Source organism: Gobius niger (genome assembly GCF_951799975.1).
Source record: "Gobius niger genome assembly, chromosome: 7".
Classification (NCBI taxonomy): Eukaryota; Metazoa; Chordata; class Actinopteri; order Gobiiformes; family Gobiidae; genus Gobius; species Gobius niger.
This window is the reverse complement of record NC_136858.1, coordinates 8,545,026-8,672,462: the sequence shown is the minus strand read 5'-3', so window position 1 is coordinate 8,672,462 and position 127,437 is coordinate 8,545,026. Positions and strand designations below refer to the sequence as shown.

General features: G+C 42.3%; 1 protein-coding gene across 1 annotated transcript; it reads left to right on the top strand.

The window, feature by feature from the left end:
* Positions 1 to 17,396: 17,396 nt before the first annotated feature.
* Positions 17,397 to 72,149, top strand: LOC306965122 (high affinity choline transporter 1-like; the record flags this gene model as incomplete). The annotated part of the gene is made up of 8 exons (XM_079559365.1): positions 17,397 to 17,580; positions 48,714 to 48,830; positions 49,302 to 49,457; positions 55,144 to 55,292; positions 56,513 to 56,656; positions 56,734 to 56,887; positions 66,455 to 66,672; positions 71,589 to 72,149. 8 exons carry the CDS (start codon positions 17,397 to 17,399, stop codon positions 72,147 to 72,149), a joined length of 1,683 nt encoding a protein of 560 aa, XP_079415491.1.
* Positions 72,150 to 127,437: the final 55,288 nt, after the last annotated feature.

Genomic DNA, 127,437 nt, shown 5'->3' with positions numbered 1-127,437 from the left:
TTATGTGATCATGTGACTACAATTTGAACAAGCCCATTGGATTCCTAGACACCCAAAACATGGGGTTAGACACCAAAATGACTGGTCTAGGATGAATAATAAAGGAGTAAATGGCATTTTAAGGATCTCGCCACCCTCTTGGACGCCATCTTGAAAATTAGACCTTTCCAGTGGTCAGATTTTGGTAGACTTTTAGTATGTTAATAAACACACCTGATACTACAGAAAACCATTGAAAAACCTTTTGTAGCAATTTTTTTGGGGTCAAACCATATATGCAGCCGGCTATTATACCATGGCAACATTTATAATAAATGTTTTTTTCATTTACTAAAGTCACTAAATATGCCAGACCATCGGGACTATTTTATGTGGGTTATTAGCCGGTCACTAAAGGCTCGTCTCAGAGCGAGTCATTCTCCGCAGCTATTACGAGGATCTCAGTCAGGCTCAACGACACAACATCAGCACAGAATCACAACACAACAGGACTGACCCGGCACTTTTCCGTGGAAGTAAACACCGATATGCGGCACTCGTGGGCAGGAGTTATTTCACTTTTACGCTGTTTTAACCTGAACCTAGCTAGCTAGCTCAACGAGCTCAACTGTTTATGGAAACAGCTGCGGTGGAGTCGCTCACACCTGGGCCCCACCAACTGAAACTTTTATGTTTGACTTTACTAATCCAGACAAATATGTTTAAATGCAGGATCATTTTATGTACGCCTGAAAATCATGAATAGTGCCTTAACCGTTTTCAATAGAAATGGAAAGCTCATATTTTATTAACAGTAGGCTAACCTAGCGGCTCACTCTCCTCTACTTCACATTTATTTACATTTTGTTTTGGCCAAAAACGTTGAAATTAAACAAAATCCATCTCATACGTTCCTGTCAGTCACTTTTACGTGTTTATCTGATTCAGCTGTGTCATGCGTTGCTATGGCGATGCCCACAGCGGAGTGATATCCCAGTGATTTAACTACCGGACTACGTGTGCGGTTATACCAAAATAATGCAAGCTTGTTAGCCCCCACCAGCCAATCAGAATCGAGTATTCACCCAGACCATGGTATAATTATGTATATATATTTGCACTTTATTTTGTGACAAGAACTAGCTGTAACAGTTCACAGTTCTGCCCAAAATGTATTAACTCTACCAAGCAATATACAAGTGCATAAATATAAATATTTTTTTTTTTACAGTTACTACTACTACTTCCTTCCTAGTGTTTTTCTTTTTGTTGACATCATACTAATGGATTCTTATTTACAATACTGGAATATAGACAGTATTATAGTATTTCACTGAGTCTAGAGGCGTCTCTGACATTAGAGAGAAGTGATGCCAAATCTGTGACAGATTAAAGTTTGACTAATAATACGATACAGCACAAAAACAAGACTCTCTCCTGCATCGGGCTCATTTATGCATTTGTGCCTCATGTGGTAAAAAAAACATGCGCAGCGCGGCTCATTTCATCACTGTAAAACTACTCTCGTTCATAGCGCTTCAGTCACGGGGCTATCGTGTTTATTTGATCAGAAATACGAAGATTTGTTGCGGTGCAAATGTTGAAGTTACTTCGATGTAAAAAGTCTAAAAACTCTTCCTTCGGAGAGCGCCTGCACAGCTGTTTCGCTGGAATACTCGTCGTATTTTTCAGCTAAAACCGTGCAGAAGTCGGCCGTGGAGAGCGTGTATCTGCTGCTGTAAATGTGCTGTCCTGAGTCTGCAGCAGCTCCGGGCTGCAGGACGTGCGGGGTGGCGCCGCCGTCGAGAGAAGGCAGCGAGCTGGAGCCGCAGATTCAATGCAATTTGAGCTTATAATTATCGGGCCTAATTATCGGCCAAATTTTTTTTTTATCGGCTTTATCGGGGATGGCGCTAAAATGCCGATAAATGCGGATAATTATCGGCGGCCGATATTATCATGCATCCCTATTTAAAACACATGCTGTTTTGACACTTGATTCTCTTGAAACTCTGAGATTTTTAATGTTTGTCATGTCAGTCAGTGTTTAAAGGGATATTTCAGGATTTTTGACATAGGGCCTCATTTCTTAGTTATCCAGAGTGTTGCTGATACCTGGAGATATTTTTTTGGTAATTCATGCAGTTCTTATGTTTGAAGAGTTTCGTGGCACTAGGCTAGTGCAAGGCTAGCGCATTTCTATGGCATCAGCTAGCCTGCATTAAAAACAGTCTGACCCGCTCCACAGAGCACCTGAGGCAAATCACTTATAACACCAGACTAACCATATAAATGTCTGTGTCCATAGAGTAATTTTAACCATTTTACATTTAACATACCTTATATTTGAGCAGCATCTGCTTCATGTTTGTATAAGCTACGCAGCGGTGGAGTGATCTGCTAGAAAATAGTCCCTCAAAAAGCGATCATTCATGTGATGCAGGGTCAGTTATATTCCAAAAATTAAAGGATCTGTGTCATGCTATTTTAGCCATCCCAAAGTAAAGTATAGGCATTTATATGATATATTGTACCTCTTCCGCTATGGATTACTATTTATTGTGAGAAATATAATTGCTTTCTGGGGGTATTTTCCAAACGCGGAAGACAAGACGCTTCAATTCAGTTAACTCCGCCCCCTCTCTCCGAGCGGATCTGCCCATGCATTATTAGTAGTAAAATAAATAAATATCACAGTAATAAGTGAAGTGACTTCACAATACAGTTATAAGGAGTTGACTGCAACACAGCTTCATAAATGGCTAACACACAAGCTAACACGCGTTTTAACTCACCACCACTCTGTCCTGGCCTCTCCATCACATTGGGGACTCGCGTTGGTTATAAAAGTTAATCCACTTTGATTCTGGTGAAGATTCACCAAACATCCATCAGAGACAGTCACAGAAAAACACTATTTTGGTGATAGTCGCTGAATCCCGGAAAAAAATTCCAAATTGTGGCGAGTGTCCTCTTCTTTAGGAAGGTTGAAAAAAGTCCTGCACCTCTCGTAGCCAAACACGCTTTTGTTTGTTAAGAAAAACAACCAACAGTGCAAACATGACATCTGTTCAGATGCTCAGGGTTGCGTTTGTTTTGAGCCCTGACCTGGAATCGCTTCCGATTTTTCATGATATAGGCCCTTTAAAATGCCACTGTCAATCAGATATCCTTCTTTTACATCTTGAGAAGAGATATTGTTACATGTTGTAGTGCTGCATAATTCAAATGGCTCCAGAGCTGCTGCGACAGATTTCACTGAAGGTAATCTAAAGCTGCGTACAGACCAAACGCGCCTAAAGCCCATAGTTAGACGCTTGTGCTTACCTGAAGTCAGACACTTGTCACAAATGTCACCGACGCTCTGGCTGCACGTCGTCAGCGTGTGTTCATAGTGCTGCAACAGGCATCCTCGAGGCCCAAACATATTCCCAGTGCAGATTCAGCCACTGATATAAGTTTTCTTGTAACCGCCTTTAATGCTGGGTGTTTAGGTAAAGAAACACTGATGTGTGTCTTTGTAAAAGTCCCAGAGCTGCTGCAGCTCCGCTTCACAATGAAGGTAATCCTCCGTGACTTGCCTCCGGTAAAAATAGATTTCTTACAGATTCTTTCCACTGACGCCGGAAGGCCGCCGGATGGCCTCGGTAGCCAGACCCGGACTTCACGGAGCAGTGTGAGTCTGCAACATTGGTTTTAATGCCTTTCTAAGTTTGCGGATGCCGTACCGGACCTTAATCGGATTTAATGTGAGCCGGGGGTGATATTGTCTTTTACTGTGAAGATAAATGTACAGCACGTAGATATTGTTAAATATTAAGCTTGATCACGCTCTTCGCAGGGTGCACTCACACTTCCTCTGAACCGTGCTCATGGGCAGCTCGGTTTCGGACTTTGGCCAGATGGAAGTGGTGGGGCAGAGCACAACACGATTACTCATGTATGGGCACAAACAATACAAGCAGCTGTCAGGTGAGTGGCTGTTTTTGTCACAGTGAAACCAAGTGGCAACAGACGAAGCATTTTATAGAGTGCATTTCAGCAAAGGCCGCAGAGCAAACTTAGCGCATGGTTCCTCATGAACATGCAAACAAAGGCAATTTTGCCACAATGGCCCTCATTTATCAACATTGCGTACAAAAACGGTGTACGTGTAGGTGTATTTGCGATATACGCCAGAGTGCGCGTGGCATTTATGAACCCGTGCTTTACGCTCAGATCTCTCCGTACGCAAAAGGAGCTGATGGTGAATGTCACGGAGAAATCCCAGCGTCATTTGAATTAAACGCTCACAAATATTCATAATCAGGAGGCCTCACCCACGGGTTTTACGGCATGCACATACGAAACACGGCAAAAAGGGACCATTTCTCCAACCAGGAAATGATAAAGAATTGTTTATAACACAATATACATTCCTTGCATATTCCAAGGCTTCAATTTTAATTTCTGGATATTTGGGAGCCAAGCCAGGACGGATTGAAGAGCTGCCATTTATTTTGTATCCGCCGCCATTGCCAAACTACAACCCGCAAACCGGCGCAAATGCTTGATGTCACCTACAATATCCCGCCTCCCCCGCTCACTGAATGGTAGGTAGAAAGTCAACTGATGTAACGCATGCAGCCATTGAGATCAAGCCCAGACATACGACCGGAGTTTACGGATGGCTAAGGCCAGGCCGGACAGTTAGCCAGCCAGCTAGTCCAGGAGACTTTTCAGAGTCTGTTCGTCTGCTCAATGCATTTTTCCTGTAGCTGTTAGCATTAGCCACCAAACATTGAAAATTATGAACCATGCAAATGTTTTCAGCTGTGGTCAACCATTGACCACCTTTGAAGCAATAGTAAGTAACTTGTTTACCTTGATAAATCCAAGATGACCAATGGCGGCTCCATGTGATGTTTTCTATGGCGCAGGTAAACGCATAAACACTAAGCATAGCCTAAAAAATTAAGTTAAAATCTAGGAATTAAATGTAAGCCGTCATTGCATTTTAAACTCAGAAAATAAGCTGTCATTACTGACCTACATGTGGCTACAAGGCTACATTATGACATGATGGATTAAAGACGTACGGACACAGTGTAAACTCACTTTGAAAATGTCAGTTCGCCTCCAAAAGTCCCATAGCAAAACTATCATGGCCAGTATGACATGACCCAGACCTAGAGCGCCCGTCTCCGAGCGTCTGTGTTTGCCCTGATGTCTTTGTAAACCAAACTCTACTGAGGAGCAGAGGTGGGAGTAAGTCACTAAATGCAAGTCTCGAGTCAAATCCAAGTCGTGAAGGTCCAAGTCAAGCTCAAGTCAAGTCAAGTCAAGTCATAGCTTTTGTCAAGTCAAGTCTTGCTTTAGCCTGCAAATCACCTCAAGTCACAAACGCCAGCGTGTCTACTTTTCAAAATGTGTTTAATCTTGAAAATAACAAGTGCTTTCTCAAGCTATAGCGATTTTAAAATCAAACTTTCTAAAATCTCATGGATATGGATTTAAAGTCTAATTACTATTTAATTGCCAAAAAATTAAAACTATATATACTTTAAATAAACAGTTTATGTACAAAATTACCGGGACAGCATTTTAAGGAAGGGGGCCCCGGGGGGCGACTTAAAAAAAAAATTAAACAGTCTTTTTAATATGAGCTGCTTTTCCCTGTAGTGTGAAACATAAATATAAAAGAATATTTTTATTTTTATTTCTGACAGTTCTTCTGTCAGTGGTTCCCCTGTACTGCCCCAGCCCCTGTATACTCGGATTCGCCCCTGCTCAAAATAGATTCCGCGTCGCCTTCAGTCCCGCTGTCACTGGGCTGTGTGCGGATGCGTAAAAATTATTTTTAATTTAATTAATTAAATTATTTTGGTATAACCGCACACGTAGTCCGGTAGTTAAATCACTGGGATATCACTCCGCTGTGGCATCGCCATAGCAACGCATGACACAGCTGAATCAGATAAACGCGTAATTAGTGACTGACAGGAACGTATGAGATGGATTTTGTGTTAATTTCAACGTTTTTGGCAAAACTTTTGATAAATGAGAAGTAGAGGACAGTGAGCAGCTAGCTTAGCTACTGTTAATAAAATATGAGCTTTCCATTTCGTTTGAAAACGGTTAAGGCACTATTCATAATTTTCAGGCGTACATAAAATGATCCTGCATTTAAGTATATTTGTCTGGATTAGTAAAGTTAAACATAAAAGTTTCAGTTGGTGGGGCCCAGGTGTGAGCGACTCCACCGCAGCTGTTTCCATAACAGTTGAGCTCGTTGAGCTAGCTAGCTAGCTTCAGGTTAAACAGCGTAAAAGTGAAATAACTCCTGCCCACGAGTGCCGCATATCGGTGTTTACTTCCACGGAAAAGTGCCGGGTTAGTCCTGTTGTGTTGTGATTCTGTGCTGATGTTGTTTCGTTGAGCCTGACTGAGATCCTCGTAATAGCTGCGGAGAATGACTCGCTCTGAGACGAGCCTTCAGTGACCGGCTAATAACCCACAGAAAATAGTCCCGGTAGTCTGGCATATTTAGTGAGTTTAGTAAATGAAAAAAACATTTATTATAAATGTTACATTTGTGGGACCCTGGTATAAGCGGATTAAACAACTTGGAGCCGCATTAGACGGTTATTCCCTGTTTATTCCCATTAATACCCATATATTCCCATGGACGATTTCCAACTTGACAATTCCTGGAATTTTGCAACCCTAACTGTGATAGTTTGAAGCTGCTCTCAAATGCATGTGTATATATATACACTGCTCACAAAAACTTAGGGCACACTCAAAAAACACATCCTAGATGTCAATCAGTTCAATTTTTCAGATGAAAATCTTTATTCATAGTGTAGGGCAATGTGTTGAGAACAAAATAACATAAGAATGATACATGGAAATCAAATTCTCAGCCCCTGGAGGTCTGGATCCAAAATTATAGTCAAAATCAAAGTGACAAATCAGGTCACTGGTTGATCCAAATTCTGTAGAAATTCCTCCAAACGAGTCTGTATCATCCTCAGTAGTGTATGTGGCCTCCACGTGCCTGAATGCACTCCCTACAACGCCTGGGCATGCTCCTGATGAGACCACGGATGTCCTCCTGAGGGATCTCCTCCCTGACCTGGATTAGAGCATCAGTCAGCTCCTGGACAGTCTGTGGTGCGACATGGCGTTGATGGATGGACCGAGACATGATGTCCCAGAACATCAATACCTTCATCATGCAGGAACTGCTGACACACTCTTGCCACATGTGGCCTGGCATTATCATGCATCAGAAGGAACTCAGGGTCCACAGCACCAGCATATGGTCTTACAATAGGTCTGAGGATCTCATCCCGGTCCCCAATGCCAGTCAGGGAACCTCTGGCTAGCACATGGAGGGCTGTGCGGCCCTCCAATGAAATGCCTCCCCAGACCATCACTGACCCACCACCCAACCGGTCATGCTGGATGATGTTGCAGCAGAACGTTCTCCAGGGCGTCTCCAGGCACTGTCACGTCTGTCACATGTGCTCAGGGTGAACCTGCTCTCATCTGTGAAGAGCACAGGGCACCATTGGCCAATCTGCCAGTCGCTGTGTTCTCGGGCAAATGCCAATCGGGCTGCACAGTGTTGGGCAGTAAGCACCGGCCCAACTTGTGGACGTCGGGCCCTCATACCACTCTCATGGAGTCGGTTTCTGATCGTTTGAGCACCAACATGCACATTTGTGGCCCTCTGGAGGTCATTTTGTAAGATAAGATAAGATGGTACTTTATTGATCTCACAGATGGAGAAATTGCATTCGATGAGAGAGCATCCGGCAGCAGCACCCATTCAGTGCGCACCACTCTTTTTTTTCTTTGGTGAAAGATCGTTGTGTCGCGGCCGCCATCTTCACTGTTTTGGTCACAGGAGGAGCACTGGTTGATGGGAAATCCGTAGACGATGACCACGGCGGTGGAGCTCTTGCGCTTGGCCACGATGTTCTTGGCCACACAGGTGTAGTTGGCCGTGTCGGACAGACGCGCCTGCTTGATGATCAGGTTGTGGTCCACGGTGATGTAGAAGTTCCTGTCCTCGGCCGGGTCGATGATCTCGTTGTCCTTCAGCCACTCCACCCGCATGACCTTGGAGGATGGAGAAACTGTAGCTGCCCTCTGTCTCCTCTGATCATCTGAAACGGTGCACCGCCTCCTGGGCTTGTCCCCGTCTCAGAGCGTGGTGTCCTGCACTGGTCAGCTCCACCTCGTCCTTCCTCTTCCTCCTGCACAGCTCCCTCCACAGTCTATCACCATCTCCTCGTTGGTCCCATTTGTTGTTTCCTGTAGCTCCTCTTGTAGGGCTCGGGCAGTGCTTCTCCTGTTTCTCCGTGCACAAATGAGCAGATAGCGGTCCTGCTGCTGGGTTGTTGACCTCGGTCGCCCCCCCCCCCAGGTCTCCTGGTGTACTGGCCTGTCTCCTGGTATCTCCTCCATGCTCTGGATACTGCGCTGGGAGACACAGCAAACCTTCTTGCCACAGCACGAATGGACGTGCCAATTTGAATGAGCATCACTCCCTGAGCAACTTCTGTGGGTTGTAGATGCTCCTCATGATGCCTCTAGTGGTGAGAACATTGGACAAATGCAATAGTGTTCCAAAAATACGGTACAAAGGATGAAGACAGGGAAATGGTCTGTGGTCACCACCTGCAAAACCATTCCTCTTTTGGAGACAGAGGAGAGCGGAGAAAGAGAAGCTAACGGACTCGGAGAAAAGGAGCTGTAAAGTTTGTCTCCAAACTCCGTAAGTGCTGCGGTTAAACTCTGCTCGCGGTTGAAATTTACCTGGAAAAGGCTCTCGTGAACTTTTGGTGATAAAGTTGCGCTGTTTCGTGTGGGGCTGTGGCCATGAAATGAGTTGTTTTTGTCGCTGTTTTGAAAGAGGGAGGCGCTGCAGTGTTTTTCTGTCTTTTTTTTACTCTGTCATTGGCCGCTGCTTCTGTGTGTTGCTTTGGAGACGCTATATTCACTCACGTTTCTTCTGTGCGTCTGAAATTGGGCATTACGCCGATAACGGCCCACCACTAATATATATATATATATATATATTAATCTAGATTAAAATGGCTCGCTTGAATTCTGCCGAAGCCATTCAGAATATGTGTGCTACCCAAATAATGACTAAAAGTAAGTCTTTTAGAACGAGGTTCTCAAGTCAGGTGGTGTGTTGGTCCAGGAGCTCATCTCCTGTTTCCAAAATGCATCACAAACTGCTTGAGAACGTTCTACTATGATAATTGGTGATGAAAATAATTCATGTTCAAGAAGATGCACTTGTTTACTAACTGTTTATTCAGTTAAACATTAATTTTGAACTAAGAGGTCCTGATGAACTGTTTACAGTCAGTAGCTTTGTGTCAATCAATTTTCTGGTGACAAACTAAATCTCCTCTTCTGCACACTATGACCTGCTAAAGAACATGGGACAGTTGTGACAGGAGTCCTCAAGTATTTATTTACGGGTAATGTGGGCCATCTTACCAGATCAGAACATATAGGCCTCTGTTTGTGAGTGTGGGAAACATGTGCGCGTCTCCTGATTGGTCAACATTGTCAACAGTGTCACGTGATCACTGTCACAACGCAGTTCATGCTGCTGCAGCTACTGCTACTAAGAGCTTCAACCTGGCGATAGTTCTGTCAAAATGGAGATAAACGTCGACAACACGAAAATGCCGGACGTATTTCTTTGGATTTGATCAGAAAAGTAAACGGGCGGCTGAGGAGACAGCGGTGAGCGGAGAAAGAGAAGCTAACGGACTCGGAGAAAAGTAGCTGTAAAGTTCGTCTCCAAACTCAGTAAGTGCTGCGGTTAAACTCTGCTCGCGGTTGAAATGTAGCTGGAAAAGGCTGTTGTGAACTTTTGGTGATAAAGTTGCACTGTTTCGTGTGGGTCTGTGGCCATGAAATGTTTATGTCGCTGTTTTGAAAGAGGGAGGCGCTGCGGTGTTTTTCTGTCTTTTTTCACTCTGTCATTGGCCGCTGCTTCTGTGTGTTCGCTTTGGAGACACTATATTCACTCACATTTCTCCTGTGCGTCCCACATTGGGCATAAAAGTCGTGTAATGTGTGCTGACCATAAAATATCATGGTGAAAGTCATCATAGCAGAGTATAGACCCAGCTCCCAACCCAGCTTTGAGAATAGATTAACGGCGATATTTTTTTTATCGCCCGATAAGAGTCTCGCGTTAACGCAGCACGTTAACGCCGATAACGCAGCACGTTAACGCCGATAACGGCCCACCACTAATATATATATATATATATATATCCATCCATTATATCCTGGTTAAATAAAGGTCAATAATAAAAATAACTAAAGCCGCAAGCGGCCCCCTTTTCCATGCCTCCCTATTGCCGCGTCTATGTAACCGTACCAAGGGCGCCACATTGCATTTTATTGCCCTGATGTGCCATTAATCTTTGTCAGTAAACATCAAAACTACATTTTTTGCCCCTCCATGTGAATAATGGCTCCAGCCTGCAGAGGGCGCTAGCTCGCCCCAAAACTTTTAATTTCACAAGTAGCATCAGACAGCCCTAATGGGCGGTACTTCCATGACCACTGTCCACAAGCTCCTGACAGAGGGCACTAACGTGCTGTAATGTTGTATAATGTTAGATTTATGTGTCAGTCCCATTAGAATAACATGGGGGGCCCCGGGCGTCACCATGGCAACACCGTACAAAATACGGTATGGGTCCCATTGGCTTTTTGGATCGGGATGCCATCAACTATTTTTGTACCGAATTTCATCAACTATTTTTTTTTCCCATAATGCATTTTTCTTCTGCACCTTTTTGGGCAGAAGAAAATAATAACTTTTTATTTATTTATTTACAAAAATACCACTTCATAGTTTTGGTTTTGGCCAGTGTGGCCCAGGCTTTGTCACGTACTCGTCTCGGTGCTCGTCTTGAGACTTCTCTCTGTCATGCAGATGGCGGCGTCAGTGGCCTCATACTCTACGTTGTTCTTGCTCTCCTTCAGGTTGATGCAGATGATGCCTTGCTGAACTTCGTAGCGCAGCAAACAAACTTCTCTCCTTCTATGTGGGGCCCTTCATAAGATAAGATAAGATAAGATATGATCAACCTTTATTGATCTCACAAAGGAGAAATTCACTTGTTACAGTCGGCGTTCAAGAAGATCACTCAGAGTTAACAAGGATCACTGGATTTTCGACACTATCCTTGGGACAGGCTATTTTACATTAACATAAACCACTCACATAAAGTCATCTGATCATTACAACTTGTGCTTTACAAATCTCTTAACAGACATACACTAAAAAAAACACTTGGCCACTCCAGCAGTTTTTATTAGGCTACTTTAAGTATATGTCTGATAAGTGTGACATCACACACAATAATAAGCTACTTCCGGGTCCAAATTAGCTTGGTTTTACCAGGCCCTCGTACGCATTGCGTTTCGTACAAGGGTCTGGACTTGTATGTATGTGGCGTGTAACGTGTAAATAAACTATGCATTGGCTGAGGCTTGTAAAATATTTACTGGTGCTGTTTCGCCAAATATGCCATTTCCCCGTGGCTTCAGCCATAGGAGCCCCGCTGCCCCGCACTCGCTCGCATCACCTGGCAGCGCAACAGCCGCCCGCATTCGCCATTTGACTGTAGGCTCGTCTACTCGCTAACCCCGCTCCAACAGATGCACCACTGGGGGCGATGAACCGCATGAGACATCGCGCTGACGCTGAGGTGAAAGTTATACTGTACCGCTTTATATTACGACAAGTGAACTTCTACTGCTTTTACTTCGTAGCTAGCTGCATCGGCTAATGCATCAGTCTGAACAACAACAAAGCTACGCCGACACAGCGCGCAGCTGAGCACCAAACTAATCCAAGTTTTGTGATGACTGTAGCTTCATGAAAATGTTGTAAAGTCCAATAGGTCCCTACATGTGAGTCACCCAGCAGGGGTGAACCAAAACCCTCTATAATGTCGTTCAATGTGAAGAACCTGGTCACAGTAGGCATAGAATATGTTTATTGTATTTGTGTCATTGTATTACAGTTGTAATCCGGTGGTATTCCTGTGTTACTTAGGGATTAGGGGTTACCGGTATATCTGGGTAATGGGTCACGCGCAAGGGGACGCGCAGAGAAACGTGACGTCACACACCCACCTGGGACACTTTGCCAGAGTTGCGTTGCCGGGAGCTAACCTTTTGTGGAGTATACATGTTTTTTGGAACTAACCATCCAGGACGGAGGTGGATTAACGCTTCACGGAGCTGCTGGGAGTGGTCTGACTTCAGGTGCACAGGAGGGCAGTCGCTCGGGTTAAACCGATATACAAAACCAGATATACAAAAAAACTGATACCATTTTATTTTGTATGGTATAGAGTGGCATATTCTGTGTATGTTATATTTCTATAAATAGTCAATAAAAGTTTAAAATCTATATTAAAAAAATCGAAAATGTAACAATATTTGATCCTTTTTTAATATAATTAATTAAATACTGTCTTTTTTAATATAATTAAAAAAGACAGTATCTTATATACAGAACCTGATTTGGAATTTCACATTATGTACAAATCCTTTACTCTGTCTGTTCACTCTGTGGTGAAACTGAAGCCATTAGTAGAACTACAGTTCTAAACAAAATTAAAGTTTAGTGTTGAATTAATATAGTTGTCCATCATATGCACTACAAAAAAGTGGATTATTTGAGTTCATTAATCATAGAATCTACGTGTTCTGTTAAAAACTGGCCGCAGTCAACATTCAGATGTCCCATCATTTCTTGCAGCGTTGCCATGCTATACTGACAGTGAAATGAAAAAGCTGGAGAAGGCTACACAAGGACAAGCATTAAATGAAAATTATACACAATCAGAGTGTATACATCGCGTTCCAAATGATTATGCAAATTGTATTTCAGTGTCAAAAAGGTGAAAAAAAAAAAGGTTTTCAAAGAAACTCATGGATGGCATTGCGTCTCAGGGCTCTTTGAATCTCCGACATCAGTCTCAGACGCCTGTGATGATTAGTTGTCAGGTTAAGCCCAGTTAAAGGAAAAAACACTGAAAAAGGACGTTCCACATTATTAAGCAGATCACCATTTTCAAGCAATATGGGGAAAAAAAGGATCTCTTTGCTGATGAAAAGCATGAAATAGTTGAATGCCTTGGTCTCGGTATGAAAACCTTCGATATTTCATGAAAGATTAAGCGTAATCATCATACTCAAAAGAGATTTGTGGCTGATTCAGAGCACACACAGGTTTGCGCAGATAAAGGCCCAACAAGGACGGTTTCTGCCCGACAAATACATCAGATGAATAGAACAGTTGCTACAAAGTAGCAGACAGGTATTTGAAGCTACTTGTGCCTCTGGAGTCTCACGAACATCAAGGTGTAGGATCCTCCAGAGGCTGCAGTTGTGCATAAACCTTCTATCCGGCCTCCCCTAAAGTGTTAATTGAAGCTGATGAACAGAAACGGCTGCAGTGGCTCAGAAGTACATGAAGACTCATTTTCAAACAGTCTTGCTCTGTGATGAGTGCTGTGTAACCCTCGATGGTCAGATGGATGGAGTAGTGGATGGTTGGTGAATGGGCACCATGTCCCAACAAGGCTGTGACGTCAGTAAGGAGGGGGCGGAGTCATGTTTTGGGCCAGAATCATGGGGAGAGAGCTGGTCGACCCCTTTAGGCTCCCTGAAAGTGTGAAAAATGTGCTGTAAAGAATACCTCTGCATCACTGGCTGCTACGGGCATAAAAGGAGAGAAACCCATGATGTGGACCCCCTCCTCCCCTGACCTCAACCTTATTGAGAACCTTTGGAGCCTCAACAAGAAAAACATTTATGAGGGTGGGAGGCAGTTTTCATCCAAACAGCAGCTCTGGGATGCGATTTTAACATCCTGCAAAGAAACTCCAAAAAATAAAAGTTTAATGGATTTAAGAATTTTGAAGCTGCTGTCAAAGGGCTCCTATGTTAAAATATAACTTCACCTGTCAAGATTTTTTTGATTGAAATAGCTTTTGATTTCAGTAAATATGACCTCCTAATGCTACAAATTCAACAAATTACCATTTTCAGTTAATTACAAGCTTTAAAATGTATTGAAACGATGAGTTGCATAATAATTTGGAACGCGGTGTAGATATCTCTTGATATAACACTATTCTCAAACAATCAGAAATTGTTTAATGTTGAAACCCTCTTATGTCTTAGGGAGACTACATCTGTCCAGGGACTACGGATGAAAAATAGGCTTTTGGCAGAAATGTCAATTAATGTACAGTGTCAAATAAATAAATTAATTTATTTAGTAGTTTGTTACCGTTAGCGGTGTTCCATGGCTAACTGTAGCTAACCGTTAGCCTTGCCAGCGCTATTCATCGACTTTTTAATGAGTGTCATTGAAATCGATGAATAGTCAAATAACAAAGATAGCATTGTGTTAGTCTTACAAATTAGCACAATGGAAAGAAATTCAACTGAGTAAAATCAAGAACTACTTACGGCCATTTCGCACCCATGTGTGGACCTTTCACCGTATGCTGCCTTCAGCACTTCTACTTTACTTTGACCATTGACTTAGATGGAAGTCAAGTAGAGGAAATTGCGTTTTTTCAAAACATTTCTGATTGGTTGGTAAAAAGGTACCGCAACCCCCACTAAGGCGGTTTTGTTGCCCATCTGAAACGCCTCACAGCTGGCCCGAGCCTCCTCTCTGCGCTATGTTGCTACCTTGAAATGTGAATATCAACCCAAGAACAAAAACAAAAGACCTGGTGAAGATGCTGAACCTGGTAAGAGTTTGTCATTATCCAGAGTGAAACAAGTCCTGAACCGACATGGGCTGAGAGGGAACTCTGACAGGAAGAAGCCCTGACTTCAAAAGAAACATCAAAAAGACAGTTTGGAGTTTGCAAATGAAAAAAAATGGATAAAGACTTAAATATTTGGAGACACATCCTGTGGTCTGACAGCTATAATGACCATCGTTGCGTTTGGAGGAAAAGCCTGAAACACCATCCCAACTGTGTGGGGGACTGGTGCACTTTGGTGCAGAAGGGTCTTCTAAATGGACAATGACCTAAAGCAGACCCAAAACTGCCAAACTGGTCACAAAGTGGCTTCAGGATAATAAAGTCAATGTTTTGAAGTGGTCATCACAAAGTTCTGATCTCAATCCAGTTGAAAATGTTGTAGGGCCAACAGGAAGCACTCAGTTATTATTATGCTACTTGACAAAGAGTGAAACTTCAGGAAGATTTACCGTTGTTTTGATCAAGGATTTAACATTTCCAAAACCTGGATAAACTTCAGAGAAAGATTAAAGAGTGAGAGGCGGGAGACACGGTGCAGATTTGTTTGCTCCTCCTTCTTTGCAGGTAAATTAAGCCCACGCTGTGACAGTGTTACACAAAGGAAAATCCAAAAAGTCGGGCTGAGGCCAGTTTAGCAGAGCCTCATTCTACAGTGTGGACGACGGAGGAGGGCGTGTGTGCCATGGTGCTGACAGCTCTGCAGTGATGCGTCCCAGTCGCGCCTCTTCCCCCTCCCAGTGCGGCATGCCACACCAAATCTTTTAATGATAGATATAATAATAGATCTGGGCTCATTCTACACCTTAGGACATTGTTGGAACATGTAGGGGGAGGAAAATACTTACACTGCATTCCAAATTATTATGCAAATGACATTTTTCGAAGACTTTCTAAATTGTCAACTCAACTTTAATAATTTTGAAGTCTTTAACTGGTAGAGGATCATTTAAATGTGGTTGAAAAAATCTCCCAGTGATAACAGTATTTTTTTTCAAAAATAAATGTGAAAACCTCAAAATCCACTGTTCCAAATTATCATGCAACTCATCGTTTCAATACATTTTAAACCTTGTAATTAACTGAAAATGGTAATTTGTTGAATTTGTAGCATTAGGAGGTCATATTTACTGAAATCAAAAGCTATTTCAATCAAAAAAATATTAACAGGTCAAGTTATATTTTACCATAGGAGCCCTTGTGTGATAGCAGCCTCAAAATTCTTAAATCCATTTATTTGTGAGTTTTTGGACAGTTTCTGCTTGGATTTCTTTGCAGGATGTCAGAATAGCCTCCCAGAGCTGCCGTTTGGATGAAAACTGCCTCCCACCCTCATAGAATTTTTTGTTTGTTGAGGCTCCAAAGGTTCTCAATAGGGTTGAGGTAAGGGAAGGTTGGGGTCCAGAAACTCCACATATTTTTCAAAGGTAATTTTCACACCTTCAGGGAGCCGAAAAGGTCCGAAAAGGTCCGACCAGCTCTCTCACCATGATTCTGGCCCAAAACATGACTCTGCCACCTCTTTACTGACGTCACAGCCTTGTTGGGACATTGTGGCCATTCACCAACTATCCACTACTCCATTGATTTGACCATCCAGGGTTACACGGCCTCATCAGTGAACAAGACTGTTTGAAAATGAGTCCTCATGTATTTCTGTGCCCGTTGCAGCCGTGTCTGTTCATCAGCTTCAATTAACCGTTTAGGGGAGACCCGGATAGAAGTTTTATGCACAACTGCAGCCTCTGGAGGGTCCTACACCTTGATGTTCGGGAGACTCCAGAGGCACCAGCAGCTTCAAATACCTGTCTGCTGCTTTGTAGGATCTGTTCTCTTAATCTGATGTGTTTGTCTGGTAGAAACCATCCATATTGTGCCTTTATCTGCACAAACCCGAGTGTGCTCTGAATCATCCACAAATCTCTTATCAGTATGATGATTACGCTTAATCTTTCATGAAATATCGAAGGTTTTCATTCCTAGACCAAAGCATTCAACTATTTCACGGTTTTCATCAGCAGAGAGATCCTTTTTTTCCCCATATTGCTTGAAAATGGTGATCTGCTTAATAATGTGGAACATCCTTTTTCAGTAGTTTTTCCCTTAACTGGGCTTAACCTGACAACTAATCATCCCAGGTCTCTGAGATTAATGTCAGTGATTCATAGAGCCTGAGACACGAGAGCATCCATGAGTTTCATTCATTTTTTTTTTTTTTTCCTTTTTGACACAAAAATACAATTTGCATAATAATTTGGAACGCAGTGTAATTTTGAATTTTTTAAACTCCATATAGTCTCTTTAACCTCAAAAGATAATGAGTTATCCCAGTGAGTGAGATAAATGCAGGCAGCTCTGTGCTGAGAGAAAGAGGTTCACGATATGCATACAAAGGATTCAACTAACTTATTTCCCCCCCCCAATTGCTTGGGTGTGCAAGCTCCCAGTGTGGTTGGCACTAGCACACACTGACACACCTGTGGCTACGCAGGTGAGTGTGACGTTGATTTTCCTGCTGTACCACTCCTGCCTGTGCTCCTGTGCCAGTTGTACTATAGTGTTGCTCAAGTTAGCGGCTGCATCATGGCGGTGAACATCCCTGGGGTGATTGCTATGGTGTTTTTCTACCTGCTGGTGCTCGGGACGGGCATCTGGGCGTCTTTCAAATCCAGGAGAGAGAAGAAGAAGAATGTGGTGTCTGAAATAGAGATGACCATCCTGGGGAACCGAGGCATCAGCCTGGTGGTGGGGATCTTCACCATGACAGGTGGGTGGGAATATAATTGATAATACCAGGGGTGAAAGTTTGCCAATAGGATCCGTTGCTGCGTTCCGTTAAAAGATTTGCCGGTGGTACACCGGGAAGGAGAAGAGGGGCGCACTCTCACCTCACCTCTCACAGTTCTCTGCCTATTATAATAGAGCGTGGGCTCAAACGTGTTGAAGTTAAGCCACTTAAAGCAGCACTAAGTAACTTCTTTACCTTAACCCTTAATCACACCCAAGCACATTTTTGTGCTTTGGACTGTTATTTTTTGCATAACTCCTAAATGTTTTATGCCAATTGAGGGACATTTTCCCAGGGAGTGTTTTTTTGGATGATCTAAAATAATGTGATTTTTATCCCACTGTAAGCACTCAAAACAAAAAATACTCACGTTAACGTCCCTTTGACACAAAAATGTGCTTGAAATCTATAAAATAATGGATTGATATTTTTTTTAACTTTTTTTCTGACTCTCCTCTTTTCATACATATAAAAATAATATTACTTTAAAACATTTTTTAGCCCTTTAATTGTCAACTTCCTGACCCAAAGTTACTATTCACCTTATTCCGCCCCGCCCACTTTTGCCAATTTTTGCTTTGTCTCGGCACTTCCGTTGTCCAGACACTTCCGGTCGAGCGCAAAGCCCGTTCATTCAAACGGAGAACGAGGGAAAATATTCTCTGCTCAAATCTGATGTGTAGTCGATTGATTTGTGTAAAATGTCCAATGTTCATTTGCACCAACATGTCAACACTGCACCGTTTCTCAGCACGGCCGAAAAACGGGTTTGTTTTCGTGTAGTGACTGATTTTATGTGGACTTCTCCAGTCCCATGTTAACAGATAGGAGAAAATGGGCGGGCACAATTCATGGCAGCGCCCACGCGAACTTCCGGAATAAGGTGATTAGTGCATGTTAAAAAAACACAGAAAATTAAATATCTTTACATTTTCAAATGCAAAATGGGAAATTTCTGGTCTGGCTAATGTGGCCAGATGTCTGTGTAATATAATATAATAATATAGTTAAAATTTGTTTATGCTGTGGCAAAAACTCACGTTGTGGGAGCTTCGACACGAAGCACAGGTCTATATGTGATACTATAATAGTCTGACCAACAGGGATGTGTGCAGAGGACGAAATTATTTATATTAAGACTTGTGTTTAAAATCTAAAACACTCATTTGAGGTTTGCTGTGTGGATGTTGTGGCTAACAAAAATGCTAAGGAAAAATGCTAGAACGCAGAGTAGTTCTCAGAGCCTTTATTAGCACAAGATGACAGCGTGATGACAGTCGCAGAGAGGTTTATCAGAACAACCAGCTTATATACCAAAGGGGCTGATCTATAAGGTCTACATCAAAGCATTCTTTTCCAAACAGATAACAAATGAACACCCTGCTTCAGATGACTACTATATAAATTTACGACTACTGTATAAGTTTCCGACTGCAATTGCCTAATTAGCAACCTCCTGAGTTCCATGGTCACTCAGAAGGCCAATTTAGGTCAACAGGAGGTCACAGGACATAGCACAGAAACAACTGTTATTTCACTTTAAAGGGACTATAGGGAGTTTAAAAATGTTAAAATTAAGTATTTTCCTCCCCCTACATGTTCCAGCCATGTCCTAATGTGTAGAATGAAAATGAAATGAAAATGAAAATCCTGCACTGTCACTCAAAAAGGTGTCACTTCGGCCCGAATTGCCGTCATGCACGAGCTTAATATAGAAGGTGCAGTTACACATATGGCCTGAGGTGGCAGTAGTGAGTATAAAATGGCCAACTTGCATCCAGCCCCTTTAAGCTAAGAACATATTATATTATTTAGAAAACTGAAAACAAGAAGACACATATTTTCACAATTCCTCCCTTTGATCACATTTAAACACATGTAATCACTCAAAGCAAAACATTATCAAAAACACAGAACTACTTGTATAGGGACAAAGGTCATTACAAAACCATTGAATATGACACCATTGTGACGCCACTGAACACCTTTTGAAATCCAGCGCGGGGCACAGAACAAGCTAAAGCCACAGTATTCTGATGTAATCTTTTTATTTTATTTTTTATATTCTTTATTTTCAAAAAGTGGAGCATAACAATATGTTAACAATAAGACATGTCCAGACATAATCCACTGTTCTTTTCTTTTCTTTTTTGCACAAAAAAATAAAGAAAAAATATATATAAATAATAATAATAATAACACTGAACAAGTAGGGAGAGATAAATAACCCGCGTGTACAGATGGTCATAAGAGTATATATATGTATATATATGTTAAAAAAAAAAAAAATGCAGAAGGGGGATAAAAAAATAAAAATAAAAAAAAAGTACATTCTAACCTCAACAATATCTGGTCATAAGGGCTGAATATATCTAACCCATTTGTTCCATAATTTGACAAAAGTACCCTTTTTAAGGCGAATTGAAAATCGTAGGGGGCCCGGGAAGGAGCCAGCATCTTGTAATCGCCTTTTTGGCTGCTACTGTCAAAATACTATACAGGTGTTTATCCTCATGTCCATGCATATTGTCAAAATTTGCCAAAAAAATTGTGGAAAACTGTAGTGGTATGTTATTGATCCTAAATATATTAGTTAGAGCTTTATAAAATTCAAGCCAAAAGGGTTTAATCTTTGGACATTCCCAAAATATATGCTAATGCCCTGCTTCCCGGGCCCCACACAACCTCCAACAATTGGCTGTGCCTGTGCCAAAGTGTACTTTTGCCTTGGTGTTAGGTAAAAGCGCACCAAACACTTCCAGCTAAACTCTCGCCATTTATGGGAATTTGTACATTTCCAAGAGGATTCAAATAAATCAAACCATTCTTCATTAGATATTGAAAAATGTCCTTCATTTTTCCATTTTTCTTTGATGTAGTCTGTAGAGTGAGACCTTTTTGTTAAAAACCTTTTATATAACTAGCCAATAACACCTTTTGACTATAGTATTTTTATAAGCTTTCAGAAAAATTGTCAAAATTGGGTTATCTATCTCAGTTTTGGAAGTAATATTCTGCTGGAAATAATTACGCAATTGAAGATATCGAAAAAAAATCAAGCTAGTTGAGCTTAAAATCACTCTTTAGACTATCAAAATCTTTTATATTCCCATTATAAGTGAGTGAATAAAATGTCGTCACACCCTTAGAAATCCAGTGTTTGAATGTGCTGTTTATCTTGTTGGAACAGAACCCAGGGTCAAATGCACACCACTTTATATTCTCCTTTGACTTTACGCCATATTTTCAATTGTGTTTTAATCCAAGGGTTTTTAATAGTTTCGATATATTTGTCTAGATTTGCATGAGCTAGGACAGCATGGATTATCCTTCAATATTGAGAGTTCAATGTCTTTCCATCTAGCATGAAATTTTGATGAGCACATATAAATGAGTGGCTTGATCTGAGCTGCATAAAAATATCCTTTAAAGTATGGTAAAGCCATGCCTCCCATTTCTTTTGAGAACTGTAATGTTTTATATTTGACCCTGGGTCTTTTACCCTGCCAAATGAATCTAGGAATGATTTTATCGATTTCAGAAAATTCTTTCTGGGAAATTTCCACTGGGAGGGCCTGAAACAAAAACAGGTACCGTGGAAGCACATTCATTTTGATACTATCGATTCTTTGGCTCAAGGTGAGGAAAGAGATCATGTTCCATTTTGTAATATCCGCCTTAATTTTAATTAATTAAGGGTCATAATTAATTTCTCCCAATAAAGAAATATCCTTTGGTAAAGAAATGCCTAAGTACTTCAATGATTGTTGGTCCCATTTAAGAGGAAATGTTTTACGAAGCTGTGAAGTAGGGGAGTAGTTAAATGTTAAAAGTTGGGTCTTTTGAATGTTTAATTTATAGCCCGAGTATCGGCCAAATTTCTGCAAAATATTCATCAACTCAGGAAACGTAACAGTAGGCTCCGAAATATATACCAAGACGTCATCTGCATACAGGGCAACTTTATGGACTTCTCCATTTATAGGAATGCCTTTAATACTGTCAGTCTGCCTCAACCATTGTGCCAGTGGTTCTATATATAAAGCAAAAAGGAGCCGTGAAATAGGACAGCCCTGTCTAGAACCACGCTATAGTATAATTGATTCTGAGAGGTGTCCATTAATTTTGATTCTCGCAGATGGCTTGCTATATGGTGTACGAATAACCTGAACAAACTTAACTTAACTTAACTTATGAGTTTGTCTCTGCAAAACAAAGCCAGTTTGGTCTGTGTGTACGAGATGCCGAAGCATGTTTTCTAATCTTTTAGTAAGTATAGCCGTAAACAATTTATAGTCAACATTCAGCACTGAAATTGGCCTGTAAGAACCACATTCTGGAAGCCGTCTGGACCTGGTGTCTTATTAGCTTTCAGTCTAGAGATAGCGGCATTTAGTTCCTTCTCAGATATTTCAGCTGTCAATATGTTGTTGTGTTCTTCAGATAGAGTAGGCAAATTAAGTGAATTGAGAAAATCCTCCATTTGAGATTCACTCTCTAAAAATGGTTGAGTATATAGACTTTTATAATACTTCTCAAATGCTTCTTGTAATTCTTCTTGTTTATACATCCTGATTCCAGAATCAGGATGTTTAATTTTGTAAATTGTGTTATATGCTCTTTCTTTTTGTAGTTTTCTCGCGAGAATTTTTGAAGCTTTAGGGCCGGCTTCATAATATTTATGTTTTACAAAAACACATTTCTTTTGAATTTCCTGTGTACTCATCAAATTTATTTCATTTCATATTTTCTTAATCTCATTCAGTAAATTATTGCTGCTTCTTATGTTGCATTTCTATATTCTTGAATTTTTTGTTAAGATCTATCCATCTTTGTTGTTTTTCTTTCTTATTATATGCACACCATGATATAATTTTTCCCCGAATTACCGCTTTTAGAGTGTCCCAAACAATTGATGAATCGACCTCCCCAGTATCATTAATGTCCAGAAATTGTTTGATCTCCTTTCTCATCAGAGCCATAAACTGGGGGTTATTTAGAGCACCTGTGTTGAGTCGCTAAAGTGTGTTTCGTGGAGAACCCTCCATTTGTATGGTACAATAGACAGGGGCATGGTCAGATAAATCAATAGAACCAATATCACAACTGGTAAATCTATAGCGGTCTCTTGAAAACACAAAAAAATAATCTATTCGAGAGTATGTATTGTGAGGGTGAGAAAAAAAACGTATAGTCGCGACCTGAAGGATAAAAATCTCTCCACAAGTCCAATATCCCCAGTTCTGTCATCAGGCCATTCACTTTTTTATGTATTGCAGGATCATGGATCCATTCTTTGATGTGTCGCCAATCATCAAGTCAAAGACCTTTCTGTAAAAGATAAAGTTACTTCCGGGTCGAACGTAGACATTACACTACTATATACCTCCCTTCTTTATCAGACTCCTCTGAAATATAGTCAAATGGTACTTTTTGAGATATTAATATAATAACTCCCCTCTTTCGACCATTTTTATAAGATAAAAAAGATGCCCTTGTATAACCCATTCTTTTTAGCTTTTCATGTTCTGTTACTGTGAGGTGTGTCTCCTGTAACAATACAATTTGTGCTCCAGCCCGTTTTACTTTTGATTGATTTGATTTTACTTCTTTTAACTGGGTTTGAAATACCTTTCACATTAAATGAAACAATCTAAATGTCTTGTATGTTCATAGTATCCTAGATAATGTAATGTAGAAATAAAACCAAAAATTAAATAAAAACAAATGTTTCCCCCTTCTGACTTGTGCAGAGTCAGGTTCTCTCCCAAAGAACAAATAAAGAACTCGAACAGTAAACAAAAGCATAATGAAAACAAAAGAACAAGTGAAACAAAAAATGGTCCCTCCAAAGTAGAGGCTCGTAAAAAAGGAGCCCTGCATGGCCTTATGCTGATGAGGCCCCAAAAGGGAAACGTCTCACCTCGTTGCTGAGGGAGGGCCCTAATAAATGTCCACACACTAGCAAGAATTCAGTCTGACTGAATTCTAGTCTCACCAGGTGTGACAAGTCACACCTGGGCAAAACTTAAACTAATGGTTATCAAAAAGCTTAACTACAGAGTATGGTGTGGCCTACACCTTCTCAAATGCTAAATCATACAGACTGACATTGCCTTGTAATATTTCATACACCCAACATGTCAATGGTGAAAATGGGACTAATCGTGCAAATGGAAGACATGAGAAATTCAAACTCAGATTAAATTAAGTTTTTTCTTTACTATTTTATCCAAGAATCATAAATTTCTTTGTTTTTGCTTTTTATCCATCTATGCATTTATGAATAAAAATTGAGAACCGTAAATTAAGCAGATGTATGAAGTCATATTTAGATATTTAACAATTTGAGCAAAATGATTATGCAAACCAAACAAAGCAGACGCTAAAAGTTAATCTACTTTTCATGAATTCATGGCTAAAGGGTCACAAACTTTAAGACCTTAATTTTAGGACAATTCTTTCAGTGGATCAAACAAGTAGTAGATAATTTGTCATCCTCTACATAAAACTGACTTTAAAAATGGGACATTTATCAAAATATGCAGCACAAAGGTCTAAACAGCTGTGGTCACCAGGAACAAGTGGTCACTCTAACAGCAGCCAGTCATACAAAACACTTCTTCAGAATTAGAATTTTTTGTCACTTAGATACGGGTAGAAAATAACAATTTCCCATTAATTTAATTTTAGGTTTGTTTGACACTTAACATTTGACACTTAATATCAACATTATAATTTCATCAAGTCCAAATGCAAGACATTATGGCACATTTATTATTGTTTCCAAATGTAATTGCTTGTTTCTAATGTACAAGAAATGTGTAACCCCAAAAGCACCCAACTAAGAGAAAGAAGATCCAGTATCCAGTCATTTCTCTATCATCTTTCCCCATTTTCTTTTTTACTCCACTATTTCAGTTGCTAGTAAGTTGAGGTATCATCACACTTAAAGATAGTTTGGTAAGGAGAAAACGGCCAATCTCTTTAGCTTAAGAATAGATAAACTGTACTTTGTTTTATACTAAAAGTCAATATACTATTATTAAAGCCAAACATATGCACATATGATGTCAATAGGAAATAGATTTCAGGTAGAAATGGATAATCATGTTTACATACTGTATACTGTACTTTCTGTGCTATTGCCTGAAATAAATGAATACATGAAAAAATAAATGAATGAATAGGACTACGTGATTTGACCAAAAATAAAATCTCAATTTTGTTTGGATGAATGATTTGTATGAACAATTACCAGTGCAAGTAATTTGATTGACAATAAACTTATAAGGCTGCTGATCTTTCATTTTACAGAAAACGTTATTTTTAGATACATTACTCAATTATTTAGAATTGTTGTTTCTGTTTTTAAATATGCCTTATCTACTCTTAAAGACTTGATAATAAGCTAGGAAGTTTTCAACAGTGTTTTACGTTTAAGCTTCAGACTCTGCTGTGATTTATGGAGGACCGTGGCTGCCAAAACTATAAATATATACATACATAAATAAATAAATAAATAAATTTTAAAAAGATAAAATTTGCAAAGAAATGCGTGCAATTATGAGAATAAGTGCATTTATTTCTGTATTTATTTATTTATATATTTATTTATTTATGTATTTATTTATTTATATATTTATTTATTTATTTTTATATTTATTTATACATTTATTTCTGTTTTTCTCTATTTATTTCTCTATTTCTGTATTTATTTCTGTATTTATTTATTTATTTCTGTATTTATTTATTTCTGTATTTATTTATTCATTTCTCTATTTATTTATTTATTTATTTATTTCTGTATTTATTTCTGCATTTATTTATTTATTTCTGCATTTATTTATTTATTTCTGTATTTCTGTATTTATTTCTGTATTTCTCTTAATGAGATGCAAATCATGGGGTGGGTCGGGATGCCTCTGCTGTAAGCTCATTGGTCAATCTTTTTCCTTGCTCCAGAGCTTGTCCAGCATAGACGGCCATGTTGAGCTTACTGTGTTCTCGCTATAGCCATATCAGAACAACAACAACAAAAAAAGCATTCTTCCATATGCAGCAATTGCATTGTGTGTGTGTTTTTTAAACAAATAAGTAAATTATCCTTTGCTCTGTGTCGCTGAGCAGCCTCCATTTTGGAGTGGTGAACGGTTGCATGTTGGACCTCAAGCATATCTAGTTGGGGACTGCTGTGCTATGTTACTACCCCTTACAACAACTAGTAGCTAGCCAAACAAGTCGGAGACTCGAGATACAAATGGATTCGCTTTGGAGTGAAATTTCTAATGAGCTGAGAAGACTGGCGGACAGGCATACGAGAAACTGTAGCGTTGACTATATTATTTTCCGTTTGGATCAGTTACGTAAAGTCTCGTCGCCAGACGTCAGTCTTCAGGGGGCATATGAAATCCACGCAGGGGCACATTTAGTATTACTATAAAGTACATATTTTTCGGTATTCGCGTAGCCCTGGCGCACACTGATCATTACATTAAACATAATCAACAGCAAATATGACCAGACCAACTACAGCTGTAACATCAGTCCTCGTGGCGGAAACGTCAGTAGGCCTACAGGCGTTTCTCCGAGCTGAGCCTCCTCATCAACACATCCTTCTACTCAGACTTGAACTTATGAGTGAGGTCCTTTTCAAAAGCAGCTGAATGAGCTGGGCCTTGCGTTTGTGCAGAATACTGCGCCGATGCAACGAAAACACGTTTCTGAGCGTGGAAAACGACCACACTCGCGCCACCGTTTGTACCATGAATATGGCTCGGTCAGTGCTGTGGCCGCGTCCACTTTTCAGTCTCTCTCAGCCTTCACTAAAGCTCCAGTGTCTGAGTGTAAAACGCACGTTTCGAACGCGGGGACTTTTTCGGCGGACTTCAGCGCTTTGTAGTAAAACACACATGAGCACCTGTCACTGCCTTTGCCTCTCACGAGCATCGTGGACTCTCAGGGCGGAGGATGATCGTTGATGCCCCTCTATCATATCAGCTATATTTTATTTTGTGCCCAGACAACACGGGAGCCGTGCGCAATTGCGCGCGAGCGCAGCTTGGAGGGAACCGTGCCAGAGAAAGAGAGAGAGGGATGAAATGCCGCCGGTCCCCTCTCTCCTTGCTAGAGGAGGAAATAGTTAGGTTACTTGTTGTGGAGTTTGGGCTGGTCTCTAATCGGGCAGAAAGCGCGAAAGTAACCCTGTGCAAATGAGTGATCTTTGCCCAATTTGTAGTGGTTTGTAGTGGGCACACGCATCTTGACAGCATGGCGCTTCTCAGCGCACGCCTGTAATGTACATGTACGCACTTTGCGCGAGAGAGCTCGTCGCGTGCGGTGTATTAAACCAATTGAAAGAGCAAAGTAACACTTCGCACATGAGTGATACGTATCTTGGCCCGGTTTGTCGTGGTTATCCGGCAATTCTGCAAGTTTTCTAGCGGTTATACCCGTCGCTATGGGCGGGCCATACAGGGCCATGCCCGCCCCCCCTGACACAGATGTGGTGTAGTAGACTACGTGATACGTAGACATACGCCGTATAACCACGAGAAGGCCAGCAGAACTGCTGTATAACCACTACAAATTGGGCAAAGATCACTCATTTGCACAGTGTTACTTTCGCGCTTTCTGCCCGATTAGACCAGCTCAAACTCCACAACAAGTAACCTAACTATTTCCTCCTTTAGCACGGAGAGAGGGGACCGGCGGCATTTCATCCCTCTCTCTCTTTCTCTGTCTCTATAGGCACGGTTCCCTCCACGGTGTTGTCTGGGCACAAAATAAAATATAGCTGATATGATAGAGGGGTATCAACGATCATCCTCCGCCCTGAGAGTCCACGATGCTCGTGAGAGACTTTTGGCAAAGGCAGTGACAGGTGCTCCTGTGTATTTTACTACAAAGCGCTGAAGTCCGCCTCACTCATAAGTTCAAGTCTGAGTAGAAGGATGTGTTGATGAGGAGGCTCAGCTCGGAGAAACGCATGTAGGCCTACTGACGTTTCCGCCACGAGGACTGATGTTACAGCTGTAGTTGGTGTGGTCATATTTGCTGTTGATTATGTTTAATGTAATGATCAGTGTGCGCCAGGGCTACGCGAATACCGAAAAATATGTACTTTATAGTAATACTAATGCCCCCTTAAGACTGACGTCTGGCGACGGGACTTTACGTAACTGATCCAAACGGAAAATAATATAGTCAACACTACAGTTTCTCCTGTCCGCCAGTCTTCTCAGCTCATTAGAACATAGCACAGCAGTCCCCAACTAGATATGCTTGAGGTCCAACATGCAACCGTTCACCACTCCAAAATGGAGGCTGTTCAGCGACACAGAGCAAAGGATAATTTACTTATTTGTTTAAAAAACACACACACAATGCAATTGCTGCATAAGGAAGAATGCTTTTTTTTTTTTTTCGTTCTGACATGGCTATAGCGAGAACACAGTGATCTCAACATGGCCGTCTATGCTGGACAAGCTCTGGAGCAAGGAAAAAGATTGACCAATGAGCTTACAGCAGAGGCATCCAGACCCACCCCATGATTTGCATCTCATTAAGAGAAATACAGAAATAAATACAGAAATAAATACAGAAATAAATAAATAAATACAGAAATAAATACAGAAATAAATAAATAAATGCATACATAAATAAATGCATACATAAATAAATAAATGCATAAATAAATACAGAAATAAATAAATAAATACAGAAATAAATAAATACATGCAAAAATAAATAAATACATACAGAAATGAATAAATAAATAGAGAAATAAATAAATATATAAATAAATAAATAAATACAAAAATAAATACAGAAATAGAGAAATAAATAGAGAAATACAGAAATAAATGTATAAATAAATACAAAAATAAATACAGAAATAAATAAATATATAAATAAATAAATACAGAAATAAATGCACTTATTCTCATAATTGCACGCATTTCTTTGCAAATGTTATCTTTTGAAAATGTATTTATTTATTTATTTATGTATATATTTATAGTTTTGGCAGCCACGGTCCTCCATAGTGATTGACAACCATCAACAAAGGGAAAGGGGCGGAGTTAAGCATATCTCTCTGCTCAAGGGGAGAAGACAGAGGCTCCTTCCGAAACCATCAGATTGTTAAGATCTCTTACGCCAAACCGGATGTGCGTCAGCGTCCGCCATGGCAAGTTGCTTCCGAATTGGTCTTTCAGTTAGGAAGTAGTTAGGAAAAGGAGCCTTGATGCTAACTATCATGGCCACTTTAGCATAGGGACCTCTGATGCTAACTAACCGGTGATTAGGAGCTATGTGCCATCCCACAAGCCACTACGCCAAATCCCCCCACCCCCCTCGCCCCCACCCTCGAGTGATTCATGCGCAACCACTGTTGATTGACAGGAGCACATTTAATAATAAAAATAATAATAATTAAAAAGTAAGATTCTGCACAAACCAAACTTTATAAAAGTGACAAAATCCATGTTGTCGTCCCCACAGCTCAGTCACATGTCAGTGTTAAAGAGTAAACTCAGTAAACAGATTAAATGCTTTTGTTTTCATTTAGTAGAAACTTAAGCCACATGGATCATTTGCTGCTGTAGCTTTAAGAAACAGCTGTTGAAATAAAATAACACTAAAGGGAAATGTTTGGATCATTTGGATTTATTTTTCTCCTTAAATGTCTTTGTTTGGACACTATGTTGTTGTTGGACACTGTACAGTAAGGGGCGACATGCACCTTTGTTTGGCCTGCACTCCACCAGTAACTTTAAAGAAGAAGAAAAGCAGCTGTTGGTGATGTCACTTCCCTTTCCCCTGTTTAAGGACGGACGGATTGTTCAAATGCTGCTGAAAGTCTAGTTCACTAACTGCAAAGAGGTCTAACAGTTGACCCCATGAAAGGTTAAGGAGTTAGTTGCTAGTGTTAGTGCTTAGAGGCTACAATTTGATGGTTTCGGATTGAGCCAGAGAATCAGGCCAGGGTAAAAACAAACAAAGCACAACACAGCCCTAATAAAATAGGAGATACTCAGGAAATTGCTGATTCTCCATTGGTGCCATTTACAAAAACAGATGCTTTGGAAAACTTGCGAAAGAACAGTTAGTACTTCATAGCTGTTTACATACATTTGAATGAGTCCAATCATCCATTTCAAAACTTAACCCCATTATATGGAATTCTTCCACAGTCAATACTTGGTTTTGGTTTCTTTAGCATCTGTTTTTTTTGTTTTGCTTACTTTTTTTTTCAGATTTTCTGCCAATTTCACAGCCTTAATATAATTTCAGTAATGTATGCAAGTTATAGGCTATAGGCTAGTTACGGAAGCTATCAGTTATGCGTATGTTTGGGAAAATAGGACATCCATTTCTGCAGCTTCTGCAATTTCAGCAGTTCAATCATTTTCAACATTTAACTGTGAATTCCACAGTCGTTCGCAATGGCTTTGTGACTACAACAGTTTCCAGTTTATTTTTGTATTTTCCCACTTTTTCTAGCTAGCTTTCCTTATATCATTAATGCATACAGTGCCTCTCGAAAGTATTCATACACCTTGAACTTTTGCACATTTTGTCATGTTTACAACCCTAAACACAAAGATTTTATTTAGATTTTTTTACTGAACGTTCACACACAAGTAACAGACAACTGTGAAGTGAAAGCAAAATGATACATGATTCTGTTATTTTTTTTTTAAATAGAAAAGTGAAAAGTGGGGCGTGCATAAGTATTCATACAGCATGAATGAATACTTTGTGGAACCCCCTTTTACTGCAATAACAGCAGAAAGTCTTTTGGGATCTGACTTTACAAGATTTGCACATGTAGAGACTGACATTTTAGCCCATTCCTCTTCAAAACAACTCAAGCTCTGTCACATTAGAAGGAGAACGTTTGTGAACAGCAGTTTTCAGATTATTCCACAGATTTTCAATAGGATTTAGGTCAGGTCTTTGACTGGGTCATTCTAACACATTAATATGTTTTTATTGAACCATTCCATTGAAGATTTAGCTTTGTGTTTAGGGTCATTGTCCTGCTGAAGGTGAATCTCTGCCCCAGCCTCAGTTCTCTTGTGACTCCAGCAGATTTTCCTCCAAAATGTCCCTGTACTTGGCTCCATCCATCTTCACAACTATTCTTACAGTCTCCCCAGTCCCCACTGAGGAAAAGCAGCCCCACAGCATGATGCTCCCCCCCGTATATTTGACACTGGGGATGGTGCACTCAGGACGATGAGCAGTGTCAGGTTTGCTCCATACATAACGTTTTGCATTTGGGCCAAAAAGTTCAATTTTTGTCTCATCTGACCAAAGCTCGTTCTTCCACATGGAGCTGTGTCCTTCATATGACTTCTAGCAAACTTCAAACGGGATTTCTTATGGCCTCCTTTCAATAATGGCTTTCTTCTTCCACTCGTCCATGAAGGCCAGATTTGTGTAGATACGACTTATAGTTGTCCCATGTACAGATTCCCCCAGCTCAGCGGCAGGACTTCACAGCTCCTCCAGAGTTATCTTGGGGCACTTGGTTGTATTTCTTACCAGTGCTCTCCTTGTTCAGTTTGTTAGTTTACGTGAACAGCCGTGTCTTGGTAAGTTGGCAGTGGTGCTTTACTCTTTCCATTTCTGAATGATGGATTGAACAGTTGCTCCGGGAGATGTTAAAATCTTGGGAAATCTTTGTATAACTTAACGCTGCTTTAAACTTCTCCACAGCTTTATCCCTGACCTCTCTGGTGCTCCTTGGCCTTCATGATGTTATTTAGTGACCAATACACTCTGACCACAGCTCTGAGGGCCTAAAAGAACAGCTGAAATTATACTGAGAGTAGATTACACACAGGTGGCCTCTGTTTAATGGTTAGGCCAAGGTGTGAACATTGTGGAGTCATGATGAATGTTATAAAGGCAATTTAATGCACTCAGAAAATGCTGTATGAATACTTATGCACGCCCCACTTTTCACTTTTCTATTTTTTGAAAAATAACAGAATCATGTATCATTTTGCTTTCGCTTCACAGTCGTCTGTTACTTGTGTGTGAACGTTCCGTAAAAAAATCTAAATACAATCTTTATGTTTAGGGTTGAAAACAAGACAAAATGTGCAAAAGTTCAAGGTGTATGAATACTTACGAGAGGCACTGTATATAGTTTTTACACACTTCTACATTTTTTATACTTTCTCTGTTTTACTTATTTCAGAAAGCATAAAACTAATACTATCTATTTTTTTTTTAAATGTATCCATTAATTCACCACAAATAGCGACACAGTCACAGTAGACATTGAATAAAACAAAACAAAACAATACAAAATACACGATACATTTCACAGAACGATAACTCAAGACTAAAACAAGACAAGACAAAGAGACAAGACATACAAGTCCTTATACTAAAATATCAATTTCCCCACATTTTAGAAAACCCTTCTTAGTTTCCTTGTAACTCCCACTTTTTTTTTTTTTAGAAAAAGGATAAAAACATGCCTTACTTACATTTTTCTGTTGTTTTTTTATTTTCTTACTTTTGTTATCCCAGAAACTTATAAAACAAGTTTATACTATCTGGTTGTCATTGCGGGCAAACCAATTTCCCCACATAATATAAAATATGGCAGCTTTTTTTTTAATAAAAAAGTGTAAAAACGTGAAATGTCTACCTTGTTTTACCAAAAAAAGTGTGATAAAAAAAAATTAATGCCCACAAAATTTAAAGGAAATAGTGTGGTTGTCTGTAATGTCCAGTTCATGTGAGAGAAAGACCCTAGCAACATTAAAAAATGTCTACTTTTTGTTAACGAAAAAGCGTAAAAACGACACAACACAATCAAATCACCTGTAGGCCTACCATAACTTAACATGAGCAGCATTTCATATGCCCTCTATATCCTTACAAATATCTGGCATGCGATGCCACCCAATGTTTCGAACACCTAGTATACTACACTTTTCTCTTATTTTACTGCGCACATACTCTTAGTACCTCTTCACAAACATATAATAAAACATTTAAAAGAACAAAATAAACAAACATAGAGTGTGGCCAACCATTAAAAAAATATTTTTGATTAATCCAATTGGCAGATATTCTATAAAAATGGTTTCTGCATTACCTGTTAGAGGAGCGCGCTCTCTTTTGAATGAAGGTCGAAAAGGCTCTATGGAGAATCCCTGCGATGGTGTCACTTGTCAGGCCTGAAATTAATCGTTGTGGGTCTTCTCAAAAAAGATTTCGATTTGCTGTTTTTTTCCCGGCCAATGCACCAAATTGTGGATGTTGTGGCTAACAAAAATGCTAAAAGCAAAGTAGTTCTCAGAGCCTTTATTAGCACAAGATGACAGCGTGATGACAGTCGCAGGAGAGTCTGCAGGTTTAACAGAACAACCAGCTTATATACCAAAGGAGCTGATCTATAAGGTCTACATCAAAGCATTCTTTACCAAACAGATAACAAATGAACATCCTGCTTCAGATGACTACTATATAAATTTACGACTACTGTATAAGTTTACAACTGCAATTGCTTAATTAGCAACCTCCTGAGTTCCATGGTCACTCAGAAGGCCAACTTAGGTCAACAGGAGGTCACAGGAGATAGCACAGAAACAACTGTTATTTCACTTTAACAGTGGCGGCTGGTCCATTATGGGCGGTGGGGCGCCGCCCCTCCTATCAATTTTGCAAATAAAATAAAAAAGTTTTAAGTTTAGCAAAATCATAACTTTCTTATGTACAGGTGTTTTTTACACTGGAGGGAGGGGGAGCGGAGGTGAAGGAGCGTGTCATTTTGTCCGCCTGGTTCACCTTGTGGTGTAACCGCTGTAACAGCTTCATAAATGTGTAGTTTTGTGCTCGGGGCGGCGAGGAGCAGCGCCCCAACCATCTAACCAATGGCGCTCTAACATGGTATAAAAACGTCACTGTATATCATTATTTCAACCAATCAGAGACGCGCAATAATAAATCTCCGATGGGCGCTGAGGCCAAGCGCCCATCGGAGAATTAACAGGTGAAAGACAAGGAAGCGTCTCCTGTAAACAAACACGAGTAGCCCATTGTTGGAGCAGCTCTGAGCTCACGGACCAGACCGGAGATGCTTCTGTTGTTTCCTGAGAGGAGGTGAAAGGATTTAGTCAAACTAAAGGACTTGGGACAACTTTCTTCCGTCAGAAGTCACGTCTAAACGGACTTTCCTAGAGGTAGCATTACGTTGCTAACTAGCTCATCTGCTTTAGCTACTGCTTGTTTATTTCACACTTTGGGACAACAAAGACTTGGACAGACAGTTATGTCCCAGGAGGTGGACATTTGATGGAGAGAAGATTCAGGACCATGAGCAGGAGCTACGACAGGAGAGGGGAACGTCATTCATTTACTGAGGGAAACAGAGGTGGAGCTCCAGGTGCCTTGGAGGAGGAGGACTCTCTTCTATACGTAAGCTGCACATTATTTCTGAGCGGATCATTTGTCTGACGGTTTATACTGGTTTAAACCTGTGGCTCTGACGCTCATAATGAAACCACAGCAGGTCTGGGACTAAAACTGTACATGAAATCAAGAGGAAACACCTCCTGCCTTTGTTCTGGTTCTGTTGGTGCAAAACACAAATCAGTGGTGCACAACACAAATATGTATAGTGACTATTGTTACACTTTAGTCAGAAATTATTTATTTTTTTGTTGAATAAAACTAAACGATATGTTTTGAATATATTCTACATAAAATAATAATATTAAAAGCCCCAAAGATAACTTTCTTTTTTAAGTTAAAAACAATGTTTATAAGTATCTTCTAAAATATTATTGAAGGTAGGTAGAGGCAACAGCCCCCCCTGGTTTTCACATCACCAGCCGCCACTGGATAAGAACATATTATATTATTTAGAAAACTGAAAACAAAAAGACACATATTTCCACAGCTGTAATAATTGAAAATACGTGAGAATTTATTTTTTATTTTTTTGTGTGTGCACAACCGTAAACACACATATTTATGAGGGCTTTAACTCACGATTAATCGAATAAATATTCAATTGCGATTAATTAAATTAATCGTGATTAATCGCATCATATGTTTTGACCGAATACACTGTGCTCACACTTGACCTGAAAGACAAAGCACTTGTATTAACTACATATTGTAAGCTAGGGGTCTCCAACCTATTCACATGGTGAGGTACTTTTATGTCACTAAAGCTAAAGGTTTGCAGATTCTGTCCAAATTTCAGCACCAAAATGTCTGTGTAGGCTCTCATTCGAACAGGATTTGTCCATCTGCAATGACGGTTCTTGAGTCATCTTCAGTACTCTGTAGTTGAAGCGTCAAAGGTTTCGCCTCTTATTCAAAAGGCTTCCTACAGTTTCAGCTAACCCGCAGACCAGATATAGACCACTGGGAGGAGTTTAGCTTGGCTCAGTCCCTCCCCCCTATTAACGGCTCCTCTCACCTGCAGGTAAACAACTTTGCAGTTTTAAGTCCTAATGACCTAACTCACATAAGTCAGTCTGAACGGCCCTAATCTCATCTGATCACAGCTAATTACCTGCCTATTGATCTGACCTGGCCTGAGCCTCATTAGCAGTGTTGGACAAGTTACTTTAAAATTGTAATATATTCTATATTAGTAATTATTACAGCATTACAGCATTAAAAATGTAATATGTTTGTATTACATATTACTGTTTCAAAAATATGGCTGAGTTACACTACTTTTAGTTCAGGGATGTAGCACCAAAATCTGGGCCCAATAGGTACAAACAAAAGTTGTTTTGGCAATGGAGATAATCGTCCCTCCATGACGCAAACTTGCCTCCCCCTTATGTAGGTTATGTTGGATACAATTACCTTTAAAAAGTACATTTATTTAATCATCCATGTAAGGCTTAATTCTTGTCAAAGAATATTCTCTAAAGCTCCTTATTTTAGCCCATGCAGACTCGTGAGGAAACCCACTAACGGCCTAAATTGCACTGTTTTAACTTGGATTAGTAATACCTACTTCCAACATAAAGAAAACGTCCTGCTTGAAGTAAGGGCTAATGTACAGAACGCTGGTCATTATTGGGAAAATAAGTACAGACAGGGTGAGTTTTGTTTTGCCCTGAAGGTACTTATTTTCCCAATAATGATCAGCATTCTATACATTTTCCTGCTTATTATACAGCCATTTGCAAACTGAACACACACAACATAAACTTCGTACACTTTTATGAAGGCCAAAAGGTTTATTTAATGACTTACGCTGCAAATAGTTTCCAAAAGTTTGCGCGTTGCTTGGCAACGTTTGGCGAACGTCTGGGGGTTCACACATAACGACTGAGAATTGTAAGAGCGAACACACTACACGATTCTGACAAACAGCTCGTCTGTCCTCTCTACGGCTTCGAAAACTGACCCCAAATCCGCAAAGATAGGCCTGTGTTTGTGAGCGTGGGATAACATTTGTGTCCCGATTGGTCAACAGTGTCAACAATGTCAACAACAGTGTCAACAATGTAGTAGCAGTGCTAGGCTACTGCTACTATGAAGCCTTCAACTTGGCTATAGTTCTGTCCAATGGAGATAAAAGTTGGCGACATGAAGAAGCGGGACGTATTTCAGTGGATTTAATAAGAAAAGGAGACGGGCGTCAGCCTCGAGATGGAGGAGACAGCGGTGAAAGCGGGGGGGCTAGCCACCGTTTGCAGCGAGGTGAAGCTGAACACTGTGGTCATACCGCCTTTGCTATGCCCAATCCCGTCAGACCTTGGAAGCTAAGCAGGGAAGGGCCTGGTCGGTACTTGGATGGGAGACCGTTTGGTAACACCAGGAAGCCTAGCGAATGTAGTGAGTGAGTGGTTGGTGGTGGTCGGAAGGGCCGATGGCGCAGACTGGTTGCCTCGCTTCTGTCAGTCTACCCCAGGGCAGCTGTGGCTACAATAGTAGCTTACCACCACCAAGTATGGAATGAATGAATAATGCAATGTAAAGCGTCTTTGAGTGTCCAGAAAAGCGCTATATAAAACCGATGCATTATTATTATTATTATTATTACTGTTTTTCTGTCTTTATATCACTCTGTCATTCACATTTGGGACGGTAAAATCACCCACGTTTCTCCCGTGCATCCAAAATCGGGCTTAAAAATCAAACATGTTCGATTTCCTACGACTGGAGTCTAGTCGCGTCTTTCTATCGCCCACACTACACGATTCGAACGTCAGTCCAGTCGTGACCCCCAACACACTACGCGACCCGACTCCGTGTGACTTCCCACGACTAGACGCGACTCGATTAGACTCTGCACGACTGAGAATTAGAGCGAAATCGGGCATAAAAGTCGTGTAGTGTGTGCTGACCTTTAGATGACGGTGCAGTTGGAGGAATGGTGGTGAATCTCTGGATAAGTTGAAAGTCGAACTCACGTTAACTTCACGAGCGATTCCCCCAACTTCTCTCGCAGTGACGGGGACAGAGATAGTGTCCGCTACTACGTACGTGCAGAATGATATGAAAGACCTGTATTACAAGCCCAAATTCCGTATATATATGATTCCTATTGGCAGCGGTCATTATTTTTTTCAGAGGTCCTCTATCAAAAAATAATGACCGGTAGAACATTGGAAAATCCCATTCAAATCAATGGAGCGTTCTACTTTTGTTGTGAAGAGCCGTATAATAAGTCAATATAATAACTTGAAATGCATGATTTATTTGCATAATCTAATTTGTTGTTAGATTTGAGATTTGAGATTTTATCATTTCTCCAGGTTTTAAATGGTCAAAATTGATCCAAGGACGGCTGAGAAACATCCTGTTCACATCAAACATCCAAGAACCAGGCTGTTTAAATGCACACGTGGTGTTTCAAACAATGTTTTCATTGAAAATTGTCATTGAAACTGAGATATTTAGGCATTTGCCTCTTCACATAACGTTAGTGCCTGTAGAGGAGAGCAGAGGAGAGAGGAGTTAATCAGAAAGGAGAGTGTTTCATAAAACACGCATTTTCTCCATTTCGAGAAAAAAATCTGTGATTTTGATCAAACTATCCTCTGTTTAGCTTAGATTTCTCAGGTGAGGCACGTAGAATTAAACTGTTTTCACCTAATATTACTGTTGAATATAAGTATGAGAGAAAAATGTATCGCCCTGATGTGAGATCCATCAACAAAAAAGCTGTTTAGTTTCTGTGCGAAATATAATGCGAAACCATGCTGTGTTCCACAGAGATGTGCACTTGGAGAGAGAGCCCCAGGAGGCGCTGCATCTTTAGTTTAATATTGACTTGATTTACAATCCGTCAAAATGACGGACGGCCTTAAACAATTTCCATCAAAGTTAAAAATATTACGTAAATGAGTATTTTCAGATAATGTAACCTCTGACGCCGCCATGTTTATTTCCCATACCGACTTTGAAGCTAAGCAGGGAAGTGCCTGGTTAGAACTGGGATGGGAGACCGTTCCTCGGAAGCTAAGCAGGGAAGGGCCTGATTAGGACTGGGATGGGAGACCGTTTGGGAACACCAGGAAGCCTGGCGACAGTACTAAGTGTGTGCGTGGTTGGTGTTGGGGGCTGATGTGCGCAGACTGGTTGCCTGACCATGAATAATGCACCAAATTGTTAGGCGACTTTGAGCGTCTGGAAAAGCGCTATAATGCATTATTACTCTTATTATTATTATTACATCCGCGGCCGGACCCCACGTGACGGTTCCACCGGCCACGGGCATTGGCCACGGGTCCATATGGACCGCAGTGCTGCTGTCCGAGGACAACCCGCTGTCACAAAAACGCGAGTGCACGACATCTGACTGCCGTGCGTGTGCGCGCATCCTAACAGGGCGATGTGTGTGTGCGCGCGTGTGTGTGTGTTCGTGCGTGTGTGTATGTATGTGTGCGCGCGCATCCAAACAAGGCGATGTGTGCGCGTGTGTGTATGTGTGTGCGTGCGTGCCCAAACCCTGCTCAAACACGAGCCTCTAATCACACGCGCTGCTCCGACTGATTTATCCTCCGTGTGAGTAAAAGCGAAAATTAAACTACCAGTTAACGAGCGCATGGCCTGCACTGCGTAGTTTTTTTTCTTTTTTTTTACTTTGCTGCTGTACCATTTGTTTTCTATTTTGCTTTCACGTATTGTGAGCCCAGAGGTACATTTTCTTCTAAAGCAGCTTTGAAAGCATTGCCAATTTTATTGTAAGGTTATAAATACTGTCTAACAACGATCATTAGGCTATTTCAGTTCAAAACCAACTTATTACTTTTTTGATTGCACACTACCGTGATGCACCAAACCGCGGGTCCTGCACCGTGAACCAAACCGTTAGAGCTGAACCCCTAATATTTATCCATAATTCTTCCACTGTCTCTTGAATCCTGTTCCCCGAGTTGAGCGAAAATATTGTCGTTGTAGTTTATAAGAAAGGAGCACGGGTGCATCAAACACTCCAATTGCAGTTTGTTTGAAAAATGTTTTGGCCTTCATTCTTTTACACATTTGTAGTGGCCATAGTTTTTGGAATGGGTTGGGAACCACTGGTCTACAGCTGAGCTGTGTGACGGGTTGGACATTTCTTTGTAATCACTCACAATCTCAGAATATCAAATGTGGAGACTAGCGAGGCCCGGCCGAAGGCCGGGTCTCAGCTAGTATATATATATATACACTGCGTTCCAAATTATTATGCAAATTGGATTTTTGTGTCAAAAAGGTAAAAAAAACAAAACAATAATAATGAAACTCATGGATGGTATCGTGTCTTGGGGCTCTATGAATCACTGACATTAATCTCAGAGATCTGGGATGATTAGTTTTCAGGTGAAGCCCAGTTAAGGGAAAAACTACTGAAAAAGGGTGTTCCACTTTATTATGCAGATCATCATTTTCAAGCAATATGGGAAAGAAAAAGGGACTTTCTGCTGATGAAAAGCATGAAATAGTTGAATGCCTTGGTCTAGGTATGAAAACCTTCGATATTTCATGAAAGATTAAGTGTAATCATCGTACTGAGAAGAGATTTGTGGATGATTCAGAGCACACTCCGTTTTGTGATGATAAAGGCACAATGAGGACAGTTTCTGCGAGACAAACACATCAGATTATGAGAACAGATGCCACAAAGCAGCATACAGGTATTTGAAGCTGCTGGTGCCTCTGGAGTCCCCCAAACATCAAGGTGTAGGACCCTCCAGAGGCTGCAGTTGTGCATAAACCTTCTATCCGGGCCTCCCCTAAACGTTTAATTGAATGCTGATGAACAGAAACGGCTGCAGTGGCTCAGAAATACATGAGGACTCATTTTCAAACAGTCTTGTTCACTGATGAGCGCCGTGTAGCCCTGGATGGTCAAATCAATGGAGTAATGGATGGCTGGTGAATGGCCACAATGTCCCAACAAGGCTGTGACGTCAGTAAGGAGAGGGCGGAGTCATGTTTTGGGCCAGAATCATGGTGAGAGAGCTGGTCGGCCCCATTACGCCCTTTTAGGCTCCCTGAAGGTGTGAAAATGACCTTTGAAAAATATGTGGAGTTTCTGACTGACCACTGTCTTCTATGCTACAAAAAGAAGAGCCTTGCTTTCCCGAACAAAATCCTCTTCATGCATGACAACGCACCATGTCCTGCTGTAGAGAATACCTCTGCATCACTGGCTGCTATGGGCAAAAAAGGAGAGAAACTCATGATGTGGACACCCTCCTACCCTGACCTCAACCCTGTTGAGAACCTTTGGAGCCTCAACAAAAAAAACTTCTATGAGGGTGGGAGGCAGTTTTCATCCAAACGACAGTTCTGGGAGGTTATTCTAACATCCTGCAAAGAAATCCAAGCAGAAACTGTCCAAAAACTTAAAATTTTAAGGGATTTAAGAATGTTGAAGCTGCTATCACACAAGGGCTCCTATGGTAAAATATAACCTGACCTGTTAATATTTTTTTGATTGAAATAGCTTTTGATTTCAGTAAATATGACTTCCTAATGCTACAAATTCAACATATGACAATTTTCAGTTAATTACAAGCTTTAAAATGTATTGAAACGATGAGTTGCATAATAACTTGGAACAGTGGATTTTGAGGTTTTTACTATATTTATTTTTGAAAAAAATACTGTTATCACTAGGAAAATTTTTCCACCACATTTAAATGATCCTCTACCAGTTAAAGACTTAAAAATTATGCTGACTCTCATTTGAGTTGACAATTTAGAAAATCTTAGAAAAATGTCATTTGCATAATAATTTGGAACGCAGTGTATATACACTGCTCACAAAAACTTAGGGCACACTCAAAAAACACATCCTAGATGTCAATCAATTCGATTTTTCGGATGAAAATCTTTATTCATAGTGTAGGGCAATGTGTTGAGAACAAAATAACATAAGAATGATACATGGAAATCAAATTCTCAGCCCCTGGAGGTCTGGATCCAAAATTATAGTCAAAATCAAAGTGACAAATCAGGTCACTGGTTGATCCAAATTCTGTAGAAATTCCTCCAAACGAGTCTGTATCATCCTCAGTCGTGTGTGTGGCCTCCACGTGCCTGAATGCACTCCCTACAACGCCTGGGCATGCTCCTGATGAGACCACGGATGTCCTCCTGAGGGATCTCCTCCCAGACCTGAATTAGAGCATCAGTCAGCTCCTGGACAGTCTGTGGTGCGACGTGGCGTTGATGGATGGACCGAGACATGATGTCCCAGATGTGCTCTATTGGATTTAAGTCTGGGGAACGGGCAGGCCAGTCCATAACATCAATACCTTCATCATGCAGGAACTGCTGACACACTCTTGCCACATGTGGCCTGGCATTATCAGGCATCAGAAGGAACCCAGGGCCCACAGCACCAGCATATGGTCTTACAATAGGTCTGAGGATCTCATCCCGGTCCCCAATGCCAGTCAGGGAACCTCTGGCTCGCACATGGAGGGCTGTGCGGCCCTCCAATGAAATGCCTCCCCAGACCATCACTGACCCACCACCAAACCGGTCATGCTGGATGATGTTGCAGCAGCAGAACGTTCTCCAGGGCGTCTCCAGACTCTGTCACGTCTGTCACATGTGCTCAGGGTGAACCTGCTCTCATCCGTGAAGAGCACAGGGCACCATTGGCCAATCTGCCAATCGCTGTGTTCTTGGGCAAATGCCAATCGGGCTGCACGGTGTTGGGCAGTAAGCACCGGCCCAACTTGTGGACGTCGGGCCCTCATACAGATAGCGGTCCTGCTGCTGGGTTGTTGACCTCGGTCGGCCCCCCCCAGGTCTCCTAGTGTACTGGCCTGTCTCCTGGTATCTCCTCCATGCTCTGGACACTGCGCTGGGAGACACAGCAAACCTTCTTGCCATAGCACGAATGGACGTGCCATTTTGGATGAGCATCACTCCCTGAGCGACTTCTGTGGGTTGTAGATGCCTCCTCATGATACCTCTAGTGGTGAGAACACTGGAAAAATGCAAAAGTGTTCCAAAAATACGGCACAAAGGATGAAGACAGGGAAATGGTCTGTGGTCACCACCTGCAAAACCATTCCTCTTTTGTGATCTTGCTAATTGCCTCTCATTTCCACCTGTTGTCTGTTTAATTTCCACAACACCAAGTGAAATTGATTCACAATAAGCGTGGCTTCCTAACTGGACAGTCTGATATCCCAGAAATTTGACTGACTTGGAGTTACATTGTGTTTTTTGAGTGTGCCCTAAGTTTTTGTGAGCAGTGTATATATATATATATATGCTGTGTCTCCCAGCGCAGTGTCCAGAGCATGGAGGAGATACCAGGAGACAGGCCAGTACACCAGGAGACCTGGGGGGGGGGCCGACCGAGGTCAACAACCCAGCAGCAGGACCGCTATCTGCTCATTTGTGCACACAGAAACAGGAGAAGCACTGCCCGAGCCCTACAAAATGACCTCCAGAGGGCCACAAATGTGCATGTTGGTACTCAGACGGTCAGAAACCGACTCCGTGAGGGTGGTATGAGGGCCCGACGTGCACAAGTTGGGCCGGTGCTTACTGCCCAACACCGTGCAGCCCGATTGGCATTTGCCCGAGAACACAGCGATTGGCAGATTGGCCAATGGTGCCCTGTGCTCTTCACGGATGAGAGCAGGTTCACCCTGAGCACATGTGACAGACGTGACAGAATCTGGAGACGCCCTGGAGAACGTTCTGCTGCTGCAACATCATCCAGCATGACCGGTTTGGTGGTGGGTCAGTGATGGTCTGGGGAGGCATTTCATTGGAGGGCCGCACAGCCCTCCATGTGCTAGCCAGAGGTTCCCTGACTGGCATTGGGGACCGGGATGAGATCCTCAGACCTATTGTAAGACCATATGCTGGTGCTGTGGGCCCTGGGTTCCTTCTGATGCCTGATAATGCCAGGCCACATGTGGCAAGAGTGTGTCAGCAGTTCCTGCATGATGAAGGTATTGATGTTATGGACTTGCCTGCCCTTCCCCAGACTTAAATCCAATAGAGCACATCTGGGACATCATGTCTCGGTCCATCCATCAACGCCACGTCGCACCATAGACTGTCCAGGAGCTGACTGATGCTCTCATCCAGGTCTGGGAGGAGATCCCTCAGGAGGACATCCGTGGTCTCATCAGGCGTTGTAGGGAGTGCATTCAGGCACATGGAGGCCACACACACTACTGAGGATGATACAGACTCGTTTTGAGGAATTTCTACAGAATTTGGATCAACCAGTGACCTGATTTGTCATTTTGATTTTAACTATAATTTTGGATTCAGACCTCCAGGGGCTGATAATTTGATTTCCATGTATCATTCCTATGTTATTTTGTTCTCAGCACATTGCCCTACACTATGAATAAAGATTTTCATCCGAAAAATCGAATTTATTGACATCTAGGATGTTTTTTTTGAGTGTGCCCTAGGTTTTTGTGAGCAGTGTATATATATATATATATATGTATATATAGTGGCGGCTGGTGATGTGAAAACCAGGGGGGGCTGTTGCCTCCATAGATATGTGATTTCTATGGGTGCCTCTATCTACCTTCAATTATATTTTACTTAGAAACATTGTTTTTAACTTCAAAAAGAAAGTTATCTTTGGGGCATTTAATGTTATTATTATACGCAGAATATAATCATACTAAACTATTTTTAATCAGTTTTATGAATTTATGCTTTTGGAAAATAATTTTTCTGACTAAATGAAATAAAAGTGTAAAGATAGTCACTATGCATATTTGTGTTGTGCACCACGGATTTGTGTTTTGCACCAACAGAACCAGAACAAAGGCAGGAGATGTTTCCTCTTTGATTTCATGTACAGTATTAGACTCTGACCTGCTATGGTTTCATTATGAGCCTTCAGAGCCACAGGTTTAAACCCTTATAAACCGTCAGACAAATGATCCGCTCAGAAATAATGTGCAGCTTACGTGTTGAAGAGAGTCCTCCTCCTCCGTAGCACCTGGAGCTACACCTCTGTTTCCCCCAGTGAATGAATGACCCCTCTTCTGTCGTAAACTCCTCACAGTCCTGAATCTTCTCTCCATCAAATGTCCTCGTCCTGGGACATAACTGTCCAAGTCAGCGAGGGTTGTCCCAAAGTGTGAAATACACAAGCAGTTGCTAAAGCAGACGAGCGAGTTAGCATCGTAGACGTGACTTCTGACTGAAGAAAGTTGTCAAAAGTCCATTAGTTTGACTAAATCCTTCTCTCAGGAAACAACACGAAGCTTCTCCGGTCTTTTCTTCGATCGTCCGTGAGCTCAGAGCTGCTCCCAACAACAAGCTCCTCGTGTTTGTTTACAGGAGACGCTTCCTCGTCTTTCACCTGTTAAATCCCCGATGGGCGCTGAGGCCAATCGGGGATTTATTCTTGCGTGTCTCTGATTGGTTGAATTAATGATATACAGTGACGTTTTTATACCATAGTATAGCGCCATTGGTTAGATAGCGTGGGCTCTGTTCCTCGCCGCCCCAAGCACAAAACTACACTACTCCTTTACCTCCACTCCCCCTCCCTCAGTGTATAAAACACCTGTACAGAAGACAGTCATGATTTTGCTAAACTCAAAACTTTTTTATTTTTTTTACTTGCAAAATTGATAGGAGGAGCGGCGCCCCACCACCCATAATGGACCAGCCGCCACTGTATAAACCTGTCTCCCAGCCGTTAATTAAGATCGTGGTGCTTAGCACGATTGGGAGCCCTCCTTACCTCGTGTGGCACAAAAAGATCTGCAGAGTAATGTAGCTGCGGAGGGCTTTAGCGGCTTTTGGCGATCAAAAAAATAAAATAAAAATCAGAGTGCCCTCTGCTGGCGAACAAATAACCTTTTCTCTTATTTTTTTTCCAACACCCCTCGAGGTCGACTTGGGATCAGTCTGCAGTCTACCAGTAGACCGTGATAAACTTGTTTGGCACCCCTCCATTAAAGGTCATATATCATGCAAAATCGACTTTCTGGTGCTTTTAACCATGTTGTTATGCAATTTTCTTATCAAAAACACCCCAGAGTGGTTTTTGGCTTCATTCATGCAGTTCTCAACAATCCTCCTGAATCCTGCTCTCTGAGCAGCTGCTCCGCCCTCTGCTGGAAAACCACTGACTTTTTTACATCATACTGTCAAACAGGAAGAAAGTGCCTGAACAGATGTCATGTTTGCACTGAAAGTTGTGAGGAAGGACCTCTTTCTAACCTACTCTGGACACACCTGTTCTTTTTCCTTCCCTACCAATAACATCACGGAGAAAAAGCGCATTTGGTTATGAGAGGACAGACTTTATTCAGCCTTCCTACAGAAGAGGACACTCGCCAGACTTTGGAATTTCTTTCCGGGATTCGGCGACTATAGTGTTTTTCTTTGACTGTCTCTTGGCTAACCTTCGCTGGAATCAAAGTGGATTAAGTTTTAGAACCAACGCGAGTCCCAGAACATAAACACCGGATGGAGCGGCCAGGACAGAGCGGAGTCAATCAAAACGCGTGTAGTGTGTGTTATGGATCTACGAAGCTGTGTTGCAGAAGTCAACTCCTTATAGCTGCATTGTGAAGTAACTTCACTTATTACTGTGATATTTATATTTCTTTTACTGCTAATTTTGCATGAGTGGATTAGCTCGGAGAGAGGGGACGGAGTTAACTGAATCGGAGCGTTGTGTCTTCCGGGTTTGCAAAATACCCCCAGGAAATACTTATATTTCTCACAAAAATAGTACTTCATAGTGGTAGAGGTACAATATATCATATATCATATAAATGCCTATACTTTACTTTGGGATTGAAGAATTATAAAATATATACAAGGTTTTATACTGTTTTTTACTCTTATTACTGTTTAGTTTGACTTAACAAAATGTATGCGAAGTATTCTCAGTTCTCTGTTACAGCGGAAAAGTACCAGAACACCAAAGTGTGTGAGCACAGAACCCCCGTGCCCCATAAAGAAATAAACAAGCGCCTTATCAGATGCCACATTCCACTGAAGAGATCAAATGGGGGGCACGGGGCAGAGCTAAGTGATGCAGCGGAAGCACTGGAGCCAATGGAACCAATGAGATTTAGTTTTAGGCTCATGAATATTCCAATGTTTAATGTGATACAAATACTCTGCTTTCTTAAGTTTTAACCCAGTCTCTCCTATGGCAATGGACAGCTGGTAGACTCAATGTTAGGGAACTAGGAAAGCAGAGCTCTGTATTAGATGACCTGTTAGGGAAATAAACCTTCGTGATTTAATCTCCTGAATTTTGGTCATCTATATGCTGGTATGTGTTATTAGCTGGTAGTGTAGCGTTGTTTGTCAATAACTCTTCTTCCAGTGTTGAACACGCCTGGTGTTGTCCGCCGTTTGGGTAATTAACTAGGATACAAAACGGGAATAGTGTTTAATAATGTTTATAGTTTAAAGGAAGTGGACAACACAGGAGAAGGAGTGAAAAACTCCTGACTCAACAGGATGTTATAATAGCATGATACAGATCCTTTAAAATAAACTTTGTCTATTGCATCTGCTGTTGAGGCATGTTTGTCCCAGTTCCTCTGAGTCTTTAAGTGCTAATATCATTTATTTCATATGGCCAAAAACAGTTGGATAGCATATTAAAGGGGGGGTATTATGCAAAAATGACTTTTTCAAGCTTTACATCATGTTATTAAGTCATTCCCTCATTAAAAACATGCCTGAAGTGTTGCCTTAGCACATTCACGTATTTTCGAGTAGTCTGTAAAAACTCTGATGGCGGCCATTTTAGGGATAAAACGCCTGATTCCTTCAGGAAACGCCCTCGACCTCCAGGATACGCCTCCGACCTTTCGTCACCAACCGAGTAACCAACCACTGCTCCTCAGCAGAACCCCCTCCCCGCACTGTGTAGCCCTAAGATGTAAACAGCGTCATCATGGAGGATTAGCTTCATGTGTTGTGAACCGGAGCCACAGCAGACTTTTACAAAGACACACATCAGTGTTTCTGTTATCTAAACACCCAGGATTAAAACCGGTGACAAGAACACTTGTTTCAGTGTCTGGTTCTGCGCTGGGCCTTGATGATGCACAGAGCCTCCGGAGAAAGCTAATGCTAAGCTAAACCTCGAGTCATCACGTGAAAACGAGAAATATGCACAAATAAAGTCAATAAAACCACCACACACATAAAGAACCGTTTAACAATGATCACACACGGAGCCTGGCTTGTTGATTTGGAAGTTTATTGCTCACATTTCATCTACAATGGGTCATAGCCGAGTAGCTTTCTCCCGGAGCTAACAAGCTAGCCGCGACAAGCTAACGGGAAAATTCACTGAATACAAGCAGCATATATTATGCATTGAAAACGTCACTAAAACAGGCAACTGCTTGAAGCAGCCTTAATGATGATCACACACGGAGCCTGGCTTGTTGATTTCGTAGTTTACTGCTCACATTTCATCTACAGTGAGTCGTAGCCGAGTGGTTTTCTCCCGGGGCTAAGGCACTATTAGCCGCGACAGGCTAACAACCTTCACCTTCACAACATTCATTGAAAACAGGCAGCATATTATGCACAAATAACGTCAATAAAGCAGGCAACTACTCGAAGCAGCCTTTACGATGATCACACAATGAGCCTGGCTTTACACATTTGTGGTTTATTGCAGACTTTTCATCAACAATGAGCTGTAGTCGATTATAACAAGCTAACGGGTAACCTCGAAAAACCATTGTCCACCTGCGGAGATAATGTCCGTCTTTTGAATCGTATGGGCTCCTGCAGATCCTGGTGTCGTCCATGGGGGTATAGTTAGAGATCCATAGGGCATGGCAGATGCAAAGAGAGAGCCTCCAAACAGCAGTTATTTTTCAGGCAAGAGCCCCTTCCAAGCGTCCGGTGTGGAAGGTTCGTCTCCAAATAATATCCGGTGTGGCCATTGTTCACAAAGTGATAAACAGTAGCTCCTTTCCAACAATAAAAATAAAAATGCACCGATCGTAGTTTCAATACTTGAGACAACGAGCGCAGTGTTGTTGTGATGCCACAGACAGCGTGTGGAGGGGGCGTGTCGGAAAAGGTCAGAGGTTCTTAAAGAGACAGAGGCCTATTTCAAGTCATTCGCTACCACAATTTTGAAAGAGCAATTTTATACAAGGTAGTTATTCTAATTTACTGCATTGACAGACCAACAGAAGGTTTCGTCATCATTGTAGTGTGCTATAGACTGGTGCTATGTGGCTGAAAAAAGCATAATACCCCCTCTTTAAGGTATTGATCCGGGCACCACGGTGGCGCAGCGGTTAGCACTCGTGCTGCACAGCTTGAAGTAAAAGTACTGAGTTTGATCCACGGCCGGGGCCTTCCTGTGTGGAGTTTGCATGGACTACCAATGTCTGTGTAGGTTCGGGCACTCCAGGTTCCCCTCCCACTAAAAACATGTGCAATAGGCCAGGATCAATGAGAGTGTGTTAGGGAGCGCGAGTTGGGAACAACAGACGGAAATGAGCCTATGTGTGTTCATTAACATGCACTGTCCCAACCAAATAAACAAATAAATACAATCTGAATGCATGAGTGTTTACGTACAAGCAATTCATGCTCACCATGTTCTGAAATGAGAGATCTAAAATACTCAAATGTTCTATTTTGATAATCCACAGCTACATGGGTTGGAGGAGGCTTCATTGTGGGCATCCCTGAGATGGTCTACACCCCATCCATGGGACTGACCTGGGTAATCCTCATGCTCGGGGCATATTCTGTTTCATATCTACTTTGTAAGTATTTTTTCATTTTATTATTCACATTCAGCATAGCTTGGTAAAATAGGAGCAAAGACCAGCAAGATGGCTGCATTTATCAGAATCTTATCAAAATTGCATCTAGAATAGTTGTAGCACATCGCAAATACTGCTGTTAATTAGGCAATACAATGTTCTTTGCAACCAAGCAAATTTCCCGTACGGGCAAACATTTTATTGCATCTACATCGGGGGTTTGAGCTGGAATGTTGCGATTTGGGACATTTCAACCAGCACAATTCTCAACTAGACTGCAATTGCCTTAACGGAAAACTCCAAAATGGCAGCAAACATGAATCATCTTAATGTCCGTGAAACTATTGGTATCGTTTGCTGTTGCCAGCCAGGGCGTATTGGGCGTGATCATGTTTTGTGGGCCGGATAAAAGACCCACTAATTCATATTTAAAGTGCACCATTTGGCAACTATTTCCTTCTCCCATTTCAGGTGGCTTTATTTTTGCTAAACCATTACGAGACCAAAAGTGTGTGACCATGATAGATCCGTTCTGCAGGAAGTACGGAAAAGGCTTCACAGCAGTCATGTGTTTTGCCTCGATGTCTCTTGACGTGCTGTTTATGGCTTCAACACTCATCGGTTTGGGTAAGGAACAATTCAGTGAAAGACCTTGGTGTTAGCCGAATGGTAAAGTCAGTTTTGGGGTATTTTCAACCATGAAACATGACAGAACTTGACAGCCAACTTGTTTTATACTTCTTAGATATCAGGTATTCTGTTCTTCAGTCAAGGCTTTAGGCGTCATAATGTGCAGTTGTGCTCAAAAGTTTATATACCCTGGCCGAATTTGAGATGTTTTTGGCCATTTTTCACTGAATGTGATTGTGGCATGTGTGGCGGTAGGCCCTCACATCCACCGGCAGCCTATTACGCGCCACCTGAACCTTTAAGAGGAGGTATCCTCACCTGCCGCCCCCCTTGGTCGCCTCTGACGTCACCCGCCGTTTGGGAGCTGAGCACGAGGAGTGGAGCCTTGTCCTTACGAGCCTTGATCCTATTAACCTTAAAACGTGTTCCAACTAAAATCTTCCTCAGACAATGGGATTCAGAGTGCGTGTTTACCAACTCTGTGTTGCCGTGGCGCACCGCACAAGGCTCCGCGCTCCACTTTTACACCTACGGCCCGTGCTACATGCTCGGCATAGTCAAAAGCTTCGGTAAGCCACCTCGTTTCCAAATAAACATTGGTTTTAGGTCAACATCTTCTAACCTTCCGCTGTCTTTAGTAGTGGCGTCACGTTGAAGCAGGGTAATTCCCCTCTTGTGCGGTGCCTCGTTCGAAAGAAACCTCTGGTAAGTATTCTAATCCTCAAAACAAAATGAAATGTATCTACTATATTAGCTCATTTTTCTATTTTTTGGGCACTTGGGATACGGCCACCTTTTTGATTGCCATCTATAGGCTATGGCTGGCGCGCTGCGTACGCTTTGGTAGGTATTTTTGGTGTTTTGCCTCTCGTGCTACGTATGGTTATGGACATTCTTACAGGATATTGATTCCCCAAATTTCATCTCTAGGACTGGCATCCTCGCGGGTCTCTCCTCCTCCCCCATCGTTTCCTCCGTTGCCCATTTGAGTTTTCCTTCAGCGTCTCCTTAGTTAGTTACGCACCACAACAACAACAAAAAAACACTGTTGTTGGATCCTAGGGTCTTGTTCACCAGCGCCGCCGTCGGGCCGGACCGCGGCCGCAAAAGGCTGTGCCGAAATTGCGCCCGTGGATCCACGCGCATCACGGGTAGGGCCTTCGGGCACATGAACATTTTGGGGCTGCTGTATTGAGGGCATACGTGCAATAAACTTTGTGTTCACCTGGTATTTTTAACAGAATGAAAAAGTAGCCTACTGAATTTCATCTACTCAATGTTTGCATTTTTTGTTTGTCTCTGTTTTTACAGTTATAAAATAAATGCTGTATATTTTCTATATTTTTGGTCTACTTGTCCACTCTATCCCTTATCTGCGCGAGCCTTATGTGTATAAGTGTCCCTGGCACTAGTCTACTCCAGGGTGGCATTGTTCGGAAGTGATTTGATTGAACAAATAAGTAAAACTGCCCCTCCGGCCATTACACATGCTCTGGTTGTGTTCTCGGGCAGCTCTGTGGAATTTTGAATGTTTTAAGCTTTCCAGACGGACTGATGTAGCCTGGCCTTAGCCATCCGCAAACTCTGGTCAATTATCATTTCCCTACATGTACGTCTGGGCTTGATCTCAGTGGCTGCGTTACATCAGTTGATTTTCTACCTACCATTCAGTGAGCGGGGAGGCGGGGCTTGTAGGTGACGTCAAGCATTTGCGCCGATTTACGGGTTGTAGTTTGGCAATGGCGGTGGATACGAAAGTAATCGAAGCTCTTCTATCCGTCCTGACTCAAATATCCAGAAATTAAAATTGAAGCCTTGGAACGTGCAAGGAATGCTCCCAAGAGTTATAATGGCTTGCTTCACTCACTCGGGCTCATTACATACGTCACGACCAAACGCTAGCGAATATCAGTCATTTCAAAGGAGTTCACCCCTCCCACCTGATAAGAGATAAGATGATACTTTATTGATCTCACAGATGGAGAAATTGCATTCGATGAGAGAGCATCCGGCAGCAGCACCCATTCAGTGCGCACCACTCTTTTTCCACTCTTTTTTTTCTTTGGTGAAAGATGGTTGTGTTGCGGCCGCCATCTTCACTGTTTTGGTCACAGGAGGAGCACTGGTTGATGGGAAATCCGTAGACGATGACCACAGCGGTGGAGCACTTGCGCTTGGTCACGATGTTCTTGGCCACACAGGTGTAGTTGGCCGTGTGGGACAGACGCGCCTGCTTGATGATCAGGTTGTGGTCCACGGTGATGTAGAAGTTCCTGTCCTCGGCCGGGTCGATGATCTCGTTGTCCTTCAGCCACTCCACCCGCATGACCTTGGAGGATGGAGAAACTGTAGCTGCCCTCTGTCTCCTCTGATCATCTGAAACGGTGCACCGCCTCCTGGGCTTGTCCCCGTCTCAGAGCGTGGTGTCCTGCACTGGTCAGCTCCACCTCGTCCTTCCTCTTCCTCCTGCACAGCTCCCTCCACAGTCTATCACCATCTCCTCGTTGGTCCCTTTTGTTGTTTCCTGTAGCTCCCCTTGTGACGCCTCCTCCGTGCTGCAGGTGTGGGGGCTCTTGGTGCCTCTTCACTGTTCAGTGTCTCAGAAGAAGATGTTTATAACGGATAACGGAGTTCAAATGAGAAGCTCCAGACCCTTGTACAAAACGAAGTAAGGACGAGGATATGGTAAAACCAGGCTAGGACTGATGGGACCAACTGGTGGTGTTTCGTGGATCCTGGATGCCATTTGCTGGGACATCAACAGGTTCCTTATGATAAAAAAAAACACTGCAAAGTTTGAACAATGCATTTTTATTTTTAGGTGTAGCTGAAGTGCCTCAAGGATTACACACGTCAAAAAAATTCACAACTTTTACCAGTATTTCTCACAATTTATTTGAAACAACACACTATTTTGAACAACAAGAATTCACTAATACTGACAACTAATGTCAGACTAACAATGTCCAGCAAACTCTAGATTTATTATTTTCATTGCACCCTGGACATGGTCTGTTTCCTGCTATCAGGATACGATCTGCGATGGTCCTCAACAACTTGCAGAAGGCCACTGCACTCCTGAATGAGTGCTACTCCACGTTCAGCTTGGTCATTCACAATTTTAAGAGACTTGACTGCTTTTGTAGCCTGCTTGTAATCATCTCTGTCGTGCCACAAGTCCTGGCCAATCATGAGAAATCCATCAGGAAGTTCCATCTTTCGGATCAGTTTGATTGACTTCGCTGTGACAAAGTCTTCTAAGTTCTTGTTCTTGAATGAATCCAGAGCAACAGTTATTGGCTTGGAATGACTGTGCTCTTGGTCTTCTTCATTCTGCATGGCACTAACCATCCGTCTCTTGGTTGACGAACTGACGCAACTGTCGAAGGTAGCCAAGCCAAGAAGTTCCTGTGACAAGTACCATAAGTGTGAAAACTTGCGTGATGTTGACTTTGAGATGGCTGAATGGATCGATGAGTATTAAAGCAGTGACTTCAGTAGCAGCAGATCACTGTAAGGAGCGCCTGAGGCCTGAGGAGCAGAGATCCAGGCTTTCAGGTAGACACTGCGAACACAAACACATCCAATAATCCTCGCTCTTCTGCAAGGCTCAGTTTGAACTGGGCCTTGAACATCCAGATCTTGAGACTGTACACAACTTTGGACATCCAACAGGTGTGGTGCAATGGACCAGGTGACATGAATCGCACTCCTCGTGAAGGAGCAGCACCGAGAAACACAATCACAAGATCATCTCTCAGAAGACTTTGCTCAAGTTGCTTGTTGGCATAATCAATGGTGCTTTGCCGTATGTCTTCCACAAGACCTGCCATATCATCAGTTGCAATACCCGGTTCATACTTGGCTATGTCAATAAATCTCCAGCATTCCTGGGACCGCTTGAAGAGTGGAACTTCGGGAGAAGCTGTGGCTCCCATACATACTTGGAACACTGCACCAATGATCAGTTCCATTATGTGGAGCCTTGCAAGCCAGTGACAAGAGCCTGTTCTGGATGGAACCTTGGCAACTGTAAGTAGCTGAGAAATTCCTTTCCCTGAAACCAATACTGGCAGACCATCAACCTTCTCTTTTCCAATCAGATCTGGAATCAGATTGCCTTCCAAATGAATAACATGGGGAACGTTACACTGAAACTCTGCCTTTATGTCTGCAGCTCTCTGGCCTCTGTATTCTACTCTCTCTCTTTCGGTGAATTGAGTCTTTGTTTAGAGCAATATATCAATGTTCTGCCCCAAGCTTTTGTCAGTTTCTGACACTTTTGTGCGATCAAGAGCAACTGCAAGTTCTGGAGTAATGACGGTTTGTCGGCCCCTCTTCTTTTTCGCGTATGAATTGCGATGTCCCCAACAGCGCCCTCACCTTCATTGTCCCCATTTTCCATCTTTTCACCATCTTCTGCTGAGCTGGTGTCAGAAATCATCTCAGTGGTAGACGCTGCTGACTGTCCCCGAGCTCACATTAACTACGGTCTGGGTTTGGTCCAGATCCAGTCCGTGTTTGCCCCAAACTACCACTCACGGTGAGTCCGGCTGACACTGTGGCCAGCTCCGCTGGTTCCGACACCAGAAGATGCGCCAGGCACAGAAACGGCACTCACGAGAACAGAAATACACACAGGTTGTCCTCTTGGTGCGAGTTCACGTGATGATTATTCCCGTATATAGGCCGTATTTGCCAGTACCAACGACTCTCCCCAGTGAAGTGGATGCTTTGCAACACACTAGTGCCCCCGTGTCACCCATAATGGGGAAATGCTTATATTTCCGACGCTACGCTTGAGTACAGGTGGTAAACGAGACCAGATAAGTAGTGAGCAGACAGATTTTATTTTGAAATACACTGGATCTTCTTGTCTCACGAGAACTGACTTCCTGCTTGGCTCGTGTTTTTCTGTCCGCTTGATCTGCTGGGGCTCCGGCCTCGGACAAAAATTGACTTCTTGATGCTGGAAGGCTCACTACTAGTCAGTTATCACGAGAACTGACTTCCTGCTTGGCTCGTGTTTTTCTGTCCGCTTGATCTGCTGGGGCTCCGGCCTCCGACAAAAATTGACTTCTTGATGCTGGAAGGCTGCCGGATGGCCTCGCTAACTGGACCCGGACTTCGCGGAGCAGTGTGAGTGTGCACCATTGGTTTGAATGACTTTCTAAGTTCGCGGAGGCCGTACCGGACCTTAAACGGATTTAATATGAGCTGGGTGTGTTTCATTTCATGTCACCTGACTGGCATTTGCGCCTCTCTTTTGAATGCCCTTTTCTCCTTGTGTTAACATGTAATTGTTTGGGTGGATTTTGATGAAGATCAGACCACGTTTTCTGACCAAATCAGGCAGAAATGTGTGAAATTCCAATTGGTTCACATACTTTTTCCTCCCACTGAATGTAAACTTTTGAACACAACTGCACATTAAAACGCCTAAAGCCTCAGATCAACAGTCGACTGAAGAACAGTTTTTATCCACGAGGCTATCAGGAAGCTGAACGCTCTCCCTTCCCTAACAGAATACCTGGTGTTTTTACACCATTTTGTTAATTTGCACCGATAAGGTGCTTGTTGTTGCATATGTACGGCCCACCCATTCACTGTGATACACTATGATCTTACCCACCCCTCACATTTAAGCCAGAGTTTCTGTAAATCCTTGTTGTGTCTCTAACAGGTGCCACCATCAGTGTGGTCCTGGACCTGTCTTATGGAGTGAGTATATGGATCTCTGCAGCTGTGGCCATCACCTACACTCTGATGGGAGGACTCTACTCTGTGGCTTATACTGACGTCATACAGCTGACACTCATCTTTGTCAGCCTGGTGAGACGTTAAATTACAAATCACTCCTTTGCTGACAATGAAATTTAGGCCTATAGATACAATCGGCATCGCTGGAATCGCCCATGTATAGTCATATTTGAAACCGTTAAGGGGGAAAACAAAGAAGAGAAAAATATTAACTTTCACCAATTATTAAAAAAAACTAGTGTAGCAAATGCAGAATTATTTTATATAGTGTTCTACCTAATAAAGACACAAAGACATGGAGAGGAGCAAAATGGTTCAAAAGCCCATAATTAAATAAATAACGGAGAATGCTAACATGATGCATTGTTGGGATAGCGCTATCTAGTATAATAGCGCTATCCCACCAGAAAATGGCTATAACTTGTGGAAAATTGTGTTTCACAAAAGATTATATTTTCCCCCTCGGCAAAGCCACGCCCCTTCTATGACGAGATGCCGTCTGTATCAACATGTCCCCATAGCTTTGCCCCTGATGGTTTGTCCCTTGATTAACACAGCGCAAATTGACTGTAAACTTCAGGTTTGTTCTACTCAAGTGAGTGCAGTAGGAAGTTCAGTTTACTTCCAATACGCCTCTGTCCAGCGTCTATGCCGGTATACAGTAAGCAGTCTGCTCATTTCGTGGTATTCTCGCCCAGTCTCGTCTCTCACTTTTTCAGGCCTTTTTGATCGAACCCAGCACCTCTGTGAGGCGCAAGCACTAACATGTTCATGTCCTCAGGTGAGGTTGGCTGCAGAGTGGAGCCATTATAACAACATCTTACTCCAATTTTGTCAAATGATTTTATTTTATTGGAGCAGCTGAGGTTTTAGCTCTAACTACCGCATTTCCTCAAGCCAAGCCAAATTCTTCAAAAGTGAACACGAACATCACAAGCCGAAGATGTGTGTCATGTAGGTCACAAATGACGGAAAAATGCCATTCGTAGCACATCGGGCTTATGTGTAAACCAAGGCAGGTTTGTGTGTAGAAGACTAGTGCAAATAATACATTGTGCAACATGTGTATCACAGACACAGAGTGAAACATTTGGAGATAACAATTTTAAATCCATTTAAAATAACTGAATCCAGAATGCTTGCTGTTTGCTTTTGTTGGTTTGTCTGTTTTTATTTCTCTGTGACTTATAAAATTCCAAATCTTTTCCAGGGCCTTGAAATTACATTTTCAGTTTCCATGATTGTTCCCAGTTGAACAGAATCCCTCACAATGAACCCTTTTGTGTGTGCAGTGGATCTGTGTTCCCTTTGTGCTGATTAACCCTCACACAGTGAACATTGGAGAGACTCTGATGAACAACACCCTCCACGCTCCCTGGATCGGCACCCCCAAACTGAGCAAGATCTGGATTATGATGGATGACTTTTTATATTTGGTGAGCTTCATACATACTACTAATGATATAAGAATTGGAAGACTTGTAACAATAATGACAAGGATAATTTCTTGCAGTCGGTTGGTAGTGTCGCATACCAGAGCTTTCACCAGAGGACACTGTCTGCTTCGTCAATGCGGACGGCTAAACTCACTTGCTCCGTAGCTGCTTTCCTCATCGTGGTCTTTGGAACACCTGGCATGCTGCTTGGGGCGGCGGCTTCATCCACAGGTACTGAGGCATTGCTCATTTGTCTCTTCAGTAGGGCTGGGTTAAATTCCCTGGCTCTTACTGTGTGATTGACTGACATTGGCTTTGTCCGGTGAGATGCGTTGACGTCACATTGGGCCAGCTAGCAGGCTTTCGTTGGCAGGATTATTGTACTTTTTTTTGGCCAGCAGAGAAGACTTACAGGATAAACAAGTGACTTTCTGATGAGCCTCTGGCTTTATAGAAATCAGGGAATAAAATGAAACCTCGATCTTCAATTAAAAAGTTGTAATCCAGTAAATCCAAAACTAATCTAATGTTGTTGTGTATTGATCTACAGTATCTTTAACAAAGCCTGATTGAGTTTCACTGACAATGTCACCTATCTCAGCCTTTAATCTATTGGCTATAATTTGAGTGAAAAGTTTCTAATCTACATTCAATAAGGGCATGGGTCTAAGATTTTCAATATACCTTTTATCTTTTCCTGGCTTTGGTAAGGGAGTAATGACCCCTTGCTTCATCGTTGTTGTGAGGTTATTATTCTCAATAAATTCATTGAAAACTAAAGATAACATTGGTTTTATATCTTTCCAGAAAAACTTAAAACTTAAAAAAATTGGATGTTAACCCATCTTGATCAGGGGCTTTTCCCAAAGCCATACGCTCAATAGCAGCATCAAGTTCTTTTAGTTCTATTTCAGCATCACATAACAATTTAAAACCCTGTTCAACTTGAAGAATATTGTCTTATATTCTCAAGGAAATTTTCAGAACTTTCAGAAATGTCCGGTGGGAGCAACCGGTCCGACTGAATCACGAAGAAGAAGCTAACATGCTAACGGGCAAAGCTAACTGCGGACTATCGTCACTTTAAACAGTATTTACAGCCAAGTTTGAGTGCAAAAAAATATTTCCATTGTACAATAGGATGCACAATATCCCTCTCACCCTTCGCCTTTTCTGTCAGCGTAGTATTTACTCTCCAAGACAATTAATAAGTTAAAAAATCTTGCTATGACACCTGCAGTTGCGCTTATGGCCTCTAGGGGCAAGAGTTACTTAGTACTGCTTTAAGAACTGTGTTATACTGGTGGTCATTCTAAAATGACAGGGATCTGTCTAGCCATTCATCTGGTGTTATGTTAAAATCCCCTCCAAACATTGTAAAACTAATGTTATAAGTAAGTTTGAAATTGGCGATTATGTCTGTTATATCATCAAACAACCTTTTGTTCTGATTTAAATTGTTACACCCATATACATTTGCAACAAAACATAATGAACCCTCCAAGTTAGCCTTAATTACAACCCAATGTACATCTTTGTCAGCTTTGTAAGTTAATACTTCTCCAGGAAAGCGTTGAAAACATATAGCCACACCTCCAGAATGATTTGTCCCATGTGAATAATAAATCTTCTCTCCCCACTAGCTCTTCCAAAAAGTCTCATCCTCTTCACAGGAGTGTGTCTCTTGTAAGAAAACAGCATGAGCTTTAAAACCTTTGCAGAAAAGAAAAGTAGCACTGCGTTTTACATTGTCTTTCAGACCTCTTGCATTTAAAGAAATGAAAGATAGTTCAGATCTTAAATTAATCATAAAAAAAAGGCTTAAAGAAAATAAAGAAAATACTTACCCCAACCAAGGGAATAGAACAGTTCAGTTTATGGAAATAATACAAATACATCTGTGTACCCTTAAACTGCGAACATCAAAACAGTTCCTCTATCATAAAATTTACTTTCCTTTATATGTTGAGCATATTTAAATGTTGGTGATGAGATCCGTTTACCGTCTATGTATCTAGCCCTTTTTTCTGCTTTCCTTGCCTCATCGATCCTCGGCCACAGCACCTCCCTTGCTTGTTTAACTGCCTCCAATAAGTCTTCAGTGAAGAAAACCCTGGCTTTCTTGCAGACAGCGGAGTCCTTCGTAAGATCCCAGATGTCATCTCTGTCCTTTCTTTTCACAAACCGGATAATGACCGATTTTGTCAACTTCTCTTTTTTCTTCCCAACACGGTGAACTACATCCACAATATCATCCATTTTCCCTGCCATGCGTGGTGCCACTTTCTTCAGTAGGTCAATAACCAGTGATGTACCTGAACGCGTTCATTGAACGAAAGTTCATGAACGCGTTCATATTTTGGGCGAACGTGAACTGAACGCACTGGATTACTGCCTGATGAACGAAACCATGAATGCGTTCATTCTGGTGTCCGTGAACGGCATTACCGTTCTTTTTACGTTCGTTCAATATGGTGGCAGATTTCTTTCATGTGTGATTTAAGACCACGGATCAGTGAATATAAACCTCGCCGCGCCGCCAGAGTTTACCAGCGGTTTTAAACTCCGGCGGGTCTACGGTGTAGCTCGCGCTAGCTCCGCTCCGCCCCCGCGCCCACGGCCCGACTGTGTCCAGTTCTGAGGCGGTGAACTCTGCTGTTTACGGCCCTGGCACATGCCCTGGCACACCGGTAACCTGCGGGTTCGCACGGTGCTCGCGAGCCACAGTGTGAGGCTAGAAGCGAGTTTCCCTTGTTCCAGACGTTAAGTCTGTCGCTCCTCTGTGCTCCGCGGTGCGCACTCATTTGCATAAAGCCACAATGCGGAGTTTTTTAACTACAAATTAGCTCCTAAAACAATCTTATTCACATGATTTATTTACCAATATAACACAAATGCAATTGAATATTTGTAGCTTCATTTTCCACTAAGAATTTACCAATTAAACTTAAAAAAAAATAATACTAAAATATAAAATATGATTAGCAAAGATCCAAAATCCACTTGTAAAACAGTGACAGGCAGACATGAAAGAGCTGCATAACACTAAGTGAGGAGGCCATAATATTTTTGACTCATGGCTAAAGTCAACTTTCTCTAGCTCTCCCAAGGTTGGCAAAAATGCATCTCAAAATACATTGTTGCTTTAAGATATGGAATTTAAAATATTTCCCTGAGAGGGGAAATATACTTCTCACCTTTTTCACCCCGATCCGTTTTCATGCCTGAATAATAGCTCGCAGCAAAAAAACAGAACAAAAAAAAGAACTATGAACTAGTTCATTTTTGGAACTATGAACGAACTATTAACTATAAACAATTATGAACTATGAACGAACTAGTTCATTTTGAAATTTGTGAACTGAACTTTGAACTAGTTCATGTAGAAAATGAACTTTCCCAACACTGTCAATAACATCTTCGCGTATGTTTTCATTCATCTTTTCTTTCATTCCCTTGATTCTTAAATTCCAGCGACGGCTGTGGGCCTCTTGATGACATGACCAAAACTTCCACTTTGGTCTTGCATTCTTTTATCTTGGCAGCATTAAACTCGAGTGTTTTAGCTAGGCTGCAAATCATGGTACCATTCTCTCTGATTTTGGACTTCACGTGTTCCAAACAACTTTCTTGTTTATCAAAGCGGGAGTTCAGGCGAGTTATAGCCACCATTATAGACTCAAATGAAGCCTCTTGATTGACTTTTCGGAGATCCTTTGACCGGAGTGTTCAGCGGACAGTCCTCAAGCTGTTGCTTATCTGCACCTGCACAAGTGGCATCCATGGCAGCATAGTCATGGAGCAGAGTCCCGCTGCTCGCTTTTACCATCTTCCTGTCCTTGTTAGCTTTGTCGTTTGAGAACATTTTCTTTCTGTTTTTCTTCAAATCAGTTACTTAAAGGAATAGGCCACCGTTTTTACATACTAAAATATGTTCTTACCTCACTTTAGACGTGTTACTATATCCCCGTCTGGTCTTTGTCCGTGCGCTCTGTCACGCAAACGGAGCACATACGCAGCCTCTCCCACACGTCACATAGCTCCGAAAAAGCTCACGATAGAAGCTACCAAGCTCTTCCACGTGTTCCCTATTTAAATAAAGTTACGTGAAGTGTTTTCATGCGAAGTATATTTACACAGAAATGTAACATGTCGATTTTATAAGCAAATAAAAAGAGGGACTATATTGTGAGGCGTAATGATACGAGGAGCACAGCGTCCGCGTAGTAACTCCTAAAGACTTCCCCCGCTCACTTCCGTCAATAACCTTTAGGAGTTACTGCGCGGACGTTTTACTCCTCGTATCATTACGCCTCACAATATAGTCCCCCTTTTTATTTGCTTATAAAATCGACATGCTACATTTCTGTGTAAATATACTTCGCATGAAAACACTTCACGTAACTTTATTTAAATAGGGAACACGTGGAAGAGCTTGGTAGCTTCTATCGTGAGCTTTTTCGGAGCTATGTGACATGTGGGAGAGGCTGCGTATGTGCTCCGTTTGCGTGACAGAGCGCACGGACAAAGACCAGACGGGGATATATTAACACGTCTAAAGTGAGGTAAGAACATATTTTAGTATGTAAAAACGGTGGCCTATTCCTTTAACATTTTGTAACCGTTAACAGTTCAATTTGTTTGGAAAGTATTGTTCTTGTTCGTTGTTTTGGGGAACTGTACGGAGAACTCTGAAAAGTTTCTCCGCTCAGTCAGCCATCTTACTACCGTTTTCTCCAACCTTCAAGTCTACGACTTAGGTGTGTATAAGGCCATTTCAATGGAGCTGTCCCTAGGATGCCCATGCTCCAGACCAAAGCGCCAAATGCTGTTTAGAAACCTGAAAAAGATAGATTCTGCCTCCATGAACCAGGACATTCAAAACCTCTCCTTATTCACTAGCTTTACAACAATCTTTTCAACATTACAACTCAGGCCTATATCCATCCGTTAAAAATCAGAGCAGTTTCTTTCCCAAATCATCCCCATGGTACACAGATGAGCTGAGGAAAATGACTTGTCGAGCCCTGGAGCGGCAGTACCTGGCTAGCAGGCTGGTAGTAAATAAGGAAGCCTACCGAAACCATCAAAAAGCCTATTCTAAAGCTCTAGCTACAGCCCGATCTCAATTCTATTCACACAAAATCACCAGTAGTTCAGGAAATAAAAAAAAATAAAAAAATTCCACAGTGAGCTCTCTCCTCAAATCCTGCACACACACAAACAGTGATACCAGTGAGGATAAGTTTAATAGGTTCATGGACCCTTTTTCCCACAAGATTGATACAATACGCTCTACCTTTCCTGCTCTGACCCCTCTTCATCCAGGAAATATGCTTTTGGAGCCACTATCCACGTTCTCTCAATTCCACAGTATTACACAGACAGAGGTAGAGGGCATCATGATGAACTTGAGGGCCTCTGCATGCTCCCTCGATCCACTGCCAACACCACTAATAAAAGCCAATATCCCCACCATCAGTCCATTAATTACAGCCGTAATAAATCATTCATTACAATCTGGTGAAATCCCGCCCGCTCACAGAACTGCAGTCATTCATCCCCAACTGAAAAAAACCCTCATTAGACCCTGATAATCTGGCTAACCAATATCCAACCTACCGTTTTATCCAAGGTCCTGGAGATGTTGATGTTGAAGATGATGTTGCAGCCCAGCTTCAACATCATCTTCAAACACATAATCTGTATGAAAAATTCCAATCAGGTTTTCTGTCAGCACACAGCACAGAGACGGCCTTGGTGAGAGTCACAAATGACTTGCTGATGGCTGCAGATAAGGGCCCACCATCCCTTCTGGTCCTCCTGGATCTGTCGGTCGCTTTTGACACCGTGTACCATCACATCCTACTCCAATCAGCTCACCGATACTACCCATGATTGGTTCCGCTCATACCTCGCAGGAATAGAGGAGTATGTCGCCCTGGGGGAGGCTAAATCATTGCCCCACAAAGTCACCTGTGGGGTCCCTCAAGGATCGGTTCTTGGACGGGTCCTTTTTACAATCTACATATCATCAGAAAACACCTAGTCTCATTTCACTGTTACGCTGATGATACATAGCTGTACATGAAAATTGACTCCACAACCACTCCACGCCTGCCTGGAGGAGATAAAGGCATGGATGACTAACAATTTTCTCCAGTTGAATAGCAGTAAAACTGAAGGCATCTTGATTGGCACCCGGCACCAAATCCAGTCATCCACCATATCCAATATTCATGTCTCGGGCCACAACATTCCCAGGGCTGCCAACTCTCACGCTTTCACCGTGAGACACACGCATTTGAGTGCCTTCACACGCTCTCACGCCACACTCCTCATATCACACGCTCAACTAAAAATCATCCCTGATTTTTTGCAGTGAGCGGCTGCAGACGCTTTATTTTGTCTGTGTGCCTGTCCACGGCTCCTCTGGCGTGTGTTTGTGTGTCTGTCGGCGGCTCTAGTGATGTGATAAGAAACGGATTCGCGGCGAATGGCTCATTTTGAGCGCGGCTCCGGGGAAACAGCGAGAGAGCGCGCCCGAACGCTCCCAGCGCCAGCTCTCCCGGGCCTGTTCGCTCAGCTCACTCCACTCCTGGCCGCCTCCGAAGCGACATCACCGCGCCCACTGCCTCCTCCGCCCCGGTCACCTCCGCCACCGCTGCCCCACGAGGAGCTCAAAGTGAGCAGCATAAGGCAACGAGTTTGAGAAATAAAAGTCCTAATGAAATAATTAGTGGTGGGCCGTTAACGGCGTTAATGTGCTGCGTTAACGCGAGATTCTTATCGCGCGATAAAAAAAAATATCGCCGTTAATCTATTCTCAAAGCTGGGTTGGGAGCTGGGCCTATACTCTGCTATGATGACTTTCACCGTGATACTTTATGCAGGGCTTAAAGTATTCCGGCCTGAGGCCTCTGGCGCAAGCAAAGTGTATCAGACTGCAAATTATTTGTCCGTTTTTTCCGCGCATTTGTGAAAAACTCGCCTTTCCCGCACTTCTTACGGTCCATGAATGCATCTCACACGCTGTTACGTGATTCCTCTGAAACCAAAACAACTGCCAAGCGGATGCTGTAGCTACTTTTGTTATGGATTAAGTTTTGCCAAATGGACGCTATGACCAGACGAGTGAGAATCGGATAAAGAGGCGAAGAGCAGCAGGCTCTACGACTGATCCACAGTGAGTTTATTTACTTATTCTGTGAGAACAGTCGAGCTAACGGGGTCGCATCACCCGCGCTAAAATAAGCACTAAAAGCCCCGCACGAGAGCGCGGTGTCGGACCTGCCCCGCTCCGCGCTTCTCTCTGCAGCCGTGCGCGCGGTGAGACAGGTGTGCAACGACATGCTGCGTAAACCCCCCGAGCTGCTGCCGCTGACCCGCTGTTAAAAGCGAAACGTAACGCCTACATACTGAACAGAGCCTCGCATGTGTAATAAAAAAGTTAAATAAAAAATAGTGGCCTAGGCTACATTGCCTATATACAGTAGCCTCTATCTAACGTTTTTCTTTTTTCTTTTAAAGCACCGATAAGAGCACCATTAAAGTCCCGGATCGATAAGGAGTATCGATAAAAGTCGATAAAAGTCGACTAAAGTCGATAAAAGTCCTAGATTAATTTCAGAATTAATCTAGATTAATCTAGATTAAAAAAATTAATCTATGCCCACCTCTAGAAATAATAAACAACGGGTACAGCGGAGATCGCGTTGAAGCTAAACCTCTTTTACTGAAGTTTTTTTTTCCCCTCTTGCGAGAGGGGAGAGAGAGGCAGAGAAAAAGCAGTTATTACATTGAATAATCATTCAAAGTTTAATCATCAAACATCCTCTAACATACTGCAAAATACAGGGATCAAATGTTCATATTTTCTAAAGCTTGTGCTGCTTTTTGTTGGTAATAATTGGAATGACTGACGCAGAGAAACAGAGACATTATGTCATTGTACCTTTTGCCAGGGATGTAACGATGAAGGGGCCTCTGGGCATTTGCTGAGAGGCCCCAGTTTTTAAGGGGCCCAGAAATATAATTCTTTAACACCAGTATATAGGCCAGCTAAAATTATTGTTTATGATCTAAAATGCACCAGATTGCAGGAAATCATATCTGAATTCTAAAAAAATTCTGGGGGGAGGACCCCCAAACCCCCCCTTCAGAGTGCCCTCCCACACTTTCAATAGGTTCTGATAGTCATGTGGGGTGGAGCCAAAGCCCCTGTGATCCATAATGCAGCTCCTGATATGCTCAGTCATGTTAAACGTAGACTTTTTGGGGGGCCATGAAAAAGGCCCCCCAGCTCGGGACCGACCAAAGTCTCACTCCAAAGTTTGGTGAAAAGTTGGCAGCCCTGCATTCCGCTTTCCTCCTCAGTTACAAACCTAGGTGTCAGATTTTATCCTCATCTTTCATTTGTGAACCATATCCGCCACCTCTGTAAAGTGTCCTTCCATCACCTACGAAACATTGGCAAACTCCGCCCCTCCCTCTCGCTGTCAGACGCTGAAAAACCGGTGCATGCCTTTGTGTCTTCCAGGCTGGATTACTGCAATGCCCTCCTTGTTGGGATCCCTGGTAAGAGCCTGCTGAAGCTCCAGGACATCCAGATCCTGACAAGGAGGCGCAAATATGACCACATCACCCTTGTCCTCCGGTCCCTTCATTGGCTGCCCGTCAATTACAGAATCCGCTATAAAATCTGCCTCCTCACATATGTATATACATATATACATATAATATACCTCACTGAGCTTGTTACTCCACACACCACCACAAGGTGCTTACAGTCCACTTCCGCCCACACCCTTCACCAGCCCCCAGAGTGTTGAGACCTTTAAAAAAAAGGCCTGAAAACACATTTATTTAAAAAGGCCTATTAGTCCGTTAAAGTTTCTATGTAGCCTTTAACTGTTTTCTTGTGCTTCTTTTGTTTACTTTTGTTTACTATGTCAAGGTTCATTTTATTTGTATCTTATTTTATTTACTTGTTGTAGCACTTTGAGGTTTCTTTGAAATGTAAAGTGCAATATAAATAAAATGTATTATTATTGCTACTCATATTTGTATTTTAACTCCCATATATTAAGTTTATGTGCCATGTGAAAATAAATTCCAAGAGTCCAAATAGAGTAAATGTGTGATAAAAGTGTAATAATAAATAAATATAGACCAAGGCTAGTTAGGTAGCCTCTATCTAGCCTTTTTTTCCTTTCAAAGTACCGATAAGACTACCATTAAAGAAATGTATCGATAAGTGTAGTAGTATCGATAAATTCTTAATGATACCCATCCCTACGTGTGCCTGTCGTGCATCTGCGGAGCGGAGATCAAAGTCATACAATAGCAATAGGCAACATCTAAACAAACATTCGTTTACTGCAAAAAACATTCACAAAGCTGACTTTGTGGCATTTATGGATAAGAATACACTGTATGTTGTAAGCCAACAAGTTTGGCGTATATTTGAGGTACCCAGTTGACCGCGGTATCAACCCGCGCGTCATGAGTGGTCAATATAAAAATGTTAAGTTTTATTTTGAAAAGGTCAAAATACACGTTGTAACAAAAACAAATGCAATATCTCAGATACGGAAAAAGTGTCAGGAAATGCCACAACCGAACACAAAGTTTAAGTTGTTTATGGCATTGTAAAGTTTTCAGTCAGACATCATCAGACCATGTTCAGCATTTACACTGTCCTCTTGTAAAAATGATGGTGAGACTAGCTGTGCAACCTGTAGAATCATTATCAAAGCCTGTACATAGGTATTAAAGATATTATTGCTTCTCCCTCAGACTGGAACCAGACGTCCTATGGCTCTCCCTCTCCTTATGAACGAGGAGAAGCTGCTCATGTGCTGCCCATCATGCTGCAGTACCTCACTCCGTCTTACATCTCCATCATCGGGATTGGATGTGTGGCGGCTGCCGTCATGTCCTCCGTAGACTCAGTGCTCATGTCCGCAGCCTCGGTCTTCTCCGCCAATGTGTACAAGAACATCATAAGGCCTCAGGTGAGATGATAGAAGAGGGAAGGAATGTGTTTTCAGAGTTTAAAAGGCAGCCATCTTACACATATTATGAGAAACTAGATGGTCTTGGGTTTCAAATGAAGTGATCACACTGGCACATACTGTAGGCTGTAGGCTCTCCTGTCAATACGTTTTGAGATGTCCATTTTGTTCTTGCAGCTCTCGGTGTAAGAACATAAGTTCTTGCGTCTAATGAAGTTCATTCTACACATTAGGACATTGCTGGTAAAAAGTAGCTATTTGGTTCCAATATATTGATATGTGACGGCACGCTAGCACAGGTTAGCGCTCTTGCTTCATAGCAAGAAGGTCCCTGGTTCGATTCCCACCTGGACGGGGCCTTTCTGTGGTGAGTTTGCATGTTCTCCCCGTGTTTGCGTAGGTTTCCTCCAGGTACTCATGTTTCCCCTACCACTAAAAACATGTAGGGCCAGGAAGAATGATGAGTGCGTGAATGCATGGCGGCATAGCATAGTCCCGACAGCACTTCTGTCAGTCAGTCTCCCCCAGGGGAGGCTGAAGCTACATACGTAGCTTTCCACCACCGAGAATGGAGTGAATTTAAAATTGTCTCATGTAAAACACTTTGTGACTATGTCTGTGAAAGGCACTATATAAATAAAGGTCTTCTTCTACCATGGAATCGATCCGGCCATCCCTAATGTGTGCGATGCAATACAAGAAAGTTGAAAAGCGTTTTCAGCCTTTTTTCAGCCGCTGTGGTGTGGCACTGCATCAGTGATGGTTTCATGGACAAACCAACGATCGGAGAGGGTGCACTTTTCACAATCAACACCAATAATTGATTAAAACTGAGGAAAAAACGTTTTTCTATCTGTCCAGTCTTCTCACACTCATAACATGTCCAGTCCGGTAAGATTTTTATGAATTGCCCAACATTACTAAGCAGGGCTCTAGACTGTGACCAAAATGCTCGCATATGCGACTATTTTTAGAGAATGTGCGAGTAAAAAAAATAAGTGGTTCTACTATTATTGAAGTCAGCTGGCAGTTTAGGCTAAACGTTTTGTCCAGGCAAGTGCCCCGCTCTCCATGTTTGTCCGAGGGACAGGTGAAATACAGACAGCAACAGAAGCCACGTGTCCCAACATGAATTAACCTTCTATTACTTTCTGCAAATGCGCACTTTCTGACAGTTTATTGCCCAAAGAAGTAGCTATTTTCACTTTTATGTTCGCCTTTTGGAGCGGTAGCACTGCAGCCGAGCAGCGAGCTCACGAGCGCAGGTCAGAGAGAAGCACGCGCTCGAGAGGAGGAGAAAGAGTTTAGCGGTTTATGTTCCTACCTGAGCTCGCTCTGATCTCCTCGCGGTCAGAAGAAGCTTGTTTTAGAGCTAACGTAAAGCTAACAGAGAGCTAACGTAAAGCTAACAGAGAGCAAACTTAAAGCTAACAGAGAGCTAACAGAGAGCTAACATAAAGCTAACAGAGAGCTAACGTAAAGCTAACAGAGAGCTAACAGCTGCTGTTATGGCCTGCCCTCCCCCTCAGCTGCAGCAGATTCAGCTCCTGTATTTTATTTAGGCTTTAGGCTAAAACAGGAACTTTTTGCCTGTGATTAATACAGTCTTAATTGGCAGTAATACATAATTTTCTAAGTGAATATCCTGCAAGTGACAGTGATATTGCAGATTTGGAAAGAAAGAGACAAACAATTGTCAAGGAAGATGAATAATAATGGATTGAAAACATAAAATTAAAGTAGAACAATGCAAAAAGATATATAATAAAATTATATAAAATTACTAATATTAATATGTAAAACTCAGTTTTAAAAAGTTTTAACATTGTTTTAATCATTATTAAGATCAATTATTAGTGATTTTGAACATGTTTGTAACGGTCCTTGTTTTAATTTATTAAAATGGTGAATTTTGATATTGTGTCTCGAGTCTGTGTGACCAAAATATTGTCTGTGCGACCAAATGAAAAAGTTGGTAGCACCAGCGCTACTAAAATAAAAGTTAGTCTGGAGCCCTGCTAAGCCTATAGAAAACTTAATTTCCTACCAAATAAGTACGTTCTTTATTTGTTGTTGTTCAACCGTATAAATGCAGTTCGCAGAAAAAGGAGAGGAAGTTACTGCTGTTGGCCTTTCATGAACAACATTCAATATTTTTTAACTTATTATCAGTATCATGTAATAATTTAAAGAGGGGGTATTATGCTTTTTTCAATCACATACCACCAGTCTACATCACACTACAATGATGACGCAACCTTCTGTTGGTCTGTAAATGCAGTAAATTAAAACAACTGCCTTGTATAAAATTGCTCTTTCAAAATGGCAGCACTGAACGTCTTGAAATAGGCCCCTGTCTCTTTAAGACGCTCCCTGACCCTTTCCGACACGCCCCCTCCACACGCTGTCTGTGGCATCACTACACTCCGCTCGTTTTCTCCACAGTATTGAAACTACGATCGATGCATTTTAATTTTTATTGTTGGAAAGGAGCTACTCTTTATCACCACACAGGATATGATTTGGAGACGAACCTTCCACACCGGACACTAAGGAGCTTTTGCCTGAAAAATAACTGCTGTTTGGAGGCTATCTAGTCGCTCTTTGCAACTGCCATGCCCTATGGATCTTTAACTATACCCCCATGGACCCCTTTAAATCATGATGTTGCTTGAATGAGGGTAGGTTTATTATGAGTTCTTTGAACTTCTTCCTACTCCTTTTGAGCACTCGATGGCTGCTCGAGAAAACTCAAACAGACCAGCCCAGATTAATTAATTAATTTGTCGTTGCGTGCTCTCTTGGGACACGGAAGTCGCCTCAATTACAACCTTTGAAAAATGTCTTCTTCTAACCACACTGTCATAAGGCCAGATTTGTGCAGTGTACGACTAATAGTTGTCCTGTGTACAGTAAAAATCTGTGCCGAAGGCGAGTTGGCTCGGGAAACATAATGGTCAGCAGGGCGCTGTGTGCTTACAGCCAGGGCATCATCAGTTGCACTGGAAAAGTTAGCTTGGAAAGGTTCACTGGTTTCACGCAGAAAAACAAACTTCTGCAGTAGTATTCCAGCGTTAGCAGAAGTGCAGGGCCTCCGTCAGCCACACACAGGGAAGCGTTGCATAACAATGAAGCCACACACACAATGACACGCCCCCATAGAATGTGCTATTTCTCTGACAAAACAAGACTTTTTCAACCTGAAAAACTGATCAACAATAGGCGTATGTATAAAACTGCCTTTTTTGTTCGCTAAAGCATGTGTCAACAACGCAAGCCAAAGCAGCAGTGCCTCCTCCCCGGTGTTTACCCAGTATGTAAACACACACAGACGAGGTCACGCCCCTACTGCACGATCCGAAATAAGCTGGTTTGAACCTAAAGGTTTACGCTTTTAAATATACCAATACTGCTAGCTTAAACATGGAGAGGCTACTTCGTGACTTCAACTGAACGATTCGGCAAAAAAAAAAAAAAAAAAAAATCTTGGTCAATTTGCTATTGTGAGTCAGCCGACTTGTGTCCCTCGTTCTAGTGACGGGTCACATATAAGCAGAGGCGTGCAGTGACTTTTTGAGTTAGGCAAGCAGTGGCCTGGGACTAAAGGAGGGAGACCCTCCCAGGAAAATTTAAAAAATCATATTTGATTTACCCGCGGGAAAATAAAAACAATAAACTGTTTGGATGATGCGATCATTATGCCCGAAAATCAGTATAAAATACACTAGTTATTAGTTAATATTTTAGTAAAGTGATGCAAAATAAATGAATATCTGTATTTATGGGTTATGGGTGCTATGACCAAAATACTCACTGATGCGTATGTGCTGCTGCATCGACCACCCAGACACATACACTGCGTTCCAAATTATTATGCAAATTGCATTTTTGTGTCAAAAAGGTAAAAAAGAATAATAATAATAATCAAACTCATGGATGGTATTGTGTCTCGGGGCGCTAGGAATCACTGACATTAATCTCAGAGACTCTGGATGATTAGTTTTCAGGTTAAGCCCAGTTAAAGGAAAAACTACTGCTTTATTAAGCAGATCATCATTTTCAAGCAATAAGGGAAAGAAAAAGGATCTCTCTGCTGATGAAAAGTGTGGAATAGTTGAATGCCTTGGTCTAGGTATGAAAACCTTTGATATTTCATGAAAGATTTAGCGTACTCATCGTACTGATAAGAGATTTGTGGATGATTCAGAGCACACAGATAAAGGCACAATATGGACGGTTTCTGCCAGACTAACACATCAGATTAAGTGAACAGATGCTACAAAGCAGCATACAGGTATTTGAAGCTGCTGGTGCCTCTGGAGTCTCCCGAACAGCAAGGTGTAGGACCCTCCAGAGGCTGCAGTTGTGCATAAACCTTCTATCCGGCCTCCCCTACACTGTTCATTGAAGCTGATGAACAGAAATGGCTGCAGTGAATGCCAAATGGTTTTCGGGACGGTGTCAGGACGGTCATGAAAAAAGTTAGTCTGGAGCCCTGGATGAGGCCGTGTAACCCTGGATGCTCAGATGGATGGAGTAGTGGATGGTTGGTGAATGGCTACAATGTCCCAACAAGGCTGTGACGTCAGTAAAGAGGTAGCGGAGTCATGTTTTGGGCCAGAATCTTGGTGAGAGAGCTGGTCAGCCCCTTTAGGCCCTTTTAGGCTCCCTGAAGGTGTGAAAATGACTTTTGAAAAATAAAGAAGAGCCATGCTTTCCCTAACAAGATCATCTTCATGCATGACAACGCACCATGTCCTGCTGTAAAGAATACCTCTGCATCACTGGCTGCTATGGGCATAAAAGTAGAGAAACTGTGGACCCCCTCCTCCCCTGACCTCAACCCTATTGAGAACCTCGTGAAGGTAAATTTATGTTGTCATGACAAATCATTTTTGATTTTTTTTTCCCCTCAGGCCTCAGACAGAGAGATGCAGTGGGTGATCCGGGCCTCTGTGGTTGTAGCTGGTGTAATCGGGACTGCGCTCACCACTTTGAAAAACAGCTCCATCCTGTTCTGGTTCCTGGGGGCTGAGGTGGCCTATGCCGTGATCTTCCCCCAGTTCCTCTGCGTCCTCTTCTTCAAACAGAGTAACCTGTACGGAGCTATCGCAGGCCTGCTCACAGGCTTCCCTTTACGCCTGATGTGTGGAGAGCCCTCGCTGGGGTTAGCTCCAGTCCTACACTTCCCAGGATGCACTCTGGAGGATGGAGTTTATGTCCAGTATTCTCCCATTAAAACCATCTCCATGTTGTCCTCTGTGGCCGCCATCCTGCTCTTCTCTTACCTGACCTTTGAACTCTTCAACAGAGGCCTGCTTCCTGAGAAGCTGGATGTGTTCCATGTTAAAGCTCAGACGTCACCGCTGTCAGAAAATGACAGCAAACACAGAGACGATATAGATATAAGCATGACTAAGACAGACCCTCAGGAAGAAGCACTGGACCCTATGCTGACCACTCTGCAACTGTCTTAAAGGATCTGTATCATCCTATTTTAGCCATTCCAAGGTTAATTTATTTCATTTATATGATATATTGTACCTCTACCACTATGGAGTACTAATTTTTGTGATAAATATAAGTGTTTTCTGGAGGTATTTTTCAAACCCGGAAGACACAATGCTTCGATTCAGTTAACTCCGCCCCCTCTCTCCGCACATACGACTTTACTGTAATATAAATATCACAGCAATAAGTGAAGTTACTTCACGATGCAGTTATAAGGAGTTGACATCTGCAACACAGCTTCATAAATGGCTAATACACACGCTAACACACAAGCTAACACACACACTAACACACATGCTAACACACACGCTAACATACAAGCTAACACACACGCTAACACACAAGCTAACAAACAAGCTAACACACACGCTAACACACAAGCTAACACACATGCTAACACACACGCTAACACGCGTTTGGTTTGACTCACCGCTCTGGTCCATCGCTGTTTACATTATGGGATTCACGTTGGTTATAAAAGTTAATCCACTTTGATGCAGGCGAAGATTCAACAAACATCCACAGTCACAGAAAAACACTATTTTGGTGATAGTCGCCAAATCCCGGAGAGAAAAAACAACTTCTGACGAGTGGCCTCTTCATTAGGAAGGTTGAATCATAGACTGTATATATAGTCCTGTCCTCTTAGCCAAACGCACTTCTTTTTCTCCGCCGTCAGTGACATAATCGTTAGGTAAGAATAAAGAACAGGTGTGTCCAGAATGGGTGACAATGAGCTCCATCTTCAGCTGCAGCACAAACATGACGTCTGTTCAGACAGGGGTGCGTTTGTTTTGGCCCCAGCTGACCTGGAAGCACTTCGGGCACATCCTTTTATTTTGTTTTTCTCTTTCTCTCTCTTACGACAGAAATAATAAAAGAGCTGTTTTACCAATTAAAAGGCCGTAAGACATTACATTACAGACGCCGAGCACTTCGTTCCGCTGTGACGACACAACTGAACAACTCAGTCGTTCACCAGCAGAGGGCGGCGCAGAGAGCTGGATTTAGGAGGATTGCTGAGGAAATAGCATAACATGGCTAAAAGCTCAGAAGTCGATTTGCATGATATAGGACCTTTCACCCTAACCCTTAACCACAAATAAAACATATCTTTGATCTGCACAAATAGTACAGAAATCACCAAGGCCCAACTGAGAAGCAACGACAAACCTGCACTAAACCAGCACTGAAAGGAAATGTACAGAATTTAGGGATTACTCAACAGACAACAGGCCCGGAGGCGTAGTTTCAGCTGTGAGGAGGGAGGTCATTTTTTCCTGTTTTTGGGATGGGCATCTGGGCTTCTTTCAAATCCAGGAGAGCAAAAGAACGTGGCGTTTGAAACAGAGATGATGGTGGTGGGGATCTTCACCATGACAGGTGGGGTCGAAAATGTATAAATCAATGATAGTTTTGCATAGTTTTTCAGTGTTGTTACTGACAATACTGAATGTTATCTAACAGATTATGTACACAATTAAAGATACATCCCCAGATATGGCATGTATACTGAAATCTGGAGCCCAGTATCATCCATCTCATTGATATATGTATTGTGACCGATTATTATTCAATTCAAAATTCAGTTTTTGGGTCAATGACGTAAAAGGAATCTAAAAAGATACATAAATAAATAAACACAATTTAAACTGATGGCATGCATTTTTCATGTTGATAATTATGTGTTTTAACAAGTTATGTTTGTTAAACATTTAAAAGTATGTTTTGATGTATTTGTAGCTTCTCAGGCACAACCAAGTTTCTAATAATTGTGTGTGTGTCCGCAGTGAACAGCACAATATTTTGTGTTTTTGTGGGTGCAATGATTTAAGATGATTGCATTCTGATAGTCAAATATTAACTTTTTAACATGATTTTTACAATTAAAAACAGGAACATTATTTCATGAATATATAAATGATTACATTCAATTCAACCTGGATAGACTCAAACAGACGAAAGCGGTGATTAGGAAGATTTATTGACATGTACATTAGTTTTGGCGATCAGCCCCCGGCGGTAGACATCGATGTATGAAAGTCAGTATGGATAAACACCTTGTAGTTAGGGATGCCTTCCCCCGGAGCCTGGACACTGGTGGTGGTATGGAAGACCCGTGAAGCCGCAGCAGGTAGAAGCCGTGGATGGAAGAGGCGGAGATGGGGTGGAGGCGGGTCGCAGCGCAGCTGGGAAGCGAACGAACCATGATTGCTGGGGCTTAAAAGCGGGACCGAGGGCGATGATTGGCTGCTATGGAGGTGCGGCTCTTACGCTGATGGCTGAGGTGGAGGTGTGGCCCTCTCGGAAGCGATCATTGGCTGGAGGTATGTGTTGCTGAAAATCGTCTCCCAGGTTGAATTAACGCCTAGGCTTCATTTCAACCTGGATAGACTCAAACAGACGAAAGCGTGATTAGGAAGATTTATAGACATGTATATTGTTTTGGCGATCAGACCCCGGCGGTAGACATCGATGTATGAAAGTCAGTATGGATAAACAGCTTGTAGTTAGGGATGCCTTCCCCCAAAAGAGGGTGCCGGGGTCGAGCCAATGCAGATTTAAAAAGGTACAGGAAGTGCATAAAATATTGAATGATGAAATATTTTAAAGCCAACGCAGGAAGGCTAATAGCTTACCCTGAGGAATGAGAGCCTGATTGGGGCGTAGAGAGGGCGACGAGGGCTTGCCTGTGTGAGGCGTAGAGAGGGCGTGCCTGTGAGAGGCGTAGAGAGGGCGTGCCTGTGTGAGGCGTAGAGAGGGCGATGGGTGCCTGTGTGAGGCGTAGAGAGGGCGATGAGTGCCTGTGTGAGGCGTAGAGAGGGCGATGAGTGCCTGTGTGAGGCGTAGAGAGGGCGATGAGTGCCTGTGTGAGGCGTAGAGAGGGCGTGCCTGTGGGAGGCGTAGAGAGGGCGTGCCTGTGGGAGGCGTAGAGAGGGCGATGAGTGCCTGTGTGAGGCGTAGAGAGGGCTTGCCTGTGTGAGGCGTAGAGAGGGCGATGAGTGCCTGTATGAGGCGTAGAGAGGGCGATGAGTGCCTGTATGAGGCGTAGAGAGGGCGATGAGTGCCTGTGAGAGGCGTAGAGAGGGCTTGCCTGTGAGAGGCGTAGAGAGGGCGTGCCTGTGAGAGGCGTAGAGAGCGTGCCTGTGAGAGGCGTAGAGAGCATGCCTGTGAGGCATAGAGAGCGTGCCTGTGTGAGGCGTAGAGAGGGCGACGAAGTCTTGCCTGTGTGAGGCGTAGAGAGGGCGACGAAGTCTTGCCTGTGTGAGGCTTAGAGAGGGCGGAACCTTAATAACAAAGAACATGTTAATAGACGGACAAAACCACCACCAGTTATTTGTGTATAGCTTAATATGAAAATTGAGAGAACGTTGGTGCTAATGGAGAAACGTATGGAGCGAATGCTGAGGTCAATCAGCGCCCAGCTGTTTTTGGGTGCCTGTGATACACCTTTGCGGTAGCAGAGTTGCGGCATCTGTAATGAGTGTCCTGAATAGCAACTTGGAGCAATAGCAGAGCGTGAGGGTTGCTTTGAAATGTTTTGAGATGATCTAGGGTGCAACCACCAACATCAAACTTATGACGACTGACTAACTGACCGATGTACTAGCTTGTAAATATAATTGCCCGGCAGAAATAGAGATGCCAAGTAGGTGAGATAATTAAATGCTTTGGAGTTTATTCGAGACCAGGCCTGGATGGACCCGAGCTGAACTATGAAAACAGGACACATGGATTGCGTTCAAACTAGAGAATTTGATGACCAATTACGAATGTTTGAGACAGATTAATAAGACACCAGTGGCGGCTGGTCCATTATGGGCGGTGGGGCGCCGCCCCTCCTATCAATTTTGCAAATAAAATAAAAAGTTTTAACTTCAGCAAAATCATAACTTTCTTATGTACAGGTGTTTTTTACACTGGCGTGAGGGGGAGCGGAGGTGAAGGAGGTGTCCTTTTGTCTGCCTGGTTCATCTTGTGCTGTAACCGCTGTAACAGCGTCATAAATGTGTAGTTTTGTGCTTGGGGGGCGAGGAACAGCGCCCCAAGCATCTAACCAATGGCGCTCTGATATGGTATAAAAACGTCACTGTATATCACTAATTCAACCAATCAGAGACGCGCAATAATAAATCTCCGATGGGCACTGAGGCCAAGCGCCCATCGGAGATTTAACAGGTGAAAGACGAGGAAGCGCTACTGTAAACAAACACGAGTAGCTCGTTGCTGGAGCAGCTCTGAGCTGAGAGACGATCGGAGGAAAAACTTCTCATTTGAGAGACCGGAGAAGCTTCGTGTTGTTTCCTGAGAGGAGGTGAAAGGATTTAGTCAAACTAATGGACTTGGGACAACTTTCTTCAGTCAGAAGTCACGTCTTAACGGACTTTCCTGGAGGTAGCATTACGATGCTAACTAGCTCGTCTGCTTTAGCTGCTGCTTGTTTATCTCACACTTTGGGACAACACTCGCTGACTTGGACAGACAGTTCTGTCCCAGGACGTGGACATTTGATGGAGAGAAGATTCAGGACCGTGAGCAGGAGCTACGACAGGAGAGGGGAACGTCATTCATTCACTGAGGGAAACAGAGGTGGAGCTCCAGGTGCTACAGGAGGAGGAGGACTCTCGTCTATATGTGAGCTGCACATGATTTCTGAGCGGATCATTTGTCTGACGGTTTATACTGGTTTAAACCTGTGGCTCTGAGGCTCATAATGAAATCACAGTAGATCTGGGACTAAAACTGTACATGAAATCAAAGAGGAAACCTCCTGCCTTTGTTTTGGTTCTGTTGGTGCAAAACACATATCAGTGGTGCACAAAACAAATATGTATACTGACTATCACTACACTTTAGTCAGAAATTATTCATTTTTTTGTTGAATAAAACTAAACAGTAAGTTTTGAATATATTCTACATAAAATAATAATATTAAATGCCTCTAAGATAACTTTATTTTTTAAGTTAAAAACAATGTTTATAAGTATCTTCTAAAATATAATTGAAGGTAGGTAGAGGCAACAGCCCCCCCTAGTTTTCACATCACCAGCCGCCACTGTAAGACACGTAAAGAGTGTCATGTCTTGATAGTCTAGCCTCGCTCTTGTGCTGGTAAAAGCTTTATAGTTAGAGCATAGGAGATGGTACCCCCCCCAAAAAACGAGCCGTGTTGTTGGCCCCAAAAGACCGGCGAGCACAGATAGCACACGGCAAAACTGACCGCGACCTTGCGAGGCAGAGGGTGACAGCGAGTGACGAAGCCAGCGCACAGCCGCCGGGGAGGCCGAGAGGCACAGCCGCCGGGGAGGCCGAGAGGCACAGCCGCCGGGGAGGCCGAGAGGCACAGCCGCCGGGGAGGCCGAGAGGCACAGCCGCCGGGGAGGCCGAGAGGCACAGCCGCCAGCGAGGCAGAGAGGCACAGCCGCCAGCGAGGCCGAGAGGCACAGCTGAGACACGCAGCCAGCAGGGCAGAGAGACGGGCAGGAATATAGCAGCCAACGAGGCCAGGACACGCAGAGACACTAGGCCGAGACACAGCAGCCAGCAAGGCAGAGAGACTGGCAGGAACATGGCAGGCAGTGACAGACACCGTTGCCGACGAGGCCAGGACACGGAAGAAACACGAGGTTGGGACACAGCAGCCAGCAAGGCGGGGAGACGGCAGGAACATGGCGGCCGACGAGGCCAGGACACGCAGAGACACGAGGCCGGGACACAGCAGCCAGCAAGGCAGAGAGACTGGCAGGAACATGGCAGGCAGTGACAGACACCGTTGCCGACGAGGCCAGGACACGGAACAAACACGAGGTTGGGACACAGCAGCCAGAGAGACCGGCAGGAACATAGCAGCCGATGAGGCCAGGACACGGCAGAGACACAGCAGCCAGCAAGGCAGAGAGATGGCAGGAACATAACAGCCGATGAGGCAGAGACACTGTGGCCGACAAGGCCAGGACACGGAAGAGACATGAGGCTGGGACACAGCAGCTAGCAAGGCAGAGAAATGGCAGGAACATAGCAGCCGATGAGACAGAGACACGGTGACCGACGAGGCCAAGACATGGCGGAGACACTAGGCCGGGACACGGCAGCCAGCAAAGCAGACTGGCAGGAACATGGCGGCCGACGAGGCCGAGACACAGAGGCCGACAAGGCCAGGACACGGCCATCAATGAGGACGGACACGCAGCAGTACGAGCCTTAACATGAGGCAGGAACACAGCGTCTGACAAGGGTGAGATGCAGCAACCAAAGCGGCCGAGACGCGGCAGAAAGGCGGAGGGAACATGGCAGCAACATGGCCGAGACACGGTGGCCTGCAAGGCCGAGACACGGTGGGAGCACGGCAGCAACATGGCCGAGACACGGTGGCCTGCAAGGCCGAGACACGGTGGGAACACGGCAGCAACACGGCAGCAACATGGCCGAGACAGTGGCCTGCAAGGCCGAGACACGGTGGGAACACGGCAGCAACACGGCAGCACCATGGCCGAGACACGGTGGCCTGCAAGGCCGAGACACGGTGGGAACACGGCGGCCCAAGACAAGCGGCCGGCCAATGAGCGGGGACACAGCGTCCGGCAGAGACACACAGCAGGGATGCAGTTGCCGCCAGGGCCGTGGGACTGCAGGCGGCGAGTCAATGCGAGAGCAACCAGGACTAAATAAGAGTGGCCATGACTAAGTAACATTAGAGACACGAGAGAGCACGGCGACCGACGCGCAGTTACGCACGAAAACCAACGATTGCAAAACACTGTAGAATAAAGGTGCGTGCAAACCAAACTCTGTTCACAATGCAGGGGGCAATTGATTCCTGTGTTTAGTAATGCAGGTGCACGCAGACGTGGGGGCGATGAGCAGAGTCAATTGGCGCAGTGCACGCCAGCTGTTGAGGGCGGCCTTTCCAAGTCCAGGCATTCGGATCAAAGGAATCAAACTTCGAAACAACTTGTGAAACAATACGTGGGCACATTAAACAAGGCGCCAAATTACGAATATGTTTAAAAGGGGACTTTAACGTGGCAAGATCGCTGGACAGGTAGGCTACTACGCACTCGAACCCATACATGTCAGCATAACCGAGAGGGGGGGAAAAGAGGCGAGATGCCTCAAATGTCAGAGATGTAAGCCAGTCAAAACTATTCCACCGTAACCAAAGCACAAGCAAATAATCAGATACTGTGTCATCACATCTTAGCATGGAGCTTCCCTTCCACAGAATCGTGCAGCAATAGCGCTGTCCTCTGATTACAAGTGTCCAAATAACAGCGCGGTCCGTGCGGCTAGGTGTGTAGGCGGCATAATAGCGCCCAGCGCCCATTTTAACGTGATGCCGAACCAACCGAATAATCCTGAGTTCATTGCTCAATATGAGAAAACACAGCCAGGACGCTCGAGGTAACGGGTGACAGCAGCGTGAATGAGCAACTCAGAAAGTACGTGAACAAAAGTCAAAACCACTAATTATATGAAAAAACTAGCAGAAATGGGCCGACCAGTCAACGGCGTATCATTACAGGCCAAGAGGAATGAGACAAAGCTCTTGAGAGCGAGCGTGCGTGCGTGCGTACATACGGCTCACCTAGGGCGCCCGCCCCGACTGCATCAGGGGCAGGCGCGGCGGTCCAGAGGAGCGAGCATCGGAAGAACACGGTCCGAGAAGCGCCCATTGACAGTGGATTGCCAGTGGAAGCGCCAGATGAGGAAACCATATACGAGAACCGGACAGCGGCAGCGTGCGTCGAGCCAGGGGAGCGAGCGTCGGAAGAACACAGGTCCAAGAAGCGCCAGATGAGGAAACCATTCGAGAACAGGACAGCGTCAGGGGCAGCGTGCGTCGATCCAGAGGAGCGAGCGTCGGAAGAGCACAGGTCCGAGAAGCGCCAGATGAGGGAATGCACGAGAACCGGACAGCGTCAGGGGCAGCGTGCGTCGATCCAGAGGAATGAGCGTCGAGGAACACGCCATCGAGGAAGAAAACAGGTCCAAGAGAAGCCAGATGAGGGAACCACGCAAGAACCGGACACGTCGTGGGCAGCGTACGTCAATCCAGAGGAGCAAGCATTGGGGACACGCCATCGAGGAAGAGGACGATGAGGAATGCCCGCAACCACAGTAGCACGGGACACGTACCAGAGCGAACGACGGAGGAAGAGCCGAGCGGCCCGGGCCGAGGACGCCAGCGCCCGGACAATCCCCACTGCGGAGACGAGCAGGCAAAAGCCAGACACGACAGAATTCTCAGGTAACACGCGGGGACACAGTAGAAGTCGCAGCGCAGCTGGGAAGCGAACAAACCATGATTGCTGGGGCTTAAAAGCGGGACCGAGGGCGATGATTGGCTGCTATGGAGGTGCGGCTCTTACGCTGATGGCTGAGGTGGAGGTGTGGCCCTCTCGGAAGCGATTATTGGCTGGAGGTATGTGTTGCTGAAAATCGTCTCTCAGGTTGAATTAACGCCTAGGCTTCATTACACGCACCTTTTTGGGCTTCTCTGAATTCTCAAACCACGACTGCATGCTCCTCACCACGGCGACTTTGGGATATTATACATATATTTTAGGCCACCGTTTTTACGTACTGAGATATGTTCTTACCTTAGCTTAGACAAGTTCTTTTGTATCTGTCTGGTCTTCACCCGTGCCTTCAATCACATAAACACAGCACAGACGGCGTAATATTGTAAGGCGTACTAATACCAGGAGTAGTTTGGCGTCCGCACAGTAAAGTGAAGATACTACTGCGCAGATTTCTAACTACTCCTGGTATTATTACGCCTTACAATATAGTTCCCCTTTTAGAAAATCCACATTTAATTTTGTGCAATTATGCTTTGTAGTGTAACACTTCACGTAACCATATTTAAATAGGGAAAACGTGGAAGAGCTTGGTAGCTTCCATCTTCACCTTGTTGGAGCTATAGTGGAGAGAAGGAGAGGATAAATGCTAACGCCGTCTGTGCTGTGTTTACATGATTGAAGGCACGGGTGAAGACCAGACAGGTACAAAAGAACTTGTCAAAGCTAAGGTAAGAACATATTTCAGTATGTAAAAACGGTAGCCTAAAATATATCTATAATATCCCAAAGTCGCCGTGGTGAGGAACATGCAGTCGTGGTTTGAGAATTCAGAGAAAAAATATAGAGAAAAATGGTCACCTGTGGATGAACCAGGTTGCTCTTCTCTGAATGACATCCTTGCTGATTTGTTCCCCGAGACTATGGGGTGTCCATGGTTTACCGATTAACCGCTAAAAATTGTGTAACCGAGTAAAACGCAATAATGGAAAGCTGCAGAGCCGGAGCGGAGACAGATCTACCATGAAAAGCGAATCCACCGTGATAGTGCGCCCTATGCTGGTAAAGACGGATATACGACGGTATTTAGCTCATGTTTTACAGTTGTATTGTTGGGGTTATTTTGTGTAATTTAGAATGTGCTGACATGTACCTTAGATTACCTGTACTATTATTTAGGTTATTTTATGAAATTAAAACTGTATGTTTTACTCCAATATTTCATTGTATTTTGTAAAACAGTGCCTTCATTTGTTGTTACATTTATTGCTGTAATCAGTAAAGAAAAGGAGAGAAATCATTGGGTTAATGTTAGCTTGCAGATGCAATAACAAATGCAATAACTGACGTCAATAATGTGTAAAAATCAAATGTTGTAATTCTGGGCTGATAATGATGATGATAATAATAGTAATAATAATAATAATAATAATAATAATAATAATAATAATATGGTCAAAACTAGTCTGGAATGACATACATGCAACAATGTGCCATTAATAATGGTGGTGTATTATATTCGTCCTTTATTTATCCAGGATAAAACTCGTTGAGAATAAATATCTTTTAAGAGTGTCCTGGCCAAGATTCTTTAAAATTAAAATATGCAATAATTTGCCACAGAAAGTAAAAGGTACCCTTAATACATCATTATGAATAAATTATATATTTACTTTACAGCCTGCAATGGCATTTTTTGGGTGGCATGTAATTGGGATTATTTATTGATTACTAATTTACAACTACGCATCTACGATTTCAAAATTGGTTCATAAGAAATCAAAAAATGAAATAACTCTATAAAGTCTACTGACGTTCGTTGAGTTGATCAAAATCAATCTTCCCAAGACCTAATACCGTCGTATATCCGTCTTTACCAGGAGAGGGCGCACTATCACGGTGGATTTGCTTCATGGTATTTCTGTCTCGGCTCCGGGACTGCAGTTATCCCCTACTCTTAATTTGCAGTGCCATTGAAAATACTTGTAATACATTTTTGCACCACCAGAGCGACATTTGTTTATGAGAAGTAGTCATCGCGCATGGTTAGCTAGGGCCTTTCCGAAACCGCTCCCTCCTCCCTCATCCTACCCCCTACCGCTCAATTTGCGCGTGCCCACGGAGTGGAGTTCTGTCCGAAATGGGGGAGTGGGAGAAAAGCTCCTTCTCAGTGAGTCTGCATCGACACCATACTTAACAGGTGTGTGTTACACTGAGAGCAGTCCCACGAGCAACACACCAAACAACTTCAGTTCCGCGTTTATTTAGGAGCACCTAAGTGTTCATTTTAACAACTTTATCGTCATATAGACGTTTATTAATGAAAAAGAAAGCGACAGTGAGACTTAATATGATTTTATTGGGAGAGGAAAAGTTCTCACTTGTGAGTTTGAAGAAGCTAAATTATATCATGTAAATACGACATATTTGAATCTGAATAACTTTGTAAACTCATAAGAGAACCTTTTATTTAAGTATGATCAGTAGAACTTGTGATTTTTGCCACATTATGGGCTGTGAGGACGGTGGAGGCGAGGGAGAGTGTGTCTGAAAGTCAATTTCTCTGTTGAGTGAACCTCAGGTGGTGCCCTCCCTCACTGAGGCCTGAGTGGAAGGGTGTAGGGGATGGGAGGAGGGAATGGTTTCAGAAAGGCCCCTAGTTTCACTTTTCAATATGAAGCAGGCCAAAAACAGCACAGCATGGGAGCACTTTACAACCGAGAGTGATGGATCAAAATGCAAGTATTGCATTGTAGTGCTTAGATATACTTCAAATGTACCATTTCAACAGCCAACACCTGGGCATCACTTAAGAGGTAGCTAGGTAAGCTAAAAACACAAAACTCACTTTTCTCAATAAGTGTTGTTGTTGTACCCATGAATGACTGTTCCAGCCCCTCCCGGTGCGTCGTGTTGTGTCCCGTCCATTGCCTCTTGTCCGAGTGCCCTCCTCTCGCACATGCAGGCCAGCCCACGCTCGTCCTCTCTCCCGCGTCGTTGCGGACAGAGGGTCAACTGCTTCTGTTGCTGCCAACATGCTACCGCCCTATCAAGGTGCAGGTGTGTGTCGTCAACTGGGGCGGGGGTGTCAGGGCCACGAGGTTGGGTGAGTTAAAACATGCATAAAATCAGTCTTAAAAACATGCAGATAAAACACACTAAAAACAACTTCAAACCCAGTCCGCTCGCGCCTGTGTCACGTAAGGGGAGAAGATTTTTAACCCCCGAACTTGCACGGGGGACAGAGCTGCAGCAATCAATCAATCAATCAAAACTTTATTTATAAAGCGCTTTTCATACAGGGTTGTAACACAAAGTACTTTACAGATTAAAAGCAGTTCCCGCCCACCCAACCACCCACTCTTCCAAACAGACAACACTGCTCTCCCCACCCCCCTCCCCATAGCCACACACACACACACACGCAGGCACACACACGCAGCCACACACACACACGCAGGCACACACGCACCCACACACACGCACACAATGAGGTAATGGACGTAGTGCTGAGTCTGGGTACAGATGAACCAGGTAAGGAAATGCCATCAGAGGAGCCGTCTACACCGGGAGCGGTACATCAGCCACAGCCACAGGGCACCTCCATCCGGGCACCCAGAGGACAGTGCCCGCACAGCCACAGCCGACCACCACTCCCGGGGCAGAGGGCTGCATATTGCAAAAATGCAATATGCAAATAATAACATCAGAATAATAAAAACATATATATAAAACTAACTAAAAACTAGTATAATAAGATAATTATAAACATAAACTAGAAATGCAATGGCTGCGCCATTGCGATTGACTGCGGAAATGCGGGAAGCGAATGCAGGAATTGCATAAACTGTTCAAATTGCATAATCAAATTTGCATAAACTGGTAAAATGCATAAAATGTCATGTTGCATAAACTGTATAAACTGCATAAAGTGGTAAAATGCATGAATGGGTTAATTTGCATAAATTGTGTAAATTGCATAAACGCTTTAAAATTCATAAATCCTAAATGGCATAAACTCTTAAGTTGCATAAACGCTTTAAAATGCATAAAGTGGTTAATTTGCATAAATTGTTAATATTGCATAAACTTTTATATTCCATAAACTGGTCAAACTGTTGAAATGGCCTCAGTGCTTGATTGGCAGAAGCTGCACAAATGGCTGAAAGGCCTGGAGTCTCCCCATTGGCTGGATTCCCACATACACACCAATGCAAACATTTCAAACTCTCATATAAAAAAACTGGAAAACTGCAGAAGGCCAATTTTTTCTCAAAACCCACAAGTTGCATAAGCTGAACATGCACAAAGTGCAGAAATTGCAGAAAATGCAGAAAAAAGTGCAGAAAAGCATGGATTTGCGGCAGCCCCATTATAAGTCAATGGGAAAAATCTACGACATTTTGGCCGATTGCGGAAAAAACGTACATTGCAGAAGTCCCAAAAGTAATAGCACCCTTCTCCTCAACATGCGGAACGTTTTGATGCATAACTTGCATAAATTGCACAAAGCATGAAGGTGCTGAAAGCTCTAGAAAATCGGGAAAAAGATGGAAGAGGAATAATAATAAAGAACATGAAAACCAATAATTGACTGCGGAAGAATTCCGCAGTCAATCAATAATAATAAAAATAACTGAATAAATAAGTTAGTAGAAATCAGCTAAAGCTAAAAAGGTGGGTCTTGAGCCTGCTCTTAAAAACATGAACGTTCTCTGCAGCCCTGAGCTCCTCCGGCAGGTCGTTCCAGAGGCGAGGGCCGTAATACTGGAAAGACGCCTCGCCATAAGTCTTTTTGTTGACTTTAGGAATAACAAGGAGACCTCTGCCAGAGGAGTGAAGGGGCCGTGAAGGTTCATAGGGTAAAAGCAGTTCTGAAAGATAAGAAGGACCAAGACCATTAAGACATTTAAAAACCATTAAAAGAACTTTAAAATCGATCCTGAAACACAAGGGGAGCCAATGCAGCGATTCTAAAACCGGTGTAATGTGGTCCCGCCTCCTGGTCTTCGTCAGGACACGAGCTGCTGAATTTTGTAAGAGTTGTAAACCTGAGATACTCTTTTTGGGAAGACCAGAAAGCATTACAGTAGTCGATACGACTGGTGATAAAAGCATGCATTAGCGTCTCCGTGTTGGCCCGAGAGAGAATGGGGTGGACTCTGGCTATGTTCTTCAGATGTGATATTCTTAATGTGTGGAATAAAAGTCAGCTCAGAGTCAAAAATCACGCCCAGGTTCTTCACCTGTGAGGAAGGATTAAAAGACAGTGACTGTAGTTTGGGTAAAAGTTTCTCTCTCTGGGCCTCAGGACCGATGACTAAAACTTCAGTTTTGTCCTGGACAAAATGCATGGAGAACACTCGGGGAGACAGGGAATATTTGAAAAGGACTTGGAACTGATAGTGCCTCCCTTGAAACGCAAAACAAAGGAGGCGCCAATTTTGAGGCGCAATTGGGACATGAAAATAAGTGCCCTTTCAGATCGATCAGCGTGAACCAGTGCCCTGGTGAGGTTGCCCGGAGAATCTGAGATGCACAGCTAGAATTGCCAACTTGAGAACAGAAAAATAAGGGACAATTTTGGGCGACCGAGATGAGGGGGCGACAACATCAATAGACAACTTGAAATTATTTTTCATTTGCTGTAACCAGGTTTATAACATGCTGTATATGCATCTGTAACCTGGTAGAGCTGTGTGTGGCTGCATTATACAGAGAAAAATTTGCATGAATTTGTATCACACTGCACTGCGTTCCAAATTATTATGCAAATGACATTTTTAAATTGATTTTCTAAATTGTCAACTCAAATGAGAGTCAGCATAATTTTCAAGTCTTTAACTGGTAGAGGATCATTTAAATGTGGTTGAAAAAATCTCCCAGTGATACTGTTCCACATTATTATGCAACTCATCGTTTCAATACATTTTAAAGCTTGTAATTAACTGATAATGGTCATTTGTTGAATTTGTAGCACTAGGAGGTCATATTTACTGAAATCAAAAGCTATTTCAATCATCCATCCATGCATCCTTCCATTTTCTCCCGCTTTATCCGGGGCCGGGTCGCGGGGGCAGCAGTCTCAGCAGAGATGCCCAAACTTCCCGATCCACACACACCTCCTCCAGCTGTTCTGGGGGGACCCCGAGGCGACACCAGGCCAGCTCGGAGACATAGTCCCACCACCGTGTCCTGGGTCTTCCACGAGGCCTTGTCCCACTAGGACATGCCTGGAATACCTCCCGCGGGAGGCGACCAGGAGGCATCCGGAACAGATGCCCTAGCCACCTCGACGTGAAGGAGCAGCTCCTCCCGGGTAACTGAGCTCCTCACCCGATCTCGAAGGGTGCGCCCAGCCACCCTGCGAAGGAAACTCATTTCGGCCGCCTGTATTCGCGATCTTGTCCTTTCGGTCATTACCCAAATCTCATGACCATAGGTGAGAGTGGGAACGTAGATCGATCGGTAAATCGAGAGCTTTGCCCCCCGACTCAGCTCCCTCTTCACCACGACAGACCGATACAGCGACCGCATCACTGCTGACGCCGCACCGATCAGTCTGTCGATCTCACGCTCCATCCGTCCCTCACTCGTGAACAAGACCCCGGTGAAGGTGCTGATCCTCATCCCGGCCGCTACACACTCGGCTGCAAACCGCCCCAGAGCGTGCTGAAGGTCCTGGTTCGTTGAAGCCATCAGAACAACATCATCCGCAAACAGCAGAGATGAGACTCTGAGGCTCCCAAACCGGACACCCTCCGGCCCCTGGCTGCGCCTAGAAATTCTCCATAAAAGTAATGAACAGAACCGGTGACAAAGGGCAGCCCTGGCGGAGACCAACACGCACCGGGAACAGGTCTGACTTACTGCCGGCAATGCGAACCAAGCTCCTGCTGCGGTCATACAGGGAACGGACAGCCCTTAGCAGAGGGCCCCGGACCCCATACTCCCGGAGCACCCTCCACAGGGCACCACGAGGGACACGGTCAAACGCCTTCTCCAGGTCCACAAAACACATGTGGACTGGTTGGGCGAACTCCCATGAACCCTCAAGCACCCGACGGAGGGTATAGAGCTGGTCAAGTGTGCCACGACCAGGACGAAAAACCGGATCCTCCTCTCCAGCACCCTGGAGTAGACCTTACTATTTATTTATGTATTACCTATTTCAATCAAAACAACATAGGACCTTCTTTGAGCAGCTTCAAAATTCTTAAATCCATTAAACATGTGAGTTTTTGGACAGTTTCTGCTTGGATTTATTTGCAGGATGTTAGAATAGCCTCCCAGAGCTGCTGTTTGGATGAAAACTGCCTCCCACCCTCATAGATGTTTTGCTTGAGCCTCCAAAGGTTCTCAATAGGGTTGAGGTCAGGGGAGGAGGGGGTCCACATCATGAGTTTCTCTCCTTTTATGCCCATAGCAGCCAGTGATGCAGAGGTATTATTTACAGTATGACATGGTGCATTGTCATGATGAATTTTGGGCCGAAATCTGTGACTTTTCATCAATGTTCACTGGGTGAAAATTGCGACGGCGCAAAAGAAAGAAAGAAAGAAAGAAAGAAAGAATAATATTCCCACACGAAAACAGTGCTCCCGCTTACGCGGGTACCATAAACTATATATTTCCGAAAAGCACTCGCGCATTCCTACCTCATGTTAGGGGTCCTGTCCCTTTGTTTCAATAAAGACTAATCTTTTAAACCTAGAATCTGGCTCTGCATTTTTGTCCACAAACTGGTTGGTCAGACGGGACTCTGGGCGTTACACATCCAAACAATGTTGGAGCTTTTATTTATTTAATATAGTATAGTCTACTTTAGTAAAGAATAGATTAGTCAGTTAGTAAATTTTTTGTGAAATTGAATTGAAATCTGATTTTGTCTTGACTTGGCAGGAATGATTCTGTACTGACACTGTTGGATGTCTGACCCAAGCCATAGAAAAAACGTGTGCCCGTATTTCCGGCTCTTTTGGCTCCCAAATGGCTCTTCATGTTTTTACAAATAGACTTTAAATTTAGGAGAGATTTTGATTCATGGCTTGTTAAATAAGCCTTTCTACTGCTCCCTACACAAAACAATTACTATCATAAGAAATTAAAAGGATTTTTTGTTCCCATTGTTTTCACTTCACAAACCCAGCGTAACTTTATCTAACCATAAAACTGAAAATATGAAGCGGATCTCTCTCAAATAAGATGTGGCTGAAAGCTAGGGATGCACTGACTACATTTATGGATTCGTTTTTTTTTTGTGATCAAGTTTTTATTGAGTTGTGCGGGTTATCAGGTTTACATATATTATTACATATATTTTTCCTCCCCCTCACCCTTTGTGATAATGGGTCTTTTAGTATGGGCAGTTATGCACAATACATGTTCATGTACAATTTAAGAAAATAAAGATACAGTAAGACAACACCACACATACTACACACTCACTCACACCCACCATGTCCCACCCCTACTGTCCAGGCATGGTAAAAAAAGAACAAAAAAAAAACAAAAAAATGTTTTGGAACAAACAACACTGGTAGACAAGAGTGATAGACAGAACAAACATATTTGGTAATTTCCTCCGTCAGTGACATCTACAGAAATAGCTTTGGATACATAGCTATGTAACATTTATACTGTATTTGGAATACATATAATTATGTACTGTACATTCATAGTTATTACATACAATCAAGCATTTGCAATCAAGTTTCATACAGTAGCTGCAGGTTTGACCAACATGAGATATTTTCGCTTTTGGCGCCGTGGATCCGAGCTGCTGAGAGCTCTAACTGGACAATGTCTTTAAATGATGAGAGCCATTGCTCCACACTCAGGGTTTGTCTAAGTTTCCATCGACATGCTATCATCTTTTTAGCAGCTGTGAGACCAGCAAGAATTTGGCGGCGTTCATTGATATTTAATTTAAGATTGGAAGTCTCATTCAGTAAGAGTAACCTCTGAGTGTGGGGCAATTCTCTTTCCATTAGGTTTGACAGAGCACCAGCAACATTTTCCCAAAAACAGTGAACCTGGGGACACTCCCATACCATGTGAAGAAAAGTCCCAATGACTTTGTCTGAACAGAAGTCACAATAAGGATTGTCCTTAAGTTTCATCAGGTGCAATCTCCTAGGATAGAGATAAGCCCTATGGATGAACTTGTAGTGGATCATTTGGTGGTTTGGGTTTCTCGAAGACAAAGACACATTGGACCAAATACTTGTCCAGTTCCACTCAGAATGATCTTTTAGCTCTGGCCATTGTTTTTTTCCTTACACAAAGTGGTATGGAGGGGATGGTTTTCTAAACGACATCCCCATGGGACGCCATGGGCACGCATAGCTGCTCGTATTTGCAAGTTAAAAAAAATGACTTTGCAGGTAATTTGTGATTTTCCTGATGGTCTTTGAATTCTCTTAGTCCGTTTTGGTCTGTTATTTTTCCAAGCGTGTGGACCCATGGAGAGAAGGAGGCTGTTTTTTTTGCCTATTAGCAATGAATAATTATGGAAAATTTGAGATTGTTGATAATAATTGTTTTTTATTTTCATGAATTGATTGACTTTATACCAAACGGAGATGAGGTGAGAGATAATTGGACCGCATTTGTTTTTTACTATCTTTAGTGGTATATTAGAGAATAAAAAACATGACATGTCATGAGGCTGAAGTAACTGTTCTTCGATTGGTTTCCATGATGTGAGTGTGTCTGGTTTCAACCAAAGGGAAAGTGAACGTAGGGCAAAACACCATGAATACCATTCGAAGTTTGGGAGGTTAATGCCACCTGATGGTTTAAGCCGGTATAATGTTGAGGTTTTATTCTTGTTTTTTTCCAATTCCATAAGTAGGACCCTATGATGGCATGTAATTTCTTCCAATATCCTTTTGGAGGTGCCAAAGGAAGCATAGAGTTGAAGAAATTAATGCGCGGTAGAACATTCATTTTTATGATAGAAAGGCGAGACTGAAAGGATATTGGGAGTGAGCCCCATCTATTTAGATTATTTGTAATAGAATGCAATGTTTTATTATAATTATTGTTGATTAAAGTGTTCACTGCCGGGTATATGGAGATGCCCAAATACTTGAAACTTTCAATCACGGGAATATTAAAAGATTCCAAGTTGGTTGAGGTTTTATTCAATGGCATAACTGCTGATTTTGTCCAATTCACCTTATAACCTGACATTTTTCCGAATTGTTCATTTATGGTTTAGTTAAAGTTTATAGAGATCTTGCTATTGTGTATCTCGCAGGTTAATTCCTCCCAGATTTCTTGCCTCCTTTCTCTTTCTCTCTCCCCGATCCCATTCTCTTACTCATTTAGTCTTTGCCTTTCTCTATTGTTCTCAAATGTAGCACAGAGTGGTACATGCATGTGAGCATGATTTAGTGAGTGACGGGCACAGAGCTGTTTTATTATGATGGGACAGACCCCACCTTTTAAGCGTTTAAGCAGCCCCGTTTAAATAAACTGCCCCGCACTTGAATCACAAAACACATTATTTTTGCGATTGGACTCACAGTCACGTGAGTTTGAGTGCTATGGCGTGTTGACAACACACTCGCTACTTTCCCCCTAAAATGTGCTTCTTACCTCACAAAAGGTTCTCTGTTAATGGGTCATCTTGGTCCTTAACTTTACCGCACTCGCTTTCATGTACCAAACTGGAATTCGCCGAACAACACGAGCCAAAGCTAAGAAAAGACAAACAACGCCAAATACTCGAGCACGCAATGGCTGATGAAGACACACCTGGGTTCAATAACTCCTAACCGAGGTGTCTGAACTGAGGTGTATCAAACAAAACTAAGAATATTAAAATTATTACACATTTGAAGGTTCTTGATGTAAGGGATAATGTATAGAACGCTGGTCATTATCGGGAAAATAAGTACCGACAGGGCGAACCGGACCCCGACGCGAAGTGGAGGGGTCTTGTTTCGCCCTGAAGGTATCCCGCTTATTATACGGCCATTTGCCAACTGAACACACACAACATAAACTTCGTACGCTTTTATGAAGGCCGAAAGGTTTATTTAATGACATCCGCGACAAATAGTTCCCAAACGTTTGCGCGTTGCGCTGCAGCGTTTGGCTAGGCTAGAAGTAGCAAGGCTAGCAGCTAGCCTAGCTACTTAGTTGAAGGCGCAGTTGGAGGAATGGTGGTGAATCTTTGGGTAAATTGAAAGTCAGACTCACGCTAACTTCACGAGCAATTCCCCCAACTTCTCTCGCAGTGACGGGGACAGATAGTGTCCGCTACTACGTACGCGCGGAGTGATATGAAAGCACGAACTCCGTTGCCATGGGCAGCGGTCCTTTATCAGAAAATAATGACCGGTAGAACGTTGGGAAATCCCATTCAAATCAACGGAGCGTTCTACCTACGTTGTGAAGAGCCGTATAATAATGTGATATAGCTTTGCTCCAGGAAACACATTTAAATGAGAAAGAGTCAGCAAAGCTTAAACAAAGATGGGTGGGTCAAGTTTTCTCTGCCCCTGGCAATGGGGCGTCAAGAGGAGTTGGTATATTATTTGCTAGAAGTCTGAAGTTCACCGTAGAAAAACAGATAATTGACGAAGAAGGTAGATACTTAATACTATCAGGATTTGTACAGAATCATACATGACATTTGTCAGCGTTTATGCCCCCAACATGGGACAAAATTAGTGGTGGGCCGTTATCGGCGTTAACGTGCTGCGTTAACGCGAGACTCTTATCGGGCGATAAACAAAAATATCGCCGTTAATCTATTCTCTAAGGTGGGTTGGGAGCTGGGTCTATACTCTGTAAGATATGATGACTTTCACCGTGATATTTTATGGTCAGCACACATTGCACGACTTTTATGCCCAACGCACAGGAGAAACGTGAGTGAATATAGCGTCTCCAAAGCGACACACAGAATTAGCGGCCAATGACAGAGTGAAAAACACCGCAGCGCCTCCCGCTTTCAAAACAGCGACATAAACAACTTATTTCATGGCCACAGCCCCACACGAAACAGCCCCACACGAAACAGCGCAACTTTATCACCAAAAGTTCACCAGAGCCTTTTCCAGCTACATTTCAACCGCAAGCAGAGTTTAACCGCAGCATTTACGGAGTTTGGAGACGGACTTTACAGCTACTTTTCTCCAAGTCCGTTAGCTTCTCTTTCTCCACTCCGCCCGTCTCCTTTTCTTATTAAATCCAAAGAAATACGTCCCACATTTTTGTGTTGTTGACGTTTATCTCAATTTTGACAGAAATATCGGCAAGTTGAAGCTCGTTGTAACAGTAGCTGCAGCAGCATGAACTGCGTTGTTGTGACAGTGATCACGTGACACTGTTGACCAATCAGGAGACGCGCACATGTTTCCCATGTTTTTTCTGATCTGGTAAAATGGCCCACATTACCCGTAAATAAATACTTGGGGACTCCTGCCACAACTGTCCCATGTGAGAGACTTTTTTCTTTAGCAGGTCATAGTGTGCAGAAGAGGAGATTTAGTTTGTCACAAAGCTACTGACTGTAAACAGTTCATCACGACCTCTAATGTCGCCCTACAGTTCAAAATTCATGTTTATTCAAGCGAGCCATTTTAATCTAGATTAATCTAGATTAATTTCTAAATTAATCTAGATTAATCTAGATTAAAAAAATTAATCTATGTCCACCTCTAGACAAAATACTTTCCTATCCAAACTGAATTTACTGCTTGCAGAGTTTGCCGATGATCCTATCCTGATGGGTGGTGACCTAAACCTTGTCAGTGACGTGTCATTAGACAAGTCGAACGGTCCCTTCTAATCTGATAGAGCACTGTCGAAGGCACTAAGAGAGTTTCACGACTCCCAAACTTTATCTTAGGGAGTCAATCCTGATAACCGCCAATTCAACCGGAAAAGACTCAGAGACAGAATGAGTTAGGAAAGTTTTACTGAACGTGAATCATGTTTGGGGCTCAGACCCCAGTGGAAGATTGCAGTAATGATATGGAATTGATTGATGATAGCCAGATTATTCCCCCGGAGCCTGGACACTGGGGGTGGTAGGGCTTCCACTGGCAACGACGAGCAGATGATTGGCTGACGCGGAGATGCAGCTTGAGCTGGGGCCGTGATTGGATGATTGGTAAAGGTGATGAGGCAATGAATGAAGGCTGCAGGTACGTCTTTCATGTTAAATTTGCGCTGAAGCTTCATTACATATACTACTCACATGTTCATAACTCAGACGCCAGAATCAATCATTTTCTTTTGCCAGATAGGATGTTAATGTATTGGAATGCCAAATTCATAATCTTATTATTTCTGATCATGCTCCTTTATCCGTCCTTTTATATTCAACTAGATTACAATATAATAAAGAAAGTTCACTACTTATAGCTCAATGTTTTGTGTCATTGATACAGAATAACACACAAGAATATTCTGAAATGAACCTAAATTCTGTTGCCTCTGTACAGACTATATGGGAAGCCTCCAAAGCTACCTGTAGAGGACGGATTATGGGTTATTCAACTGCCAAGAAAAAAGAATAACTAAAACAGATTGATCTAGCAGAAAAGGACCACAACACAAGATTATAAGGAGCCATTTTTAGGCAGCCAATACAAAAAAATAAGAAATATGAAAATTATAATTATTATATTTTTTATATATATATATATTTTTTTTTTTTTTACAGACAATTATCACGTTCCCCCCGAGATAATTTTCACGTTCCCCCGAGATAATTATCACGTTCTCCCGAGATAATTTTTTTGAAAACATTTTTAAAATATTTTTTATATTTCTTCAAACAATTTTTTTTTCACATTTTTTTTTACCCCGAGATAATTATCTCGTTCCCCCGTGATAATTATCACGCTCCCCCGAGATAATTTTCACATTCCCCTGAGATAATTATTACGTTCCCCTGAGATAATTATCACATTCCCCTGAGATAATTATCACATTCTCCCGAGGTAATTATCACGTTCCCCCAAAATAATTTATTTGGAAAACATTTTTTTTACGTTTTTATATTTCTTAAAAAAAAAAATTCTCTAATGTCACTTCCAGGGCTCCGTAAAATCCTAATACAGGTAAGTGCTAAGTATTGATGTTGTTTGAAGATGTGGAGCAAGTGAGTGAACACATATGTATCTGTGCACAGGATGGATCAGTACATGTATATCCCTGATGTCATCCTGTGAACATTTTTGTACATTTTGCAAGATTTTTTTCACTTTTTTTTTGCATAAGTCACATGAACTACTTGAAACTTTTCCAAAACTACCAAACATGTAATAATGTTCTGGATTTTAACTTAAAATTCCAATTTCAAAACTTAAAACTGAAAAAAATGTTACACAAAAGTGTGACTATATCTGTAATAATAAAATGTGGAGCTGAGGCTTTGTCTGTTACCAGAGCCATGTTTGTGTCACAGATGAAGTGAAATGGATTTAATTGCATTTACAGTTTTTTTGTATTGGACGATTGTTTATCTGAAGATGGCAGCGGCTGGAACAGACCCATTTTTACTGAGTTTCATCAGATCGGACCTCATTCCCATTGTTGGCACTTGATTAAAATCACTGTATTTTTTCTTATTGAATATAATATGAATCATGAAGGTGTGCCAATGTTTGACAAAAATTAAACTCAAGATATGACATGTATTGCCCCAAAAAAACATAACTTACACTTCATATTAACTATAAAAGTTAGATTTTTTTTCTAGTTTTCTTGTAATTTATTTTTTTATGCTGTTTTAATGAAACTTTGCTTAACTTTTTTCATTACCGTAACACTTTTTCTTTTGTTAATAGAAAACCTCAAACATGTATTTTCTAGAAGATTTTCACTGAGAATATGATTGAAATAACAAAATTAATAGGTTTGATCCAAGAACAATTAACACATGTATTTAATTCATATTTTAAACACAGTTTTGGTCTCATTTCCCATACAATTGCTACCATTTTATATTCATTTTTTTTTTTTGTTAAATTGTGTATCCGCAAAACATTTGAAAGAAAATTATATATTTACAGAAAGAACATTCAATTGTCACAGAAAACATTTAAAAAAAAATACAATCTTTCAAAATTGTAATAAAAAATCATCTAAACAACGGCTTTAAGGTTGTGAATTACATGTTACAGTAATGAACAATATCACTTCGGTAATGAATTCATAGAACGTGGTTCAGAACAATAAATTCCCATGTTATTTCACATATTTTCTTTTTGTCTGGCCCATATGTCAGAATAAACACTGAATTGCTGGACAGAAGTTGTAGTTTGCATTGGCTCTGATATCAATTCCTTGAATTTTCTGTATAATTTCACACTTTATCATTGTCAAATTTCAATGATGGTAGATGAAATCAATTATCAGTTTACATGGCGTCAATGGGAGCCCGGTCAGAAGAAATGTCATTGTAAAAGGTAACACTGGCCAGGGACATAGACCACGTCAGGACATGTAAAAAAAAGTATATTTTGGTCCCACCTTAAACGCTACAATAAGTCAGCCATCTTGGCCTGAACCCCAAACCTTTAAAATCGTACCTCTCGTATTTTTGACCCCTGATCTCTGAGTTTTCATTTTAAAGCCTCAAATTTTGGTCAGAATATTCCAGGCCCATATGTGGGCTTAAAGGAACAGGCCACCGTTGTTACATACCAAGATATGTTCTGACTTGAGCCTAGACGAGTTGACATAGCTGTTTGGCCGTTGGACCACAAACATAAATATATTTAATTTAAATTTTATGTGAAAGACACACACTAAGTGACACACAATCGTGAAGTGATGTATACATGATTTTAAACTCTTTTTATAAGTAAAAAACTGAAAAGTGGTGTTTGCAAAAATATCTATACCTTATACCTTACTTTGTGGAACTGCCATTTGCTGCAGTTACACCTGTTGGGCTTTGTCTTTACCAGTCCTGCACATCTTGAGTGGATTTTTTACCCATTCTACTTTACAAAACAGCTCAAGCTCAGTCAGATTAGATGGAGAGTGCTTGTGAACCGCAGTTTTCAGATCTGTCCACAGATTCTTGATCGGATTAAGGTCTGGACTTTGACTTGGCCTTTCTAACACATGGATTTTTTTGTTTTCAACCATTCCATTGTTGTTCTGGCTTTATGTTTCGGGTTGTTGTCTTGCTGGAAGGTGGCCCTCCGTCCCAGTTTCAAGTCTTTTGCAGACTCCAACATGTTTTCGTCCAAGATTGCCTTGCATTTGGCCCCATCCATCTTCTCATCCTACTGAAGAAAAGCCCCCCCAGAGCATGATGCCACCACCATGTTTGACAGTGGGGATGGTGTTTTCAGGGTGATGTGCCAAACATAGCGTTTTGCATTTAGGACAAAAAGTTACATTTTGGTCTCATCTGGCGGGCATTTCTTATGGTTTTCTTTCTTTAAGCCACTCTGCCATAAAGGCTAGATTTGTGCAGTGTTCTGTGGACAGTTTCCCCCACCTGAGCTGCAGCTCTCTGCAGTTCATCCAGGGTCATCATAGGCTTCTTGGTACAGCTCTGGTCAGTAAGTTTAGGAGGACGGCCATGTCTTGGTAGGTTTGCAGTGATGCCAGACTCTTTCCATTCCAGGATGGTGGATTTAACTGTACTTTGAGAGATGTTCAAAGCTTTTGAAATCTTTTTATAACCTAACCCAGCTTTATACTTCTCAATAACTTTATCCCGGACCTGTCTGGTGTGTTCTCGGACTTCATGATGCTTCTGCTCCACAATAGTCTCTTAACAGACCTCTGATACCATCACAGAGCAGCTGTATTTGAACTGACATTAGATTACACACAGGTAGACTCGATTTAGTCATTGTGTCAACGTGTTATCATTCAGAAATCATCAGGCAACTTGCCATTGGTTTCACTAAAAGGAAAGGGTGGTAGATACTTTTGCAAACCCCTCTTCATTTTTTTTATTTGTTTATAATCATGTATAAATTTCACTTCATGATTGTGTGTCACCTAGCGTGTGTCTTTCACTAATTTCACTTCAATATTAATGAAATATATTTATGTTTGTGGTCCATAGCGTGGCAAAATGTCGAAAAGTTAAAGGGGTGTGGATACTTTTTCAACCCACTGTTAAATTAAAAAAATATATACATTTTCATTACTTCATTTCCGTAACAGGCTTCTGTCTGACACGGTAATGACGAGTAGGGGTTACGGTGATGAATGACATTTAGCAAAATATTAGTTAGTATTAACTGTTATATTATAACAGTTAATACTAAGGTGACTCAGCATTTTCTTTTTTACTGACACTTTGGGGCTCCTTTGTTATGTTAACCATTAAAGCGTACATTTTTTACACTAACTATAATACATATATATTACATGTTACGATAATGATAGTTTTGTGTGGAAAATCAAGATTTTTTTGGTACATATGATAACTTTACAGCTTTAAAATATAAAAGAGAAGTTTACTTCATATCAATCCTGTTTATTCTATCCTGTGTGAGATGATAAGGGTTCAAATTATTGTTGTTCCAATGTTTAAAAAAAAATACAGCATTATTTGTAGACTGTTACGGTAATGAGAAAAATTAGTCATGGACATTTTGTTTTTCCTTGAAAAACATCTGTTTACAACTGGAACCATAAAAAGATATTTTAAATGTACTTAAATTACTTTAATTAACTATACAATAGAAATGTCTGTTCAAATAATCTTTTGATTTTTTTTATAGACATAGAAAAAAAAAAGAAAAAAAGGTCTGGACGCATTACGGTAATGAAATTTTGTCATTAAAATTTCAATAAAATGTACATTTTAAATGTTTCCCAACCAAATTGTAAACTGGCCAATTTACATCTTATACAGTTTCATCACATGATGTTGTGAGATGTTGACTTTTTTTAATGTTACCTCTGATATATTCAAAGACATTGCTTGGAACGCAAGAATGAGAATAATTTGACCCTGAAAACTTCCATTTTTAAATTTCACTGAAATACGGCATACAATCACTCAATCTGTGATATCAGGGTTTCATTTGGAAGAAAATTTGTGAAATTTGACATTTTTACTGTATTTCATAAATTTCAACTTTTTGTGACAGATTTATTCTCCTGTTTCCCTCGTCTGATTGTGATGCTCTCCACTGAGCTGTTTTGGTGTCTGAGATTTCTAAACTGTAAAAATCTTCGCACTACACATCATTGATCGATAAATCACTTGTTAATTTCCTCACAGCAAGAATAAAGCTTTTGGCCATTTTAAGAACATAAAGAGTTCATTCTGATCCTCATCATCCTGGGATATATTATTCTAAATCCCATAAAAACCTGTCACAGTTTATGAAGGAAGCAGGTCCTGAAGAAGCTGATGTAGAACAAAGATTATAAGTTTGTTTTGAGCTGAGGTCACTGAATTAAAAAATAATGTTTTCCTAAAAGTCACTATTATATGAGGCTCTTGGAAAATAGGGAATCCTGAATGTTTTGAAGCTGGTGGATTTTTCTGAAACTAAAGGTTCTGTAAACATTCATGACGTGTCTTCATCTGCTTCATCGTGTGATTATTGATAAATATTTGGACAGATTTTCATAAACGTCTGACTAAGCAAAATCAAATGATCCAAAGTTACATAAAGTGCTGACCAGTGGATCTGTTTGAACAACAGCACAAACTCACTAAAGAGAAACCTATAATAAACACATCTTATGGATCAGATGGAAACACTCTTCATCATCATCACCCTCATCCTCAGGGAGTGGTCAGAGGTTATCTGAGGTCTGAGGTTCAGGTCGGAATGGTCTGAGGAGAGTCCCTGAATATTCCCCTGAGCCAATCAGAAAACAGAACAGGCCACAGTCAGCTGTTACCGGGCAGAGCTCTGCACAAACCTGCAGCTTTAAACTCGGGAAGTTTGACACGATTTATAAACCGTCACAGAAGTGTTTCTCTACAAATACAGACAATTCAGAATGTTGTAAATGTAAAATTAAACCCAATAATAGGCCTGAGGAACCACAGAAGAACCAGAGGAGCAAGACATGTGTTTCAGGTGAGAAGAAGGACTGAAGAGTGTGTGTGTGTGTGCGTGCGTGCGTGCGTGCGTGCGTGCGTGCGTGCGTGCGTGCGTGCGAGCGTGCGTGCGTGTGTGTGTACGTGTACGTGCATGCAGGATCATTTGCGACTGACTGGTGAACTTGTTAAATAGTGTGTGTGTTTGTGTGTGTGTGCGTGTGTGCGTGTGTGCGTGCGGGGTTACGCACTAACACACTCCGTGCACAACATGGCACACGCGTGATCTCGAAAGTGGCGCAGGTTTTACACTAAAGGCTGCACCACATGGGAGAGGCCGTTATTTAATGAGAGACCTACAGGCCCGGTTAGAACCATGAGGCCGTCCTTCTGTGTACCCACAACCTGCAGGGGGCGCCACAGGGGCTGGTGTAGCTCCAACAGCCACTCCCACGACCTGGAAACAGACAAGTAAAAGAAAATGGATGGATGGACCTGACGCACAGTAAAGATGAAAGCCATAATGACGTTCATGGACATTTAATCTGGATGGTGGCAGTAATGAGCTAAATTAATCCACATTCGCCGTTAAGCAGAGAAGAAGAAGCCCATCCGAAACGAGCAGATTGGGAAGAGGTCAAACACCAAACTGATGTGCGTCAGCGTCTGCCATGATGAGAAGCCTCTGAATCGGGCTGTGAGTGAGGAAGGAGTTATGGGGGAGGAGCCTGCATGCTAACTATCATAGCCACTTTAGCATAGGGACCTCTGATGCTAACCATCATAGCCACTTTAGCATGGGAACCTCTGATGCTAACTATCATTGCCACTTTAGCATAGGGACCTCTGATGCTAACTATTTTAGCCACTTTAGCATAGGACCTCTGATGCTAATGTAACCCTGTCGCTGTGCTCTCGAGGACCCAATCGAATGGCTCTGCGTTGTGTTGTGATTAGGGCTGCAACTATCGATTATTTTAGTAATCGATTAATCTATCGATTATTTACATCGATTAATCGATTAATCGGATAATAAAAAACAGTTTTAAACAAAGGATTTTTCTGCTAGAAATAGCATTTATTTATTCTTAATTTCTTATCAGTTTGTCCCAAAAGCAGCAACATTTCACTCTCATAAAGAGACACCTGTCCTTATGTCCATGATGAGGAGAGAGAGCAGCTTCATAAATAAATCAGTACTTTTATTCTTATTCAGGTGAAGTAGGTCCTGACTGGAGACAGAATCTTGAAATGTTCTGCTGAAGCTCAGGTGATTGATTTCTTTGCCGGGATCTCAACCAGAGGGGTTTCCTAAAAGAGGAGAAACATTTAATTATTTTTGTCATAGTATTGCTATAGCAGGGATCAATGTGTCAATTTGCATGGTTCATAAATGTATTTGTTGTGAGCAATGAAAGGATGGATATGAGAAACTTTAAAGTACGGATGAGACAGTGTGACTGTGCTGGAGTTTTATTCTGCTTTTAAAATAGTGTGACCACCTTAAATAGTTTAAACAGACCAGTGGGACAATTTGGCAGAACTTTGAAGGACAGAAATTAGTATTATTTTTTATAGATCAGGCATTTTAATCCCACTAAAAGACACCTTTTTATTATTGCAACTTATATAACACTGAGCAACAGATATATTACAAAGCAGTTGGATGTAAAAAATAATGATCATCAAAAAAATCATGAGGGCGACTTCAATAAAAAAGTGGAACATGTTAAGCAGGAGGAACAGAGAACGACATGGCTCTGCAGGACAGTCAAAAGAGGGACAGGTGGTCACTCTATTGAGATCTGTGGATTTATCTTAATTTAAATCGTAGATACAGCGTAAAGACATGTAGCGCAAAAAACTTTGCAGCAACGGAGAAGTAGATACAGTAGGATGTAAAAGTCTGTGTTTGGTGGGGGGGGGGAGAGATAAGTTCGCCATCAGACCATACCTTATGTCACACTTTGAAGCAACAGTGGATGAAAGTATAGATCGTTCTGATGGTAAATCATCACTGATGCAGCTGTTAGCATTGTTGTGGCGGTAGCGGGGGGAGCCGTGTCCTTTCGCCTCATTCGCCTCCGTCCTGTCTTCGCCTCTCGTTGCGGAGTTTCTTCTTGTTTGAGCCGTGTTTTGATGATTACAACAACCTGGTTTCCGCTCCGCTACCTGGCTCTGCCCGGCTACGAGGTTTAGCACAGAGAGCTCCGCTCTGTTGTTTACAACCATAGAGCTGTGCTCTTGGGAAGCGGCCGTGCGGAAACAAGCGCCGCTTAAAGTTCCGGGCGCGTAGGCGGCCCCGTTTCATGCGGTTTTAATGAGAAATATTAATAAAGCGAATAATCGAAGCGGGAAAATAATGTTCGAAGCATTTTACTAATCGAGTTAATCGATTTTATCGATTAATCGTTGCAGCCCTAGTTGTGATTTCTACTGGACTGGGGCCGGCAGTGCGGACAGGGAATACTAGGACTCGGGATGATGGTCGAGGCTGAACAGACGCTCCTCATTTATTCCACTTGTAAAACACAAATAGAAAAGCCTCAATTACAATCTAATAAGAAAATGACCTCACAAAAGGTACAACAAATGAAATATGTATCCGTTACAAATTAACATTTTCCGTTACGCTATTAACATTCAAGATAGGACCTTGACACAGGTGCAAAATAGTTATTTTCACACAGATTTCACTCAGTTATAAAACATTAGCTTGAAGTTTCTTATCTGATGTCAAAACATTAACACAAAAAAAACATTTCAGCGGTTAATAAAAAAGTGTGGTGTTAAGCACACTCGGGAGCCCTCCTTACCTTGTAAAACACAAATAGAAAAGCAGCGTAACGTAGCTGCCGGGGGCTTTTAAAGGCTTTCAAAAAGTTAACGGAAAGGTCTGCGTGCCCTCTGCTGGCGGACATAAGATCACATCCTTAAACCAACTATCATTGCCACTTTAGCATTGGGACCTCTGATGCTAACTATCATACCTCCTTTAGCATAGAGACTTCTGATGCTAACTATCATAGCCACTTTAGCCTTGGGACCTCTGATGCTAGCTATTATAGCTACTTTAGCATAGGGACCTCTGATGCTAACTTTCATAGCCACTTTAGCATAGGGACCTTTGATGCTAACTATGATAGCTACTTTAGCATAGGGACCTTTGATGCTAACTATCATAGCTACTTTAGCATAGGGACCTTTGATGCTAACTATCATAGCTACTTTAGCATAGGGACCTCTGATGCTAACTATTGTAGCTACTTTAGCATAGGGACCTTTGATGCTAGCTATCATAGCTACTTTAGCATAGGGACCTCTGATGCTAACTATCATAGCTACTTTAGTATAGGGACCTCTGATGCTAGCTGTCATAGCTACTTTAGCATAGGGACCTTTGATGCTAACTATCATAGCTACTTTAGCATAGGGACCTTTGATGCTAACTATCGTAGCTACTTTAGCATAGGGACCTCTGCTGCTCAAAAATATGTTTCCTGGGAGAGTTGGTAAACGGTGGACATTCATCATCCAATCAGAGACGTGTTAAGATTAGGCACTGCCCTCTATCCTTAAAGGAGCTATACCTGATTTTACTTCTAGAAATAGAATGAAAATTATTTTATCCTCCTTTAGTGTTTTGTAAACCCAAACCTTTGTGGGGAAAACAGCGTGCACCAAATGATTAAACATTAGTATCAATTTCATGAACTTTCAGGCTATACACACACACACACACACACACACACACACACACACACACACACACACACACACACACACACACACACACACACTGGCCCACTTTAGCCCAATCTGTTTTTCCGGGTCCTTATTGTCCAGGAAATGTAGCTTTAGGTCGCTGCAGAAACGAGAGGAATGTATTTCTCCAGGTCAGACCATTTTCAACACATCCTCCACAAGAACAGGATCCGAGAGTCGAATCCCCAGCCTCTCACTGAGAGGCGAAAAGCAGAGGTACACAGGCAAAGGTCATGACACTGTTTTAAATGTTTTTCTTAATCACTTTACTGATCATAAAATGTCCAAAACATTCTAGAAATCATTATTCCTTCAAAAAAGAATAAAGAAATGCAAATTACGTATAGACGTTTTGGTTACATTGATAATATCATGTCAGAATTGCTCTCTACTGGCCTGTTTTCATTAACTCCTATTGTTACAAACAATAAGAAGCAAAAAAAAGCATAAAGTCCCCAGAAAAAGTCATAATAGTACATCATGTTGTTGGGTAAAGAGTTTTTCACTCCTTCTCCTGTGTTGTCCACTTCCTAATTAATTACCCAAACGTCGGACAACACCAAGCGTGTTCAACACTGGAAGAAGAGTTATTGACAAACAACGCTACACTACCAGCTAATAACACATACCAGCACAGATGACCCAGGATTCAGAAGATTAAATCACAAAGGTTTATTTCCCTAACAGGTCATCTAATACAGAGCTCTGCTTCCCTAGTTCCCTAACATCGAGTCTACCAGCTGTCCATTGCCATAGGAGACTGGATTTTTTACTAGGAAGCAGAGTATTTGTATCACATTAAACATTGGAATATTCATGAGCCTAAAACTAAATCTCATTGGTTCCTTTGGCTCCAGTGCTTCTGCTGCATCACATAGTTCCGCCCTGCGACCCCCAATTTTATGTCTTCAATGGAATGTGGCAACTGATAAGATCCTTCTGGAGGAAGGCAGTTGTTTATCTTACTTTTGGGGCACGGGGGTTTTGTGCTCACACACTTTGGTGTTCTGGTACTTTTCCGCTGTAACAGAGAACTGAGAATACTTCGCATACATTTTGTTAAGTCAAGCTAAACAGTAATAAGAATAAAAAACAGTATAAAACCTTGTATATATTTTATAATTCTTCATTCCCCCTTCTGATCTCGATAGAGATCAACTAAAACACTAAGTCCCTTAATTAATAAATGTAAAACCATGATTGAACAGTGATTCACCGTTTCCCTGAGTATAAAAACCACCACCAGGTCTCCATCTTCATCTGAGCATATTCAATCAGTTCCTGAGGAGTTTCAAAATCATCTTTTTTCTCCCAGACGTAGTCTCCACTCACCAACCTTTCCCAACGAAAGGTCAGCGATGGAGTACCAAGGTCAACAGTACACTTTATTTTTTTGTGCCTCGCGCACCATCACGTATTGCTATAAAAATAACCATTCCTGCAACACAAAGCACAACAAAACAAAACAAAACAAAACAACACTCTTAGATGTTTGGTTAGATAAAATCTCCTCCACATTTTCCATCATAGCCTTCGTCTGGGTCCAATCGATTTTAAACGCCATTCTGGCTCTTTCAGTATACAGATCTTAGACGCCCCCTTCAGGCGTCTCTGTAAAACCCATCTCCAGATCCTCAGGGCCTCCTGAGAGGGCTAAAGCCCTGGTTATCATGCTGCGAATGAGAGGTACAACACAACAAAACAAAACACAACATAACAGTAACACAACACCTATTATAATACTCACTTTTTGAAGGATGTGGATCCAGGAACCGGACTCTAGCCAATTCAACCAAGTCCATTGTGGATTTTGGTCCTTGAGTCTACTCACCTTATCTCTAATTGCGGTCCAATTTATTGGATTTACCCAGTTTGAAAGGTTAGCATAGTTAGCATACTCCTTGCAACCTGGGTGTGTATATTTTCCTTTTTTATTCCAAGTTTCAATCGCTTGTTCTGTATAATGGGTAACCCATTATAAGTGTGGCGGTTGGATACTGCTCCTCGCCTTTTAACCAGTATCATTCCGATTTGATTACAATAAATGACTACATTTCCACCTTGTTTTTAGCCTACTTTCTTACACATGTTATACAGTGTCTGTTTTAATTCTTTCACTGATTGACCTTCAACCATTTTATCACAATTGTTTTGATCTTCTAATTTTAAAGCCATTAATATTAGTAGTATGCAGAGAGCTAGTATTACACCCCACACCCCGTATGGGCACCTAAGTGGGCCTAGCTTTTGTAGCCATGACTTTAGAGAGGAGCTTTTGTCCTTCTTTGTCTCTAGTTCAAGTTTATGGGTTTGTGGGTTTGCTTGCCCACCCCCTTCAGTGGGGCTCCCAGACCCACTTTCACCATTATTAGGCAAAGTGTGGGACCAGTGGTAGCCGGTCTTGTCCGAGCAAGGTTTCAGATGTGTCCAATGAAACCAGCTGTCTTTTCCCTGCACTTTAACTGCTGTAGCAGTCCTCTAAGTCACTTCAAAAGGTCCTAAACAACGGGGAGAGTTCCATAATTCTGTTAAGGCCTGTTCTATGCCCTGTCTCTATTTATCATGGCGAAATGGCCTCTGGGGACATACACATGTGCACCAGGGAGCACCGTTAGAACCACTGGATCAACTTTATTACAATGTCCGATATCAGCGGGCCCTTCCGCCCACAGCTCTCCTGAGAACCCAGCCAGCATTTGAGCAGCCCCCTCATGATCTGTAAGTTCACGGCCGTGTGACCGTGAGAGAAATTCCTCGTCTGCTACAACTGCATCAGTACAAGAACCAATGTCAACTTTATAAGCTTTTTCAAATGGACTATACATTATACCAAGAGGTCCGGTCTGTTCCCAATCCAGGGTGTGGTTCAATTTATAAGTCAGAGGCCCTAGTTCGCGCTCTTCATGACCAGAGCCTAAGAATAGAGAGATATGTGGGTCAGTAAGCGAGTCTCTTTTATAAAAAGGTTTCACAATTTCAGGCAGGACAACTGGGGCAACAACTCCCGTTTTGTGGACATAGAAATGGGTGGCTGTTATCGTATGTGTGTTTCCCTTTAACTCTTTTTCAAAATCTAACTGATATTGAGGGTCTAATGCTCTATCATAGAAAAGAGTGCAATGCAGTGGGTCTTTGGGAGGGGCTTATGGGTGCAGCATCGAGAACCATGGTTTCCATTCATCTGTGGGGTATCGGGTTCAAGGAGGAGCCAGTAGATTGAAACCAGTATATTCAGGGTCCTCTCGAAAAACATAAAGTCCATGAGAGGTTGAAGGTGTGCAGGTGATTTTCTGTCCATTAGACCATGTGACCTGCATTGCGTCCGGGGAGCATTGGATGGAAGCTCCCGTAGCTTGTAAAATGTCTCTTCAATTTCTTTGTCATCCGTAGAAGGGTCGCTTTTCCCGTGAGCCCCAAAAAGGTTGATGTGTTTATCACTTAGCATGTGCGGGGCAGCCTTCCTCATCGTAGAATGCATCTCACCCGTATCCACGAGCATCATCAACTTTTCCCACCAACCTCTACAGGAACAAACGGTTCTGGGGTGGGGCCAGGACTCACCGGGCACCCCTAGCAGTGGTCATCCCTGTCGTAGGGAAAACATCCTTGGGTGTCGTACACAGGGTAGTTATTTCCTCCACCCCCATGCCTCCACGGTGCAGGGCCAGGCCCTCCCGCTGGATTTCTCAGAGGAGGCCCACCTCGTCCTCCTGGATTAGCTTGGGCTGGGGGTTAGGAACAGTCTCTAGCCCAGTGATCTGTGGCTCCACAATTGTAACATCCTGACTGAGGGCACTGTTTGGCCCAATGGTCGGTTCCTCCACGTTGGAAACATGACTTGTCTCTGTTATTTTGTTGCTGCCGTCCCCCATAGCCCTGCCCGCCGAACCCTCTGCCTCTAAACTGTCCCCTATTATTCCCTCTGCCCCTCCCACCTTAGTTCCCATGTAAGTGGATGTGTGTTTGGGTTTGGGGCATTGGTGGGAGCATGTTGGGGTTATGTTGCCCTAAGGGCTGTGATTGGGAGGCGTATAAGGCGCTTGCGGGTGATGGGGCAGGCGTGTCTGCTGTTTCAGTTGTCGAGGTTGTTGCCACCATTTGCCCCTGGGCCTTGTTTTTTACGTCTTTACTCGCAGCTGTGGCCTGTTGCCGTGCTTGGTTCAGCTGAGATTTTAGCAATTCTTCTTGCATTTCTTTAAAATTTGTTTCACGCTCGCGTTGTTTTTTGTTATACAGATCGGCGTGATGTTTTAAATGTGTCAAAAAGAGAGTTGAGTCCGAAGACAATCCTGGAACACTCATCAGGCTTGTTTTAATTGGTTCCGGCAAAACATCCAACACCCCCTGGAGGAACAGACACATTGTTTGGGGGTTTCTGTATGGGTGGGTTTGCATTGAGCTCAAATAGACCTGAACACATTCTTCCAAGAATTTAGTAGGGCACATCCCAGGTAAATAGGCGGAAAAGGTTGGGGGCTGCGGGTGTGGAGGGGGATACATTAATTCCACCACCGCTAAAAAGCCTTCCACATGTGGGTCAAAAGGTTGATGCAGGGGCAGATTGTCCAAGCCGGATGTTCTCAGGAGTTGATCCACTGCGTGCGGAGGAGCACACGACGCCACCAGGCCTCTCAAATCTCCTACTGCTAATGTGGCATTTGCGCACTGCATTTGAAGAGTGCGAAACCACTTCCTGCCCCCTTCCTGTAGGGGTGGCAGGGTGTTTTTCATCTGTTGTATTTCTGTACATTTAAGTGGTTTATATGCCATAGGGAGAACATTTCCCACCGCTGGCGCCCCAGTGGGAATTAGGGGATATGTTCCTCTTGCCACTGGATCTGGTTTGGCTTTAAGTGTGAATTCCTCTAGTTTCCGTCTAAGCTCATCAGCTTCTGCTTTCCTCCCTTCTGCTGCCTCTTTCATTGTTTTAACCTGGTCTTCATAAAGTTCTCGTTGTCTTTCCAATGCTGTATCATGCGCTTCTTTGGTCATTTTCTGAATTCTATCGAAGGCTTCTCGTGCCTCTTCTTTCGTTAGTTGGTCTGATGGAGCCACATTCAGATCCAGAAGTCTGTAAAGTGATTTTTGAGGGTAGAGAGAGCCACCAGCTCCCCCCGCCTCATATGAAAGGGGGGCCGAAGGGCCCAAGACGGGGCCTCCTCCCTGTGGGAGGGGCTGTTTTGTCCCGCCCCCCGAAGTGGGGGAGAAAATCTTTTTTTCCTTTGTCCATTTAGATACGGCAGCCTCCAAGACCGGTTCGATTCTTTGTTTGATCTTAAAATATCTTCTTATTGTGAGGTCTGTGAGTTTTAGGTCTTGCTTACCCAATTTTCTTTTTTTTTTTTTTTTTTTCATTGCTTCCACATCTTGCATTTCCATAGCGCAGAGTTCTACTCCCGCCGTCAGCGTTCCACAGAGTGTTCCTAAATCATGTGGTTCCTTAGGATTTCTCTTTTGTTCTTCATACATTCGTGCACACGCCTCTGTTGCCTTCCTTACCTCTTTCTTTGACCTTCCCTTCAGGAAGCCCGTTCCCTGGCACAACCACATAACCCATTTCTCACAATCATGTTTTCTCGACATTTCTCTTACCTTCTAGTCGCTTTTTCTTTTTCTTTTTCTTACCTTTAATTCTTTTTTTCTCTCTCCGCGAAAACAACTTCACGTATCTCTGTAATTCACTTCACATATTATTACACTTCTTTTACACTTCTTTAATTATTTTTTTTTTCACACTTCTTTAATTAATTAATTTTTTTCTCACACTTCTTTAATTAATTTTTCTCTGCTATTTGGGACTCTAACCCACTATTTTAGACGGCCCCCAAATCCGTCAACGACTTATTTCAACGTTTTAATTTTAGTCCACGCGTCCGTGGGCTTGGGAGGTCCTACCTACGCACCTTTCGGCTTTTAAAGGGTAAAACCCAGCGTGCAGTCCTCTACTTCTTCTTCTTCTTCTTCTTCACTATTTCTCACTTCTTTTGTCATTTCACTACTTTTTCTCTACTTTATTTTCAACAGTTTATAATTTTAACGTGTGTCCCTTATTCCTTCCACCATCAATTCACAGATTATACCAGCCAACAGTCGATTTCAGTAAAAATCTTTAAACTAAACTTTGGAAAATAGCCAAATAGACGTACTTTGAGACTCACACAATAGTAGAAGTCAAAAGTCGTCTTACCTTAATCTAATTGGACGTCCGTGAAATCGCTGATGGCTGGATGTGGAAAAGAATGTCTGGTATGTCTACCGCAAATAGTTTTTAGGAGACCAGACCTCAGCCGCGTCCCGTGTTGTCTGTCTATAACTCATCCTGCAGCACGTCCGAGGTCACCACATGTTGGGTAAAGAGTTTTTCACTCCTTCTCCTGTGTTGTCCACTTCCTAATTAATTACCCAAACGTCGGACAACACCAAGCGTGTTCAACACTGGAAGAAGAGTTATTGACAAACAACGCTACACTACCAGCTAATAACACATACCAGCACAGATGACCCAGGATTCAGAAGATTAAATCACAAAGGTTTATTTCCCTAACAGGTCATCTAATACAGAGCTCTGCTTCCCTAGTTCCCTAACATCGAGTCTACCAGCTGTCCATTGCCATAGGAGACTGGATTTTTTACTAGGAAGCAGAGTATTTGTATCACATTAAACATTGGAATATTCATGAGCCTAAAACTAAATCTCATTGGTTCCTTTGGCTCCAGTGCTTCTGCTGCATCACATAGTTCCGCCCTGCGACCCCCAATTTTATGTCTTCAATGGAATGTGGCAACTGATAAGATCCTTCTGGAGGAAGGCAGTTGTTTATCTTACTTTTGGGGCACGGGGGTTTTGTGCTCACACACTTTGGTGTTCTGGTACTTTTCCGCTGTAACAGAGAACTGAGAATACTTCGCATACATTTTGTTAAGTCAAGCTAAACAGTAATAAGAATAAAAAACAGTATAAAACCTTGTATATATTTTATAATTCTTCAATGTGTTTGCTATAAGTAGAGTGTGCAGAGCCCTAGCAGCTGCTTCCATCCTTCCAATCATTCTCCCTAGAGCTCTTTCCACCATTACCCTTCCATCCCCTTCCATCCCCTTCCATGCTTAGAATCATCCTCCATCTTGCCCTGTCTCCCATTCATCCAATACCGATACTGATACCAATATTGGGGGTTTGAGTGCCAACATACGATATCAACTGATACCAATGGACTTTCTTAAAGGTAGTTGTTTGCTCTACACTGTGAGATCAATATTGTCTACAACATGCTATCAATTACAGGCTATCTAATTAATAAACTGTAATGGGAAAACATTTAAGAGGGTCCTGATAAATGGAGTTACTCATGTTTGGCACACATCTTCAACAAATAAATACTCAGAGACACTATGTTGACAAGAAAGAACATTTTATTAAACAGCCTAAACACAACTAAGCCTAGCTGAGGGAGATTAACTTTAAGCCACCATGTGTCCCAGGATGTTAAAAGAAGAGGCTTAAATGGAAGTGGTGACACTGCGCCTCATTTTGGCCACATCTGGCCCACTTGTCACAGACTGAGTCAAAGTTAAACTCCTCAGCATCTGGCTCCAAAGTGTTTCTGCCTTCAGTCGGTTTCTCAGAGAGGTCTTGATGCCCTTCATGGTCGAGAGGCCACTCACAGTCCACAAAGAGACAAAGGACTGGTGTTAGCTTGCTGTCCTATTCAGCCACTACTTTAAGCCATGTTCAATATAGAAATCTGACAACTCATACCTGCTGTAGAGACAGGGATGACTGAAATGGCTGCAGCCAACCTCGCGATGTGTCGCTTAGAAAAAAGATGGTTTTGATCCTTTATCTTTCTAAATAATGTAGGAACATGCAGCAACATTTTAATGAAGTAAAACATGAACACACTAAACTACAAAAATCGTAGAATTGATCTGCGGTAACAAAGAAATGTGGCTTCTGTCAAAAGCACGTTCTGTGCCAGTGTGGAAATATGTGTCTTCTTGTTTTCTAAATAATATAATATGTTCTTAGCTTAAAGTGTGAGAGTAACTGTATGGTTTACAAAGCTATAAAATTAGGTATGCGACCTACTTGCTGCCCTGTGTTGACCATCGGTTGACCTGAGGAACAAAGGGGCTCAGGCAGAGCCGGTTCTTCCTATACGCAGACTACGCAAGGTGCGTAGGGCCCCCGCAGCTGCAAGGGCCCCGCATCTCAGTCAAACTACTGTGTTGTTTCACTGATTAATCAACGCGTTGTTACGGAGACAGGCTCTCACTGCGCGCACTCACTCTCCGTCTACTTTGACACATATAACATCAAAACGGAGCAGTCTGCTGAAGTGGATGAGCAGGAGAGACCGACCGCCTTCCCCGTCTCTCCCAACACGCGAGTGCTTCTCCGCTCGTGTCCCCGCCCGGCCGTCTGTCTCCCGGTTCTCGTTTCGCCTCATGCGCGGCTCCTCCGCGGCTGCATCACGTCCCCGTGTCCCGGGCGCAGCTCTCATGTTTTCTCTGCGCAGACTCGGGGCATCGGCCACACACTCATTTAATCTCTCTTCTTGTTGTGTCTAGCGGAGAATCAGGACAGTAGTTTGATGGAAAGACGAGAGTAAAGCCGTGTCCGTGGCCTTTTTGTTTCAAAGAGGAGTTGAATCCACACGGTTCTCACGAGCACAGTAACTTACAGTAACTCTGGTTCTCTGAATGTGCACAGTCTATAACGGGTTGGGCGACTCACAGGCTAATTCTCAGTGGTCAGACAGAAATAACCGTCAGGTGCAGGTTTCAGTTAGTTTTAAATCAGCGGTTCCCAAACTGTGGGTCAGGGCCAGAAGTGAGAGAACGGGCCCATTTGCCATTTTCCATTTTAAAAAATGGGGGAAATAGACCAGTAGTCGTCCTAAATCCCAGTTGGACAATGGCTTAGTGGTTAGTGGTTCTGATTGATTGAATTGCGGTAATTATTTTCCACTTCTGCCCTGCTTTACTGTACAGTGGAACTGTTTTTGACCGTAAATAGGTCCGCCCTTTGCCGAATAACCATGGGATGCGTACTGTAGGGCCCCCATGTGGATTTTTGCTTAGGGCCCCAGAAGGGCCAGCACCGGCTCTGGGCTCAGGAGACTGCTTTTGGGGAAATTGCAGTCGTAAACTTGTCGTAAAGCAGGATGCCCATTTGTTATCTGTTTACTAAAAATGATTTGATGTAGACCTTATAGATCAGCCCCTTTGGTATAAAAGCTTGGTGTTTTGTTAAACCTGCAGAATTGTCTGCATTTTTGTTAGCCACAACATCCACAATTTGGTGCATTGGACGGGGAAAAAAAACAGTAAATTGAAATCTTTTTTGAGAACACCCACAACGATTGATTTCAGGCCTGACAAGCGACGCCATCGCAGGGAGTCTCCATAGAGCCCAACATGGCTCTACCTTCATTCAACCATTCAAAAGAGAGATCTCTCCTCTAAAAGGTAATGCAGAAACCTTTTTTATAGAATATCTGCAAATTGGATTAATCTAAAATAATTTTTGAATGATTGGCCCTGCTCTATGTTTTTGTGTTTTGTGTTTGTTTTGTTTTTGTTTGTTTATTTATGGAAACAATATATTTTAAAGGAAATAAGTTATATGCGCAGTGAAATAAGTGATGTGCTGAAATAAGGATCCAGAGGGCATATGAAATGCTGCTCATATTAAGTTATTGTAGGCCTACATGTTGTGTTGAGATGTTACTATATTTGGTACTGTAGGAGCCATTTTAGAGGCCTTTTGTATGTATTTGTTCCACCAGCCACTAGGTGGCACTGCACTTCCTGTTCGTGTCCAGGTGAGCCTATTTAAGGGCTGAAGGGAGTGGCCTCAGTGCTGCAGAGTGAAGGCAAGTTTTTGACCGTGATGTTAAGCTGTTGAAATATGGAAATAAAAAAGGATTCTTCACTTAACACCAGGAGTACTGGGCTCTTTCACGCGTGCTAAACACCCTTTTACTTTGCCAGCCTAGCAGACAGTGGTATAGGGCCGCTGGCTGCTACATTTAGTCAAAAACTCGCCTCAAGGAACTTGTTGGAACCCCGGCCGTAAGTAGGCTTTGCGTATTATTGGACATTTTGCATTTCGACCGGGTGCGCCATTGGGGTGTAACCCGCGAAGTAGGAAGGAGGAAGCCTGACCGCGGCTGCGGGGAGGGCGTGGGACTGCGAGGCCTCCATGCACATGGTGGAGGGCCAGACGCTGGTGGAGATTCGCAAGGACGCAGGGCCCAGACGTGAACGGAACGGTGCGGCGGAGATTTGCTGCACTGCAAGGAGAAGGTACAATAGCAGCGCGGCAAGAAGACCCGGTACCATGCGGTGGTGGATCGTAAGGCCCGAGGAGCAGATGCAGTTGCAGCGCGAAGGCGGAGAGGAGCACCGCAAGGATCAAAGGCGGGGCTGTGCACCTCGAGGAGCGGACGCGGTATCAGCGCGGCGGTGGGGAGCACCGCGTTCATCCAGGATCTTAACTACAGGCGCGGCAGAACGCAGCGATCTTGTCCCTGTAATGGATGCCTGTGAAGACCCAGGGGCCAGTGATGGCTTTGAGGTGGACTGGGAAGGGCCGGAGATATTCGTTCCACTGAGTGTTGCCTGTGATGAAACAGGGGCCGGGGATACGTTTGAAGAAGTGGACTGGGAGGGACCACCGATATATGTCCCAGTGGCGGTTTCCGTGTACTGATGCAGGGGCCTGTATGTGTCACGTTGAGTCAGACATCACTTCAACTGTGACAGAGGAAGCCTCTCCAACAGACTCTAGTTCAGAGCTGTTGGTGGACAGTCCACAGGACGTGCTTCTCCAAACTGAGACCAAGGAGGGCATGTTAAACCTCAGTAAAACTAATGAGCCGGTTATTGTGAATTTTGACTCTGATGAAAATGATGCACCAAGTATAAATGTCATCTCTGTTTCTGTTCATTGTAGTTTCGTCAAGTTAAGTGCAAAATGCTTTGAAGGTCATTTTGATGAAGTTATGAAAATGACAAATTGTTTTGCCTTTTCTTTGCAAATGGAGAGCACTGCATTGACAGCGAAAGCTCATGACAAAGTAGCATGTATGTTCTGTTTGAAACCAAGGAAAATGTTCAAACATACGAGATGGAAATGTAATTTTAGATTTGTGTAAAGATGTGTACTGATTTATGGCATATATTTTTGTACCTTTGGATTATGATTGTGATAATGGATAATATCTAACTTTTGGTGAAGAAAATGTAAATCAAAATGGCTCTTGAATCAAAGGAATTGTAATTGTGTTTCACTCCGTGCTACACAATTAAGGGGCCGGTGTGTAGGAGCCATTTTAGAGGCCTTTTGTATGTATTTGTTCCACCAGCCACTAGGTGGCACTGCACTTCCTGTTCGTGTCCAGGTGAGCCTATTTAAGGGCTGAAGGGAGTGGCCTCAGTGCTGCAGAGTGAAGGCAAACAGTTTTTGACCGTGATGTTAAGCTGTTGAAATATGGAAATAAAAAAGGATTCTTCACTTAACACAGGAGTACTGGGCTCTTTCACGCGTGCTAAACACCCTTTTACTTTGTCAGCCTAGCAGACAGTGGTATAGGGCCGCTGGCCGCTACAGGTACTATGACGGTACTATATTTATTTTTAAAGGAAACTAGAGTAATATATTTTATGTAAGGTGGGGAAATTGGTTTGTCCGCAATGATAACCGGATGGTATAAAGTTGTTTTATACGTTTTGGGGATAGAAGTAAGAAAATAATAAGTACTAATCAATAGGGATGTCCCGATCCGATCACGTGATCGGAAATCGGGCCCGATCACGTGGTTACAGACTCGATCGGAATCGGACAATACCTCCCGATCAGGACTCGGATATTTATGGGGGTCCATTCTCGTTACTTTTGATCAGATTTCAAGCTACCGCGAACCACTTTCTGTCCTCTCCCCCTGGCCAGCGCCTCTGTCACTCACTCCACCTGCTGCGTCAAACCGCTCGCAACATCGCTCAGTCCTGTCCCCCCTTCGTTTGAGAAATCCACAAATCCACACAAGTGCCAGCGCAGGAGAACAATAACAACATTTCCGATAACCCGTGCAGAGTTTACTGTAGGCTAAGAGGAGAGAGGAGGGAGAACGGACAGGAAGGGCGCGGAGAGAGCGGTAAGAAGTAGCAAACAGCTGTTTTTATCGCTATTACACCGCTACATGTGAGATGTTTAAAAGTCCGTGGACAGAGACGAGAGCGCGGCCCGCTGCGCTCATACGTGCGCAATTGCTGAAAGACGAGGGGAAACTTCGTCTCTATAACCTGATAACCACTGCCTTACGTTCAGGAGGTGAATTGAGGAAGAAGCACTTGTTGTCACTCCTGGTTGTCTTAAGCCTTTAGTAAAGCACACGCACCCTGTACACGCCCACAGTAGGTGACACGCGCTCAAGTCACGGTGGACGGCGCGCGTGCACAGCTCGGTGGACCTCGACCCGGTTTTCTTTAGAAGAAGAAGAAGAAGAAGATCTTTATTTATATAGCGCCTTTCACAGACATATAGTCACAAAGCGCTTTACATGAGACAATTGTACATTCACTCCATACTCGGTGGTGGAAAGCTACGTTTTGTAGCGTGTGTAGTCGCTTTCACGACTACACACATCTGCGCCAACGGAGCCTCTGACCACCACCATTCACTCACACACATCATTCATCCTGGCCTATTGTGCATGTTTTTAGTGGTAGGGAGTACCGGAGTACCCGGAGGAAACCTACGCAGACACGGGGAGAACATGCAAACTCCACACAGAAAGGCCCCGTCCCTGGTGGGAATCGAACCCGGACCTTCTAGCTGTGAAGCGAGAGCACTAACCGCTGCGCTACCGTACCGTGCTGGGAAATGTGGTCACCCTATATCTACTTATTAAAGAGACTGTAATCAGGTTAACATGGCACATTTAGCTTTTGGCCAAATATATTGTGTTATTTAACTGCCACATTACTGCAGTGTTTTTTTCTGTGCTGCCAGACAGTTTTTTACATTGCAGTGCATACACAATGTATTGCCCAAGTTTTGTTTTCATTGCCAATCAACAAACACATTTAATAACGAATGGGATTTTAGATCAGCCTCTCTGTGTAAAACTATATTACACTGTAAAGACTAATAGTCTTGCTTACTTGAGAAAAAACGGACAAAGCAGAGTTACTCTCTATATCCAAAACCATGAATGAAAACAAGTGGAATAATATAGTTTTTTTTCTTAATTTTTAAAACAATGTATTAAGTATCGGATCGGGACTCGGTATCGGGCAATTCTCAAAATCAAATGACTCGCGCTCGGATCGGGGGCAAAAAAACCTGATCGGGACATCCCTACTAATCAAGAATAAAAAATGAAAAATAAGAAAAAAGGAAAATAAAAAAGGACATGGTAAATTACAGTAAAAGAGAAGATAGTAAAACCATGTAATAGTACACTGACCGGTTATGAAAAACCTTTGTGTGCTTATAACTCTTAGTGTTGTTATTAGTTATGTTACATTGTGCATGTGCGCTAAAATGTCTAAAGCTAAAACATAACTAAAGCATTGTTAAAAACAGCAGTTTTTTTTTATCTTAGTGCTGTAATGGAAAACAATGATGATATAACTTAGGAAGGTGGTGATAAGAGTTGGACTGGAGATTTGTTTGAAGAGACTGTGGTGTAATGATATTGGGATAGTTGAAAAAATGCTGTGATGCTTTGTTTTTTTGTCACACTGTTAACTTCTTACACATTGAGCTCTCTCTTGAGTTTGTGGTAAAACTTAGATCTTAGGTAATAGAAATAGTACAGTAAGGTAGTTTTGTGGAGAATTATATTATTATATATTATAGTTGAAAGATAACTGCTATTCTATCTGTAATGTTCAAAATATATTTTGAATATTTATGAATGGATTATATTGTTGCAGATTTGTTACGAATCATTTATATTATTGGTGATGGTATCGTTTGTATAAAGTAGGAATGCTTAGTGTACCCCTTGTTAAACTGTAAAAAAAGAAAAGAAAAGGGGAGTGTAAGGGGATGCCTCAGGACTGTTGTAAAATGATCCCGAACCTCCCAAACCTTTTATGGCCCAATCCTCTCCCTAGATTGTTCTTTACTTCCTTCCACTGTGAGAATGATAAGGTGATAGATAAGATATGGTGAGTGACCTTTTGGAAGAACTGTGTTTATTGGGTGGTTATATGACTCATGATTTTTTGTCTCTGCTTGAATGGCATTGTTGAGATTAATCTTGGATAAAATAAAGTATAGATATAGGCAGTAAAATCTAAATGTTATGCTTTGTTTTTGGATTAGCCCTACTTGAGATTTATCTGATGTTGACTTGTTGTAGAGCTGACTATGGTTTTTGGACATCTGATTGCATCAAAATGTTTTCTTTGGATTTCTTTGATATTGCTTGTCTAACTTACAAATATAACAATGTTTGTTATTTGGCTAAGGGAAATGGTGATGTATATTATTCTAATACATAAAAACAGCTTCGGTTTTTCATTTTGTTTATGATATTTTAGCAGACGATTCAGATAAAGTTGTGATTTTTGCTGTGGAATGTTTAACAGTTTGGATCTGGAAGTAGTTTGGTTGGTGTGTGTAATGTAGCTATGAAGGAATATGATCAACAGTTTCTGCTGCAAATCCTTGATGAAGCTCTGGATGGGACATTACTATAGTAATTACTGAATGGTTGGCTTTTGGCATCAGTTTTACAAGAATGGCTGCCATGTTTGTCATCCCAATAAGGTCATGTCCTGTTGAGAGTTTTTGATTTTTTTGGGGGTAGTTCTGTTTAGATGTGCTGGGTGTCTTGGTGGGTGTGTATGCGTTGAGATCATGTGCAATTGACCCTGTTGGTCATTGATATGTTTGCATGTATGTTGACGTGCGTGGGAAACAAAAGGAAAACTGGTGTGCTTATTGTTTTTGCAAAAATCGTGATTAAATTATACGCTTCTGATAATGCTAAAATATTTAATTCATCACACTGTGCTAAGGCGCAAGCTTTAGAGAATTGACAAGTCTGGTTTATATAGGATGTGGTAATTAGTGGATAATGTACAGTAGTAACTTTTGACATGTTGGGTGTATGGAATGTTACAAGGCAATGTAGTTTGTATGATTTAGCATTTGAGAAGGTGTAGGCCACACCATGCTCAGCAGCTCAACCTTTTAAAGCCACTATTTTTGTTTTGCCCAGGTGTGACCGGTAGTCTCATTTTCGCTTTTCTTTACTTTTGGGTTTAGTTGTGGGATTTTTTGGCCATTAGTTTGGACGTGGGATCTGCTTCTACGGCTGCATAGCAGTTGGCCAGTGAACATGTCTTTTTGTTGATTTTGGCTGGCGCATCTGGGCCATCTTTAATTTGATACTTTGTTTATTTTTCTTTTCACTTTTTTGACCATGGGAAATTTTTAATTGAATTTTTATGTTAAACTATTGGTTACTAATTATAGTTAAAATCTAAAAAGAAGAAATTTAAAACATTACAAGAAATTAGTACTAATTAATAAGAAACCTTTTGACCTTTTGATCCCACTGAAATTAAACATGTTGCTCATGTTTGGACATAAGCCTAAATAGTCAGCATAAACATAGACTGTGTTGTAATATTGATACTCCCTGTATCTTGAGTATCCTTTCCTAGACCATCCTCAGATGACACCCAAAGCGGCAGTAACAACAATAAAGTCACACTCCAAGATGGGGGAGGGTAAGAGCAACAAGGACTAAGCACTACAGCTGTTTGCCCATGGAGAATGACGTAAAATCATCAATGGCATACTAGCCATTAAACTTTGAGAGGTGGAGTTCTTAGGAACTAAATGTGAGAACAGACTTGCAGACAACGCTTTTTAAAAATCCAGATATGACTTTATTCTGTGACGGCTGGTCTTACTGAGCACAAGATGGGCATACCATAATATCCTTATATGCAGTGGTCAACAGTTATTTCTTGATCAACTTCAAGTGCTGGAAGCTCAAAAACTGACTCATGTATCGGCTCAGTTTGTTGCAATAACAGCCGCTTTACAACTTTATGAAGCCACTCTGATTAAGCATAATATCGCCGGCTCAGCTGGATTAGAAATGACTTTAACCTTGTAGATGGATCTTCAATCAAGCAGGAACAACTGAACAGACAACTTATTGAGGTTGTCCAATCATTCAGATCAGCTGTCATGAAGTTCAATTCTGTGTCTTAAAGGAATTACTGTGTAGATGAAGACTCAAAAATAGCTGCCAAGGACACCACGACAACCATGCCCATGTGAGCAGTCAACGAACTCACTGAAGTCTTAACAGACATTCTTAACACATCTCTGCAGCAGGTTGTGGTCCCAAGGTGTCTTAAAGCAACGACCATGATTCCATTGCCAAAGAAGTCACCACCCTCCTGCTTTAAGGACTACCGCACAGTAGCACTCACTCCAGTTCTTATGAAGTGCTTTGAGAGGCTCGTCATGGACCACATTAAGTCTGATCTCCCTGACACACTGGACCCATACCAGTCTGCTTATCTGTCCAATTGCTCAACTGAAGATGCCATTTCCACTGCTCTTCATACAGCCCTCATTCACATTGAAACAAAGAACTAACGGCGCCAGTACTACCTCTTGCCGAAGGAGCCTCAAGTGCATCGCAAAAGCAGCGAAGAACATCTGCAGAGCCCCTCGCCCCTATAATTAGGACATGTACTCCACGTGTCTCACCCGTAAAGCTGTAAAAAGTGTCAGGTTCCATATTCTACCATAAGATAGTCTCTTCAAGGTAATGCCTTAAGGGAGGAGACTACGGAGTCTACGGCCCAGGTCCAGCTGACTGAAGAACAGTTTCATACACAAGGCCATTGGGAAGGTGAACTCCCTGACCTAATTCACACGCCTCTACCCCACCCTCACTCTGATGAAGGAGGCTGGTCAACACAACCCACATCTGTGACTCCAAAGGGAGGACCCAAAAGAAAAAGGGGGAATAATAATGTTAATTTTGGTCAATTATTTTTTTAAACTTTGTTAAGTCTATATGTACTCACGATATGTTCTATTTTTGTGTTTTTAGCCCTATGGAATTTTGAAATTCATTGAACCCATTGGACACCGCAAACTAACAAGAAAGGACTCCGAACAAAGCTCACAAAATGCTACTGTCCTTGCTTTTCTTTAAGCTCAAATAATGTAACAGGTGCCACACAGAGCAAGAAGAAGCATATAGGTTTGTACTCAACTGAGAAACAAAATACCTACTTTAATAAAGTAAATTTGATTATTTATCACCAAGGTTAAACAGACCTCAAGTCATAGTTGTGACTCTGTAATGACCCTGTAATAAATACTCTAGAACAGGGGTGGCTCTCGAGCCGCATGCGGCTCTTGGCCAATCAGAGTGCGGCTCTTTGCATGATTGGAGATGTTTAATACAATGCGGCTCTTTGCAAAATAATTGGTAAATATTTCCCATAAACTGTAACAGTCTTTGACCAAAAATCCAACCATAGTCCTACAGACCCTGTTTCCATCTCTACATGAATGAGAGTCCGTACCTCTCTCCTTTTCGAGGCGGCGTGTAAAAGGTAACCTGGCAAAAGCCAGATTGATATTGTGTAGAGTTCTCCACAATATCAATCTGGGACTTCTGCAGGAGAATTCTTTCGGGGAAAGGAGGGGCAGGCAGCAGAATACTTCAAGCTGATTGGGCGAAGTGACGCTGTGTGCCCGCCTACCACGATTTGACTAAAGCCAATCAGACAAATGAATATGTCGTCATCGGCGTGCGCCCTGAGAAACCACAACAAGTTGCGCTGGACTAAACTAGTTTTATTTGGATTATGACTGCCTTGTCATCATGTCGTTGAATGACTTTTGCCGTTTTTGTAACTCGAATTTGCGGATTAAAGGAAACCTCGCCAACACCACGCTCATTTTTGAGAGCCGATCGTCTGACAAGTGCGTGTTCAACAGGTTAGCGGACCTTGGGTGCGACTTATCTAGAGATGATGAATCCAAATCATCGCGGATGTGTAGATCGTGTCTTCGCCTGCTACAGCGAATGGAGGGGGATTTTGACACCTTGAAAAAATGGCAAGAGATGGGACTGCCAGAAGACGCGGCCTCACTTAAACGCCAGAGAGATTTTACACCATCTAAAACTCCAACAAGGTCAACAAAAAAACTGCGTCCAAAACCAACAACACCGACAACTCAGGCCGAAGTGAAGAAATACCCGCGACCATCCGCTGATATGCCACAACGACAGAGTACGGTAGAAGTAAGTACAAAACAGAACTATATTTTTCTTCAGTAATTGACTAACAATGCATCTTGTAAGTTTACTTGCATTTTACGTTTGTGCATGGGTTGGGGAGGGGGTTTAGTCTGAATTGGCCTTCTTAAATATGATATAATAAGATGTCTGTCCAGTCTGTGACCAAATTATTGTCAAACATTTTACACGTGTAATACAAAACTGTGTGGATAATGTTTTCTGATTATGGTATTACTATTGACATGGCAGTAGTTTCGACATTTTGGGTGAAAGGGTCAATGGGAGGAGTTGTATTGAAACAACATGATATAGAGACAAACAGTGTGTAGTTGTAAACGTGAATAATGTTGACTTCTAACTAATATTCTAACACATTTTTATCTCTCCCATTTTACAGGTTGTCATTCGTTACCCATCTAAAAGAGAGGACAGGGTAAAGTGTCCCACAGAAGTTGCTGGAATAATTGAAAACATGGCAAAAGGAAAACTGAGAATGGCTGCCAATATTCTGGTTAGACACCATGAACTGTTTTCAGAAGTAAAACACCACATTATTCGTGTTGTAGAGGACGAGGCGAAATTGCTTTGTAACCCATATAAGGGTTTTGTGTTGTGGAAGTCATCAGCAGAAGACTTAAAAGCATTTTCCTTTGAAAATATTTCGGCAGATCTACAGAAGATGTCACCATTTCTTTTTACCCTATTTAACACAGTAACAAACCAGTCCCAACTTTCGACCTGTGTAGCTGCTGCTGTTGCATTAAGGGGAAGAGAACGACGCCTATCAGCTTTTGCTTATTATATAAATAATGTATTACTGTATGGTGGTGCAAAAAAAGCAGTTTTCAAAAGATTGTCAAAGCTAGGAATCACAACAACACACTCAAATGCTGTTGGCAAACAGAAAGAGATTGCCAAAACCTGTGGTGAAGGCCTGCATCTGCTTAAAGTTGCAAATGAAAGTCATTTGAACTCTGCAGAGGACAATGGAGTTGGTGCCACCTCAACATGTGACAGTGATTCAGAGACAGTGATTGAAAGGATAAACAACAGTGCTCAGGCTCTCTCACTTTCAGGTGAGAATATAGCCAAAATTGTTCATTAACAGTGTAAAATTTAGTTTTTCATTTGCTATTTGTTTTTTCAAACAGACAACCAGGGTTCGTCAGGTGACACAACAGTGACACAAGACACATCTGATACCACCACAAGGGCCACTGAACAGCAGCAGACTGATCAGAGACTGGATGAGAGTTTTGACTTGTCATTTTTCTCTATAACAGAAGAAGAAATGGCAGATCTGGGCGTCTCATCATTGCAAACTACTTCTAACACACAATCATCTCCACCACCTACATACTCCATAATAATTGACAATCTGGACTTCTTCGTTCGCACCCATCACCAGTCACTTACAAGAGCAAACACATCACTCCACTGGATTCACCATGTGGCTGTTGAGGACAGAGTCCCCATCTACCAGCTCAGCAGGGACAAGCCAGTCCCGTCAGTCATGGAGTATGACATTGGGAAATCACTTCCAGGTCCAGACATACAAGCACACATGAGACTTGACTTCATCATTCTTGGCAGCCGGATTTTCACCCAGTATCTCAATGCATTCAAGACATTTTCATCCGCTGTGATAAAACATATCCCTCACCATTATTCAGCGGAAATGTCAGAGGCCTCTGTTCATGCAAGTCTTGACAAAAATACACTTTTTTTTAAAAACACATTACAAAAACATCTAACATTAATATGTTTTGTCTTCCTTTAGTACCCTCTTGGACTGTTGTTCAAAGATGAAAACAAGACCGGTGACTTGACGGACGTTTTACATTACTTGCAGAAGGAGTAAGTGTGATCTATTAATTCTTTTTGGTGTGATACACAAAACCATTGCCTTGTATTTTGGTGGGTTGTTTTTTAGGTATGTTCCAAAAGGCCCTAAAGGACTGTCAAGTGTTTTGGTTGGTGGTGATAGGCTAACTGAAGCAAACAGCCGGAACATCCAGTGGACCTTTGGTCAAGGAGACACAACTGAAGACAATCTAGAGGGACTAGTTTTCAAGTTTGAAGATTGGCACGCAATAAGAAACCTGTTTGAAGTTAGAATCAATATTGTGGGACACAATAGTATATTTCTCTGTAATATTCAGTACATGTTTCATTTTTATTTTTTCTGTATCAGATTTATCATCAAATATTTTACAAAGAGGAAGCTGCAAAAGATCGTGGGACACTGGCATCAAACATGAATAAGTTGAGGTAAAAAAAAAAAACGAGGTTAATGCCTTGTTGATGAATGATAACGTTTTAATTGTGTTTTATTGAACATTATTGTTGACTGTTATTCTGTTTTTTAGAGAAAAAAGTGAAGTCCAGGCAACATGAATTCTGACTTGGAACTTCATCATCACAGCATGCTTTATGGTGTAAAGTGTGGCTCTGCCCTTATGAATTTCACTCAAGTACTGCATGAAAAGTACTTATCACGATATGTCTATTAGCATGAATATGACATATCCATTACACAATATATGCAGCAGAAATATATTAACTTTATTTTGTGTTTTCACTAAATGCAGAAGTAGCAATGCCAAACAAGGTCCACATGCAGCATTCAATTCTTATAAGGACTTTGTTAAAAAAGACACCACTGCTCTGTTCTTGGCTGCTGCGCTGGAACATTTTGGACTGAAAGATGTTGACGGTATGAATAATGATTGAATGAATTGATTTTAGTTATGTTATAGGTCCAGTTATGATTATTTATCATAGCATTAAAACCAGAGGCAGGTGGCAGTCTACATTTGCTTAAGTGCAGTATGCGTTGGAGTGCATACTCATTTTGTCTTGGCACAAAATGACCCAAACCTGCTTTTGAGTTATATTAAAATGAAGTATCCATAGGCCTACTCTTAGTTGGAGTGAAACAAAATAGCTAATCTTTACACTGAGTAAATTTTGGTGTGAAAAAAGATTCACGTGACATGAAATGATAGTAATTTTGTTTTGAATGCATCTTATTTTTCAGAATATAATTTCTTTTATGTCTTCTTAGTTATTTTAAAATGCCAAAATTTTATATTTTGTTTCTATTAAATTTGTCTCTATTAAAACATACATGTTGCATATGCATGCATGTTTGTAAACTCAGGTAGCATAGTTTGTGGTCTGCTAGAGTACAATTGTTACTTAGTAGTAATGCTACTCTTATTTGAATAAATATTTAGTGTACTCTGTACCTCTGATCAATGCTTTTCATATATTTCAACAGACTTCCCAGAGGACTTCATACCGGACAATGTCCTAAATGGCACTTTGGAGATAAAACGAAGCTGGCTACATGATTCAGTCGCACAAGTTGTGGACAGATTTGTCAAGTTTGAGGACATTAAGGACGTTGCAGCTGGTGTGACAGAAGCTTCGAGAAATCACCCCCTGAAGGGGACTGAGTTCCCCTGCCGTCAGCCAGGTTGTCAAATCATTTACAAGTACCCAAAAGCCAGGCAGAACCATGAGAGCACTGTGCATGGTCTTGATTCCACACCCGTGACGGCTACAGATAGAACCAGGACCCTGTTGATGGACCATGTAAAACAACACACAGAAGCAAGGCTCAGTTTTGGGTTGTTCCTTACAGACATGCAAGATGCAGTGAGGGAAGGTGATGGCGAGAGGATCCTGCGATTATACACAATTGCCCTGTTATTCTATAAAGCTTATGGACATCATCAATATGCCTACAGCACATTTCTACTAACAGTGCAGGTTAATGCCACGCTTTCACCCTCTCTTGCACATAGTGTTACATGGAATCGATTTTGGAACGGGAAGGGTGGCAAGGGTAAAAACATTTCACTGGACTTGCACCTTGAGCACCTGAATAACTTCCTAAAATCCTTCCTAAAGCGCAGTGGGCCAAACATGACAGAGCAAGCCGCAGACAGGGTCAGCAAGTCACTACATGTCCTTAAGGAAATGATGGACACCACAGACAGAGAACTTGAAGTCTCAAAAAGCAGTGGGGTCCACCGTGCTAGTAACTTGACAGAGGACATTGTATGTTTAGTGGATATTTTTAAAGAGGCAAGGGTATTTCAAGCTATCACTGGTAGAGAGTACAATGCATTCCCTAAATTCAACAGGGACCTATTTTATAAGTTGAAACATAGTGAGCTGTGGGGATGGATGAGGACCAAGCTACTAGAATGGAGGAGTACTCCCATTTAGTGGACTGACACTACCTTTTTTTTTTTTTGCATGTACCTGTCATTTGAGATTTAACTTTTTGTATATATATATATATTTTTAATAGTTCTATTCTTGATAACCCAATAATAAATAAAAGCAATTCATTTCAACTTTTGTCTTTATTAACATGTATTTTTTTGCTTTACAAAAAGTGTATACACAATTACATCACGTTAATTAGTGGTACCATGTATCCGAGTCTTGGCTGCTATGTGGCGTTGCGATATCAAAGTCGTCCTCCACATCATCATCTTCAAAATAACCAACAAAATAGATATCTAAATCAGGCAAAACCTCATGTGATGTTGTATACTCATAGACGATGTCTCCGAAGACCTCACCAATTATAAGTAGTATTTCTTTGGCATGCTCTAATCTAAATACCGGAAGATTCTTAACTATGTAGTTGAGATCAAAAATGTGTGCACAATGCTCCACTACAGCTTCAATAAGTTCTGTGCTAAAACCTGTACACACAGACTTGCTAGTGAAAACTTGATTTGTTTGACAGTCTAATGATGACATGTACTCCTCTAAACAGTCCTGAACCAACTGTCTTTCTGTTGGGTTCACCTGTCTGCACCTTAATGACTGGGTAAGAACATGTTTAGATGGTTCATATAATGGTATGGGTTCAGTACAAATGTCACCTACACATGCACATTGTGAATGGCAAAATGTGCAGCACAAATGACCAGGCACAACACTAGTTGTAGTCTCTTCAAAATGGGAGTAGAGAGCTTTTCGAAAGCAACCCTTTAAGCCATTTGCAATCACCTCTTTAACAGTAACGTCATCCCTAGTGGCCTGTTTGATGATATACAAAATGGCATGTGACTGCAACCCATGCCTACCAGCTCTGCCAACCTGCTGAACAATATCTTCAACATCATTTGGTGATCCATACATAACAACATGAGACACATTTGGAAAATTTAAGCCCATGCCCAATGCTGTTGTGGCAACTACTACCCTGCAGTGTCCCTCTCCATTGAGAGATTTTAGCAGCCTGTCCTTGTGATGTTGCAATGTCTTGCTGTGGAAAACTCCAATGAGAAGATTTTTACTCTGATGGTCATCGTCAACCCATGCTCCTTCACCAAGTTCTGCTTTTAGGTAGCAAAACACTCTCCCTATCGTTTTTAGTGACTTGCAATAGATAATGATTGGAGACATTGATTGTTTTTTTTCTTGAATCCTTGTCACAATCCAGTCCATACAGCTGAGGTTGTTAGATGGAACCTGACACAGTCCAAGTCTGATGTTCTTCCTGTTGGGGCTCACGGTCACTAAGGTAGCAGCTTCCATGTGCAGGAGCTTGGTTACGCGGTCTCGGTGCTTGGTCTCAGCAGATGCAGTCAGCGCCAAGACTGGTGTTCCTGAAAGGAATGAGCAAATATGTAAGCCATACATTCACAATCATTGTCTTCTTTTGATTACCTAATGGTATTGATCTTTAAATTCACATTAAAAAAAAGCGAGTAGCAGATTGTTTTTGTCAAATTTGTGCAAATTTGTTAAACACAAAGTACAAAGTAGTACAATGGGCATTGTCAAATGAATACAATAACTATAATCCATTAAAACATTTCTTTTCTTTTATGAGCATATGCCA